This window comes from Oryctolagus cuniculus, chromosome 3 (assembly GCF_964237555.1).
Source record: "Oryctolagus cuniculus chromosome 3, mOryCun1.1, whole genome shotgun sequence".
In the NCBI taxonomy this organism is placed as follows: Eukaryota; Metazoa; Chordata; class Mammalia; order Lagomorpha; family Leporidae; genus Oryctolagus; species Oryctolagus cuniculus.
In genome coordinates, this window is record NC_091434.1 from 17,346,653 (window position 1) to 17,490,831 (window position 144,179).

General features: G+C 39.5%; 1 long non-coding RNA gene across 1 annotated transcript; it reads right to left on the reverse strand.

Moving 5' to 3' along the window:
* Positions 1-29,170: 29,170 nt before the first annotated feature.
* LOC138849154 (uncharacterized) lies at positions 29,171-109,027 on the reverse strand. The gene is made up of 4 exons (XR_011387563.1): positions 108,951-109,027; positions 101,519-101,619; positions 32,246-32,365; positions 29,171-31,393 (listed from the first exon to the last, which is right to left on the reverse strand). It is a non-coding gene; the product is annotated as an uncharacterized lncRNA (long non-coding RNA).
* Positions 109,028-144,179: the final 35,152 nt, after the last annotated feature.

A 144,179-nucleotide genomic window follows, 5' to 3' on the forward strand; every position in this document is an offset into this window, starting at 1 on the left:
TACATAAATGTTTGAGAGTGAATGCCATGTTTAACTTGTTTCGACTCTTGAGTAACCAAATGCTTGATGATATCTAATTCTTCAGATCATTTTCAAGGGAGGTTTTATGAATCACGTTTATTTTTGCATTTATTTATCTGTATCATTCATCTTAATTTTTGGGAGTTCCGTAGAATAGGAGAAGAAAACAAAAGCAGTGGTTCTCACGTAGGGCTGTTTTGCCCTTTAGGGATTTTTGTCATTGTTAGGAGACATTCTTGGTGTCAAAACTTGGGGGTAGAGCTGGTGCTTCTGGCATGTAGAGTATAGAGGTCAGGGATACTGTTAGATATTCTGCAATGCAAAGGAAAATCCTTGCACCCAATGCATGTTTGAAAGAACGGGTCATCAAAGAAGGAGGTACTTTTCTCTGAAGGGAGGAGAGAACTTCCACTTTGACCATGGCCTTGTCTAAATATGATCAGAGTCGGTGAACTCAGGGGGCTTCCATAGCCTTGGCAGCTCATGACAAGAGCCTAGGGTGATTACTGATGCCATAAACAAGAGTGTCAATTTATTAAGGCAACAATAGGAGTCACTATGCACTTACTCCTCATGTAGGATCTTTGTCCTTAGTGTGCTGTACATTGAGATTTAATGCTATAACTAGTACTCAAACAGTATTTTTCACTTTATGTTTCTGTGTGGGAGCAAACTTTTGAAATCTTTACTTAATGTATGCTAAACTGATCTTCTGTATATAAAGAGAATCGAAAATGAATCATGATGTGAATGGAAGGGGAGAGGGAGTGGGAAAGGGGAGGGTTGCGGGTGGGAGGGACGTTATTGGGGGGGAAGCCATTGTAATCCATAAGCTGTACTTTGGAAATTTATATTCATGAAATAAAAGTTAAAAAAAATAGTGTTGGGATTGAGAAACCTTCGCCTTGACAACTTCTTTTAGTCTCATAACTTGGATAAGATTATAGGACATGCATAAAGAAATTTAAAATTGAATTTTAAAAAAAAGGCTTAAGCATTGCAGTTGTTTTTCCTTTACTTCTTTGTGTCTATGTCAAGCACTAAGCCCATTTTCATTGGCCACAATAGAAGGGAAGCTACTAGAAAACACTGCTTCATGGAAAGTATTTGAGTTTATTTTGGTGCAGCCAAGTAGATCATTACTTTTGGGTAGTAAGTTGCAGAATTACAGATCAATTGAAATTGCAGTGAGAACCTGTTCAGCTGCCCACAAACTTCATCTACCACAGGTCTAACTGCTCCTCTTTGCAGGATGTTATTTTAGAAGCTCATCATATCCTTTATACTTTGGATACTTTTTTAACGCTGTTTTTCACCAAATTTAACAAGGCGTGAATTCTGAGACATATCAGTCTTTCTTTTTTAGTGCTGGGTATGCCTGTGAGAAATAGCACAGAAGTCTGCTAATTTGAATTGTAGGATGCTATTTTGGGTAGGATATATGTCAATTCCCCAAATGGCTGCAAAGGCCAGTGCTGGACCTGGCTGAAGCCAGGAGACAGAAGCTTCTGGGTCTCCCACACTAGTGCAGGGGCCATAGACTTGGACCATCTTCTGCTGATTTTCTAGACACATTGTCAGGGAGCTGGATCAGAAATGAGGTAATCTGGACTTGAGATGACACCCATATGGGATGCCAGCACTGCAGGCAGAGGCTTTACCCATTATGCCACAGTGCCAGCCCCCATTTTTTTCTTAACATGCATTTTCTATGAACTTTTTTAATGAAAAAATTAGATATAGGTTTCACATATTTTTGCACCAAGGGCTTGGGAGCTGTCAGGAAAATTAGGGGAGCCTAAACACTTGCAGTTATTGTGGGACTTTTGGAGACCAGGAAACTGATGGAGGTTGTGTTCAAGTCTGTGACACAGTACGGGCCAGCATACATTCACTCTTGGTACGTCTACATAGATGCTAACTTTCCTGAGGAGGTTGATGTCAGAGAGGGACTGAGAGAAAGATGACAAAGTTGATCAGAGAATAAAGGATTATATACAGGAAGTGGATTGATTCCTGCCCGAGTGAACAGTGGCAGAGAGACTGCTCTGCTGGCTGGGGCTTAGAGGCAAGTAGCACATGAACCTTGTTCTAGGCCTACTCTGGGGAAAAAATTGCCCTTTATCAAATTGTAAACTAAAAGGCAGCATTATGAGGTCAGCTCTTTAAGCTGTCAAATATCAAGCATTTTGTCTCACAAGCCATGTAGCCCTTCTCTCATTTCCTGAGTGACTTGATTAAAACCAGTAACCAATAGCCCTGAGAATCAGAATGGAGAATTGGTTCATCGGATTCTTTTCTGTTGTCCAGTTCAAAACCTAGAGCTAAATCTACTTATAGCTGCCTTTCCTCACCCTTAGCTATACCCCTTAATAGTTGTGAGCATTAATTTGATAATTTTGTTCAAAGAACTTTCAGCTCATTGGAAAAAGTCTGTACCTAAATACAAGATGTCATTATTTCTAGGGGCCAGGTAACTGTACAGGACTTGCTTTTCTGCAACCTTTGGTTTTATAATGCCCATAATGAATGTCACATCCCCGAGGGACATCACACCCAGACAGAGTCCCAGTTAAAGGGAATTCTGCATCATGTGTTCCTTAGTTGTTTATTTGCTCTGTATACCCATATTATGAATTCAACCCTCAAATGGGTCTCAACTGCTACTCCCTAACAAGACCTCAAAGCAATGCTTTGTAGAGACAACAAAAGCATTAATTAGAGCAAACAGAAACCACTCTATGGGGTGAATTTCCATTCCTTTTATATGCTGACAAAATTTATATATACATTAGTTATATTCATATTTATATTTTATATGAAAATACATTAAAATATAAAAATTTATTTGCCTTTTGTGCATGATCTATGACATAAAACCAAACAATGAGGAGTAATATTGGTATTAACTCTGCACAAAGATACTGATGAACCTTTAATTAAACCAGCAGAAGCTCTAAGAGATGGATATGTCTGTCCTGCTTTTAATTAGGTCATTTTCTTCTGCTCCTCTTTTTATGCACCGTGGTGTCACTTCTGGTTTGTAATCCAACCTGGTGCATGTACATATTGTGTGCTCTTAAAAATACTCAAAGTTTAGAATATACAGATTTTTAAAGATTATTTATTTTAGAGGGAAGGAGAAAGGGAGAAATGGAGAGAGAGAGAGAGAGAGAGAGAGAGAGAGAGAGAGAGAGAGAGAGGAGAGAGAGAGAGAGCAGTGCCATCTGCTGGTTCACTTTCCAAATGTCCACAATAGCCAGGGCTGGGCTGGGGCCAAAGCTGGGAGCCCAATTCAGTTTTTCCATGTTAGTGACAGGCACTCAACAACTTGAGCCATCACCACTGACTCTCAAGTACTGCATTAGTGTAAACTTGGAGTCAGTAGCCAAAATTAGGAACTGAGCCCAAGTACTCCAATGTGGGATGCATGCATCTTAACTGCTAAGCTAAACATCTGCTCCTACAAACAGATTTGACTTCCATTATTTGGCAATAATCTTTTGTGTATGCTATTGCAATACACCAATGTATACAGGAAAATATCCCAGTTGTAGCACTCTCAAAATAATCTACAAATAGCTTCTCTGCCCTCTGCTTGCAAAAACTCAGTAAACCCTCTTTGCTGAGTGAATTGTGGTTTGACTTGATAGACTTGCATACTGTCTGAGAAACTTGGGCTCCCTCACAATGCAGAAGAGATAGTCTTCATGGATGGAGGCTCCCCATGTACCAGATCCTAAACAAACATTTGCCTACATGCTGCCTTTTTATATGATCTCTTTTTCTCTTACACTGCCAGACTTCTTCCCCTTAACCTCCAAACTAAACTGTGGTTAAAGTTTTTTATTTTGTCTCCCTTGGGTTTCCTTATAAACTTTACTGGATATAAATTAAAGTTTTTATGCATTTCCCAGTGTTCCCTAGACAGAAGTTATGGCAGCCAAATGCAACATATTTTAACCTTATGGGAACACAATTTTTATGTATTTTTGTGCTCTTTTCAGCTCTGAGCCGTGCAGCTGACTGCTCAGTTTTGGAGAACCTGGGTATCTTCTGAAATTTGGGATGGGGCACAAAATCTGTCCTGTTTTTTTTCCCCACCATTCCACTTTAGACAAGTCATCCATGTCACTTTCCCTTCCATATCTGTTTTACACTTAAAGGCTTCAAACTTTCTCCCTGACTTCATATGGTGCCCTTATACTTCTCTATTAAGCTAGGGTCTCAGTGTTAGTGCTAAGATTTTTCTTTTGTAGAGGAGATATTTTGTTGATGTCTGTCTTTTCATGGAAAGTTATCTATCATCACCATTCTGCTGCTTCTGCACAGTGTTAAATCAACTGCAAATATCAAGGGGAAGAGCGTGGTTATGTGAAGTAAGCCCTTTAAGATCCACGGAAGAGTGGTCCAGAAGTGAGGTTCTTACCCGTCTTGCTACCATGGCTCAACTGGCTGGGCAAGTTTTTTGGGTTAGTTTTTAGGTAAGTTGCTTCATCAAACCCTGAATATAACACGTGTGTGTGTGTGGGGGGGGGGAGGGGTAGATTTTTTTTTTTTTTTTGACAGGCAGAGTTAGACAGTGAGAGAGAGAGAGACAGAGAGAAAGGTCTTCCTTCCATTGGTTCACTCCCCAAATGGCCGCTATGGCTGGTGCGCTGCGCCAATCTGAAGCCAGGAGCCAGGTGCTTCCTCCTGGTCTCCCTTGCTAGTGCAGGGCCCAAGCACTTGGGCCATCGTCCACTGCCTTCCCAGGCCACAGCAGAGAGCTGGACTGGAAGAGGGGCAACCGGGACAGAATCCGACGTCCTGACCGGGACTAGAACCTGGGGTACTGGTGCTGCAGGCAGAGGATTAGCCTAGTGAGCCATGGTGCCGGCCAAGGGATATTTTATTTATTACTTTAAACAATTATTTTAATAATCTGAAGGGCAGAGTGATAGAGAGGAAGAGACAGAGTGAGCTAGCTCCCAGGTGCTGATTCACTCCCCAAATGGCTGAAATTGCCAAGCGAAAGCCAGGAGCCTGGAACTATGTCAAGGTCTCCTATATGGGTCGTAGGGGCCCAAGCACTTAGGCCAACTTTCACTGTTTTCCCGGGTGCATTAGCAACAAGTAGGATTAGAGGCAAAGCAACCAGAATTCAAACCAGCATGGGTTTGGTGTCACAGGGCTATGGCATGGGATGCCAGTGTCACAGGTGGTGGCTTAACCAGTTGAGCCAAAACATCAACCCCAGAGGGGGAATTCAAACAGAGAAAACTATAAACAGAGTAAAAAAGAAACAATGGAAAATATTAAAAAGGAAGCAAAGAAATGAACACTCTCCGAAGTCCAAACCCTAAATAAAGCTTTAATGAATAAATTCTATTTCTCTTAAAAATGCTGTCTTTATTTACTTCTCTTATTTTTTTCCATTGAATTCTCCCTAGGGAGCCACCCTTTGCATTCCCCTCCCACTCTTTTTCTCCCTCTTGCTCCCCACTTCTATTTCCTTTCTTTCCTGACATTTAACACAGCCTGTTTAACTCTGCCTCTCTGTGGTGTATATTTTTAGATCCTCCCTGTAGGCACCAGTCCCTTTGTCCAGTATAACACTAGGGTATGGCTCAGGAGATTCTTTGGAATGTTTTACCCTGTAACCTTCAAAAAGTTTGGTCTTTCTGTGGCTACAATCACTTGGGACCTCTATTCCTTTAAGACTACCTGGTCTGCCTTGTCTGAAAATTCCTGGGAGTGGAGGCATTTGTAGGATGGCCAGACTTCTCCATGGCTTTGAGGATAGTGATGTGAATGTGAACAGAAATACACACACACACACACACACACAAAATCCAACCGACAAACCAACCAAACAAAAACCATTAAGAAACGCGGATCTGGGAAACAGCGTAAAGCCCTGAGAATGCAAGGCACAGTTGTTTGTGTAAGAGACAGTCTCTTTCCCTTCTGGCAGCAGTCAAACGTATGGGAGAACAAGGGGTTCATTTTCATTTGGGATTTTCACCCAAATGTATATTGGGAAAACTGGATGACAAAGGAGAGTCTTCATCTTCTAGGAAAGCAACCAGACTCAGCTATGAAAGTCACTTTGACCTCCAAGGCTGTCCAACAGGATTTTAATTTAGTTCAGTGAAAATACATGAAGTCACTAATGTGCATCAGAGCCTGTGCTAGGTTCTGGTACCCTGAAAGATGGAGAGAGAAGAATCAGCAGGGTTTGGAGCACCACTGGACCTGGTAAGTTGGACCATGGGTGGAGTAAAGGATGGCTGCCAGGTTTCTGACGTGGGCAATTAGGAGGAAGGTGATAATATTAGGAAATAAAGAGACTCTGAGAGGAGCAGGTGCGGCAAGGTGGGACAGGGAAGGGTGGGGAATGATGTGTGTGTTTGATAGGTGTTGAGTGGAGCATGCCATGAAAGCTTCTAAGTGGAGACTTCAGAAAAGGGTGGATATACAGGTCTGGGGCTTAATAGGGATGGTTCAGAAATGGAATCCTGGATCTAGGAGTCTCGGTGTGGGTGGAAGCAATTACTAAAACCATTCTGATCTTTGATTTCCTAATCTGTATGAAGGGACTAAATACCTGGTCTACCAAACTAGTAGGGTTTTTGCAATTATTAAGTGGGATAATTTACATGAGAGTGTCTCTAACCTGTAAAATGATGTGACCGTAAGATCTTAGTATTACTGATTGCTCATGTGTATAAAATGACCTTTAGCAGCATGGAATGCAAAGTGATACAGGATGCAGCCTTTCTCTCAAGGAGCTTGCAATTTCTTAAAGTTCTGGAAAGAGTATATGTGCCTTCAAAACAGCAAGGAAGGTGAATTTTTCCTTAGTTATCATAGGACTTGGATGGAAGAGAGGAGTACAGTATCAAATATTTGGGCTTTGTTTCATTGTAGAGAATGTCCAAGGTGACACAAATCTTTGTCCATTCTGAGTGATATGTAAAAAATTCTTTTTATGTTCTTTCATTATAAAGGTGATTTATGGGATGCCTTCTCTGTTTGGAACATGGTCCCTTGTAGAAGACTGTGAAATACCTTAGAAGGATCTCCTCTACAGGGACTAACAGTGGCCATTGACCAAACCTAAAAGCTACAGCCAGAACTGCCTACATAATTTGCTGGATTTAGTGCAAATCTAAAATGCAGCCCCCACATGCACAATTACTAAGAATTTCAAAATGGCAATAACAAAACTCTAAGAAGTGGGCCCTTCTGAGCTGCTCTGTACAGTGGTAGGCATTAACCCTCTGCGCTGCTGGCTCTGACTACGGCACCTTAAGAATCTGCTGCAGGGACATGATGTGAGTCATTTAAAATGAGAGAGCGAGCGTGAATCCTCATGCACTCAATGAACATTGTTAAGTCGTAGCACTAAACATCTACTACCTCTCAGATCATCCCAGAAGCAGGGACACAGATTATGGTGATAGATAAAATCTTCTTCCCTGGAGGAGCACATTTGCTTACTTAGCAATACAAGTCACATATATTATCTGTTGAAAGTTCAGTCTAAAGGCTACTTCCCAAATAGTTCACTGAGGATTTTTTTTTCTTCTGTGTTCCATTGCTCTCTCTGTTTTGATCACTTTCTTCCTTAGGGAAAATGGACAGGCTTCATGAATAACCAGGTATGGGCTTTCACTCAATATTCTTGTTCAGGGAAGAGAGAATCTTTCCATTAGCAGCACTTCCCACATCACCACACCATGAAAGGCTCATAGGAATGAGGAGGAGATAATGTCCCCAGCGAGCAGCCAGGAGGGTCCTGTGGCAGCTGAAACCCCCTGCCTGGTCACTCTGTGAGCACCCTGTAGTCTTATACAGATCACCGTGGGAAAAATGAAGGCAAGCCTTGAGTCCCAGAACAATTCTTTTCAGGCATCAAAGTTGGATACAATCCCTGCATTTTCATATAAGCCCTTCCTTCCAAGTTTACTTTCTCTTTTATTTTGGGCAAAGATTATTTTGGGGCCTGCAACAAAGCCAGGACACATGACTGTCAGGACAGGCCTGATGGATATGGTGGCTGCCAAGACACATGGCCCTTCTTGGCTTCTGTCCTCCTTCAGCATCTAGAAGACACAATTCTACCCGACACATGCAATGCCATCCTCTCCATCCTCTCCATTTCCTCTGTTTGCAGCTTCCCCATGGGCATAGTGTTGTCTAATTTCTCCACTGCTTTATTCCCTAAAACAGCCCCTTTCTTAAAGGTGGGTTTTGTCACTGGGCCATCAGGCTATTTTGAGAAAGCCCTTAAAATCTGCAGTCTTGCTTACAAGCTGGGAACCCAGGGAAATGTTTCTGAGGGTCTGGTAGCAGAAGTGCTGGACCTCTCCTGAAGGGCTGGTTTGCTTTGTCATCTGATGTAAATTGGGTAAATGACTTTCTTTCCCTTTTTTGAATGGATTGTTGAAAACTAAACTCATTCTAGATTTTACAAAACTGCTTGAATATTTGAAGAAATTTTATGTAGAAAACTTTCGGCAGAACTCGACCAAAATGTGTAAGTGTTGATCTCATGTTATTGGAATACCAATATTTTCCTTGCTTAATTTCCTTTTTCTCTTTCCCTTGATTTTCTGCTGCTTTATGATGATTTACTTATATCATTTGCTGTTCCAAGTCTGTTTTTAGAATGAGACCATCAACAAATACATCAAATATACAAATAATTGAATATATAAGAAGAAAATAAATGGAATTGTAGCTTGTCTTCAGAAGACTTCATTGTCCCTACTTTCCTTTCTGTAGCATCTATCCCAGAAACCCTCTACAGAAAGAGGAGAGGCCAGAGGCAAAACATAATGTGGCAGAACAACTGAGGAGCATGTGGCTCAACCATCCAATCATGCTTGTTACTGTTCAGCCAGTGCAGATGACTGGCTTGTGTTTTGCTGGAGAAGGTGCTATGCACATAGGGGAACATAAACTCCAGGAGGGGAGAGAATGTGTCTTTTCTTTAAACAGTTTCAGGCACCTACTACTTTGTGGCCACATGAAGAGCATGTTGAGGAAGAGGAGGAAATGGGCTTTGGAGGGAAGCCATGGGAATTTCTGACAGCCATTAACAATAGGATAGATAACTCTGAATCTAATTTAGTCTCAAGTATGTCCTTGGGAGTGAGGAGGGGCAGGGATAGGACTTTTTCAGTCATTTCAGCTTCGTGATTTATGGGGGAGAAGGTGGGTTGGAGGTGGAGTGGCGATTGTATTTAGGTGGTGAGTGCAATACAGGGCAGGTGCATCTCACTTTGGGTCACAGTTATGTTTCTGGACATTTCCATGTAAATTGAGTCATCCTATAGTAAATAGGATCATTTCACATATAGCTGGGTAGTTCTCAGCTCAAAGCAACCCCACAGCAAATGCTTTGAAAGCCAGGGATCCTCTGGGACTTCAGTAATTATATTCTAACTCATATTCTCTCTTAATTTGTATTGTAACTTAAAGAGCTTATAATAAATCTTTACTTAATAGAAGTAAATAAATTAGTACATATTCTATAATATTTTCCCCGGGGACAAAATAACTCTAGGTGTGGCATACTTGTAATTATATTTTATTCAATAATTTAATCATAGCCTTAGGAGAGATACAGATGTTAGCTTTCTGTTCACTGGCTCATGTAGCACAGGGAGAACTATCATCTAGTTTGTTCAACTAAGAATGTCTAGCCAAGATTTTGCCCTGGCACATCCTGAATTCTTTGATGAAAGGCTGTAGAGGACTGTGGGGTATGTGATGAGCTGAACTTGGAGAAGGAAGAAATTGGTTTAAATCAAATTTTGGTTCAATCTCTTGTCTTAAACCTGTTTGACATTGAGTTGGTCTCTTAAAACCACTAAACTTAAATTTTACTCAGTTTAAAAATGGATTATAGGGGGCGGTGCTCTGGTGGAGTTGGTTAAGCCTCAGTCTGCCTTGCCAGCATCCTACTGGGATGCCAGTTCCAATCCTGGCTGCTCCACTTCCAACACAGCTCTCTGCTGATGGCTTGGAAAAGCAGTGGAAGATGGCTCAAGTGCCTGGACTCATGCATTCTCATGAGATACCCAGAAAAAGCTCCTGGCTCCTGGCTTCAGATCAGCCCAGCTTCAGCTATTTTAGCCATTTGGGAAGAGAACCAGTGGATGGAAGACCTCCCTGTCTCTCCCTTTCTCTACCTGTAACTTTGCCTCTTAAATAAATAAACCTTTGTCTTTTACTCCACCCCTAAGTGAAGCTATAATTCAAGTGTCTCCCATTTTTTATTTTACACCCACAAAACAAAGCTTTCATCCTGAAACCAGCCTCAAGCTTTTCTCCACCTCCAGGACTCCCCACATGATGAGAGGTATGAGCTGAGGGAGATTGAGGGGATGGTGGGCTATCAGTGAGCCTTGTGAGGGTCTGGGCTGCAGACTTGCAGAACACATTTGTCCCCCCTGCTTTTGCTCAGGCTCAATCATTGAACAAAATGTCTAGAGCTGAGGTTTAGTGGGGAGGTCTTAAAAATGGATTATAAGGGCCTCTGTGAGAATATGCGAGGACAATTTTCACAACATATTATATAAAGTGCAAAGTATAAAATGCATTAAACATCATTATAGGGCAGGGTTTTTCACTTGCTTGCTCGTTTGTCTTATTCTGACTTCTGGTTTCTAACAGCTTTTTCTTAGGATCTTGATCCAGATTTTTCTAGTTGAGACTACTTAATTGTTTTCAAGATTTCCTGGAAATTATTCATCTTCTCCAGGAAACATTGTCTCATCAATTTTTTAATGAAATTACTTGAGGGACATCATTTGTATGGCTGGATGATTTCCAGAGAAGGGAAAGTTCGCCCTCTAGTGTGAGTCAAGAGAAATACAAGAATTTATAAAGTACGTAGTTGTGTTTTTTAAAGCAATAGCTTCCTAAATTATTGCTTATTCTGGTGTTTGAATTAAACTCTGGTTTAATTTGGCTACTAGATACTTACTCTACTAGTCTTTCAATGATTTATTTTTGTTTTGTAATAATATATAATCCTTTTCCCTTTTTATTTTTTTAAAGATTTATTCATTTATTTGAAAGACAGAGTTACAGAGAAGTAGAGGGGGGGAGAGAAAGAGAGAGAGAGAGAGAGAGAGAGAGAGAGAGAGAGGTCTTCCATCCGCTGGCTCACTAGCCAAATGGCTGCAAAGGCCAGAGCTGGGCTGATCCGAAACCAGGAGACTGGTGCTTACTCTGGGTCTTCCATGTGAGTACAGGAGCCTAAGGACTTGGGACCATCTTTTCATGTTTTCCCAGGCACATTAGCAAGGATCAGAGGTAAAGCAGCCAGGATTCGAGCCAGTGCCCATTTGGGATGCTGGAACCCAGGCGGTGGCTTTACTTGCTATGCCACAGAGCTGGCTCCATACTTCTTTGATTTTTGAAAGCCATGGATGACAAGATTTTCAGAACTAGTTCAATGTATGCTTACCAGGTAGCATCTTTATAGTGAAAGTTGCCACGTGAATGCTGAATAGAATCCTGCCTTGATTTAATTTCAAATTAAATAACTTCAATCTGGATTATGAACTATGTGACTGATGCTGTGAATTGTGAAAGACCCTACTCCTGGTGAGTAGAGGATGAGCAGAAAAATGAGTGCTCTTTGAAAATTTCAGAATAATGAGAACTATTTAATGACATCATCATACAAAGTATTAATAATGCACAGAGTGTTTTCCATGAAATCCCTCGATGCTTATATTGTTTTAAATTGACATGGGCACACCGTCATCAAGCTTTGATCTTCATGCCACATTTGTTATTAATTTTGGGGATACCTCCACAAAGAAAATATGGTAAATGTAAGTTGTACAAGCCATACAAGAAATTCACTATCTTCATTTTCCTATTACGTAATGTGAGCAAGTCTTGATTCTTGTTTCTGCTTCTTAACAACAACAACAAAAAACAATGCGATAACTTTTGGGTCTAGTACTGGTACTGGTGCTAGTTTTTACCAGTATGCAAAAACCAGTTGGTAAATTTTCAGTAAAATTGCATGCCAGTTACTGTTAAAGATACATTATCAAAATTTAAATTGCATAAAATTACAACTAAATAAGTTATACTAAAAATGAAGATTATAAGTATGCAAACTTGTCCCTTCCTAAATACTTACTGTAGGCATTAAATGTGATACAAAAGGCTTCACACTCTATGACCACTGCCATTATATCTATCCCTGCTTCTGCTCCTGGGCTCTGTCTTCCGGTCTTTGTCTTTCCAGGTCTCTGCCCAGCTGGCCGGGCCATCCTCCACTGCCTGTGACTAGGGCCCCTTTTCTCTCTCTACAGAGAGGATGACTAGGTGTCATAGGTGAATTTCAGCTATAAAGAGGTTTTCTCCCCACCTTTGTCTTTTACTCCTCCCCTAAGTGAAGCTATAATTCAAGTGTCTCCCATTTTTTATTTTACACCCACAAAACAAAGCTTTCATCCTGAAACCAGCCTCAAGCTTTTCTCCACCTCCAGGACTCCCCACATGATGAGAGGTATGAGCTGAGGGAGATTGAGGGGATGGTGGGCTATCAGTGAGCCTTGTGAGGGTCTGGGCTGCAGACTTGCAGAACACATTTGTCCCCCCTGCTTTTGCTCAGGCTCAATCATTGAATAAAATGTCTAGAGCTGAGGTTTAGCCGGGAGGTCTTCAGGTCCTAGGAGAAGTGCTGTCAGAAGTCTCTTGTGGGAGGCTTGTTATAAAAGCTTGAGTTGGGTTCATCTGCTCTCTCTTCTCCTGGGCTCATTACATGATCCTTTCTCTGCAATATCTCAGTCACGATCACCACACACTGCCTCATCAGAAGTCAAACCAACTAGACTTGAACCTCTCCCCTTTCTCTTTATAAACTGAATTTCCTCAGATATTTCAAGGTAGCAGTGAGAATCTCACCACCACCACCCTTTCTATCTCATGATGGACAGCTACTTGGTCCTTATTAAGTTTTTGGGTATACGATGAGACTTAGCTCATGATGAGTGACCCTCACTAAATAGTCACTTGTGGTTCCATTTCTAAGGGGCCAGGCTACATGGCAGTACTTTTCTTTCCAAAAGGTACATAATTCTCCATGGTTTTGCTCCAGTGCCCAAAGGTCATACATGTTATTCTCCTCTGGGGTGTTCCAAGGACTGCACATAGCATCTTTTCTCATTATTGATTCTTCTAGCACTACAGGCTTTTTAGACTGTTTTCCCTTATTGGTGGGCTGCTGGCATGATCTCAGACCCTGTCCTGCTCTAGACTCCACTCAAAGATTGCAACTCTTCCACTCACCTGGGGTATGAACTGGAACAGAAATGCTAGGTGTGCAATATGCTGTCCATAGAACCCCAGAAGGCTTTTCTTCTTTGTGCTGTCTTTGTTAAAGGGAGCACAATGCAAGGGACTGCCACTTACTTTGAAAAGGATGCGCTGGCATGTCCTTAACCATTCAGCTTCTGAACATTTCACAGAAGTGGGTGGTTCCCATCTTCAGAAGGTTTATTTCCCACCCTCTGTAGCACCTCTGCCACTCTGTAGAACCTACAAGCCACCTCTTGCTAATCCAGCCCAATCAACATAATGCTGGTGATGTGACGAATCAACATGCTGCTCCATGGGGTGTTCAGACTGTCCACAATTCTTTGTTTTGTTTTGTTTTGACAGGCAGAGTGGACAGTGAGAGAGAGAGAGAGAGAGAGAGAGGTCTTCCTTTTCCCGCCAATAGCTGCCACAGCCTGCGCGCTGTGGCTAGCGCACCACGCTGATCTGAAGGCAGGAGCCAGGTGCTTCTCCTGGTCTCCCATGGGGTGCAGGGCCCAAGGACCTGGACCATCCACCACTGCCCTCCTGGGCCACAGCAGAGAGCTGGACTGGAAGAGGAGCAACCGGGACAGAATCCGGCGTCCCGACCGGGACTAGAACCAGATTGCGCCAGCGCCTCAGGCAGAGGATTAGCCTAGTGAGCTGCGGCGCCGGCCTACAATTCTTTGTTTTAACTCAACCAGGGATGAGTTAATGCATCCTAGGGCAAACCTTTCAATATGTTCTGCTGTTTATCCCATGTGAATCCTCTTTTCTGATAGCGATAGAAATGAACACTATCACCAAATCAACAGGCTGGGGCAAAGACACCACAACCAACATAGTGACTGAAATGGAGATTGAGCATTTACAGTCATCCACCAGTCTGCAGGAGCCAGATTGGTGAATTTAACAAAGGGAGGAGGGAGACTGTGATCCTCAGTCGTGTAGATGCTTAAGAGGATTGATCACTCAGAGCTGTCATTGCCAGAGTGCAATGTTGCTTTTGATTTATTATCTTGGCCAGAGGGGTGTCTGTTTCACAGATTTGCATCTTACTTTCTCCACTTTGATAGCACTCACCCTATAGAACAAAGAGTCAACTATGGGGCATATTAACCTCAATTACAATTTTGGGACTGAAAAAATGGCCATAAATGGGTCTGTGACCCGCTATCTGACATGTTCAGAATTCCATTGATTGCTTGACATCTACATACCTCCATCCCAACATGGGGGAAGGTCTGATCATTATTGTGATAGCTGGGTAGTTCACTTTCTCCAGTGTTCAGTAAATGGTTGTATGATCCTTTGCCAAAAGATTGAGGAACCATCTCTGTGTGAGCCCAGTGTGATATTTCAGGATCATTTCTTCTGGGGACCTGGCTTCCTCATAAGTGCGTGGGTTCTAGGTCTGAAACCTGACTCAGGTCTGCAACCTGAGTTGCAAAGGACTGCTACTGTTTATTGGGGTGATTGTCTCCAAGTTCCTGGTCACCCACCTTTGGTTTCCTCTACTGATATAAAATGAATAGTTTCCTTCTCAACCATCCATGTGTTTTACGCCTAAGGCTGCTACATTCTGTTAGCCATCTCCATAACTTGTGCAGATGGGGCACCCTTGGCTGCCACTTTCAACCCTGACAGTCATTATGAGCCCCCTGTCTTTTGATAGTTAAGTTTTACTGCCTGATCTCTATTCTCTTGGCATTCTATCTTCTGATCACTGTTGATGGACTAAAATCTGTGAGAGCCTATCCTACTGTCAGCTCAGGCCTGACAAGGACAGCAACTGCTGACCTTAGCGATGCTAGTGTTTGGTCACCTATGGCTTTGGGTTAGAAAATGAAATCAGAGATTAATGGATGTTTGGCATAGTAGTTAAGCTGCTATTTGGGACTCGCACACCCATATCTCAGTGCCTGGGTTTGAGTCTTGTCTTTGTATCCAATTCCTACTTTCTGATAATACATACCCTGGTGGGCACAGATAACAGCTCAAGTACCTGTTTCCTCACCCATGGCAAAGATGAGGATTCAGTTCTTGGCTGCTGACTGTGACCTTTGTCGGTTCTGGCTTTTGTGAAAATTTGAGGGAATGAACCAGGAAATGGTTCCCTGTCTCTCTGCCTTTCAAATAAAAAACTATATATATATATATATATATATATATATACACACACATATTTAAAGAACAAGTGAAATCCATGCTTACTTTTTCATAATACTTATTTCATAATACTTATAAATATTTTGAAGGACCTTCGTACATTTCATTGTCATAGCTGTTATTGCATTGTGTACCTTGAGTTATATTCTAGCTTTAATTTGGAGCAAAAAGAGAGTAGGGAATCTCAGAACTTTAATATTTGTTTTCTGTGTGTATTCACAACTGAATGAGTGGATACATTAATTCCCAGAAATTAATTGGAGAGTCTTAAGCAGTTCATCATTTCATTCTGTTATAGATATATTGGATTATATAGTGCTCTTAATTCATGATGCTATTAAAGAAGGGTCAGATCTTTTCCTGTGAAGTTCATAAGCCATGACTATGCTCACCTTTATAGGTGTCTGTGACTAGTAAACAAGCAATATATTTTATGGATATGCAAAACTCTATTTCGCAGGAGGAACATGCTTCTTTATGTGTGCCCTCCTCCTCTTGCAAATGCAAATCAATTTTTTTATGTCTGTCAAACACCAGCACACATTCTGGTGATTAACAGTCCAGCGTTAGTGTGATGAAAGAAATTAATTTCAAATGTGTTTGGAGTTTAGAAGTAATTTGTATAAAAATAAGATCCTGCTGTGAGTCAACTATTTCCTACCAATCTGAAATATGCTGCCCTGGAAAATGTGTTATTGGCACATTTATCATAGATCAAAGCTCATTATTTCAAGGGCTGACAAGTATCTCGTTGCACATTTATTAGGAAACTGAGCCTTAATCAAATCTGTGGTTTTAGGAGTTTCTGTCCTATTAGATTTGTGACCATTTTTTGCAGAAGAATTTTAAAAGGGAAAAATCTCCTAGACCTGGAACTGAAAGGATGATAATTTTACAGAGCATTAAAAAAGAGTTATAAGGACTCACCTACATAAAAAAGATGGCTCCTATTTTATTTTTATGTTCTGATGAGCCAACTCAATTTTTTTATTCCTTTCAATAGTTTCAAGCAGTTATGAGCTTGTAAAACTTTCTGTCTTCTAGAAATTTCAGAACATTTACTTTTTCTTTTCGATTTCCAAAGAGACCAAGTAGGTGAAGGAGGTGGATCGAGGGAAGGAGAGAGGGAGGGAGAGAAATATTGTTGTCTTAGAATTGTACCTATCAAACACATGAAATCTATTCTCTTTACACTAATAAGTTAAAAAAATTAACTTAGAAACACAAAATCATGAAAAAGTCTGTGTTACCAAAAGCAGAATTTCCAAAAACATTGCATTTCTTAAAACATTTAAAAACACTATTTCAGCAAATATTTGAGCCTCTACCATGTGTCTGTTGCTGTGTACCTTGGATATATCATGAAGAAAATGTATCCAATTATACACCTAGCAGGCACTTGTGTTGTTTGAAGAGTAGACATCAAGAAATATGCACAACATATATTTAAGCTATGAAATGTATTAGAAGGTGATAAATGATGTGAAGAGAAGTAAGATGAGAAGGATCAAGAGGGTTGGGGGGGGGGAAGTTCTTCAATTTTAAATGGTGTTGTTACTCCTAATCAGATGCTGACTTTGAGCAAAGAGTCAGAAGTGGTGGGAAAGACCTTGAACATCTCTGGAAGAGAAGCAGTTCAGATGTAAGTAGCAATGACACCCAGGCCTCTAGCTTGAGTCTATTCTGGAATGCTCAAAGAGTAGCCAGGAGGCTGGAGTGGGTGCAGTAGAATCATTGAAGAAAGTCACAGGAAATGCATTCATAAAAACATCCATGGAGCCTGTACCTGGCCGTCGGGAGAGAGAAATGTGCCCCCTTTTTCTGTTTTTTTTTTTTTTTTTTTTTTTTCCCCTCTAGTTTGGCAGGTGCACTGTCCCCCATAGGGCTCCAAGCCAGATTCCCTCCAGGCTCTTCCTGCAGCTTTATTGCCAGTGGCTTGGGCTGCTGCAGTCTGGTCTCACCTCACTCTTCAAAGCTGCTGCTGAGGATCAGCTCTGGGGTCCTGAGCTGTGTATGTCTACACACTCCTTGTAGATCCACCGTGTCCCTCCAATCTGCGTGGCGTTTCCTCTGCAGTTTTCTCCCTAACTCGTCCCTGAGATTGTACTCTCTCCATTTTTTTTATTTTTTATTTTTAAAATTTATTTATTTATTTGAAAGAGTTACACAGAGAGAGGAGAGGGAGAGAGAGGGAGAGAGAGAAAGAGAAGTCCTCCATCCGATTGTTCACTCCCCAGATGGCCGCAATGGCCGGAGCTGCGCTGCTCCGTAACCAAGAGTCAGGAGCTTCTTCCAGATCTCCCACGTGGTTGCAGGGGTCCAAGGACTGGGCCATCTTCTACTGCTTTCCCAGGCCAAAGCAGAGAGCTGGATTGGAAGTGGAGCAGCCAGGTCTTAAACTGGTGCCCATATGGAATGCCGGCATTTCAGGCCAGGGCGTTAACTCGCTGAGCCATAGCACCGGCCCCAATATTTTATTTTTTTTAACTATCTTCCCCTAGACTAGAGCAGTAGCTCCCTCTCTATTCCACCATCCTGGAATCACTTCTGATTGCTTTTGAGTAATCCTATCTTTAATTTTTTTAATTCCATTTCTGGCATTTCTTCAATCTCTTTATCTTCACATTCTACTATTGAAATTTTGTGTTCCTTTGAGGGGGCAGGCATCATGGTATCTTCCTTATTCAGTTTGTTGAATTTCTGTGTTTGCTTTTAGGGATTTGTAGAGTTGACTTTTTTTTTTTTTTTTTTGGCTCTGATGCCTTTTATCTTTGATCTTAGTGGAATGTCTGCCCTTTCAGTAAATACAAAGAGGTGTGCAGTTGGTGTGGCCAGGGAGCTCTGGTCAATGCTCCAAGATGGGGTCAGTATCCAGGGAACACCAAGTTGGGTGTGATAGATCTCAATGCCCAGGTGTTAGCTCTTAGTGTCGTCCACACCATCATATGAACTGCACAAATTATCTGCACAGTCCTCACTCTGAGCACAGTTCCTGCTGCAATGACCTGCTCCAGGCAACCAAGGAGCTCTGAGTGTGTGGAGCTGTACCCAGTGATTGCCAAGATACCCAGCAACACTCTGTACTTTCTCTTGTGACCCTGAGTCCCCATGGTCTCAGCACACAAGGCTCCCACAGTTGTTGGGTTCAGAGATTTCTCTCTGCCCTGCCAGCCTGTCCAGTCAACAGAGAGGTAGATGCTCCTGAGACAGCTCAGCCTAGGCATCTTGATACTGGGAGGCTGTGGGGACCTCTCTGTCATTTGTGGTTGCCCAGCTACCTCCCAGCCAGCTCAAAATCAGCTGAGACTGTGGACTGTTCGCTTTGCTAGGATGGGTCACATGCGTATATAAGACCACTGACTGAATTTTGCTCTCTCCCCACCACTGCCACTAGTACTGTGTAGAAGATGGCATCCTATCTCAGCCAGTTGCTGTGCACACACACCGTCTTCCATAGCTCCTGCCCAAACCCACAATGGCACCTGCCTTTTCTCAGATGGGCAGCAGGTGCTGTTGTGGGGAAGTTGGGGCTAGACAAACATGCCCCTTCTACTTCCACTGGATCCTTGGGCAATCACTAGCAACCACTAGCCCTCAGGCCCTAGTCCAGACTCATGCCACGCTCTCCTTCTGGCTATATCACCACGGGTTGCAGCAATCTGGTTTCACCTCTGGCTCTAAGCCTCCACCAGCTCCAGCTCTCAGCTGCTGCAATTGTGCATTGTGTTTGTGTTCGTGCTGCATTTCTGTACCCTCCACACATGTCCATTATTCCTCTTCCTCTTGTAGGATTTCCAGTGTGGCTTTCTCTTTCTCTCCAATTCTTCTCCCCCAAGAGTGCACATCCTAAACTTTGTTTTTTACTGTTTATCCTTAGCTTAGTCCAGTATATTATTCCCTAATCCACCAACTTGGAATCTCCTGCTTCAGGGATTTTACAGTTTTGAGAGAGAGTTGTATGAACGTGTAGTTCTTACTATACTGTGTAACTAAGGAAAATGGCCCCAGATTGGTATTTCCCCACACAGGGCACCAAATGTAAGGGAGAGGGACTCAGATCTGAGAGGAACAGGATATGAACTCAGAGCAAATTCAAATGTATTCTAAGAAAATAAATGTGCAGAGATGGGCGACCAATTGTCTGCACGCACACAGACTGAACATGTGACAGAGGGCCAGACCCCAGCAGGCTGGTATTTTTTATATCTTAGGTAGGCTAGGGGTCTGGAGGAGAGGGAGCAGTAGGTGGAGGTGAGTTTCTTCATAAAGGTTCTTCAAATTCTCCCCCCACACCTCTCCTCTTCCGGCTTCCAAACCTGTAGAAGAATGCAGGAACAATACAGGGAACAATACAGGGAACAATACAGGGTGTGAGTCTGAATTGGGATGTAGGGATTAGGGATAAACTCCAGACTTCAAAGGATGTAGTGAAAAGGGTTAAAATTCAGTTTTTATCTATCTTCAGGAGTTAGAATAACTGAGGTTTATGTCTTTGTTCCATCAATAGCAACTGAGATGGTTACAAGGTACAACACAGAGAGCCACTAAAATGGGGAAATCCAGGAAAGCTTCTGAGAAGTGAAGCCCTAGGTGAATCCTGAAAGAAGAGTAGGAGTGAGTTGAGTATTGGGGGATAGTTGGAGGGCAGGAGCTTGGGAAAGAGACCTGAAAGCCAAGAAATAGGGATTTTTGAATCCACAATATATGGTTGGAGGTGATAAAATCCAGGGATGGGGACAGATTTCCCATAGAATGAGAGTAAGATTAAGGAGAGCATCACTGTTTGTAGACTGGGAATATAAAGAGAAGTCATCAAAGAACAAAGCTGAGGAAGAGCTGCAGAGAGACTGGAGGATCCCAAGAACAGACAATGTCATAGAGGCTAAAGGTAGAATTGAAAGAATGAACGATGTCAAATACAAATAGTTAGAGGATGTCAAAAAGTTTGTAGAAAATATAGGCATATTTGGTGCAAACATCTTTTGAAATCCATGCATAATTTTTTCATAGAATGAATTTCCACGAACTTTTGAAGATCCTTCATATAAGATTAGGGAGAAGAGATTGCAAGGAAGTCTACTATATTAGGGAAGTAGGCAGTCTATATCTACCTTTTAAATGATGGTTTGAAAAGTGTGACATTGATGAGAGGAATAAAGTGCTTGTAAAATTACTATTTTGAGTGAACTGAGTGTAAAGGGAGGGAGAAAGACAAGGTATAGTTAGAACACCTGACCACTTGTGAGTTTTCTGTGTTTGTGTTGATAAAGATATTAAAGATGATAATAGGGTTGGTGACAGTAAGAACACAGGATGAAGAGGGAATTACCATCACATTGTTTCTGTCTTGGAGAAGAAAAGGAATGTTATCATACACATGGATGGAGGGACACTCAGTTGCAAGTAACAGAAACCCAACTCAACCTGAAATAATCAAGAGAAGGAACTTCCAGGCTTACCTATGTGGGAAGAATCAAGACAGGATCCAAACGTTTATCACAAGGTGTCATCTCTGTCTCTCATTTCTGTATTACTGAATTCTCAGATAAGCTACCTCCATGTGGGAGCAAGTTGCTACTGGTAGGGCAAATTCTAAACTACTCTTACAGTATATTTTCTCTGCAGGTGAAAATATATATTTCCAGCTTTTTGTATCAGAACTCTCATGGAGAAATGCACAAAATTCACATAGGATCAGCCCATATCTTTGAACTATTCCTATGGCCTGACAGGTTGCTCTAATTTGCTGTATCACAGGCAACTACCTGTACTCAGAACTCCATCAAGGATGCAGATTGAATCAGCCTCTGTTTTTTATTGTTTATTTCTCCATTTCAAAGGTAGAGTTATACACACACACACCACACAGACACACACACACACACACACACACAGAGAGAGAGAGAGAGAGAGAGAGAGAAAGATTCTATCCATTGGTTCACTCCTCAAATGGCTGTAATGACCAGCACTGGACCAGGTTGAAGCCAAGAGCCAGGAGTTTCTTCTGGGTGTCCCATGTGGGTGCAAGGGTCCTAGGGACTTGGGCCATCTTCTGCTGCTTTTCCAGGCCCATTACCAAGGAGTTGGATCAGAAGTGAAGCAGTCAGTACTTGAAAGAGCACCCATATTGGATGTTGGTGCTGCAGGCTGCGATTTAACTTTCTACTCCAAAGTGCTGGCCCCATGAAATGAGAATTATTATGGAATTAAGGAAAGGTAGTTCTTAACCTTGACTGCACAATGGAGTCTTCTTAGGACCTTGAAGAAACCACCAGAGTCATATTGATCTATAGTCTGATGTAGGACTCAGGAATAGGATTTTTATAAGTATCCTTTACAAAAGTTTTGCAGGTTGTTGAGTGTGGAGTTTAACCTATTTTTAGTTGATTTTGTGTTTGGTATAAGGATCCAGCTTTTTCTTTCTTTTTTTTTCAGGTGTATATATAGTTTTTCCAATACCATTCACTGATGAGACTGTCCTTTTCCCATTGTGTACTATTGGCATCTTTGTTAAAGATCAGTTGACCATACATGAGTGGGTTTGTTTCTGTGCTCTGTTCTGCTCCATGTTCTATATGTCAGCTTTTAGCCAGTACCATATGGTTTAATTCCTGTAACGAATATATTTTGAAATCAGGAAATGTAATGCATCTAGCTTTGTTATTCCATCTCAAGATTGCTTCAGTTATTCTGGATCCACTATGTTTCCATAGGAATTTTATGATTTATTTTTCTATCTGTAAAAAGTGTCCAATTCTACTTCTGGGTATATATATCCAAGAGAACTGAAATTAGGGCATTGAAGATTACACATTCTCATTTCCATTGCAACAGTATTCACAATAGTCAAAATATAGAAGCAACTCAAATGTCCATTGACAGATGGAAGGCTAAAGAAAATGTGGCATGTGTATACAATGGAATATTATTCTGCTTAAATGAAAAGAAACTCCTGTTTTTGTGACAACAGAGATGAACTTGGTGAACATTATGTTAAGTGAAAAAAACTGGTCACAGAAGAAATATACCATGGATTCCATTCCAGTGGATGGTTCATGGAATGTTTATAATAGTCAAACTCTAGATGCAGAAAATAAAATAGTGGTTGCCAAGGGCTGGAGTGTGGAGGAAGTGGGGAGTTGTTCAATACAACTGCAGTTTTAGTTATGTTAGATAATTAATTATAGACATCTGCTGTACAACATCACAAACATAGTGAACAAGACAATTTTGTGCATTTCACAGGGTTGGGTAGACTCAAGTATTCTTTTTTTTTCATTCTTATTTGACAGGTAGAGTTATAGACAGTGAGAGGGAGACAGAGAAAGGTCTTCCTTCCATTGGTTCACTCCCCTAATGGCCACTATGGCCGGCGCTGCGCCGATCCGAAGCCAGGAGCCAGGTGCTTCCTCCTGGTCTCCCATGCAGGTGCAGGGCCAAGCACTTGGGCCATCCTCCACTGCCTTTCCAGGCCACAGCAGAGAGCTGGACTGGAAGAGGAGCAACCGGGACCAGTACCTGGTGCCCCAACCGGGACTAGAACCCGGGGTGCCAGTGCCGCAGGCGGAGGATTAGCCAAGTGAGCCACGGTGCCGGCCTCAAGTATTCTTTACCACTAAACAAAGGAAAATAAAGGGATACAGTGAAATTTGACAAGCATTTGATATTTCTGTTACCTTAATAGGTAACAGATAGTGCAGCTGCCTGCATGTCTCAATCCACCAAAATGTACACATGAAATATTTGCAGTTCTTGAATGTCAAGTTTTGAATGTCAGTTCTTGACTGTCCATGCCTCAATAAAACTGTTCAAAAATAAAAGTCTTTGGGCTGGCATTGTGGTGTAATGGGTAAAGCTGCCTCAACACTGGTATCCCATATGGGTGCCAGTTCATGTTCCAGGTGCTTCACTTCCTATCCAGCTCCCTGCCAATGGTCTGGAAAAAGCAGTGGAAGATGGCCCAAGTCTTTGCGTCCTTGCCACCCATTTGAGATATGTGGATTAAGTACCGGCTCCTGGCTTCCACCTTGTCCAGTGTTGGCCATTGCTGTCTTGTGGGAGAATGAACCAGTGGATGGAAGCGCTTGCTCACTCTCTCCCTCTCTCTCCCTCCCTCCCCTTCTCTCTGTAACTCTCATTTCAGATAAATAAGTAAATCTTAAAAAATACAAAGTCTGTTTTATAAATATTTTATTTGTTATTTTTATTTTCTTGAAAAGCAGAGTGTAGTGGTAAATAGAAAGAGAGATATAGACAGAGAAAAATCTTCCATCCACAGGTTCCTTTCTCAAGAGCTGGAGCTGAGCAATGCTTAATCCAAGAGCCTGGAACTCCATTCAGGTCTTCATGGGTGACAGGGACTGAAGAATTTGAGCCATCAACTACTGTCTACAAGAATGTGTTTTGGTAGGAAGCTGTATTGGAATTGGAGCTGAGACTCCAATCCAAGCCCTCTGGCATAGGATGCAGGTATCCCGAAGGGTAGCTGAATTGTCATGCCACAATACCAATCCAAGTGATGCTTTTTATAACTTATTTTTTTAAAACTTATTTGAGAAGCAAACACACACAAACACACACACACAAACGCACACACACAGACAAAAGGAGTAGATCTCATTCACTGGTTCACTTCCCAAATGCCTGCAACAGCCATCAAGTGCTGGGTTGCATCAAGGCAGTGTTCCAGAAGCTCAATCTTTGTCTCCCACCTAGATGATAGGAACCCAGATATTTAATCCATCACTTTCAGGATCTACCTTAATAGGAAGCTAGAGTCAGAACTTGGAGCCAGACATCAAATGCAGGTACTCCAATACATCCATTGGATGTGAGCATTATAGCCACTAGGCTAAACATACCCTTATTGGTTGATAATAATGTACATCTGGAATTGACATGATTGGCATGAAGAAGATAGTACTGAGTAGATGTAAATTTGCCCATTTCAGGCTTTAACAAAAAAAAAATTAGTGGGTATTTCTCTGGCTCCAAGGATATGCGCAGATGAAGAGAAGATGGACAGTATGGTAGTGAACAGCCCCACAGCTTGCTGTGAAATAAGGAAAATATCATGTGTGAAGGACAAGGAGATGTGAAAATATTAGTGAAGGGTTTTCTTTAAGATGTATTTTATTTATTTGAAAGACAGAGCCACAGAGAGAGAGAGAGACAGAGAGAGAGGTCTTTTATCCGCCGGTTCATTCCCCAGATGTCCACAAAGGCGGAGCTGCACTGATCTGAAGCCAGGAGACAGGAGCTTCCTCCAGGTCTCCCACATGGGTGCAGGGGCCCAAGGACTTGGACTATCTTCCATTGCTTTCCCAGGCCACAGCAGAGAGCTGGATTGGAAGAGGAGCAGCTGGGACTAGATCTGGTGCCCATATGGGATGCCAGCGCCTCAGGCCAAGGCTTTAACCCACTACACCACAGTGCTGGCCCTCGTGAAGGTTTTGAATAACCACTAGTGAGGGAAGTGACCAGGGATCTGGGAGGTCGTTGCCAGTTAGTGCTGAGATCTGCTAAGAAATAGCTGTTTGGGGCAGCAGGATTAGATTGCTTATGTTCACCCACATATTTACTATCAGTTTGACTTTTACATTCTTCTTCAAAGACGCAGGTTTCCACTTGGATCATTTGCTTTCTACCTACAGAACTTCCCTTAGATTGTTTTTCTGTAGTGCTGTTCTTCTGTTGATAAATTCTCTGGGATTTTAATTGATAATATTCTTTTTTTGCCTTCATTTAGAAGACTAGTTTCACTGAACATGGAAATCTTGCTTCATAATTTTTGTTCTTTCACACTTTCTTTTTATTTTTAACTTTTATTTAATGAATATAAATTTCCAAAGTACAGAATATGGATTACAATGACTTCCCCTCATAACATCCCTCCGACCCGCAACCCTCCCCTTTCCCACTCCCTCTCCCCTTCCATTCACATCAAGATTCATTTTCGTTTCTCTTTATATACAGAAGATCAGTTTAGCATATATTAAGTAAATATTTCAACAGTTTGCTTCCACACAGAAACACAAAGTGAAAAATACTGTTTGAGTACTAGTTATAGCATTAAATCACAATGTACAGCACACTAAGGACAGAGATCCTACATGAGGAGTAAGTGCACAGTGACTCCTGTTGTTGACTTAACAAATTGACACTCTTGTTTATGGCATCAGTAATCACCCTAGGCTCTTGTCATGAGCTGCCAAGGCTATGGAAGCCCCCCGAGTTCACTGACTCTGATCATATTTAGACAAGGCCATGGTCAAAGTGGAAGTTCTCTCCTCCCTTCAGAGAAAGGTACCTCCTTCTTTGATGACCTGTTCTTTTCACTGGGATCTCACTCGCGGCGATCTTTCACGTAGGTTTTTTTTTTTTTTTTTTTTTTCCAGAGTGTCTTGGCTTTCCATGCCTGTAATACTCTCATGGGCTTTTCAATAGAGTTTTAGACCTCCAATTATATCTATGGTAGATCATTTGATACTACAACCCATATCCTCGAGAAAGCTCTGCTAATTTTACCTCAATAATTTTTTCTTTCTCTGTCTTTGATATTACATGATACTGATTGATTTTGTCTTCATATCCATTGACTCCTCACTGTTTCTAATATGCTGTTAAACCCATTTAGCAAATGATTCATTTAATATATTGTACTTTTAGTTTTAGAATTTCATCTTTTCTCCTATAGATTTCTTTGTAAGATTTGTCATTCATGTTACTGAGATCATATTTCCCTACAAATCAAAGGACAGTACACTTTTTTTTTTAAAGGGCCAGTTAGTAAATTTTAGGCTTTGTGTCCCACACATGAAGGGTCTTCAGAAAGTTCATGGAAAAGTATAATTAGAAGGTAAGCTTATTGTGGTGCCTAAACTTTTCTGAAATCCATGTATACTTTTTTTAAAGTTTTTATTTATTTTATTTGAGAGTTAGAGTTATAGGCAGTGAGAGGGAGAGACACAAAGAAAGGTCTTCCTTCCATTGGTTCACTCCCCAGATGGCCGCAATGGCCGGAGCTGGACCAATCTAAAGCCAGGAGCCAGGTGCTTCTTCCTGGTCTCCCACGTGGGTACAGGGGCCCAAGGACTTGAGCCACCTTCTACTGCTTTCCCAGGCCATAGCAGAGAGCTTGACTGGAAGTTGAGCAGCCGGGACTAGAACCGGCGCCCATATGGCATGCCGGTGTCGCAGGCGGAGGACTAACCTACTGTGCCACAATGCTGGCCCCCATGAATACTTTTTTAATAATATGAATTTTCATGAACTGTTTAAAGACTTTTCGCACATCTTTGCCACATCTTCTTATCTTTTTTAGAGTTCTTTAAAATATAAAAATCACTCTTAGGTAGTGGGTGTACAAATCTGGATACAGATAGGATTGCTTGCTAGTCAACTTATATTCTTATCTGGAACTCAGATGAAGTCTCTGGATAGCTGATCACTTCAATCCTGATGTGAAGACATTGTTGTTACAAGGAAAGGGAACTCAAATTTTGTGATATGGCATAAACATTTCCTAAATAGGTTAGAAATGTATGAGCCCGGAAACATTAGTATTAGTGATAATTATGATTAAGAAATTTAAACCAATTATACTAATATTTTTATTTTAAGTGGTTTGTACATAGGTGTTTTGTGTGCATGTAATTTTAAACAGAATTTGACTCATGGGAATAAAAATCAGTCCTAGATTTCTAATGTCAAATATGTCATTGAGTAATAGAGTTAGATCTGTGTCTCAAATTGAAACTTTACTGTTTTAAATTTAGCATACATGTATATTAACAAATATAACACATGAAAAACCTATATAAAAGTAAGATCCAGGGATAGGTGTTTTAGCTTTGCAGTTGAGACACTGCTTGGGATACCTGCATCCTTTATTGGAGTGCCTGGGTTTGAAGCCTGCCTCTGCAGCTGCTTGTAATTTCCACTAATACGTACCTTGGGAAACAGCTTAAGTAGTTGGATCCCTGACACATACATTGGGAGACCTAGGCTGAGTTCCTGGCTACTGGCATTAGGTCGGCTTAGCCCTAGCTGATGTAGGAATTTGGGGGTGTGAACAAGCAGATGGGACATTCTCTGTTTTTCAAATAAGTAAGTAGATAAGAATTAAAAAATAAGATCCAGTTTATTTGTGTGACTGCAAGTTGTATTTTTAAAATTATGCCAGCTTTATTCTTGCTCTCATTTCATTTTCAGATATACACTATTTAGCTATTGCACTCTTTTTTTTTGTTATTTACTTGCTGTTAATTTTTTCCAAATATTAGTAAGTAAGGAAATGCCTTAGCCCTCACACTTTTAATATCACTTCCTTATTTTGGTCTGTTTGATCTGGCCCTTTAACATTTTTGTTATCACATAATATTTGTTATCTCATAGTATAATATATATATTTTATTTATGCACATTTAAAAAATTATTTAATGAATGCCTTTTTACATACATACAACTTTAGGAATATAGTATGAATATGTAGGAATATACCCTACATGTCTTCATATGCATGCACATTCACACCACACACACACATACACACATTTAATAAGGACATTTCATATAACTTAAGTTTCTGCACTTCTAATTTAATTCATTCATTTTCTTAGAGTTTTCAAGTGCTTGGGAAGTTTTGTTCAGGCAGAAAATTGAAGTAATTTTAAAAAGGAAATCAAACACAGTCCATTTATATTGCAGTTAAAAATGTCTGAGGTCTATAATTAAGTTAGCAAACTGGGCTCAATTTATTCAGAACCCTTAAGTTCCATTAAACTTATAAATAAAATGAGAATAATAAGCTTCGCTGAAAGCTTAAGAATGTGCCAATGTGATACATTGAATATTAAGTTTTGAACTGAAGCACACCTCAGAATAGCCTTCTCTGCACACAAAACCTACTCCTGATTGCATGGGGTTATATTATATGCGGAAGCTGTTTTCTTTACTGGGATCCCAGCCATTCCACCCCCGACTTCAGCCTGTATCTGGAGTTTCTGCTAGAAAAGGAAAAACAAGGCTCTGTCAGGTGGGTTTATTTTTTTATGATGCTGGCTTGTTCTTACTCTTATTTATTTTTTAGATAATGACTATTCATCGCTGAGATACAGCATGTCATAATGCCCACTCTATTAATCATTGCCAGATTTTAGAAGGTAGCACAGAAAAATCGCAGATACACCTAACTCCATTCCTATCCCTAGCAAACAAATCTTCCTAACAGCATCTCGGGCAAGAGGTTGTCTAGCTTCTGTTTTGAGCAGCTCCGGTAATGGGCAGCACAACAACTCAAGGGATCTTCTTAGTTTTGGACAACTTTGAAAGTTAGGGAGCTCTTTAGGTGATGCTAAAGCATGCCTGCCTTCCTGTTATCTCCCTGCAGTGGTCCTCATCTTCCCTGCAGTGGTGGCTTTGGAGTCCAGGGTTGATTTTCTTTAAGTTTAAATGCACTCTCCCTTCCAATGCCTTTCATATGGCATGGGGCAGACCCTTTCTGATATGTGGTTCACAACTTTTTTAGAAAGCTTTTATTTAATAAATACAAATTTATTAGGTACAGCTTTAGGAATATAGTGATTTTTTCCCTGATTCCTGCCCTTCTACCCCTCACCCCCATTCCACTTACTACTCCCTCTCCCATCCCATTCTTCATTAAGATTCATTTTTAATTATCTTTATATACAGAAGATCAACTTAAAACTAAGTAGAGATTTCAACAGTTTGCTCCCACACAGACACATAAAGCATAAAGTACTGTTTGAAGACAAGTTTTACAGTTAATTCTCATAGTACAACTCATTAAGGACAGAGGTCCTACATGAGGAGCAAGTGCACAGTGACTCCTGTTGTTGATTTAACAATTGACACTCTTATTGTTTACTTGTCAGTGATCACCCGAAGCTCTTGTCATGAGCTGCCAAGACTATGGAAGCCTTTTGAGTCCACAAACTCCATCAGTATTTAGACAGGGCCATAAGCAAAGTAGAAGATCTCTCCTCCCTTCAGAGAAAAGTACATCCTTCTTTGATGGCCCCTTCATTCCACTGGGATATCCCTCAGAGAGATCCTTAATTTAGGTCATTTTTTTGCCACAGTGTCTTCACTTTCCATGCCTGAAATGCTCTCATGGGCTTTTTAGCCCAACCCAAAGGCCTTAAGGGCTGATTCTGTGGTCAGAGTGCTGTTTAGGGCATTTGTCCTTTTTTTTAAAATTTTTTTATTTTTGACAGGCAGAGTTATACAGTGAGAGAGAGAGAGACAGAGAGAAAGGTCTTATTCCGTTGGTTCCCTCCCCAAATTGCCACTACAGCCAGCGTGCTACACCAATCCGAAGCCAGGAGCCAGGTGCTTCCTCCTGGTCTCCCATGCGGGTGCAGGGCCTAAGCACTTGGGCCATCCTCCACTGCCTTCCCGGGCCACAGCAGAGAGCTGGACTGGAAGAGGAGCAACCGGGACAGAACCGGCGCCCCAACTGGAACTAGAACCCGGGTACCGGCGCCGCAGGCAGAGGATTAGCCTAGTGAGCCGTGGCGCTGGCCAGGGCGTTCATCCTTCTAATGAGTCTGCTATGTGGCCTGCTTCCCATGTTTGACCATTCTCTCCTTTTTAATTCTATCTATTGTTATGTGATCTCTTTGACACATTCCTAACTGTATGATCAGTTATACACTTGATCACTTTAACTAGTGAGGCGGCATGAGTACAACTCAACTTAATGGGATTTAGAGTCCTGTGGCAAGTTTTTAGCTTTACCCTTAGCAGTAAGTCTGTGGGAACGTGTTTCCAACTATACATCTCTGTCCTCTCTTATTCTGACTCTTATTTTTTACTGGGATCAATTTTCAATTGTATTTAAACACCTATGAATAATTCTGTGTTAAGTGAAGATTTCAATCAATGGTATTAAGTAGAAAAAGAAAATAATAAAAAAATTAATAAATTGTCCTCGACAGTTAAGACAAGGGCTGATCAAGTCATTCCTTCTCGTGGTGTCAATTTCACTTCTACGGGTTTCCTTTTAGGTGCAGAATTGAGCACAGTGCTCCTTCTATGATATGAGTAGCCCAATCTGGAGACAACTACCCCCACCTCCAGCCCCTTGCTGCTGTCCCAGCTTTGTGACCCCCTCCCCTTGGATACTGTATTCTCATTGAATTCTACTTTGTCTTCTTTCCTATCTAAATGTTTGGCTTGGAAAGTTTAGAAGTTTAAGTAAACCAAATAGCTTGATTTTTCATATTTCATATATGACTCCTTTCTCTGCTTTAATACCAAGCGCTGTCATTATTTCATTATTTCTAGGCAGAATTTATGGCTGAAGTTGAGATTGAATTGTTTATAACAGTGGATTTGTGGGCAGTTTGGAGCTGAGTTGGTGTAAGCCTTTAAAGTGAGGTCAGAGGGAAAAGAAAGCACTTCCTTTTCTATATTCTTCAGAATAAAAAGCTCAGTAATATCTTTATTAAACAGTTCCTTATTTGGAGATAAGGATTCAGACTTAAGCATCACTTGAGGAGTCTTAGAGTGAATAAATATGTTAAAAGAACAGATCTTTCATGCACCAGAGTATTTGTCAAACAGATTCATATCCTAAAGAAGTCATACTAATTAAAAATAAATATGCAAACAATTAAATATGCAGAATTGATAAAGAACAAAGGAGATTTGAAGTCAACCTGAAAATGAATGCAGATGGTGAACAACTGAGTTGATATACATTCTGCTTATTTCTTCTGGGTAAAATACCTGAGGCATAGATGCTGGTGAATTTTCTGTGGAGTGGCTCTCCTTGTATTTGGTGAAGATTGTGCATTTATCTGCCTCAACTGTCCCTCTTATCCCATCATTGTTCAGGTCCTTCAGGAAATGAGACTTCCTAAGGAAGGATGTAATGGCCAAATTCACTAAAGGAAAAGTAATAGAATTTTTGCTGACTGATTATTTTTTCCCTCTCACCATTAATGCTTCCTTATGATGGTAATGAAAACCTTGAAATATTAACTCGATTAAATGCTTTATAGTGAAGAAGGTACTTCCATTTTATAGAAGTTGAATTTCTGTTCTGACAAGGGTTTTAGTGAGTTGGCAAAAGCAAAAGAAGTGGTAAAAGAATCAATGGATAAGCCACAAATCTCAAAATGTGGACTTTGGAGGGATTTTTAACAGCTATATTTTGTTCTGATTAACTCTCCTTTTCCCAGAAGCAAAGAGGATGTCCTCTGCCGGAGAAATGTTATCAAGGACAATCCTTCATCTTTAATAGTACCTCTAATAATAAGAAAGCCATTCTCAGGCTCTTTGGTTTTAATTAAATGCTGGGTAACTATCATCATAGCTCATTCTGTTCTTTTTTCACAAGCTTATATTATGGCTTTTGTGGAAATGGAAGCTTCTCATTATAGACAACTGTTTAACATCATTCTAGCTAAAGCATGTAACTTTTATATATTATTCTTCAGAAGAGGAACTTTTTCTTTTCTTTTCTTTTCTTTTCTTTTCTTTTGGCATGAATAAAGCTGTTCACAAGAGTGGCCCATGGTGGGACCTGGCCACCATGTGCTGACCTGGCCAGGCACCAGAAGTTTTATTTTGGTGGTTATCAGAAGTCATCAGCAGTTGCAGGTAGGTAAAGGCTACAGATTTCCTTCTCTACAGCCTTGCTACCAAGTGCTAAATTACAATGAAAATGTATCTCATACTGAAATATTCAATTCATGCAAACAATTACCAGAAAGGAATCATGAAACAACCATTCAGTCAGCTTGTGTGAAGTTGAAGAGGTTCCACCCCTCAGTCCTTCAGCCTCTGGACTTCTTTGGATCACTCCAGCCAGTAGATAGTAAGTTCTCTGCGTGAAAGGGAGGCAGATTTAAAGTTGTCCCAACAACATGATTCAGCTAATTTTCTAATTGGCTGACAGAATTAGTGACAGAATCCTGTTAAGTTGTGAACTCAGGACTGAATTAGAGGCCAACAATACTGCTTGGAAAGTAGTCGGGTTGTTGGGCTTGTTAGATTCCTCTACTCAGTTCACCATGGTTTAATATTGCTCATTTGCTAATTTCATCTATGAAGTGCTATTTCCAATGTTCCTTGTGAAAATAAGCAAACTCCATGGTTCTGCTCTAAATAAAGAGAGTTAGAGAGTTCAAGTGCTTGTAGTTCAAATATTATGTAACCAACATGGATTATTCATGATTAGGGAGGGACCATCAAATTGCTCAAATATTAACCAGGTATATGTATTTTCCATTGTGTATGAAGTAAATTATAGGTAATATAACAGTACAATTTACGAAATAGTGAGTCACCATGAAGCTTTTACTTTCTGCATCTTTAGCTGTTTTCCTATCTTCACTCTCTCCCTCCCTCCTTTCTCCTTCCTCTTCCTTTTTTGTTTCTCCCAATCTCTCTTTCTCTTTCTAACTCTCCCTCCCCCCTCCCTTCCCACCCCTCACTCCCCCCTCTTATTCAACAAATGTTCATTGAGTGACTACTCAGACAATCAGAAATCAAGTGTAGGAAACCTTACTATTTAACCTATTTTACTAGTGTTGTATAGGCCAATGATCTGGGATGGAAACGTTTCCAGGATCTGAAACTTGACAAACTGAGAAGGCATGGTACTCTAGTTGTAATCCTGGGAAATTTCTGTAGCTTTGGAAGCTCAGGCTTCTTGTCACTAAGACAAGAAGTGATGATAATAGCTATCTGATAATGGCATGGTAAAGAATTAAAAACTTAGTCTATAAAGTGCATGAGACATGGTGTGATGAGGTGGAGGACATTTTTTTCCCTTGGCAACAGACTTCTCTATAAGAAAAAGATCCATGTACTGGATTAATAATTTGATAAGCAGTTGGCAAAAGGGAAAATGGCCTGGAAATTTCCAAGGGAGATGGCAGATGGCCCTAATCTGCTCTTCAGTGGGACTCCGTAGAATAGCTGCCTGCTTTTGTGTTCCTGAAGGGACTCCAAGCTGGATAAGAAGTTTGTGGATATGTGGAGTGGTGGTGGTGGCATGATAAGAACTGACATATTCAATGGGGAAATGGATAAAAGTTTCATGACATGTGATCTATTTTTCTATTTTCTTGGAAAATCATTTTTCTTTTTAATTTTTTTCTATTTATTTATTTGAAAGAGAGACAGAGAAGCAGACAGAGATCTCCTATCCACTGGTTCATTCCTCAAATGTCTGTAACAGCCAGGGCTGCGCCGGCCAAGGCCAATGGCTGGCAATAAAGCCTAGGTCTCCCACATGGGTAAAAAGATCCAAATGCCTAAGCCTTTGTATGCTGACTCCGAGGGTGCACATCAACAGGAAGTGGAGCCAGGACACAAACGAGGCACTCAGATATATGATGTGGGTGTCCTAAGTGGCATTTTTTTTTTTAGCTTTTATTTAATGAATATAAATTTCCAAAGTACGACTCATGGGTTGCAATGGCTTCCCCCCCCATACCGTCCCTCCCACTCACAACCCTCCCCTTTCCCACTCCCTCTCCCCTTCCATTCACATCAAGATTCATTTTCGATTATCTTAATATACAGAAGATCAGCTTAGTATACCTTAAGTAAGGATTTCAACAGTTTGCTCCCACACAGAAACATAAAGTGAAAAATAATAGATGATTTTTTTTAAATGATGATGAAATCAGATCAGACCTATTGTCATGTTTAATCCCAGTGAGAGTCAAGTTGGGAATTGATAATTTCTTTTTTTTTTTTTTTTACAGAAGATCAGTTTAGTGTACATTAAGTAAAGATTTCAATCGTTTGCACCCCCATAGAAACACAAAGTGAAATATACTGTTTGAGTACTCGTTATAGCATTAAGCCTCAGTGTACAGCACATTGAGGACAGAGATCCTACATGAGGAGTAAGTGCACAGTGACTCCTGTTGTTGACTTTACAAATTGACACTCCTGTTTATGGCATCAGTAATCTCCCTATGCACCAGTCATGAGTTTCCAAGGCTATGGAAGCCCCTTGAGTTCTCTGACTCTTATCTTGTTTAGACACGGTCATAGTCAAAGTGGAGGTTCTCTCCTCCCTTCAGAGAAAGGCACCTCCCTCTTTGAAGACCTGTTCTTTCTAAGTGGCATCTTGAAGACTGTGCTGAAAGCCCTCTCCTGAAATAATTTCTGAAAAATATACTTTACTCCATCATATGTGGGCAGTTATGTCTTATTTGGGGGTGGGATAAAGATGAGTCTGGAATCCAGGAAGACACAAGAGAAAGCCAGCAGCTATCCTGCAAAGACAACAATGGCATCTGCCTCCTAGGTTCCCACTAGAATTCAATGACCTCAGGTGTCTATGTGGCATTATGTCTACATAAAACTCTCATGTGCCTGTCACATGCTAAGTATTGTATTAATTTTGGCCTTTTATTTTATTTTTGTTATTAAATAGCCTGCTTTTTTTTTTTTTTATTTGACAGGTAGAATTATAGACAGTGAGAAAGGTCTTCCTTTCGTTGGTTCACTCCCCTAATGGCCACCATGGCTGGTGCCGCGCTGATCCGAAGCCAGGAGCCAGGTGCTTCCTCCTGGTCTCCCATGCGGGTGCAGGGTCTCAAGCACGTGGGCCATCCTCCACTGCCCTCCGGGGACACAACAGAGAGCTGGACTGGAAGAGGAGCAACCCGGACTAGTATCAGGCGCACCAACCAGGACTAGAACCTGGGGTGCCGGTGCCGCAGGCAGAGGATTAGCCTAGTGAGCCGTGGTGACAGCCCAAAATAGCCTGCTCTTGATGAACACTGTTTTCATTTCAACTCCTATATGCTTGGGCCTTTCTCCTATAGTGAACACTTCCGTGCTGCCAAGTAGTACTCAGTTAAAAATTATTTTAAATTTGAGATGAGAGAGAGAGAGAGAGAGAGAGAAGAAAAAGAGAGAAAAATCCCATCTGCTGGTTCACTTCTCAAATGTCTGCAATGGGAGGATTGGGCTGGGCTGAATCTGGGGAGCTGGGCCAATCCAGGTCTCCCATGTAGGCGGCAGGAGCCAACTACTTGAACCATTTCTGCTGCCTCACAGGGTGCCATTAGTGGGAAGCTTGGGTCAGGAGCCAGAGCTAGAAACTGAACCCAAGTACTCAGAGATGGGACAGAAGCATCCTAACCTGTGTCTTAACTACTAGGACAAATGCTCATTCTTCACTTGTGAATGGAAAATTAGGCACTGATGTCATAAGAACTCCGAATCCTGGGTAATTTCACCATTGTGTCTGCTGGAGACACTGCCTATCCTTAGCTCTTCAGGGTTCTGACAAAGTATTTTCCCCCACGAGGATCATGGCTGATCATATTTAGAGGCCCTGTTTTCAATTTTTCAGAATTCCCAAGGCTTAGTCTCAGAGATGGTTAAATCTAGTGTAATATTTACTTGACTGCTCATTTTTTTTTTTCCTGAATTTGAGGAGAGGAGAAGGCTTGGGAAAGACACTCTCAGCTTATATAGAGAGCAGAGAAATCCAGTAATATTTGGCAGTTATTTAGAATGTTAGATTGCAGCAAAGTCTTTTGACCTCCAAGATTTTACAGGTCAAACTTCCGCATTCAAAGCCTCATGAATAATTGAAGTACACAGATAGTTCTGTTAGAAAACCCAGTTGATTTATTCGGCTTCTGGTTGTCTCACTTCTGGGTTATTCATTCAGAACTGCTTTTAGATAAACCTGACAGCTTCAATTACCCAAACCCCAGATCTGTGTATTGATGCCTATAACTTAGAGTAATTTAAGAGGTGGCTCTTGGAGTTAAACCTAGAGTATATTGTGATCATGTAAGAATCTAAAAAGTTTTTATATCCTCTTCAAACTTTACTTGTACAATGGCTAATTTATCAACAGACAGTCCAGAATTCCTGCTGTTCAGATTCCAAATACTGACGAGTAAATCATGCACAGTCAACAATGTGAAGTCAAGCTACACCTTTCCTGGGCTTTTATTTTAGCATTGGGTGATATGACCTTTAAGGACAACAGACATACACAATGCAGAAAAAAATAGCTTAGGATAATATTAGAAAGTAACTCTGCCTAAACAATGACGTCTGATCAATGTTCTTTTTTTTTCTGTACATTGTAGCATAATAGCTATTTACAGGCCCTTTCATAAAATTAGCTAAGGTTTCACATCCATTCAGGTTTTTGATTTTTAATGTAGATACAATATTTCGGCATTATAAAAATGCTCTTTAAATACTAAACCTAATTCAGCCATCAGGAGAGTTTCCTCTGCTGTGTTGAAAATCAACCTGACTGTTCATGAATGCCTAAAGTTAGAATTTATGATGTCTCAGATAAACAAGGAAACAGAGACTCTGTTAAGTGCTTTCTTATGCTTGCACACAATAATAGACTTAAGTATTTTTATGCTTTTCAGCCATATACAACTGTATGAAGAATGGGCCTTATGTTTTCCACGTGTAGAAATGGTGCCTATACTCAAATGGAAGTGTTTATTATTCTCAACCACTTTCTATTAATAAAGTCAGCTTTAAAGCTTTACCTTACACAACAGTTTTAATGTGAATCTCTTTTACTTTTATCGAAAACACATTTTGGTTGCATATTCTCCCCTTCACTGGTGAAGGAGAACTAAAGTCCTATTATAGATCAAAATAGAGATGATAGCAAAATGTATTTTCTGAGACAACCTTTCATTTCTGAAAGGAACATGATTTTATCCAGGACTTATAATCAATTTTGATAAAAATAAAACATCAGATATTAATTTACCTGACAATTCAACCTGAAAACGAAATAAACCTTTCTCTTTTTATTAGAAAGCTGTATAAATCACTGTGATTGGAAATAATAAAAACTCCTAAGCATCAAGAGAATGAGCAGACAAGCCACAGACTGGGAGAAAATGTTTGCAAAAAACCCATGTGATAAAGAGTTATTATCCAAAACTTAAAAAAAATTAGAAGTAAACAATAAGAAAACAAACAATGCAAATAGAAAATGGACCAAAGACCTGGGCTGTACCTCATCAAAACAGGTACACAAATGGCAATATAATACACAAAAAGATGTTCAACATCATATGCAATTAGGGAATTACAAATCAAAACAAGAATGCAGTACCACTACTCTCCTATTAGGGTGGCCAAAATACAAACATTGACAGTTCCTGAATGCCAAGGATGTGGAGCAATCAGAACACTCATTTATTGCTGGAAGGGACACAGAATGATACAACACTTTGAAAAGCAGTTTGATAGTTTCTTACAAAACTAAACATACTCTTACCGTACTATTCAGCAATTTTGCTTGTTGGTTTTTACCCAATGAATTTAAAACCTATATTTACACTAAAATATGTGCAAGGATGTTCAGGACAGCTTTTTGGGTAACCACCAAACTTTCTGAAAGCAACCAACATATCATTCAGTAGCTGAATGAATAAACAATAGTACATGCCTACAGTGAATTATGACCCAGTGCTAAAATGAAATGAGCTATTAATGTATATAATTAAGATAAATAAAGAAGCCAATCTAGAAAGGTTAAACTCTGCTGTATATGGAGAAGGTAGACATAACCATCAATGGTTGTCCAGTATGAGATGGGAGGGGGAGAATAACAGACAGTGCATAGAGGACACTGGACAGTGTGAAACTGCTCTGGTTGATACATGTCATCATACCTCGGTCCAAACTCATGCAATGCACAACACCAAGCATAAACCCTAATGTAAACTATGGACTCTGAGTGGCAACAGCATTTCAGTGTATACTCATTGATGGTGTCAAATGTAATGTTATGGCATGTTGATAGTGGGGGAGGTCGTGTGTATGGAGAGACAGGGATATGGTATGCGGGAGCTCTTTATATTTTTTCTCAGTTTTGCTATGAGTCTAAAACTGATCTAAAAAATAAAACTTATTAACCAAGGAATAGAATACAGCTACTAAGCTTAATTCATACAAAACCAATTTTGTTGAGGGAAAGGAAAAAGAGTTTATAAAGCAACAAGCAGTGTGTAAGTATATCATGAATTCTATTTATAAGTTAAGGTCAGACTTTTCTTTGATAAGTTATTATCTGATTGGTATTAACCCATAAACTTAGGGTAATTAATTAATTAATTAGTATTGATCACCCTAATTCTTTGAAGGACACTTACAAGTAACTAAATGTATCTTAAATCTGGATTCTCTCCTTCCTTTTCTGCCTTCTTTATATTTCCTCCCCCGCTTCCTTTTCTTTCTTCCCCTCCTTCTCCTTTGTAATAATCCAGACTTTCAATACTTTAAAAAAGATAAGTGTGCATGTTTGTATTTTTTGCTAAGTCACAAACCCATTCACATTCTCCGGAGAAAAACCTGTTTGTTCAACATTTCTTACACAGAAGTACATGCAAATGTGCGTATTTTCAATAGGCTCATATTTTGTGAATTTTGCATTCCTAAAATAAAATGACATGTTGAGAAAGGGTGCATACACCTCCTTTAGTGGACAATTCTGTTCTCTTTTGAGTATCAGGAGCATAATCAGGGAAGTAACTGATGATCCTGGATAAATGTTATGTACTCTGAAAAGAAGGGATAGGTTTTGAGAATATATGAACATATATTTGTTGGGAGAGGGAATCCATATGACCTGAGCAGAATTTATCTTATGGTGAAGCATATAAAATATGTTGCAGACTTCTCGACACTATTTTACAAACTTCAAGTTATGACTCATTCATGGGTCCTAAGATAAACTGAGTAGATTGTGATCAGTATTTTTTTCAAAAAGATGAAATGGAATAGAAAATATCAGTGTACAAGCAATCTTCAACAATTTAATGGAAGATACATGTTATGAGAAAAATGCATAGATTTCCGACTTTTTGCAACAAATTAAGCTTATTATTTTTTAAAAAAGATTATTTATTTGGAAGGGAGAGTTACAGATAAAGAGACAGAGACAGAAACAGAAAGAGACAGAGAGATCTCTCATCTGTTGGTTAACTCCCCAAATGGCCACAATGTCTGGGGTTAGGCCAGGCTGAAGCCAGAGCCAGGAGCTTCTTTCAGGTTTCTTATGTGGGTACAGGGACCCAAGCACTTGAAACATCCTCTGCTGTTTTTCCAGGCACGTTACTAGGGAGTTGGATCAGAAGTGGAGCAGCCAGGACAGCACTCGAATCAGTGCCCACATGGGATGCCAGCCTCAAAGGTGGTGGCTTAACCCAGTACACCACAATGCTGGCCCCCGAATAAACATTTTTTGATTTCATTTTCTGTGAAGTTTGCAAAATAACTTATATGTGGCACCTAGGGAGGATAAGTACTATATCACGAAACTGTAGTTTCAGGGTTAGTTGTTAGGTCAAGGTATGAATTTTATTTATTTTTTATTATACATTGCAATCATAGTTTGAGAATCACTGCATTAGACCATTTTCCCTTCTTGGGGTGGGGAATGTCCAGCCTGTGGGCTGTGAGATCACTTGGTCTGATCCTGCCAAGGCACCTACAGAAGGAACTTAAAATTCAATAAATCTGTTACAGGTTAATTTTTAAGTTGATGATTTTGTAAGACCTGCAAATGATGTTATAAATATCCAAATGGCCCTTGGCAGATAAAAAGGTTTCCCACCATAGCAGCTGTTAAGAATCAAAAGAGGTAACATTAGCAAATATCTTAAATTTATCCAGCGCCCTTCCTGCCAAAGCAATTCAAGTTCTTCATGAATGACGTGATATCATATTCAATGACTGTAGCCTTGTAAGCTATTCAGAGAGGAGCTGCTGCAGATGGGCAGTGGAAACCCAGGAGTGACTGTCAGCTAACCACAAAGCCAATTATGTGCCTGAGAGCTAAGGTAGAGAGGGAGCTAATCCCTACCTGCATTCAGCACTCTCCACCACCTGAACAGAGTATGTGGTCCAGGGTTTAAATAAATTAAAACATCTGCTACATAGAAGAAATAGCTATGCCATCCCCAGACACCACAGAAAGGGCTTGGGTGTAAAGTCTGCCTAAAGATGTGGTAGATTTGGATTCTGTTCAGTAGTTCTTAGGATGGCTTTCTCTGTGAAATCTCTGCGGAGGCTCGTCATAGCTCCAGAGGGTGTTGTCTTTTTGAAAGCTTAACTGAGCAAGTAAAGAGAAAGATGACTATGGAATTTTACAGGCTCTGGATTGGATGTCTGCTAGGGTTCAGGTTGCTTAGCAAAAATCAGGAGGATGCTTCACACAAGGAAGTTGTACCCTGCTAAGTTCACTCATTTCTCAATACACCAGTATCTCACTGCCTAGCACTTACTTATTCCCAAAATGGATAGTTGCTCCTTAAGGACTCATTACCCATAGGACAATGCTTCAATAGTTCATGTCAAAACAGAATAAAAAGTTGCTGTTTTTGTGCAAAAAAGTTTTGAAATTCATATATAATTTTTATGTAATATACATCTTTCGTGTACTTCTTGAAGATCTTTTGTACGAATGGGTTTCACAATCTTTTCATACCAAAATAAACATCTGTTCATTTAATTTTCTATAGGAAGTACACTCATATTTGTTTTTTAGTGCCCCATTTGACAATCTCTGGCACATTTTAAAATAGATGGTTGTTGGCCCCTGGTGAAAAAGCATCCAAAATGGATAAACAACTAGGACTTCATGGTAGGTATTGAGCAGAAAAGGGAAAGCACAGTATGATTATTACAACCAGCAAATATTTGTTGAGTTCTTCCTAAATTCTAGGTATTTGGAATGCATTATATCTCAGCAAAGATTTAAAATTGGTGCTGCCACTTTACATAGAGTAAATTGGGGTGCAGAGGAGTGAAATAATAGTACTCAAGGTCACACAGTGGCATGATGGCTAACTGGGAGTCTAGGTGTATTTTTCTCCAAGGTGGAGCACTTAACTCTTTCTTCATGTGGAACTCAGGCCAATGATCATGTTATTTCTGTTGAAGCAGAAAATATCAGACCACACAGAGATCCACCAGTTATCAACATGTGACCTGGAGAGATTACTATTTTTTAAAAAAGTTCTTGCTTTTCCTTTTAAGTGGAGATGATTATACCTCTGTTATTGATTATGAGAGTTCACAAGAATGAAGAAATATATAGGAAGCATTTTATCTATGCCTAGTATATGTAAGTCCATAAGTTAGTTTCTTCTAAGAGAAAGTCTTATCAATAGTAAGTTTGGCAGCCAGTGGCTATATGCTGTGGGCCACGGCCCCAGGTTCAGTCAGTGGCCTGCTGGATGGAGGGGTAGATTGAGTGTTATAACTCACTCACTCACTGGTAGCAATAGACTCTTGGAGGTCTGCTGGGAACCATGACAAGTCATTCACTTAGCTTCTGCGGCCCTCCAAGCCTGAGAGGGCACTTTTCAAGGCACCTCACTGGTAACTGTATCTATTGGAAAATGCTGTGGCATAGCCTTCCCTTTTACTGCTGTTGCTTTTTTGCTGTCTTTTTTCTTTATCTCTTTTTCGAAACACAGGACGTAAGGATTTAGTCATGGTGTAAGACCTCTGGGGCCTTCCCGTCCAATCCTGTGCCAGTGCTTGTCCCCCAGTTTACAATGCTCCAGCCACTCATGGGTTTCTTCTGTTTCTTAGACATTCCACATTCCCTCAACTGGCATTTATACCTGATCTTTATTCTGTAAGAAGGCTCTCTGTCCACCTGATTCCTTTCATCCTAAGGATTCTGTAGAGTCCTTGAAATATGTCTGACAACCTGTTACAGGGCCAACATCCCTCAGCTGTAGTTCTATAACTACCTATTTTGAATTTCTTTCCTTAACTTCATTGCTATCTGAAATTACCTTGTATTATTCCTTTCATGAAGCCAGTGATCCATGTCTGGTTGAAAGTCCTAAATGCCTGGAGCAAGGTTCGGCTGTTGTTATTTGTTGAAATAATGAATGAATGCAGTGGCTATGTAGGAGTCACTTATTTCTCATATACGAATGTAAGCTCCTTGGTAGGAAGACCTCATCTATCCAGTTTACTGCTGTCTCTCAGGGCCCAGTTGGTGAACACAAGGTAGGAATGTAACAAATATTGTAAATGAGTCAATTAAACTGGACTCCAAAATCTTGCAGGCTTAACACTCACATTATTAAGGACCAGGGTGCCAGTATACATGAACACCCACATGCCAAATGTTTAAATATTTATAAATCAAACTAGTACATTAAAACAAATATGCTCTGTTTTGCTACTTTGACAGATAATCTAGAAAAACTGAATTTTGCATTCTAGGACCCAACAAAATCTCACAATTATACACTGGAATGCAGAGGTATGCTCAGTTAGCTTTGGCCCACTATCCCTGCTGGTATCCCATGCCATGTACTCTATGTCACACATTGAGGAGCCTACATGAGCATGTATGGACAGCCTATATAACCAGCTCTGTTTATATCCTTTTTGTAAACAGTTGTCCATTGGATGTTCCTCAGGCTGAATGCTTGCCAATAGGAGGGGAGACACAGCAAAAAAGCTCTGCAAAGTTCCTCAGAGTGGACTTGGGTTGTGTTTAAGCAGCCAACATCTTTTTGCTGGGAACTTGGAGCATGGTCTGCAGGTGGTTGCTCCATGGACTCCCCAGTTGCAAAAAAGGGCATAGCTGGGAGAGGAACAGAGGAAAGACATTTAAAATTCCTGGCCTTAATAACTGGGCAGCAGTGTATGTGAGGTTGGGGGATTAATTGATCTGAATTTGAGCAGGTACAGTGAATGGAAGGGAAGAAAGAAAGAAGAGAGGTTATCTGGGAAGGGTGTGTGGTTAATTGGGTTGCAATGCCCACATCCTCTGTGTTTATGATTCCTATTGCTGGCAGACAAATTGAGAGGTCACATAGTCTGTAAGTAGATAGAGGCAAGATTGTCTGTTTCCAGAGCATAATTCCAAATCATGAGCAGTGCTTTTAAATCACACTCATTTAGTTCTCAGGGAAAAAGATTAATGCTAAAAAGAGTTCTTCTGAATGACATTTTGTCATTTACTTGAGCAAAAAAAAAAAGTACTTCAAGTACTTCTAAAAAATAATCTGTGATATCTCATGTAAAGCTGGGAACAAAGAAACAATTTTTGGGTCACCTGTGACATGAGTATTCTGAAGCCTTCATACAAAGGTAGATATTTCATATCTTAAATCAACTCAACGACTTGGGTGTCTGAGCATTATCTAACTGGAGACATCTGCTGTGTACTGAGGTCCTCAAGGAACATGTGGGTTCTGAGATGATGTAAGAAAAGATTTGGCAAGCCCTTCTGGATTCATGCCTGCATCTTTGCTATTTATTGTTTTAGAAATAAAATCTTGAAAATGTTTAATTTTTCCTCTCAAAAGCTTTAAAAATTTATTTATTTCTTTGAGAAACAAAGAGAGATCCCTCATGTGCTGGTTCATTCCCCAAATGCCTGTAACAGGAAAGCCAAGAGACCAAAACTCAATCTGAATCTCCCATATAGTCGGCAGGGACCCAACTACATGAGCCATAATCTGCTTAGCAGGAAGCAGGAATCAGGAAGAGATCCAGGACTCAAACCCAGGCACTCTGATATGGGATCTGAGCATCTTTTTTTTTTTTTGACAGGCAGAGTGGACAGTGAGAGGGAGAGAGAGCCACAGAGAAAGGTCTTCCTTCCATTGGTTCAGCCCCCAAAGGCCACACCACGCTGATCCAAAGCCAGGAGCCAGGTGCTTCTCCTGGTCTCCCATGCAGGTGCAGGGCCCAAGCACTTGGGGTACCCTCCACTGCACTCCCAGGCCACAGCAGAGAGCTGGACTGGAAGAGGAATGACCTCCTAAGTCTTAGACATAACTTCTCCAAAAGCATACAAGTACTAAATAACAAAACCTAACTTTGAACTCAGAAGTCTGAATCCAGACCTCTTTTATTTATTTATTTATTTATTTATTTATTTGTTTTGGACAGGCAGAGTTAGACAGTGAGAGAGAGAGAGACAGAGAGAAAGGTCTTCCTTCCGTTGGTTCACCCCCCCAAATGGCCGCTATGGCCGGGACAGAATCCGGCGCCCTGACTGGGACTAGAACCCGGGGTGCCGGCGCCACAGGCAGAGGATTAGCCTAGTGAGCCGCTAAGCATCTTAAATAGCATCTTAATTGGTGCACCAAATAACTGCCACCCCCCAAAGCTTTTACGGATGGAGAGTTTGTGAGAGGTTCAGTTAAAAAGAAATAATTTAATTTTTTAAATCAGAATTCAACCAGTGAAAATATTGAATCACTTTAATTTTTATTAATTTGACTTAAAGGGTCTTAAAAAATGCATTAAGGTTCCACACGTTTACTCTAATTGTGATTTATGTTTCTTCCCCTCCTTTAACCTCTATCTTTCAGTCCTTCTTTTCACCCCTTACTTTCATTTTAGCTTATAGCTCTGTTACAAGTCATCACCTTTCTCAGTAACAAGGTCTGTGGTAGTCAATAATTATGTGATTTTTAAAAATGATAAGTTCTTCTAATTGCTTTAGCTAATAAAATGCCACAGAACTGATAAGTCTGAATAATGCTACTTAATTGGTTTTGCTAAAGATAGAGTTGGCTGACATTAGTTATAGTCTTTTAACTTTGAAGAAGTAATACAAATGTGAAAGAAAATGATTACAAATCTTTGGGGAAAATGATGCTTAGATTCTGTTCTCACTGGAAGGAAAATATAAAATAGAATTTTATAGACAACTCAGTTCAGAGATCTCATTGTTTCAAAAAAAGTGATTTTTTAAAATAAAAGTGATCCTCTTCTAAAAGACAATAAAACACAATACCAAAAGAAAAAATAAACATGATTGAAATAAAATGATTTTTGTACTTTAAAGTATACTATCAAGAAAGTGAAAAGAAAATCCACAGAATAGGAAGAAAACTTTGTAAATCATCTCTCTGACAAGGCACTTGTACATAGATTATATAAAGGACTCTCAAAACTCAATTAAAAGACAAATAGTCAGATTGCAAATGGGCAAAGGCTCCAAATATATATTTCTCTACAGAAGATGTACAAGGAGCTTGTTAGTGTGTGGAAAGTTGCTCAACATTGTTAGTGGCTGGGGAAATGCAGATCAAACCAAAATGGGACATCACTTCACACCATTAAGATGGCTGGAGAAAAAAGACAGATGATAATGGGTGTTTATGAGGCTGTGGAAAGATTGCAACTCTCACTGACTGCTGATGGAAATGGGAAATGAAGCAACTGCTTTGGGACATAGTCTGGACTTTCCTCAAATGATTAAATGCAGTGTTACTGTGTGACTCAACAATTCCACTCCTCGGCATATTAGAGAAAACCAACCTGTATGCACATTTATTGTACACATATGTTCATAGCAGCATTATTCATAATAGCCAAAAAATGGAAACAACCCAAATGTCCACCAACTGATGAATCAATAAATAAATGTGGCATATCCATACAAGGAGATATTATTTGGTAATAAAAAGCAACGAAGTTCTGATACATGTTACAACATGGATGAATTCTGAAAACATTATGCTAGATGAAAAAAGCCAGTACTAAAGATCAACTCTTGTGCAGTTCCATTTATATCCCATGTCCATATGGGCAGATTTACAGACACACAGAGTGGTTTGTTGTGGCCCCAGCCTGGTATAGTTGGAAAAATATAGGCAGGTATGGAGTTTCTTTGTGGAGGGATGGAATGTTCTAGAATTGAAGAGTGGTGATGATAACAGGATTCTGTAAATAACTAAAACTCTAGAAGGATAAATTTATACGGGTGAATTTTATGGTATGGGAAGTACATCTCAAAAGTCATTTATAATAGGACAATATCCTGTTACTAAGATTTTGTAATCTTTATTTCTCAGTTTCAGAGCTTCCTTAGAGCTTTTGAAGGTAGCAAATGCTCTTTTAACTAGTCAGCTTTATAGAGATAATTTTACTGTTGTCACTATATTATACATACATATTTTCATCTTTTGCTTCCTCCTAAATAATAAAACTTAACCAGTTTCATTTTAACTACCTTATTTTATGATAAGCTTCACAGAGTAAGCAAAACTTTAAGATGACATCGTTTGTATGCCGTCTGAGTATTTAATGTGAATGCTTAATCTGGTTCTTAAAATTTCTGGGAAAATTTTAATTTGAACGAGCCCAAATTCTCTCCATGTGTTGTGTCACTTCCCCTTCCCCCCAACATCAGATTCCATGATCTTTTTCTTGCACATAATAGCCTCTCTGGCCTCGTTCTAATCTATTCTCCACCTGAAGCTGAGTTTTTCAAAATGAAAAAAGGACCACGTCATTCCGCAGCAATGCAATTCTCCAGTGCCTCTTCATTGTTCTTAAAACAAAGGTGAATGTCCTCTGGGTGCCCATGAGGCTCTGCTCCTCCAGGTCCATCACCATCTTTCACTACTCTGACCCTCGCTCCTCCATTCCAGCCACATGCACTTTTTTCTGCATTGCAGTGGTTCCCCAGACAGCTCCCTACTGTTGTCCTCTTCCTCACTCCACCTTCAAGCACCTGGTTGTCTCCAAGTTGTGTGGCAGATCACAGCGTCACCGAGGTCTGGTTGCTTGGCACCATGTGCCTTTCCACTATAGCTCTTCTCTTCCTGTGTCATCTCCCATTCCTTACTGAACAGATGGCAGGCAAGGCGAGTCAGGGACGACACTCCACCCTTCATATCATATCACCTCATTGTCGCTCCCCCTCTTCGTGGAGGAACGACACTAAACCCTGCCTAGGTTTCCTATCCGAGTCACGGCACCATTATGTCGCTCCCCGTCTTCGTGGAGGAACGACACAAGACCCTGCGCTGTTCTTTTGTCTGCTCGGCCCTCCCCGGGTTTGCTGCTGGTTCTTCCCGGGTTGGCTACCGACCCTTCCACCTCCGTGGAAGGGCGGTTCCCCCTGCCACTTTCCCCACTTCCGCGGGGGAGCGGCACACCGCCAGCCAGCTCTCTCGGGGGCTGCTCAGATGTTCCTTCAGATAGATGTTCCCCTTAGATGTTCCTGGTGCATGTTGTCTCTCTCCTCCTTTATAGTCCTCTTCCACCAATCACAACTCTGCTACCCACACGCCAAGTACGCTGCTCTCCTCCAATCAGGAGCAGGTCCTACAGTTTATTGGTTGAACTGGAGGCAGCTGTGTAGAAGCTGTTTACTCCTCTCCCAGCGCCATATTGTGGGAGAGCAGATGCATAGAATAAGTCTTAATTCCAGTAACTTAGTCTAGTCAGAGTTGCTCCCCACACTCATGACACATCAAAGTGTGTCCAAAACAGACAACACAGAAGGCAGTGACTGACTTCATTGGGGAAAAATGGAACGTTCCTCTGAAGAAACATTTAAACAGATGGTGGGTTTTGCTAGGTAGAATGAGAGTGAGAAACCATGGGCTACAGCACACCCACACAGAAACACTGTCCAGGGAAAAGCAAGTGTAACCTGGCTGCCATCTGGGTACTGGGACAAAGGTTGAGTGTGGGGTGAGGTGAGAAATATGGCAAAGCTGCAGTTGGAAGGGGAGCTGATTCCACATTGCAAAGGCCATTGGACAATAGAAAGTCACTGAGAATTTCTTTCAGGAAAAGGCTTTGAATAGGCCTTTTGCTAGGAGAATGATGTTGGAGTAAGAGTTCAGCATAGATGGAAGGGAAAAAGCCACAATGCAGGGTGACTGATCCTAACAGGGAGACAATCCAGAACCATGAGGCCCCAGGGTGGGGCATACTTGAAGCCATGGGAGGCATGGGCAAATCTTGGCCCTGCTTTGACCCCTCCCTTTAGGGATTTTTTTTTTTTTTTTTATCTGAGGCTGATCTTTCCACATTCTTCTTTTGAGCAGGAAAATTCCTAAATCTTCTGAGACTAGAGCAATCTTGTTCTGTTAATCTTTCTCTCTCTTTGGTGCCATCTTTCCTTCAGCTTATACATACACACAGTAGCTCCAGCTTAAAAGGGCAACAAAGGAAAAGGAAAATTCTTTTCTTGACTCTTGATGTCCCTCTACTCCATTATGCTATTCCTTCCTACAGTGCAAACACTTTCTTCTCATTTTATGAAATATATTTGCTGTTCAATATATACATACAAATATTTTTAACATGTTTTTTATTTATAGCAGAAATATATCTTCACTAACAAAATTTTGGAAATACAAAAAACATGATGGAAATGAAAATTTTGGGGGCTGGCATTGTGGCGTGGAGGGTAAAGCTGTTGCCTGTGACACCAGCATCCCATATGGGTGCCGGTTCGAGTCCCTGCCGCTCTATTTCAGATCCAGTTCCCTGCTAATGTGCCTAGAAAAGCAGCAGAAGACAGCCCAAGTCCCTGGGCCCCTGATACCTATGTAGGAGACTTGGATGGATTTGCTGGCTCTGGCTTTGGCCTGACCCAGCACCAACAGTGGCAGTCATTTCGGGGAGTGAATCAGCTTGGAAGAACTTTCTTTCTGTCTTCCTGTCTCTATGGCTCTCTTTCAAATAAATAAATAAATCTTTTCTTTAAAAAAAAAAAAACAAAAAAAGAAAATGAAACTTTCCTAGAATCTCATAGTAAATTGTTTTTCACCATTTTGAAATGTTTCTTAGTAGCCCTTTCTTTTGATCATCTATCAGGAGTATTTCTGGCCGGCGCCACGGCTCACTTGGTTAATCCTCTGCCTGCAGTGCTGGCACCCCGGGTTCTAGACCCGGTTGGGGCGCCAGATTCTGTCCCGGTTGCTCCTCTTCCAGTCCAGCTCTCTGCTGTGGCCCAGGAGGGCAGTGGAGGATGGCCCAGGTGCTTGGGCCCTGCACCTGCATGGGAGACCAGGAGGAAGCACCTGGCTCCTGGCTTCGGATCGGCGCAGTGCACCAGCCGCAGTGCACTGGCTGTAACGGCCGTTTTGGGGGTGAACCAACGGAAAAGGAAGACCTTTCTCTCTGTCTCTATCACTGACTAACTCTGCCTGTTTAAAAAAAAAAAAAGAGTATTTCTGTGTTCCACTTGAATAGTATTGTGCTAGAATCTTTGAGGGTAAAGTCAGGGAATGTTTGTTTTTTCCATAAGATTCCAAATGATTTGAAGCATTCTAAGGTCTGATAATCACCTGATGTAAGGCGTGGCATAGGGTAGCAGGTAGAACTGTGGTCCATGGTTTTATGTTTGGAATCAGACAGTCTGAGACCCTGTATTAGAATGGATAGATACCCGGAGCTCTTTGGCTTAGCATTTTCTTTTCTTTTTTCCCTGAAAAAGGCCTTCAAAATATTCTACACCTGAGGTAACAGTTCTTTCAACAAAGGAGCCTGCTGTGTGAACCTTAGCTAAAGCTATTAGAACGGAACAGCTGTGGACAAAAGCAAGCTGATTCTATATTTAGAATGTTCTGTGGGACTGAGTCTATGACAAATTCATTCTTGTTCCTTTTAGAATTGCCTGGATTTGTAAAGCAGAGAACAGTTTACAGTACACCAGCTCTTTCCACTGGATAAAATTTAGCGTTATTTATGTGTCCCTTAAGCAGGATGATATATCTAAAAGTACATTTTTCTTTCTTATACACACATCAATTCTTAAGCTAAAATAACACCATACTTTTGGTTCTTATTTTACAAATTTGTTCACCTTTCTGAGTGCCAGTGTAAAGTCTACTGATGCTAATTGTTAACAGGAATTACATGTTTGGAGGAAAGAATGGGAAGGGGTGGAGGAGCAAATTAATTCTAATTTAATTTGCATTCCCTTGCCAAGTTTGAATTGGGACCAATTTGCAAACTGAATTATCTCTCTAGCCTTGATAGAGTTTATAATAATGCTCAAAGTTTCTTAACTCATGGCAGGGCCTTTTTAATAAAGACACATTCACAGCTGCAGTTTTGGTGCATTGTACCATATTGCTAATAATTGGGCTAATAAGATTTTAAGTTAATTAAAAGGAAAGGAAAACCCATAAAGTCTGATGCAGCTCAAACTGGTTAGCGTGTAACAGGCTGACCAGGCAAAACTGCAGGCTGAAGAAGGATAAAAGGAGTTCATTAATGGTTCATTAATGATGATCTTTTTTTCTGGGCAAAATTACAACTTTTTTACTTTTCTTAAAACAAATGATAACCATTTTTAGTTGAATCTCTTTAAAAAAAATAAGCTTTATTTCAGAATAGTTTTAAATTTACCAAACAAAAATTGTGAAGTGGAACAGAGTTCCCACATAGCCCACACCCTATTAACACCTTATATTCATGTGATAAGTCAGCCACAGAAAGGGAAGTACACGCCTCATATGTGGGAGTTATATATGAGCACAGAATGGTGATTACTAGAGGCTGGGAGAGACAGTGAGTAAAAGAAACAGGTATTACAACTACATAATACAAATAATTGTTTAGCAAGAATTATTCCATGCCCATTATTGTGTTTATTCTTACAGAATTCCCTAGAGCAGTCAAGAGAGTGACATTTCAGTAATGATTTTTTAACATTTAGGCAGCTGCTTATTTTGTCAAATCAATGGTTTGCGGGAATCTGTGGTGAGTCTAACACCACTTCCTAGACTGGAGAGAACTTGAATGCTCTGGTCTGACTTTCATGGTACAGTTTCAATGTTCACAGAATCTCTCAATACCAGGAGCCCAGGAACAACAAATCAGACACTAATGTGGCTCAACTGCTGCCTGGCCTTTCGAAAGCCCCCCAGGCTTCTCCATGACAAGCCTGCCTTCTTGCATTTCCTTGCAAGAAGTTTTTCAAAGAACAAATCTTCCTGCTGGTTTGGTCTGAATGATAACCCTGGTTTCCTGGTGTGCTAAGGTGCAAATGTTCCAAGCATAAGGAGGGTCAAAGTATTTGCAGTGAACACTGAGTAGAATAGTATGGGAGTAGAATAACAGAAAGAATCAATACCGAGTGTAGTCTGTCAATCTACTTCTCTCTTTTTTTTTTTTTTTTTTTTTTTTGACAGGCAGAGTTAGACAGTGAGAGAGAGAGAGAGAGACAGAGAGAAAGATCTTCCTTCCGTTGGTTCACTCCCCTAGTGGCCGCCACGGCCAGCACTGAGCCGATCTGAAGCCAGGAGCCGGATACTTTCTCCTGGTCTCCCATGTGGGTGCAGGGACCCAAGCACATGGTCCAACCTCCGCTGCCCTCCCGGGCCACAGCAGAGAGCTGGACTGGAAGAGGAGCAACCGGGACTAGAAACCGGTGCCCATATGGGATGCCAGCACCGCAGGCAGTGGATTAGTACCCGGTGCCCCAACAGGGACTAGAACCCGGGGTGCTGGTGCTGCAGGCGGAGGATTAGCCAAGTGGGCCACAGCGCCAGCCTCTACTTTTTTTTTTTAATCATAGCTTACTTACTTTTTTTTAAGATTTATTTATTTATTTGAAAGTCAGAGTTACACAGAGAGGATTGGCAGAGAGAGAGGTCTTTTTTCTTAAACTAGAGCCTAGTAGGAAAGAGGTTCACAAATTCTCCTGGTTCTAGCTCTGGTTTCTGGGCACTATCTTCAAAGGTGAGGAAGAATAACAGCAAAAATTCTAGCCTACCCTCTTTTTCTTTTTTTTTTAAAGAGCTTTTTCTTTTTTAAATTTATTTGACAGGTAGAGTTATAGACTGTGTGAGAGAGAGAGAGAGAGACAGAGAGACAGAGACAGAGAGACACAGAGAAAGGTCTTCCTTCCGTTGGTTCACTCACGAAATGGCTGCTACAGCTAGCGCTGCACTGATCTAAAGCCAGGAGCCAGGTGCTTTCTCCTGGTCTCTCATGCAGGTGCAGAGGCCATCCTCCACTGCCCTCCCGGGCCACAGCAGAGAGCTAGACTGGAAGAAGAGCAACAGGGACTAGAACCTGGTGCCCATATGGGATGCCGGTGCATCAGGGATAATTAATCAAGTGAGCCATGGTGCTGGCCACAGCTAACCTCTTTTTCAATTTTGGTCAAATCATGTAAGAATTCTACTACTGATCAATGAATTTTAGAGAGTTATTAAATATCTTTTATTCAAAGCCTATGCGAGGTTCTGTTTGGGCAATAAGGCAAAGGACCTGTTTTTTTTTTTTTTTTTTTTTTTTTTTTTTTTTTTTGATTTATTTATTTGAAAGACAGAGTTAAAGAGGGAGAGATAGAGAGAAGTAGAGCAGCCCGGACTTAAACCAGTGCCCATATGGGATGTAGGCAGTAGCTTAACCCTCTGTGCTACAAGGCTGGCCCAGGACCTGGTTTCAGAAGGAATAAAACTCTAGTCAAGATATGTCTTCACTTGGATTCTCAAAAAGTAGACCATTAGGTAAGGTAATTTAGATACATTTTGAGATGAGTTAAGGAAATGTGGGAAGAGTGTCTCAGTTCATCCTTTCTGATGTAAGAAAATAGCATAGACTGGGTAATTTATAAAACATAGAAATTTATTGCTTATAGTTTTGGAGATTGGAAAACCAAAATCAAGGCACAAGCAGATTTGGTGTCTGTTCAAAATTCATTCATGGCTTCTAAGATGGTGTCTTTTTGCTGAGTCCTTTAGGGGAACTGAATGCTATGTTCTCACATGATGGAAGGAATTGAAGGGCACAGAGGACTAGGATGCTTCCTTCAACCTCTTTTATAAGGTCACTACTGCCATTCATGATTTTCTACCTTCATGACTTAATCGCATACTAAAGACCCTACCCTTCAATACTAGTACCTTGGTGATCAAGTTTCACATATGAATTTGGGAGATCATATTCAGATTACAACAGGTCACTATTCTTGATAACCAGAGCTGAATCAGGTTGGAGATATTCTGAGGGACTATGTGGAACACACCTCAAGATTTTTCCACCAACGGATGTGGAAGGTGAGATATTAAATCCCCAACTCTCATCCTAAACTGATTAACTCATTTACATTTCTAGTCATGGGGCTGAGAGCACTCTTGGGAACAGTCCAGGAGATGCAGGTGTTTGAGATAAACAATGATTAGCATAGAGAAACTGTCCCATCAAACTGAAAGTTACCTTTAGGGTCAGCCAAAGAGCTATGAAGAAGGCACAACAACACCTGAAGCCATCCATCGCTTGCACTGTTTATTTATGTTCAAGCCCCACATTCCTATGTGTCTTATGTGCTACAGGAAGAGACAACTACCAACATAAGGCTTTATAATATGTTTGCTATTAGTATAGTCCTAGAATCTCTAAAGAAGGGCAAATTAATGTGGGCCATAGTGGAGAAGGCAAGGTTTATGTTTGAAATGAAAATCGCTTTGGCCTTGAAGGCTGGCCAAGACTTAAATTAGAAGAGAGAAGAGTAGGAAACGGATGCCAGGAGTTAGGCATATTGTGGGCAAGAACTCAGATATAAAAATGTAAAAGGAACAATCTGGGAGTTGGTGGCAGAAATCAAAGGTCTAGAGTGGGAGGTAAAGTTGGAAAAGTGTTAGGGAGTTTTTTTCAGAGACCTTATAGTTCAGACTAAGTGTTCTGGTTTGACTTCCTGCCAAGACATTCCTTTCTATTTAATGGGACTAAATTTATATATAATTAAAATTTCTAGTCCAATTTTAATGGAAAATATGACACCCTCTTACAGGGATAATTTTAAAGCAACTGTTCTGAACCTTTTAATTTCTATAATGGCAGATATAAAAAATGATGTTAGTATGCAGCATGTGCTTCATAGATAGGGTATTTTTAATTGCCTATATGCTAACTCTACCTTTTTTTTCTCTCCAATTGAAAGATGCTATCCAAGTGCAAGTACACAACAATAAAGGTGCTCTCTTGATCAGAGACAATATAATTCATTAAAAAGAAAACAATTTGTAAATGTTGGTCTTTTAATGTTTATTGAATAATGAATCATTTGTGATACACTAAAAACAGATTGTGACGTAACAGTGTTTCTAGCACTTTAAAACCACCATTGCAAATGGGTGATCTGTAGCCAGAAGCCACAGAGTTGGCCTCAAAGTGTGGAAATAGGGTGGAGCTCCATTTGCTACTGAGTCAATGGAAAGCGCTCACTTCACAGAACCAGGAGTTAAAAAGGTAATAAAAATCCAGGGAATTTTGTCAACTATACTGCCAATATCCTTCCATCCCAGCATTTCAACATGCATACTCTGAGTTCTCTTTCTAGTTTACTCCTCCAAACATCCTTCTTTTTCTTGCTTTAATAATCAGTAGTCATTTAAGTGTGAAAAGTCACCTTTGGATTATAAAGAAACATCTGGGTGCTGGAGGCTTCCCATGCCAGTTTGTGGTTGGCCATGTGGTCTCAGAGATTGACTTCTTTACTCGATTGTTAGCTAATTTAAATAGACCTTCCCTAATCACAGTACTCTCCATAGCTTAGTGTGGACAAGTAAATGTATTTTCTAGTTGGGGGAGTATGATAATGGCATTTAATGTGCCAAAGAGTGAAAGTACTGGGAAGGAAGCAGAGCTGGGTAAGAGGAGGGCAGATGGTATGCTTTTTCCTAGGGGATGAGAAAAGTCCTTTAAGAAGTGCTAATTGACCAGGGAGGACAGCATGTGGAAATTTGAGAGAAGAATGTCTCAGGCAGGGGAACAGTAATCACAGTTCTGAATGGGCAATATGCTTGAATTTTTCTTTTTGGAAGAATTAGCAAGAAAGAAGCCAGGGTAGGTGGAGCTCAGTGAAAAGTTAATAGGAGATTGGATTGGAAAAGTGGCTGGGGATCAAATACTGCAGTGTTGAAGGCAGTAATAATGATCTTGGCTTGTATTCTGAGTTATTTGGGTTTTGAGCAGAGGAGTGACAGGATGTGAATGATTATTTAAATTGATTACTCAGGTCCCTGTAGGGAGGAAAGCCTGTGGTAGGGCAAGAATGGGCATTGGACAGCTATGCGATATGGCAGCTTGGATTGGAGTGGTAATGGTAGAAGCAGTGAGAAATGGAAAGATTCAAGATAGAGGCAGGGCTGGAAGATTCTGCTGATGTGAGGTGTGGTGTATAGGATAACTGCAGGCTTCTGACTGAACATTTGTATTGATGGATTGTAAAGAAGGTTAAGGAGTATGGGAAGTGATGGGAAATAAAGAGATTTGTTTCAGATTCAATAAATTTGAGATGTTCATTCAATATCCAAGTGGAGATGTTAGGTAGTCATTTTGATGTATGAATATGGTATTTGAAGGAAAGTTTGGGGATAAATAATTAAATCAGGGAGGTTTCAACATATTTAAAGACTGTGGAACTGAATGAGATTATTTTTGAAGTGAATATGCATCAAGAAGAGGCCCAGACTGTACTAGAAGGCTCCAGAGATCAGGGAAATGATGAAATGATGAGGTTGGGCAAATAGTACAGGATGGGGGCGGGGTGGGGGAATCACACCCGTTGAGTGTGCCGGGAGTGGTGTCCTGAAGACTGAATGAAGACAGTTTATCAAAAAAGATTGACCTACTGAAATAAACAGAGCTGAGATGAGAAGAAACAAGGGCACTAATAATAGACTATTGATTTTGACCCATTTTTAGCTTGGACAAGAGCAGTTTCAGTGGATGAGGACAGTGTGATAGGAGAGAATAATATGGAATAGGAGAGGTGAATTTGGAAGCACTGAATACGGACCATGCCACAATAGAGGATAAGGAACCAGCCATGTGCTCCCTGGTACACCTTCCAGGCTGCCTCTTCCTTACATTCTCTTGCAGATCCTAAGGTATGGCTGGGGAATGCTAGCATGCTGTCTTATTTCAAGGTTGCACATCTACTTCTATCTTTAACATTTTCTGCTGGTTGTTAGTCTTGTGCTTCTGAAGCCATGCTGATGTCACTGTTCTCTGTACTTTGCTTTGATGCTGCCTTGGGGGCAGCCTACTTATGCCACTCCTGTGCTAACACTGATTCACCTTGAACAGGGACAACCATTTAGCACCTGTTTCAACACTGTTGCCTCCTATAGCTTCTCATCAGCCTGCCTCTATATCACATGTGCCAATTGTGCTCTTAGGCTGTTGGAAAATAACATTTATTCATCTCATATTTCACATCAAATGTCCTACATTTCATGTCATGCTGTGGGCCATTGCATGTGTGTGTGTATGTGTTTGTGTGTGTATAGGGTGGTGGTTAGTGAGAAGATGATGGAGAGGAAAGAGAATCCTGCACACATTAGAAAACATGGCTGGATATAATTAGGAGGTTCTGTCCACTCTTGGCAATGGGCTCATAGATTAAATCTTATCTTTATCAGAGATGAACCTAATTAATAGAAGAGTTGAAATTTTACCTGCTAGCCTTTGTAAATTAAAAAAAATCAAATAAATTAAAAATCTCATTTTTAAAAAGATTTATTTATTTATTTAAAAATCAGAGTTACTCAGAGTGAGAAGGAGAGAGAGAGAGAGAGAGAGAAAGAGAGAAAGAGAGAGAGAGAGGTCTTCTATCTGCTGGTTCATTTCCCAGTTGCCTGCAGCAGCTGGAGCTGGGCTAATCCGAAGCTGGGAGCCAGGAACTTCTTCCAGGTCTCCCACACTGGTACAGGGACCCAAGCACTTGGGCCATCTTCTACTGCTTTCCCAGGCCATAGCAGGGAGCTGGATAGGAAGTGGAGCATCTGGGACTCGAATCAGTGCCCGTATGGAATGCTGGCACTAAAAATGTCATTTAAAATATTTGTGTTTTCTGACAGTTTTTTTTGTCTCTTGTGAAATTCATAAAGTATCCTGAATTTTTTATATGGTTTTGTAAATCTTTAATTTCTGAACAGGAGAAAACATGCACATATGTAAAATGACTTTGGGCTAAATCACTTCACATGCTTGTTCTGGCAATTCATCCCTAGTTTTAACCATGTCTGTCCTTCAAAATAGAATCATCTAAGAATCACAGAAGGGATTCTGCCGGTTAACTCAGATGCTGATCTTTTTCTCTCCTCCCATTTCATTTCTCTCTGGAGAACGACTTGGGAGGTGGTTTCAAGGGTTAGACAGAAAACAGAAGATTTTCCTTATTTGGCATGCTGATCAGATCCACAGGAGTAATTTACTCTCGATGGTGAATGGGTCTACAAGTGAAGGTCAAGTGGGTACTTTTGTAAAGGTAGCCTTTTAGACTCTCTCAGGGGCACTGGTAAAAGTTTTCAAGGAGTCTCTCACTCAACTCACTGAACCCTGAATTTGAAAGTGGGAAAAATTCCACATGTTCCTCTTTTACTGTGATTTATCATCCATATTTCAGGCTTCTTAAATTTGAAGTTTCTTTCTTTCTTTTTTTAATTATTAAGTTAAAATTTCACCCTATCTGAAAGAGAGCTCTAGGGAATTAAGGAATCTGTTGCTTGTTATCAATTAAAATTTATGGAATCTTCAAATAATTTTTGTAAATGGCATTATGTAATTTTGATTATATTCTTTGGAAAAATCATATCCAAGGAATCAGATTATCCAAGATCTTCTAGGATAATAGATTAAATTGTAAACTCAACTACTTTTTTTTTTTTAAAGATTTTTTATTTATTTATTTAACAGGTAGAGTTACAGTCAGTGAGAGAGAGAGAGAGAGAGAGAGAGAGAGAGAAAGGTCTTCTTTCCGTTGGTTCACTCCCAAAATGGCCACCATGGCCAGCACTGTGCTGATCTGAAGCCAGGAGCCAGGTGCTTCTTCCTGGTCTCCCATGCGGGTACAGGTGCCCAAGCACTTGGGCCATCCTCCACTGCCCTCCCGGGCCACAGCAGAGAGCTGGACTGCAAGAGGAGCAACCAGGACTAGAAACCGGCACCCATATGGGATGCCAGCGCCGCAGGCGGAGGACCAACCAAGTGAGCCATGGCACCGGCCCCAAACTCAACTACTTTTTGTGAATTATTTTAGTCTTTTTGGGACCCATTACAAATAAGAATAGTCATTTAATCTACTCATGAAAATTTGAAGAAATGTGCACTGTGCTCCAGAAGCAAATAAACCATGATTTCTTACTTTTCAGAAACATCAACTCTTCTTTCTTTTTAGTTGAAACACTTTTCCTTCTCTACTTACCTTTCAATGTTTTGTAATTATTATCTTCCACACTATTAGGAAGTTGTTTACATGAAAAGTACAAATGAAAGGTTGACCTTTTTATCTCCATCTCTGCTTCTCCACTACCTTAAGTTTGAAAGCAGGCATTTCCAAGGGAAAATTCACATTCAGTGTATTGACATCAAGATAAGCAAGCCACCAAGAAAGAGGCAACAGGTTGCCACCATGTCCAAGTGGAGACACAAACATCTGGGATGAGATGTTGAGTCATGAGGGAGCCCAGCCTGAAAAGGCAGGGGTGCAGGGTCAGGGGACCACTGCAGGCAAAGTGTGACCATTTACAAGTCCTCAGAGAATATTGTCCTGAGCCCAGTAAAAAGCTAGGGTGGATGAAGTGTAGCCCAGCATTTCAGACCCCAACATTCCACATCAGTACACCTGCGTTTGAGTCTTATTTCTGACTCAAGCTTCCTGTCATGGCAGATGCTGGGAGGCAGCAATGATACCTCAAGTTATTGGGTTCCTGCCGTCCACGTGGAAGACCTGGATTGTTTTCAGCTTTTGGGTTTGGCCTTGCCTAGTTCCAACCATTGCATGAATTTTAGGGAGTGATCCAGCAGATGGCGCGTTTCTTTCTCTCTCTCTCTCTCTCTCTCGCCCCCTCCCCCCCCCTTTCTAAAACAAATAAAAAAATGTTTTCAAGAAGCAGTCACTACATATTGTTCAGGAAAAAAGTGATTTTGGTAATGATGAACACAGCTGGATGAATGAGTGATAGCCAATCGGGAAAGAACTCATTCTCAGCAGACTTGAAGAATTTCGAACCAGTCTGGCCAATTTGTAATTATAGGTTGCAGTGGTTAGACAGGTGATTTATCAGAATTTTACAAAATCCGAGTTTCGGTTCAGAGGCTTAGAGAAGAAAATTTTCGAGTCTTTGGATGACTGACTTCAATTTCCTGGCTGAATTTCAGTTAAGTCCTGGTTCCAGATGAAAAAAAAAATTCATTTTCTCCCTTCCAGATAAGTAATTAGTAAGAAATGAAGTACATTTGACTTTGATATAAGTCAAATCATTGAAAACTGTAATAATGTGGCAGAATTTATTTCCCCAATGTTCGCATTGTTTTGTGCTTCTGAAACTTGTGTGTAAGCAAGAGATTCCAACTTACCCTACCTCTCATTCTTAGCAATATTTTCATTGAATACTCATGACAATTTCATATTTAATTTTGTAAATGTAAAGATATTTTTATTTAATATCATGGAAGTGTTTGAATATTTATGCTAAATGCCACCTTAAACCCAGAAAACAAGATGAAAAACAATAAAGTTTCCTGATTGATCTGGGAAAATGTTTAATCTAAGGCTTGAAACTTTTTCCAGCTTATAGTGTGTTTGTGGTATAAACTATTACTTTGTGTGATTCTTCACGACATTTCCAGGCAGTTTATCAAGATTGATGGATTGATTAATAAGCCTTCTTGGTACATCTGGAACGTGTGCAGCAAACAGTGTGAAAATGTGCAGGAAGAGCAACTATGCCTGAGAGCTCTAAACTTCATTAACACAATGATAAAACAGAGAGGTTTGACCCATTGTTCTTTTTTTTTAAGATGTATTTATTCATTTGCAAGTCAGAGTTACAGAGTGAGAAAGGGAGAGAGAGAGAAAAAAAAGAGAGAGCGTCCATCAACTGATTCAGTTCCCAAATGGCGTTAATAACCAGGGCTGGACCAGGCTGAAGTCAGCAGCCAAAAGCCTCATCTGGTCTCCCATGTGGGTGCAGGGTCCTAAGCACTAGGGCCATCCCCAGCTGCCTTCCCAGGCACACCAGAAGGGAGCTGGATTAGAAGTGGGACAGCTGAGACCTGAACCAGTACCCATATGGGATGCTGGTGCTGCAGATGGAAGACTAACCCGCTAGGCCACAGTGCTGGCCCCTGATTTGTCATTATTAAGATTAGCCAGTGTTGTTAACATAGCTTATAAAATCTTCACCAGCAATGCCAAAATCCCATATGGGTACTGTTTTGTGTCCTGAATGCTCCACTTACAATCCAGCTCCCTGCTGATGACCTGGTAAAAGCAACAAAAAGTGGACCAAGTGTCTGGGCCCCTGCCACCCCCGTGGAAGTTTTGGAAGAAGCTCCTGGCCAGGCCATTGTGGCCATTTGGCCTATGTCAATTGTGGATGAAAGATCTCTCTCTCTCTCTCATTCCTTTTTCTTCCTTCCCTCTGTAACTCTGACTTTCAAATAAATAAATAAATATTTTTTTAAAAGATTAGACCTCTCAAATTCACAATTAAGATGATATTATTAATGCAATGGAGTGGAAGCTCAGACCTCATGTGTCCTAACTTTATTCTAACTGAATCTTACTGTAACAGGAATGTAGTATGGAATCTCCACACTACATTAGATGAAAATTGCATTCTATAAGATATTATTTTAATATCATCCCGTTGAGATCATATAACAACATTAAAATGCAAAACACAAGTTGAAAGTGAGATGAATAATGTTTAAACTACATTCATTTATCCAATTATAGTAAGAAAGCATATGCCAGCTTGCTTTGGGATCTACCCCAATCCATTCACTTGAGCATATTCTTATAAGAGGATTTTCATAAACTGTTTTCAAGGCTTTTTCTTTTCTGGTATTATTTTGGGATTCTTCTGATGGGTCTTTCCTTTTTCACAGAACACACACACTTACCAGCCTACTGCAAACTCTGGGAGACACCAACAAATGCAAAACACAGCCTCTGTCCTCCTGATGTTGAAATTCCGGTTGGAGAGACTAGACACATGCACAAGAAAGATTTAAGGTGAGTGTGTAATTGAGAGCCTGAATTAATCCTGTAGGATCTTGGAGATTGGAGGGGTAGTGTGATTGGAATGCTTGAAAAGGATTTTTGTAAGAAGTTTGGATTTGATGGATGGATAATATTTGGAAAGGAGAGGAGGAGGAGGAGGGAAAGTAAGATGGATTGGGGGTGTGGCAGACAAAAGTATGACTGAATGGATGAGTTCATAACTCAATCAAAATGATTGAGTTTCAAAAAATTAGCAGTAGATATGATGAAGTTGTGGCTCTCATGAAGCCTACATTCCAATGTGGATAAGATAAGATAAAAATGAAATAGATAAGAACGAAAGAAACAAGGTAACTACAGATTATGAATGTGCAATTAAGGAAATAAATAGGTGAAGTAATAGGCAAAGGCAGGTAGTTGAGGTGGGGGTGTGTTTAGTATTTTTAAAACTTCAAAGCTTATGTAGATTACGCAGGGATTTTGTTAAAATTTGGATGCTGATTTTGATCCAGAAACCTTGGATGAATCCTGCAAGTCTGCTCTTGCAGGAGGAATCCAGTTTGATGTCAATGCTCCTGGTTCACAGACTACACTAGGCACCGAGGCTTTAGATGATGTGATATGAGGATCCTGGGTACTGGTGGTGGGTTGTAGTACAGGAATCCTGGTACGACAGGGTGCGAAAGAAGAATGAAAGAGGAGGTTAAGAGGAAGATTTGAATGTGATTGAGGGTCCTAGAATGCCAGAATTATGAGTTAAGACTCCGACAATGAGGCCAGGGTTGAAGATGTCTAACTCAGCAAGCACACGTAGGGTGGAGTTGGGCAGGGCTTACCAAACTTTCTCATGTCAGGACACATGTGGGAGATGATGTTGCTACTGTACACTGAGGAAAAGCAGGTTTATACTTCGGGAGGGTCTGGGCTAAATGATCAAAAGCCAAAAATTAGGATTATAAAGATCCAAGCACGCCGTAACAAGCTCTTTGTTGACACAGAGGAAGGAATGAGCTAGAGAAACAACTGAGGACACACTGGAAGGATTTTGTGAGGGTTGGGTGACACACTGTGAAGGAGGCTGATTTGAAGAAGGGAAATTCGATCACAAATTCCAGCTGAATGCACATGGCTGGCATGCACGTGAGAGCTCTGCTTAGGCATTAAAGACTTGTGACTCTCTGAGTCTAAAAGGTATAAATATGCAATTTCTCTGAAGGCAAAAGTGTGTAGAGAGAGGCAGGTGAGAGACTATGCTTTGGGGAGTATTTCCAGCCAAGGGAAGGGTGAGGTAGAGGACAGGAAGAATGCAGAGGGCTGGGAAGGAGAAAGATCAGGCAGTTGTCAGGTGTGGTGCATGTACACACGGGCACTGGACTTGGACTCTTGGCTCTGCCATTGTTGACAGCCAAATTGGAAAAGCAGAAACAGATCCTTAATCTCTCCCACTTTGCCTCCCCAGCCCCCTCAAAGTTCTCCATCAGACAACAATCATGGGGTCACATCCACCTGAGAAGTGATTTCCACCTCCAGTGGGAGAGATGGGAAGAACAGGCGGGGGACCAGGAAGAGGCTACTCTTTGTGGCATGTTTATCTGACCTTATACAGCTTCTGCAATCCTGGCAAGTTTTCTCTGAGATACACCACTAAGACATCCCCTAAAGAAGGATAGGGGAGAATAGAACTCTCTTCTGTCTTGCTTTTACTTTATGGAATCATTGCATCTTGGGCACACTCAGTGAGTTGTGAAAGATCATTTCATCTGTTACCAGCAAGTTTAGAACGAGTACCCAAGTTTTCTTGAATTTCAGAGTGGTGTCCTTTTTATTTCAATTCTTAAATTTAGAGGATATGCATAGCATAGGCTGCTCCTGAATCAAGGGGAGCTTCAGTTTTTGCATTCATTGACATTATTCTTTTGCCTTTCTGGGTTCAGGACATAAGGTGACATTTTTATGTTCATTGCATTTGACGTGTTATGAATATGGGAAAACTGTCAATGCATGTTTTGGGTAGTTCCACGTTGAAATACTAGATGGCAGCCCAACACTATCTTTGGGTATATGAAACTCCTATCTGAATGACATTTTAAAGGAAAATTTCAGGGACATTTTAAAATGAATAACTTAAGTGGAAGCTTACAGAAATAAGTAAATGATGATGACACTTTTGTAAACCGCCTTTCCCAAACTATATTTTCAATTAAAAATCACACATGCATCTGAAAGAGATATTAAAAACTTAAGACTTCATAGAGAAATAAACACAGGACGTAAATAGATATTTCACAGGAGAAGAAATACAAATGCCAATGCTCGTATGTAAGATATTTAGTCTTTACTATGAAGACAAGTTCAAATTAAGTGAGAACATTTTTATTACCTTTCAATTTGACAGAATTATTTAAAAAAAATTTTATCCTGAAGAAAAATTGCAGATGTGGTCCAAGATTTATGCAAAAGCATTTTCCTTGATGTTTTATATATGATAGTATAAAGACATTAAAGCTAGAAGATGCTGTTTCTTAAGATGGAATATTATGCATTCTTAGTTGATAGGACTTGATATCTTAGTCAACCTCTAATAAAATTATATTAATTATAGGCACTTAGTGTAAAATTTAATACACATAATGCATAAAAACACATAGAGAAAATGTATAGATTAGTCCTCAGATGAAACAGAGAGTTTATTTTGCAGATTTTTGGGTTTTAAGAGTAATTGACCATATCTAAACTTTTACAGCTAGATCAATGTTTAGGTTGATAATGAAGTAGTGGAGCTTAACCAAATGGATCACTTGTGGCCTCACTCGACTGATACTGATTAAAGTACAGAAGGAGCCAAGGGGTGGACATCCAGGTCCCTTCCTTGAGACATTTTTTCTATAATTGAATGATTGTGTGTAAGCTTTATGACCACACTCAGTGCTGCTGTACACACATAGATTTCCGTGGCAACTAAGAAAGGAAGAATTCTAGTAGACAAGAAAGAAACCCAAATCTCTCTCTTGAGTGATTGCTAGCATATTCACAACTATAAATATTTAACTACACTGACAAATATATTAACCTGTATTTAATTTCCTTATTAACACACTCTTGCCTGTGCAGCATGCTGTTCCTTTTGTTAAAGGTAGAAGGTTATAGCTGCTTGGTTTATTTGGTTTAGGTAATGATATGGAATAAAGAAGACTAAGAAAAAAATCAATTGAATTGTCTAATCCAAGAGGTTGCTTGTTCATTCTGCTAGAAAAATAGAAATAAAATGTTTGATTTCTTAATTCACTTAATTCATTGATTCAATTGTCCATCGTCTTCATTGTGGGAAGAGCAGATAACATGAGAAATCTTTGGCAATGTTGTCATACACATTGGCAATTATAAAATATAAGGGGTATATAGAATCCAATCTTGGAATCCAGTACCCAATAAGATTTTTTCAATGATCTTAACTTTGGTGAACATATTTTTAAATAAGAGCTAGAAATGGCCTCAAAGTAATAATATAATTATTATCCAACATAATCAAAATCCTGATGCTTGCTTCACATGGTTGCACTGAAACTTGTTGGGAAGCTGATTGGACGGTAACTTTTGCCTGGCTTTCCTTTCATCAGTTTGTATTTTCTGTTCTTGTGAACAACAGGAAAGCTACATCAAGATGCTTATTAAAAAGCATTTTTTTTCATATTTTTCACTTTGACAAGGAAACATTGTGAGACCTCTAATATTTTTAAGATCTAGTTTTATTTAGTTAAGAGATTTATATTAGATTTTAAAAAATATTTATTTATTTATTTGAAAGGCAGAGTTACAGAGAGAGAGACAGAGAGAACTCTTGCATCCTCTGGTTAACTCCCCAGATGGCTGCAATGGCTGGGGCTGTGCCAAGCTGAAACCGGGAGCCAGAAGATCTTCTTTCGGGTCTCCCCCATGGGTGCAGGGGCCTGAGTATTTCAGTCACCCTCAGTTGCCTTCCCAAGTACATTAGCAGGGAGCTGGATCAGAACTGGAACAGACAGAAAGTGAATCGGCACCTACATATGATGCTGGCGTTGCAGGCAGCAGCTTAACCCACTACGCCACAATGTCAGCCCCAAAATTCTTTTTTAAATTTTGCAATGATTAGGAAAACATTTTATTAACCATGAGAAAATCTTTCTGTATTCATTGAGATATTGGGGTTCATCCTGTCTCCAGGCTTCTAGCCTGCCCATGAGATCCTAGTCTTTGTATAAATGACAGTGCTACTGACCTATTATAACTATTTCCATGGAGAACCATATAATATGCAACAAGGGAGAAAGAAGTGGTGATTTTCCCCATGAGTCCCCTCATTGCACAGATGAGCTTGAACATTTGAGTGGTTTTTCCAATGCAGGTCAAAGCCTGTTCCAATGAGACTAATGAAATAATAGATTTTATTACAATGGAGCACAAAAGAAGCATATAATGTTATTCATTATTATAAAAATCTGCATACTTGAAACAAATGTTTGGTTTTTCCCTTATTATAGAATGAATAATGCGGGAGATAGAAGAAAATATATGAGTTTGAACAACTGCGATTTTGATGACGATCTGGAATATTTGGAGGGGTGGATATTTGTATCTCTTATATAGTTCTACTTAGGAACAGCTTGAGATAATCCTAATAAAATCCTCATATTATGCAAATGGTTGCAAAACTTCCCTTTTGTTAGAATTAACTTATATAATCCATGTATCAAAGATTTCGGTAGTGTGAAGGACCTGTATTACCTATCATTCAGGGATTTTTTTATATTTTTAAAAATTTATATAAAGGGAACAAATTTCATGCATTTTGTATATACAATTTTAAAAGCATAATGATACTTCCCAGCCTACCCTCCCTGTCTCCCTCACTTCCATACTCTCTCTTCTTTCCTTTCTTATTTTTCTTTTTAAGTTTTTTACAGTGACATAGTTTCTTTCTTTTTTTTAAAGAACCAACGGCAAAAGGAAGACCTTTCTCTCTGTCTCTCTCTCTCACTGTCCACTCTGCCTGTCAAAAAAAAAAAAAAGATTTATTTTATTTATTTGAAAGACAGAGTTACAGAGAGAGGTAGAGACAGAGAGAGAGAGAGAGAGGTCTTCCATCCGATGGTTCACTCTCCAGATGGTCGCAGAGGCCAGAGCTGTGCCAATCTGAAGCCAGGAGCCAGGAGCTTCTTCTGGGTCTCCCATGTGGGTGCAGGGGCCCAAGGACTTGGGCCATTTTCTACTGCTTTACCAGGCCATAGCAGAGAGCTGGATCGGAAGAGGAACAGTTGGGACTAGAACTGGCACCCATATGGGATGCCGGCACTTCAGGACAGGGCTTTAACCCTCTGTGCCACAGTGCCGGCCCCAACAGTGACATACTTTCAATTTACTTTATAATCACAAGCTTAAGCCTCTAGTAAAGAAAGAATCCAACAAGTAGTAGGTAGAAAAATCAATGTTCCTCAGGAATATATACAAGGGCTATAAACAAGAATTCTTGCCTCTGATTCTACTTTTCAGAAAGATAGGAGATGAGGTGCACTTGACTTCCCATTGTCTCAGTAACTTCAGATGCTTGGAGAGCCTGTAGGGACCACTCACACCAGAGCTTCATTTTACAGATGGGAAAATTGAAGCCTGGAGATGTTATGTGTCAGTCCAAAGATAATAAAAGAGTTGCAAAAAGGACCAGGGTTTCTTGTTTGACCAAAGCCTGCTAATTTTGCTCCTCCATTGCCATTGTCTTGCAGATATATCTTTTCTCAGAAATTAAGTCAATATGCTTGGAAATGGGCCCAGTGCTGGGAATTTGCCTCTGAGTATGGATTCACTGTCGGTAGTCACTTTTCCTTTCTAGGTGACTAAAACTAACCCTAACCCATTTGTCCTTCCTATTTCCTTTCTCTTTTCTTTTCTTTTCTTTTCTTTTCTTTTCTTTTCTTTTCTTTTCTTTTCTTTTCTTTTCTTTTCTTTCTTTCCTTTTCTTTCCTTTTCTTCCTTTCCTTTCCTTTCCTTTCCTTTCCTTTCCTTTCCTTTCCTTTCCTTTCCTTTCCTTTCCTTTCCTTTCCTTTCCTTTCTTTCTTTCTTTCTTTCTTTCTTTCTTTTGAAAGGCAGAGTTAGACAGTGAGAGAGACAGAGAGAAAGTTCTTCCTTCTGTTTGTTCACCCCCCCAATGGCCGCCACGGCCGGTGCTGTGTGGATCCGAAGCCAGGAGCCAGGTACTTCCTCCTGGTCTCCCACGCGGGTGCAGGGCCCAAACACATGGGCCATCCTCCACTGCCTTCCTGGGCCACAGCAGAGAGCTGGACTGGAAGAGGAGCAACCGGGATAGAACCGGAGCCCCAACTGGGACTAGAACCCGGGGTGCTGGGGCCACAGACCGAGGATTAGCCTAGTGAGCTGCGGCACTGGCTCCTATTTCCTTTCAATAGATGGTGAAAACGTTCTCACCTCTCTCCTGACATTTACTAAGAACAACTGATATCATGGGTGATTGTTAGGGTCCCTTCTAGCCTCCACCCAGGAAAAGCTGTGCTAGGGGCTCCAAAACTATTAACCATGGGGAGCCAGAGAAGATAGATGACTTCAACATGAAGTGTGAGTATGAGGTAGTAGAGGCATAAGGCTCTGGATACCTATTTCAAATCTTGGTTTTACCAATTGGGCAAATTACTTATTACTGTGCCTCAGTTTCCTCATCTGTGAAGTGGGGGAGGGTAATAGCAATATTTCCTTCATAGAATGAATGAGTGAATTAAGATAGGCTCAATAGAGTTAATTTTGAGATCTGTTGATGACACTGAGTTTTCAGGGAAGAGCAAGACAAATAGGTGCATGGAAGAAGATGAACTCCATCACAGTAGTTTATAAAATTTTCTCTAAAGAGAGGTTGGTCTCTAAACTCACAAAATGAGAATTTAATTCTACTTTTTTTAAAAAGAGGAAACACTATATTTGTAATATTAAAACACATGCAATGAAATTCATGATTTCAAGTGTTCAGTTCAATGAGTTTGGATAAATACTAACCCCTATGAGTTACTTCTGCCCATATTACTATTGTAGTGTTAGTAAAGTTGCTGTCAATCCTTATTGGTCTAACTATTCCATTCACGTTCTACCCTGATCCCTTCTTGTCCAACAAAGAGACTGATTCAATTATTACATGGCCTAGATTATTGGACTCTACTGTTTAAAAGTCTGCAGGGGCTCCTGGTTGTCATGAAGTTAATTCAAATTCCTTTCCATGTTCCCAAAAGTCCTGAGTGATCTGGCATCTGCTGTGTTTCCCAGCCTTGTCTTGCGTCATTCCCCTTGTGTTCTGTTCTGCTGCAATACGGATCTTCCCTCAGTTCCTTGACTTACCAAATTCTTCCTTCCTCTATACTCTGGGTTGAAACACTCTGTTTCCACCCTTCTTATTCTTCAGTTTTGTCACAGGCAGATGGTGACCTCCCAAAAATGTCCATGTCCTATTCCCCAGGATTTGATGATGATGTAACCTGGCCTCACAAAGGAACTTTGCTGATGAGATAAAGTTAAGGATCTTGAAATGGGGAGTTACTCATAGATTTTCCAGGTGTTCCCAACATCATCACACCAGAGGAGTATGAGTTGGAGAAATAAATATTAGGACAGGGGCCGGCACTGTGGCATAATGGTTGAAGCAGCCGCTTGCGGTGCTGGCATCCCATTTGTGTGTTGGTTCAAGTCCCGGCTGTTTCATTTCCAATCTAGCTCTCTGCTATGGTCTGGTGGGGGCAGTGGAGGATGGCCCAAGTCCTTGGGCCCCTGCACCTGTGTGGGAAACCCAGAGGAATCTCTTGGCTCCTGGCTTCAGATTGGTGCAGCTCTGGCTGTTGCAGGCAATTGGGGAGTGAACCAGCAGATGGAAGACCTCTCTCTCTCGCTCTCTCTCTCTCTCTCTCTGCCTCTCCTCTCCCTGGGTAACTCTTTCAGGTAAATAAATAAATCTTAAAAAAAAAAGCAATATGAGGACAGAAAATGTGACGATGTAAAATTTCTTTAAAGATGAAAGCAGCCATGAGCTGAGGAATGAAGTCAGCCTTTGGAAGCTGAAGAATTATGTCCTATGGCCTCCAAAAGGACACAGCTCAACCAACATATTGATGTCAGCCTTGTAGGATCCATTTCAGTCTTCTGGTCATCAGAATTGTAAAGGAATAAATCTGTATCATTTTAAGCCATGATATTTGTGGTTAGTTCTTACAGCAGCAATGGGAAACTAATAACTCAAGGACTCTGTCCAAAATACCACATTTTCAGAGATTCCCTTTTCTGACTACCCTAAGATAGAGCACTTTACCTGTCCAAAACCCTGCATTCCCACATGATAGTCTATGCTCCAGGCTCTTGCTCATCTCCTTCACAGTAACCCTCACCATCTGTAATAATCTTTTACTCATTCTTTTGTCATCTTTACTAGAATGTGTGGTCTGTGTGGACAGGGATAATGTCTCATTCACCATTCCATCTTCAAGGATTCTTGTTACAACTGCAATTTTATAGTTACATGCTTAAAAATCATTTCTCAATGATTCAGTTCTGTGGTGTCCCATGCAGTAGCCACTAGTCACACAGGGCAATTGAGCATTTGCAACATGGCTAGTCTAAACCGGGATATATTGAATGTAAAAATATTATTTGAAGACTTTGCATGATAAAAGAATATAACATATCTTGTCAATAATTTTTTTACCTTTTAAAAGTTTATATAAATGGAGTAGATTTCATGTTTTTCCTATTTAAAAGTATAATAATGCTTCCCAACCTACCCTTCCCTTGTTGATTACATGTTGAAATGATGACATTCTAGGCATATTGGGTCACATAAATGTGTTATTGGAGTTCATATTAAAATTAATGTCACCTATTTATTTTTCCATTGATTAATATTGTTACTCTGATATTTGTAATTTTATGTGTGATTTTTGCTTTATTTCTTTTGGACAGTGCCTATTTAGTCTATGGATATATGTTATTATTTTTTAATGTTTTTAGGATTTATTTATTTATTTTGAAAGAGTTATAGGGAGAGAGAGGATGAAAAAGAGAGACTGATATCTTCTATCTGCTGGCTCTAAAGACTGCAACATCCAGCAGTGGGCTAGGCAGAAGCCAAAAGCCAGAAACTTCATCCAGGTCTCTCACCTGAGTGGAAGGGGTTCAAAGACTTGGGCCATCTCTGCTGCTTTTCCAAGACCATTAGCAGGGAGCTGGATTGGAGGTGAAGCAGCTGGGACATGAACTGGTACCCATATGGGATGCTGGCATCACAGGTGATGGCCTCACCATCTACACAGCAATGCCCTCAAGACTGTGGATATATTGAGAAAACACTGATTTTTATTACTCTTTTGTGAATCAAAGCTATTTGCATATAGTAACTTCTCAATAATGTTTGCCTCATGAAAGTTTATTTTATTAAGAATATATAACAGTACAAATGCAAAAAAAAGTAGGCAAAAACAGAGAAACTGCATTTGGCAATTTTTACCAACTATATATACATATTTTTGTGACTACATGTTATATTTTATACCTGATAGATTTTCTAATTGCTTTAAAATTAATGCTATTAATATGCGTTGTCAATCAGCACCTGGAAATAGAGCTAGATGGAAAATGTTATGTAGAATTAGACATTTTTGTGCCATTTCAAGCAACAGAGTTTTATCTTCAGGGACACAGTTTTTTCTTAAGAACATCCACTTTCTTATGAAACATTTAGAGCCATATATAAGGAAATCCATTAGACACTGCTTCTTGATCTGTCTGCAAATTCCTCCAAAAGTCTAGGGGAAGAAAGTATACTCATGAGTTGGGAAATGGAGGCATATAGAATCTAGCCTAAGATCCTACCCTCTTCTATCTTGCTCGAATTTTCCTTAAGGTCCACTATTTTGTCTTTAAAAGTTTATGAAACTGGCTGGCGCCACGGCTCACTAGACTAATCCTCCACCTAGCGGCGCCGGCACACCGGGTTCTAGTCCCGGTCGGGGCGCCGGATTCTGTCCCGGTTGCCCCTCTTCCAGGCCAGCCCTCTGCTGTGGCCAGGGAGTGCAGTGGAGGATGGCCCAGGTGCTTGGGCCCTGCACCCCATGGGAGACCAGGAAAAGCACCTGGCTCCTGGCTCCTGCCATCGGATCAGCGCGGTGCGCCGGCCGCAGCGCGCCGGCCGCGGCGGCCATTGGAGGGTGAACCAACGGCAAAGGAAGACCTTTCTCTCTGTCTCTCTCTCTCACTGTCCACTCTGCCTGTCAAAAAATAATAATAATAATAATAAAAAAGTTTATGAAACTATTGCATTCTACTCCATAATATGTCTGCATTTGTTTTACTATAACAAATATCACAGTGTTGAGTAAATCTTCAAATAAAATAGATAATCCATCTTTTTTCTGAGACTCTTTGTGCCTCTGATGCACTGATAATCCCAGGGGCACCAGCACCACCTCCTGAGAAATACAAAATTAGGACTGATGTCCAGTGCCTTGTGTGGCTGTAATGATGATTGGTTAAGTACTGGGCTGTGCAGCTACTGGTGGGGAAGGATGAAGTCATTTTCCCAGGTGTGGGAGTGGAGAGTGACGAGAAATAACAAAAAGCCATCGACAAAAATACAATGCCAGTCCAAGGCTTGTATTTATTGCCAAGACAAACTGACAGATAAGCCTTGTCTCTACACACCTTTTATTTCCTTTTGGTTTCAGGTTGCCTTTGGAGATTTCTATTTGCATGTGCTTGCACATAAACTTGTTTCTATGTCTATGTATCTCTTTAATTTTTTTTAACTTTTATTTAATGAATATAAATTTCCAAAGTACAGAATATGGATTACAATGGCTTCCCCCCCATAACGTCCCTCCAACCTGCAACCCTCCCCTTATCCACTCCCTCTCCCCTTCCATTCACATCAAGATTCATTTTCAATTCTATTTAAAATTTTTAACAAATACATAAAACCTACTTGTTTTGGGGCTACTAGGTGGTGGTTTGATACCTGTATACACTGCATAATTCTCAAATTAGGTAAGTATGTCTATATCCTCAAGCATTTATAATTTTTATGGTAAAAAAAGAGAAAAATATCTTTCTTCTAGCTTTTCAAAAAAATACAGTACATTCTCATTAACTATAGTCACCCCACTGTGCTACAGAACACCAGGACATCTTTCTCCTATCTCACTATAAATTAGTACCTACTCATCACCCTGCACCTCCATTCCCCTTTATTCTGCCCAGCCTTTCAGAACCATAATTATACTCTTAACTTCTATGAGATCAGCTTTTTAAATATTTATTTATTTGAAAGGTAGATTATATCCTGAGAGAAGGAGAGACAGAGAGAGACCCTCCATCTGCTGATTCATTCCTTAAATGGCCACAATAACTGGGACTGGACCAGTCTGAAACCAGAATCTAAGAGGTTCTTCCAGGTCTCCCAAGTGGGTACAGGGGCACAAGGATCCGGGCCATCTTCTATTGGTTTCCTAGGCACACCATCAGGGAGCTGGATTGGAAGAACAGCCAGGACTTGAACTGATGCCCATAAGGGATACTGGAGCTACAGGCTGTGCTTCAACCTGCTGTGCCATAAGCTTGGCCCCAAGATGAACTTTTAAAGTGACATTTGGACTACACATGTCTATATTAAAGCTGGAGGATGGAAAAGACAAAGTGTGAATTTTTAACATTGTCATCCTTAGCATTGACTTCTTGCCTAAATCTGTTTAGAGGTAACTTGACCCATTCTCCTTGTTTTAGTGACAGAAGATTTACATATCCTGTATTATCTAATCTACGCTTCAGCCCTGTAAGATAAAACAGGTGTGACCATGAGCATGCTGAGTCTCACAGAGGTTACAAAGGTCTCTCACACTCTGCCCAGACTGCAACAGGCAAAGAGTCTCTGTCCCTGTCACACTTCGCTGCTCCTACAACAGGTGTATAAGCTGTTTCAGCTTGATTTTACAATTTCTTTTTAGTACTTCTCACATCCCAGGGACTGTACTAAGACTTAAGAAGAGTATACAAAGATGAATATGATATGTTCCAGGCTGGCTCCCAGGCCAGAAACTTTTCCCCTGAATGACACAAAAGCAGCGTGGAAGATAGTAACTATGCAATTAGTTTCTTGCAGCAATTCATCCCTAGTAGCCCAGAGTTAAACATTACTTGTTTCACATTAGCAGATGGTGAAGGAGGCAACAATGTCTGCACTAGAAACAAAACACAAGTAATAAAAAGAATTGGCACTTGAACAGAAAAGATGAACCACCATTCCTGCAGGTCCTTTGTCTCAATCATTCAGTAGAATGAAAAAAAAAAATCACTTCATAAATCAGTCAAAGCTGGTCTCATTCTGCCATTCACAGAACGTGGAATTACTTGCTTAGGCTGATAAATGGATGTCTTTGCAAGAGTTCTGTCACTGACGCTTATATAACTTACAGTGCAATTATTACTTATGTCCCAGAAAGGACTTATTTATTTTAGCTTATATCATCTTTTCATTCTTGAAATGTGCCCTTTATGTATTTGCTTTTGAAAACTGGAGTAGATGAGTGTATAGAAATAGACACTTGTATTACTGTAACTGAAATACAATTTTGAAAGTGGGTAACATGAAAAAATGTACTGATTCTTTGCATTTTATCACCAGAGGCCAGAACCAAAGAAATGTAGTAGTGGCATTTTTATAAAAGTTAAGGTTAATCTACATATACAGCTATACCACTTCTGGGTATATGTGCAAAGAAAAAGAAATCACCACATGGAAGAAATGCCTGCACTCTCATGTTCATTGCAACAATATCCACAATAGCCAAGATATGGAATCAGTCTATGTGCCTATTGATGAGTGAATGGATAAGGAAAATATAGTATATATTCCCAAAGGAATAAAATCCTAAAATTTGCAGCAAAATGGGTGGAACTGAAGAGCATTATGCTAAGTAAAATGAGCCAACTTCAAAAAGGCAAATCCAGCATGCTTTCTCTTGTATCAGAAGTAAAAATATAATTAAGGTAAACTTGCAGTAGTGATTACTAGAGGCTGAGAACGGCAAGGAGATAGAGGAAGTTTGGATATTGGGTACCAAAACACAGTCAGCTAGAAGTAACAAGTTCCAGTCTTCTCTAGCACAATGGGGAAGTACAGTTCAAAATAATGTAGTTTAAATTTTGTAATGAACTAGAAGAGAGGTGTTGGTAGACTCAAACACAAGAAAAGATAAGAAAATGGGTTTGCTGGTTATTTGGCTTGATTAGTTAACATATATATGTATATATATGTATATATGCTAAAATATTTCACTGTGCTCCAAAAAAACAAATATTTTCTGTCAAATTTTTAAAAAAATTTATTTAAATTATACAAGTTTCATGTATTTCATATATACAGCTTTAGGAACACTTCCCCCTTACTGCAACCCTTCCTCCTCACCCTCTCACATTCCCACTTTTAATTTTTACAAAGATCTATTTTCAGTTTACTTAATGATAATATAGTTAACCCTACACTAAGTAAAAGAGTTCAACTAACAGTATATATAAAAAAAGGAAACAACAACAACAAAACACTGTTCCTCAACAGAAGAGATAAGGGTTGCAAATAATCATTGAATCTCAAAATGTCTATTTAACTCTAATGTGTTACATTTCAGGTACTATATAGGTTACCTTGGATCAGGGAAAACATATGATATCTGTCTTTTTGGGACTGCTTTATTTCACTAAGTGTAATGGTTTCTGGTTGCATCCATTTTGTTGTAAAAGACAGGATTTCATTTCTTTTTATACCTGATTAGTACTCCGTAGTATGTATATACCATAGTTTCTTTCTTTCTTTCTTTCTTTCTTTCTTTCTTTCTTTCTTTCTTTCTTTCTTTCTTTCTTTCTTTCTTTCTTTCTTTTGACAGGCAGAGTAGACAGTGAGAGAGAGAGAGAGAGAGAGAGAGAGAGAAAGAGAAAGGTCTTCCTTATGTACAATTTGGGAGATGCTCAATCAGACTTGCCCCAAATGGTAGAGTTAGAAACATACCAGGGGATTTCAATTCAATCCCATCAAGGTGGCATGTACCAATGCCATCTCACTAGTTCCAGTGATCAATTTCTGTTCACAGTTGATCATATTGATAGGACTAAGAGTCAAAGGGACCACATAAACAAGACTAGTGTCTGCAAATACTAGCTGATAGAATAAAAAATGGAGAGAATAATCCAACATGGGAAGTGGGATACTCAGCAGACTCATAGAATGGCAGATGTCCTAAACAGCACTCTGGCCTCAGAATTAGCCCTTAAGGTATTAGATCCAGCTGAAAAGCCTGTGAGAGTATTTCAGGTATGGAAAGACAAGACACTGTGGAAAAAAAAAGACCTAAATGAAAGAGATCTGTGAGTGAGATCCCAGTGGAAAGAACAGGTCATCAAAGAAGTAGGTACCTTTCTCTGAAGGGAGGAGAGAACTTCCACTTTGACTATGTCCTTGTCTAAATATGATCGGAGTCAGCAAACTCAAAAGGCTTCCATAGCCTTGGCAACTCATGACAAGAGCCTAGGGTAATTACTGACACCATAAACAAGAGTGTCAATTTGTTAAGTCAACAACAGGAGTCACTGTACACTTACTCCTCATGTAGGATCTCTGTCCTTAATGTGCTGTACATTGTGATTTAATGCTATAACAAGTACTCAAACAGTATTTTTCACTTTGTGTTTCTGTGTGGGTGCAAACTGTTGTAAGGTTTACTTAATATATACTAAATTGGTCTTCAGTATATAAAGATAATTGAAACTGAATCTTGATGTGAATGGAATGGGAGAGAGAGCAGGAGAGAGGAGGGTTGCGGGTGGGAGGGAAGTTATGGGGGTGAAAAAGCCATTGTAATCCATAAGCTGTACTTTGGAAATTTATATTCATCAAATAAAAGTTAAAATAAAATAAAATAAAAAAAGAAAGGTCTCCCTTTTCTGTTGGTTCACTCCCCAATGGCTGCTGCGGCCAGCATGCTATGGCTAGCGCACCGTACTGATCTGAAGCCAGGAGTCAGGTGCTTCTCCTGGTCTCCCTATGCAGGTACAGGGCCCAAGGACTTGGGCCATCTTCCACTGCACTCCCGGGCCACAGCAGAGAGCTGGACTGGAAGAGGAACAACCAGGACAGAATTTGGTGCCCCAACTGTGACTAGAACGTGGTGTGCTGGCACCACAGGTGGAGGATTAGCCTACTGAGCCATGGTGCCGGCCCCTAGTTTCTTTATCCACTCAACAGTTGATGGACATCTGGGTTGATTCCATGTCTAAGCTATTGTGAATTGTGTTGCAATGAACATGGGGGTACAGATAACTCTTTCAGATGTTGATTTCTTTTGGATTGGGTAAATTTCAGAGTGGAATAGCTAGGTTTTATGGTAAATATATATTCAGATTTCTGAGGTATTTCCATACTGTCTTCCACAGTGGCTGTATGAGTTTACGTTGTCACCAAAGTGGACCAGGGTATGCTTTTCCCTGCATCCTCATCAACACTTGTTGTTGATTTCTGTCTGAGAGCCATTCTAACTGGGGTGAGGTGAAACCACATTGTGGTTTTGATTTGCATTTTCCTGATGGCTAGTGATTCTGAGTATTTTCTCAAGTATCTGTTGGCCACTTGAATTTCCTCTTTTGAAATATGCCTGTTCAAGTCCTTTACCTATTTCTTAACTGGATTGTTTGTTTGGCTGTTGTTGAATTTGTTGAGCTCTTTATAGATTCTGGATGTTAGCACTTTATTAGTTGTGTAGTTTGCAAAAATTTTCTCCCATTATGTTGGTCTTATCTTTGGTTTACTGGGTGTTTCCTTTGCAGTGCAGAAGCTTCTCAGCTTGATGTAATTCTGTTGGTCAATTGTGGCTTTGATTGCCTGTGCTTCTGGGCTCTTTTCCAAGATATCTTTTCCTTTACCAATGTTTTGCAGAGTTTCTCCAATGTTCTCTAGTAATTTGATGGTATCAAGTTGCAGACTTAGGTCTTTGATCCATTTTGAGTGGATTTTTGTGTAAGGTGTTAGGAATGGGTCTAGCTTCATACTTCTTTATGTGAAGACCCAATTTCCCCAGCACCATTTGTTAAACAGACTATCCTTGCTCCAGGGATTGATTTTAGCTCCTTTGTCAAAGATAAGTTGGTTGCAGAAGATAGATTGATTTCTGGTGCTTCTATTCTGTTCCAATGGTCTACAAGTCTGTTTTTGTGCCAGTACCAGGCTGTTTTGATCATAACTTCCCTGTAGTATGTCTTTAAATCAGGATTTGTGATACCTCCAGCTTTTTTTTTTTGTATAAGATTGCTTTAGCTATTTGGGGTCTCTTGTGTTTCCATATTAATTTTGGCATAATTTTTTTGAGATCTATAAATATTCTTGTTGGTATTTTGATTGGGATCACATTGAATATAAATTACTTTATTTTATTTTTATTTCCATGATATTGATTCTTCTAATTGATGAACGTGGAAGATTTTTCCATTTTTAATGTCTTCTTCTACGTCTTTCTTTAGCATTTGGTAATTTTCATCATAGAGATTGTTGACATACTTGGTTAAATTTATTACAAGTTATTTAAATTCTTTTTTGAGCTATTGTGAATGGGACTTATCTTACAAGTTATTTCTCAGACATGACATTGTCTGTATATACATACGCTATTGATTTTTCTGTGTTGATTTTTTATATCCTGCTATTTACCAAACTCTTTTTGAGTTCCAATAGTTTCTCAGTGGCATCTTTTGGGTCCCCTATATATAGGATTATGTCACCTGTAAATAAGGATAGTTTGATTTCCTCCTTTCCAATTTGTATCCCTTTGATTTCTTTTTCTTGCCTAATGGCTCTGGCTAAAACTTCCAAGACTGTATTAAGTAGCAATGGTGAGAGTGGTCATCCTTGTCTGATTCTGGATCTTAGGGAGAATAATTCTTTCCCTCCTTCAATAGGATGCTGGCCATGGGTTTGTCATAAATTGCCTTGATTGTTTTGGGGAATGTTCATTCTATATACAGTTTGCTTAAGGTTTTCATCATGAAAGGATGTTGTATTTTAGCAAATGCTTTACTTACATCTATTGAAATAAACATATGGTTTTTGTTCTTCAGATTGTTAATGTGATGTATCACATTAATTGTTGAACCATCCCTGAATACCTGGGATTATTCCCACTTGGTGTAGGTGAGTGATCTTTTTGATGTGTTGCTGGATTAGATTAGCTATTATTTTGTTGAGGATTTTTGCATCTATATTCATCAGAGATATTGGTCTATAGTCCTCTTTCTCTGTTCTATCTTTTTCTGGCTTAAGAATTAAGGTGATGTAGGCTTCATGGAAGAAATTAGGGAGGATTCTCTACCCTTGAATTATTTTGAATAGTTTGAGAATAATTGAAATTAGTTCTTTAAATGTCTGGTAGAATTCAGCAGTGAAGCCATCTGGTCTTGGGCTTTTCTTCATTGTGAGAGTCCTTTTACTGATTCAATTTCTATATTGATTATTGGTATGTTTAGGTTTTCTATGTCTTTAAGATTCAATTTTGTTAGATTGCATGTGTTCAGGAATCTATACATTTCTTCTAGGTTTCCCAATTTGTTGGCATACAGTTCCTTGTAGTAGTTCCTTATGATTCCTTTTATTTCTGTTGTGTCAGTTGTTACATTTCCTTCTTCATCTCTGAATTTATTTTGTGTCTTTTCTCTCTTTTTTTGTTAGTATCAATTTTATTTATTTTCTCTAAAAAAGCTCTTAATTTCACCTATTTTTGTATTGATTTTTGGTTGCAATTTTGTTTATTTCTTCTCTAATTTTAATTATTTCTTTCCTCCTACTAACTTTAGGTTTGGTTTGTTGTCAGTTTTCTTGGTTCTTGTGATGCACTGATAGCTCATTTATTTGGTATTTTTCCAATTTCTTCATGTAGGTACCTATTGCTATAAACTTCTCTCTTAATATTGCTTTTGCTCTATCCCATAAGTTTTGATATCACGTATTGTCATCTTCATTCATTTTCAAAATATCTTTGGTTTCTCAGTTCTATGACACACTGTTCATTCAGGAGTATGTTGTTTAATTTCCATGTCCTTCTTTCTACAAATTGGGGAAATTTTCTCTAATTATTTCCCTAAATAGGTCTTCAAATGTTTTCTCTCTTTCCACACTTTCAGGAACTCCCGAGATCCACATGTTGGGTCGTTTGATAGTATACCATAAATCCAGAGTAGTTAGCAGTGACAGAGACACAGGAAGAGACACACAGAGAGAGAACTTCAACCTGCCAGTTAATTCTTCCCAACTCCCAACCAAAACCAGGCCTGGACAAGGCGAAATCCAGGAGCCAGGAACTCTAACAGGGTTTCCCATGTAGGTGGCAGGAGCCCAAGAACTTGGGCCATCATCTACTGCCTTCCCAGATGCATTAACAGGAAGCTGAGTGGGAAGTGGAGTATCTGGGACTAGAATCGTTGCCCATATGGGATGCTAGCAGCACATTTGATGGCTTAACTGGCTACAGCACAATATCAGACCCACAACATACCTACATATAAAAATGTATTCATATATATATGTGTGTACAACAGACACACATACATACATACATACATGCACATAGATACATATACACAAAGGCTCATTAGAAAAGCCAATAATATTTATTTTAATATTTTTTAAAAGGTAAAAATTTGAGTCTCTAATTTGCTCTGTGTATCCTAGAATATCAATTAATGCCTTGGAGAAGAGGGCAGAGTATCTGCCACAGAATGTAACCTGATAATTGGGCACAACTTCTTTAAGTTATTTTCTAAGACTCTCAGGATTTTGGTGAAAGTTGAAAACTAATCTATAAAGTATTCACTTTTTACCATGTGCATTGTAAATATTTTTATTAGCTTATGTCCATTTTTTGCATTTAAATTAGAATGATAACTTTTCATTAGGTAATCATTCCATTTTTGACAGGCTATCCAGGATTGCCCAATATATATCTAATTTTTGAAGTCAACAATAAATTTTCTGAATGATCACCAAATGTCAATACCCATTTGGCTTGTAGTCAAGCAGGCAGAATTATAATCACTTAAAACAAGGAAAATTCTTTTGCTGCTTCTGCTCATAATACTTCCTGTAAGTTCCTGCAGAAACTATGCTGTTTCTTATAAATAAAGTCTTTAGTAAAATCTAGGATTTCTCTCCTCTTATCTCATTTAAAATTGCATTATATTGTTGAAAGTCTCTTTTACAGTTATGGTGCCAATTTTCCCTTGTTTATGAGACTCACCTTTAGGAAGAGGAAAACTGACCAATTTAAAATAAAGGTGGACCACACCAATTCACCTACTGTCCTGAGCCCTGACAAAACACAATTATTTCACTTAGTTGTTTATTTATATTTATTCCCCCCCCAACATACCTTGACAAGTTTGATGAGTTTCAGGAAGCAACTTAAAGAACAAAACCCGGGAGTTGCTATTGCTTTCTCTTTGTAACCCAGGCTGAGCTACATCACATACATTTAGAAGGCTCATACAGACACTAGTTTTCTCCTTTTGCCCCCTCTTTTTCTTTTATTTCTTCTTCTTTTCATTTCTGTGAAAAGTAACATTATGGAAACAATATTTGAAAAAGGGAGGACCAACACAAATTAGGATATAAGTTTTGGCTTCCTTTGTATTATATACTCTATATTATGTTTGAATTTTCCCCATTGATTTCAATTTTTTAAAAAAATCAAACTAGTTTAATATATTAGTTCCCCAATTCCTAATTGCATTCCTGTGTCTTTCTTCCTGCCGCTCTGACCCCGTATCTTGCTCTAATGGTCTTACCTGGCATCATAGGCACTGTAAAAGCCTGGAACCAGGTTTGGGAGAAAGAAATTCCTGGGTGGGAGTGGGGAATGGAGAGAGAAAGCCAAGTGGACAAAGATAAATGATTTTAGAATATGGGCTAGAAGGACTATGAGTCAAAGTTGATGACATTGATATATCAATTTTTGTCCTGTAGCACCGAAATATGAGACGTATACCTCTCCTTTGTTTAGACTTCTCTTTTCCACTATTGAGTTTTCTATCTTCCTATTCTGGAATTGAAAACTCCAAATCTCCTCAAAGAAATTCACCTATGAAATTTGAGCAGAAACACTGAAGGCTGATATGTTATATTCTGTATATCAATATAGCAATACTTTGCATCATTGTGGTTATGTGATGAGGAAAAATCACAACAGAAAGTGGATGTACCCATTGTGTGGACAGAAACTTGGAAGATCAGCTTTTAGAAAGCAAGGATATCCTGACATTCCATATAGCATCTTTGTATACATAATGGCTGCTGTATGAATATCATATAATCTGAGGTATGGTGAAGTTACATTGTTAGTAACCCTGTTCAGATATTAATTAAATATTACTTACATATATATATACATATATATAAAATCAAAAATTTCATAAGTGAGACTCCTTTCTGGTCTCATGCATTTCTGAAGCTACACTTAGAGAAAATACAGCCATACATAAAGAAATGAAAATAAGACATAAATACAGTGAGAATAGTGTCTGCAAATACTAGCTGAAAGAATAAAAAAGGGAGAGAACGATCCAACATGGGAAGTGAGATACACAGCAGAACCATAGAATGGCAGATGTCCTAAATAGCACTCTGGCCTCAGAATCAGCCCTAAAGGCATGCGGATCCAGCTGAAAAGCCCATGAGAGTATTTTAGGCATCGAAAGCCAAGACACTTTGGGAAAAAAAAAAAAAAACCTAAATGAAAGATCTCTATGAGTGAGATCCCAGTGGAAAGAACGGGTCATCAAAGAAGTAGGTACCTTTGTCTGAAGGGAGGAGAGAACTTCCACTTTGACCATGGCCTTGTCTAAATATGATCAGAGTCGGTGAACTCAGGGGGCTTCCATAGCCTTGGCAGCTCATGACAAGAGCCTAGGGTGATTACTGATGCATAAACAAGAGTGTCAATTTGTTAAGTCAACAACAGGAGTCACTGTGCACTTACTCCTCATGTAGGATCTCTGTCCTTAATGTGCTGTACATTGAGATTTAATGCTATAACTAGTACTCAAACAGTATTTTTCACTTTATGTTTCTGTGTGGGAGCAAACTGTTGAAATCTTTACTTAATATATGCTAAACTAATCTGTATATAAAGAGAATCGAAAATGAATCTTGATGTGAATGGAAGGGGAGAGGGAGTGGGAAAGGGGAGGGTTGCGGGTGGGAGAGACGTTATGGGGGGGAAGCCATTGTAATCCATAAGCTGTACTTTGGAAATTTATATTCATTAAAAAAAAAGAATAACTGGTAACACCGACTTTCAAATAAATAAATAAATCTTTTTAAAAAAGAAAAAAAAGACATAAATACAATTCTCAAGTGAAAAATTTATAAATTTTATGAAATCTGAGAAACTGCAGAAAATGTACTATAATCTTATGAGACACAGATGTACACATATGACATATGCTTATCAGTTATGATTTTTATTTTATATGATTTGAAAGAATTTTTGAGGCTGAATTATAAATAGATTCTGTAAATCTTACTTTATTCTATGTACACATCAATAGGAAAATAAAATAAAAGGAGCTGAGGCATGCATAAAACATTTTCACATCCAGACTCTGACTTTATGGAATCACTGTTGGTCCAGAGGTATTAGGGATTTTCCACACACTGCCATCACCCATGCCATCCAGAGTGTTAATGATGCAGAATGACTTAAAAGAGTGCTTTAACATTGTGTCTGGGATTGTAATTGAAGCCATTGATTGTTATTTGCAAGACTTGATGCCTATGCTTACTTGATAGTAGCCGAAGTTGTCAACAGAATATTTTCAGATAATATGAAGGACTCAAGTTCCTTTCTAAGATAAAGCTGAGGCCGGCGCCGCGGCTCACTAGGCTAATCCTCCGCCTAGCGGCGCCGGCACACCAGGTTCCAATCCCGGTCGGGGCGCCGGATTCTGTCCCGGTTGTCCCTCTTCCAAGCCAGCCCTCTGCTGTGGCCAGGGAGTGCAGTGGAGGATGGCCCAGGTGCTTGGGCCCTGCACCCCATGGGAGACCAGGAAAAGCACCTGGCTCCTGGCTCCTGCCATCGGATCAGCGCGGTGCGCCGGCCGCAGCGCGCCGGCCGCAGCGGCCATTGGAGGGTGAACCAACGGCAAAAGGAAGACCTTTCTCTCTGTCTCTCTCTCTCACTGTCCACTCTGCCTGTCAAAAAAAAAAAAAAAAAAAAAAAGATAAGATAAAGCTGAAATTTGTTGACTGAAATATTGAGAGATTGTGACTACCCAGTTGGGTCATTAGGAATGACAACTGAGTTCAAACATGCATAGATAAAAACTACTTTGCTTGTCTACTTGCTGACAGCAATTGTTAAATGCATTCTGATTTTATAGGTGCAAAATATGAAAAAATATTCTTATAACTGATGAAAAGTAGTAGACGTATTAATAGATATCAGACATCATTTTAGTCTGGTTATTGTTCAAAAATAAATTGTTGAACTATCACTAATTGACTACTACATATCAATAAATGGAGACTTATTCTGAAGATCATTGACCATATTTTTATTCACTTTCCTTTCTTGTTGATTTCAGAACTTAAGGAAATTATGTTTCTTGGTGAGGCTTCAGGCTTGCGCTGCAAGTAAGAGGTGGCAAAGGCACCCATGAATAGGTTACTCAGGTCTTCTCCCTGAAAATTAATCCTTAAACTTAGGGTATAGGCCATTCGTAACAGGGCAAAGACATGGACTTTAAAGTCTAAGAGTTTTGGGTCCAAACTTTGACTCTGTAAAAAGTAATTGGATCTGAAACACAGCTCCCTTTCCTACATAATGTTTTCTGGGTTGTTTTAAAGATTAGAATTGTTGATACTTGATGGACATTCAACAAGTGATTTACTGCTGCTGTGTGTGGTCTACCTGTATTTGAGTATCAGAATGCTATTTTCAACCACCATTTTGGTGTGTTTAGTTCAGTTTCTTTGTTTAGCTTTTACTCATAGTGATCATTAACTTGTGGTTTTATGAAGATTGAAAAAGTAGCTAAACAAATTAGAGCAAACTATATGAAGTTTTGAAAATGCTTGACTCAAATATATACACACACACACATATATATGCATGAATTTCAAATGGCATTATGGATCAATTATGGTGCAGTGTTAGCACACATTATTAATTCCTTCCCATAAGACTACATTGGTTGAGCCTTTGGTCAAGACAGATAATGGTTGAAACTCACTTCTGGGCCAGGCTGTTCATCTTCTATCAGTAGCTTGCTAAGCAACATCGTGTGCTCCATTGTAGTGGCTCAAAGTGGATTCCTATCTATTTCTGATGGTTTGGTTCTTTTTTTCTATCATTGGTCACATACCGATGACTGACAGTTTTCAGTCTCATGTGCAAAGCAAAGGCCTTGAACTTGTCAAGATGAATCAACTCTATTTCTATTGTGTGAATGCTCCTAACCTTATCCATTATTATATACTTTCTTCAAAAGTAAGTATCACCTACCAAAAACTACATCAAAGCAAATGCAAACTGCTTATTTTTACTAGTGACACATTTTGATAGAACTCTCACGTTGTATTGCTTTTTGTTTAGAAATCTTTTCTTCCACATTTACTTCTTCCCACTCTGGGCATTCTCCTGAATGGGTGCAGCAGCTAGGGTCACACCCAGCTTGTTACCTTGAATTTCCTCTTAAAATTCACTTGGGTTTCAGTTCCACGGAGGTTTGCTCTGATTATGATATTGCTGAAATAGTTGTTTCCACAAGTTGCTCTCTGGCTTATAATTCAATCACTTCTAATCGTGCATCTGTACTGACCTGGGAAGGAGTGTTGGGGTGGATTACAAGAACCTGAGTCTCAAATTTTATTTGCCAGGAATGTAACCTTGGACACTTCACATAATTTCTGTGAGTCACGATCTTCTCATTGGTAAAATGTACATAATCTTACCTCACTGAGTTCATATGAATATAAAATAAGGATGACATTCATAAAGTACTTGATACAGACAAACTTTTAACAAATAATTAGACTTAGCAAATTATCACTTTATATTCATTGAACAATAAGCATTGAGATCTCCTTGTAGGACGCTATTTCACTACCAATAGCTTGATGGACTTTCTGCACTTTTTCTTTTTAAAATTCTATTTATTTATTTATTTTCCATTGTATTTGAAAGGCAAGCATGTAGAGAGACAGAGATCTTCCTTCTGCTGGTTCACTGCCCAAATGTTAGCAACAGCCAGTGCTGGGCTAGGCCACCCCAGAACTTAATCTCTGTCTCCCATGTGAGTGTCAGGGACCCAAATAATTGAGGTATCATCTGCTGCTTTCCAGGTTAGTAGGAAGCTGGATTGGAAGTGGATAGCTTAGACTTGACTAACTAACTAGTGACTTAAAGATTGGGTTCAAGCCCCAGCCCTGGATTTCTCTTGGGATATCTGATTCTAGTAGTGGAAAGATTTTTCTTTAATAGTGCAAATGGTGGTGGCTAGCCTTGTGGTGTAGCTGGTAAAGTCACTCCTGTGACACTGGCATCCCATGTGGGCACTGGTTCATGTCCCAGCTGCTCCACTTCCAATACAGCTGTCAGATAATGGCGTGGAAAAAGCACTGGAAGATGGTCTAAATGCTTGGGCACCTGCTACCCATGTGGAAGACCTGGATGAAGCTCCTGGCTCCTGGCTTCAGCCTGGCCCAGCCTAGCTATTTTAGCCTTCTGGGGAATGAACCTAGTGAATGGAAGATTCTCTCTCTCTCTCTCTCTCTCTCTCTCTCTCTCTCTCTGTGTGTGTGTGTTTCCTTCTCTCTGTATAACTCTTTCAAATAATCAATGCATAATTGTTTTTTAAAGATAGACCAGCACCGTGGCACAGTAGGTTAATCCTCCCCTTGTAGCTCTCACATCCCATATGTGTGCCAGTTCTAGTCCTGGCTGCTCCACTTCTGATCCAGCTCTTTGCTATGGCCTGGGAAAGCAGTAGAAAATGGTTCAACCCCTTAGGACCCTGTACCCATGTGGGATACCTGGAGGAAGCTCCTGGCTCCTGGCTTTGGGTCGACCCATCTCCAGTCTTTGTGGCCATTTGGGGAGTGAACCAGCGGGTGAAAGACCTTTCTTTCTGTCTCTCTCTCTCACCATCTGTAACTCTACCTCTCAAATAAATAAGAAAAATCTTTAAAAAAATAATGTCAGTGGTGCACACAGCATACATACTTTTTAAGAAAGTAAAATCCTAGCAAACCTTTTTAAAAAATGTGATTTTATTTGTACATATTTATGAGGTACAGTTTGATAATTCTATACATGCATTCAATGTGTGATGATCAAATCAGATCAGCTAATGTTTCCATTTCCCTATTAATTTTCTTCTGCCTGAAACTAATATTTGCTTTTGGTGAGGAGGACACTTCCAAAATACTGGTTTGAAACTTTAAAATGAGTTCCTTGGAAGGCCAGCATGTTGCGCATAGACTTCAGGTCAGAGTCATGAGAGTCCTCCACTAGAGTTAGATGTTCTGACTTAGTGGAGCCTGGACTTTCGTTGCCCCTGTTTAATGTACAGCATTCTACTAGCACATGTCTGCCTCACAATCCACTGTTGCTCTAGAGTCCCTCTACAGAGAGAGCTTTCATTCAACAAATTGCTAAAAAGGTTAACAGAAATGGATGAATATTTACATTTTCTCACATTTTCTCCTTACAAAGATGGAAGAAACATGTCAGAAAGAGATTTATATTTAAAGGATAATACATAATCTCATATGGGTGAAAATATTGGTACCTAATTTAAGAATTAACATTAGGTTATGGTTTCTGCCAAGCATTATGAAGAAATTGCTTATTCTGTTGAGTATTATTACAAGCACCATTTTTGATACCAATGCAGCAAGACCTTGGCAATGATAGCGTTTATAGTACCAGGAGTTCATATTTTATAACTAATTTTGCAGATACATAATTGCTGGTATAAATGTTGGCACTTCCTTAGCTAAAGTTGTGATAACGAGTGTTGTTATAATGAAAACAAATAAGATTAATGGTCTTTTCCAGGTTTTTATCTGGCAGTGGCTGCGAGATTGAAATTCCTTTTGCTTTGCCTCAGACAGGGTTGTGTTTTCACTAGTCTAAATGAAGTGATACAGGAGTTACCTTCGAGGTCTTTTTTAGAATATACCCATGGTCACAGGACCATGAGAGTGTGTGTGTATTCATGTGGAGAACTGTGCAAATGTTAAGGCAGCCATTAAAAAAAGAACTTGAAAATTCAATGAACAAAAAAGGGCATAGATTTATTCTCACAAAATGAGCATTATTTAATGTGCATAATAAATTAGTAAAAATTTATTCTCTTTCTCTAACTATGGTGCACTTTATAACCAGGATAATTCAGAGTTTTAATGTCAAAGCATAAGGCTATTTTTAGAAATATGTCTTGACTGACAAGTCTTTTATTTGCAGCAACCTAGATGATAAAATCATGTTGTACAGCTGATGTCATAGTTTAATTAAAGAATTGCACTTTGTATATTACACCGTTGCTTATTTGTAGAATTACTGGAGCTTATTCACATATTGACATTAGCCTCCAACTAAGAAGTATAGTTGTCTTTATAAAGGATTTATTTCACTAGAATTTTCACCATTATAATAGAGGGATCATAATGAAGGGTTGTGATTCACCTGTGCTAAGAAATGGCACAGCCCATCAGTTTCTTCCAAGAACATAGCACGGGACTATGCATATTTTCATTACTACAGTCAAGAACAATATTGTTGAGTAAATATTTGCACTCATATGTTGCCGTTTTAGGATTTCCTGGGGTATACATAGTCTCACAAGGTAAATAATTAAAGGTTCTGCCTTCTTGGGTAGCACAAAGCAGTGCTTGATATAGGTTTGATTATTTCACTTGTCTCTTTGATAATCCATAACTGTCTGCTGTAATTATTTTCATCACCCAGCCAAGCAAAGATAAAAGATGGAACATGTTTCTTTTGCCTACTCCCAAGGAAACTCCATTATCCTTGAAAGGCCACACGTCTGCATAAAGCTCAATCTGGGTCGAAAGCAGCAGTCCCGCAAGGACAAGCTGAGTGTGAGCCAAAAATGAAGTTGTTACCAGACAGCAAACTGCAGTCCTCGCTACTTATGAATATTTGAATGAGTGACTAAAAACAGCTCAGTAAACTCTAAGCAACTGTGACAGCTGAAACTGCCTGGAAACCAGAATTCCACCAGGACCGCGATGAAAAGATCACCGGTTACCTTCTACCTCCTGCTACTGCGGGTCTACAGAGGAGCTGTATCAGATCTCTTTTACTCAAATGTAAGTTATGGAAAGTCTGGTTTATCTATGCACTTTTGGAAGCCAAACAGTCCCCAAAATCTCCCGTGTTACTTTGAATTCATTAAAATGCAATGATTTCTAACAGTCTTTTCAAGGCAAGAGAATGACCACTTTTTTTTTTTCAGAGCTTGAAATATTGATGCTGCTGTTGTTTTCACTCATAGAAAATTGGCCCTAGTCAATCTTTCATGAATATCTTTCTGCTCATTCCATGTGAGAAGAAAAGCAATGAGAACAGAATCCCTAAAGCCACAGTTCTCTGAGTAATTTGGAAAACTCTAATAAGAAGAGTTAACCAGGCACATGGGTTGGCTTACCTAAGCCACATGGTTATTGGTTTGCTTTTTAAAAAGTCAGATAAGTAGATGGTTTGTTAAAATAAAAAATTCAGAACAGATTTTGCCATCTAGCAGAGTTGTCAAAAGAATTTTCAAAATAAAACTGAAGATGTGTTCATTTTTCCTTGGTCTTCTTGAATATGTAACCAAAAGATTACTACTTCAATTTCACCTCCACTTTACTGTGAAACAGAGTAGTACACAATCTTCAAGATTGCACCTTTAACTGGAAAGGGAGAATGTGTTATTTAGTTCCTCTAAGTGTGTGAATTCTAACGGAAAACACTTAGTTGTGTGCATTTTGATGAACAGTTTAAGGAAAAGGGAGTCTTCATATAGTCCATATATTCCTCATGAAGAAACTATGCAGTATGTATATCTAATGTAGAAATTGCTGCGATTCCAACCTAGTAGCTAAATGAAGATCCATTCAAACTGGGGAGAAGCCTTCAGGAAGCTACCGTGTATTCAGTGGTCATTTATCAAAATTCTGTGAAACACGAAGTTGCAGTCAGAAAGCCTCTTTAGAAAGTTCCAGAAGATAGCAGTTGTACTGTGTATAGTTGAAGAGACAATTTTCAATGACAATGGTAGCTCAATGGCTATCTAAGTGGACACTGTAGGAACTTTTTGTCTCATTGCTGGGACTGAGAGCCCTGTTTTCATTTTAACTAAAATTATTGTAATTATTCCTTGGAGTATGCCAGGCAGATCATAGCTGTTTGGTTTTTCCTTGCTCCCTTTTTCCTATTTTGGGAGGAAGAGAGGATGAGAGGGAAGGGGGAGAGAGAGAGAGGGCTTCCATCTGCTGGTTCACATTCCATATGTCTGCATTGACTGGGACTTGGCCAGCTGATTCCAGGAGACAGGAGCTGGGAATCAATCCAGGTCGCTAATGTAGTTAGCAGGTACTCACTAGCTTGAGCCATCTCCTGCTGCTTCCAAAAGTCTGCTTTAGCAGGAAGCTGGAGTCAACAACTGGACTCAGGACTCAAAGCCAGGTACTCTGATGTGGGACAAGGCTGTCTTAATGGTGTTTTAACCACTAGGCCATCATTTATCTTCAGCCACGTGTGAATTAATTAATGTGTTGGTGTTAGATGTTTCCAGAGTCTCAGCTTTGCATATAAAGTGGAAATGGGTATACAAAACACAATTCTGGTTTGTGCTCACACAGTGGAGAGGAGAGCCTTTGGAGAGATAGGAATTAGAGTGAATGTTGTTCATAACCACACTAGGAACATAGCCCTTTAAGTGAGTACAAAACATAGTTACTTAGAAGCAGCATGAGGAGATAGAAACCCATTTTAATACTGAGAGTTTGATTGAGTGCCAATTGCATAATCTCACTACATTTGAGATTTAATCAGAGATAAAAACTATTGCTACCTTTGTGGGCCACAGAAAATCATTTATATGTACAGGCATTTTCCCTCATGTGTGCAGTGTACTGGGACTGGATTGACAATCACAAAGACAATCCAGGGAACATAAATTTTTAGAACATAGATTTTAGAGGTAGAAAATCTGTGTTTGCATTCCTGATCCATCGCTTACTGGTTGTGTAAACTTCCTGAACAATCTCCATTTAGAAAAATTGGTTCCCCTTCGGCAGGGTTGCTTATGAAGAACAGTAGAGGTGACCGACATGGGGTGCATACACGCAGATGCTCTGATAAATGTTAATTTTCTCCATCTCGTTATTCTAAAGTCTTTGCCAACTTTAAAGCACTAATTGAAGAAGATGATTTTCTTGCAGTGCACTGAATAGAAGTGGGATTAGGTTTGCAACTGCTGCTGTCTCAGGGGTGTATGTTACACACAGCATACGTGATAGTTCTAAAAATTTAATGCTAGTGATGCCTAACAAATACCAGGAGAGCAGTAGGAGGTGAAGAAGGACAAGGCCAGTTGAAAGGACCACACAAGATATCTTTGTAAATTTCTCTTCTGTTGTATAGTCTGTGATATAGAACTGTTTTATATCATAATGAAATAATATTTTAATTTTGAAGGTCATCACTAGGTCAGAGTTTAAAATTGAAAGTCATCTACAAATACTTGCACTGTGAGTTATGAATGTTAATTGACATGTATTCATTTTTCATTACTCATGTTGGTTTTCAAGTTAAATGATGAAAACAAAGCAAAAGCCCCTGTAACCAACTGATCATAAGGGCGGCCTCAGGATGGAAAAGAATACTCCACCTCTGTTATGAGTCCTATTAATATGACTCAGGTATAAGTCACAGTGATCTCACTTTCAGATATCTGACCCAAGGACATATCATGATTGGGGTTCAGATGTTTAAGGCAGCATTTTATCTAAGACTAACTAATTGGAATTGGCCTACATTTCCTTCCTTCCATAGAATAAATTGCAGGTGCATAGATAACGTGGAATATGATATTGCCACTGAAAAGTAAGAAGCTAATCTATGATGTGCTGCTATAGGAAGACATTTATGATTTATTGTTAGGTTGAAAAAATTACTGAGATTAGTAGGTACCCATTTTGAAATAAAATATTTATTTGCACATATATATTCATATATATGCATCCTACAAATTATTTTGTATTTGACTAATGAAAATATTTGAAATGTTGCATATGTGTCTGTTTACAGAGACTTCTCATGTAATTTTTTAAAACACAACTGTGGCTCCATAGTGATATAAATTGTTATTGCAATATAATACTTTTGGAATCAAAAAGCAAAATTTAAATATGAGTTTAGCTCTGGATCTGATTTATAAAATCAACATATTCCTCCTCCTCCTCCTATTCTCATTCTCTTATCTCCCCAGCTCGTTAACACTGATATGCTGCAAAAAACAAAGGCCAAATGTAAAAGAAATAGTTCTTAGAGTTAGCTATTTGCGTGTTGCAAAAAATATCCTTTCACCCCTCAGCATCTTCATCTGTACATTCAAACATTTGGAGTAAACAAAGGCTTGGGCAAAGAAATATCTTCCAGCTCTGAGATATTGTGCTTCTGTTGAAAGTAAATAAGCTTCCTAGTCCTTGTAGTGTATTTCCCCCTTCTCGCCACATACCTCATCTTTTACAGTAAATAGGTCAAGAATTTGTTGGAGTAATAACTAACAATGATGATTATAATATTCCATTTAGTCTTGTTTTTTTCTTTTATTCTGAATATCTTCAATGTGAATCTGTGGGGGGCAGTAACATCTTTCGATCTTCACAGCCATTGTATAGGGAAGATTCAGAGGTTCTGACCTTCTATGAAGGGAATGGTGCACCCCCATGCTAGTGTAGGCATGCTGGAGGGTACACTCTGTTCTTCTCCATGCTGTCCTGCGCTGTGTGAAGCCAGCAGCTCTTTCCTACCCCCAGGAATGTGGTTGATAGACTTGTGGAACATTGTGTCATGAACCCTTGTTCATTTTATTGTTCAACTGGTGCATGGCATATATTTGCAGCAAGCTGGCCTTTCAAGAGAATGCATTATGAATAAAGGCCACCATGATTTGTTTGACACCATTAAAATTATTTTGCTTTCTCTGACCAGAATGAGATCATGAATTATTCTCCTCTGAAGAATCGAGTAAACATGACTCTAAGCATTGCCCACTGCCTGTAGACTAATGAAAGGAACAGAAGACATTGTACCTGCCCTTGGAAGTTTAAATTTGTTTTGTGGAAGACAGAATGGAAACAAAATAAATTCACAAAACTAGAACATTATTTGACATTTTAAAAAAGCAGCAAAGATGAGTGTACCAAACATAGAGATGTGGAACTATGTTTCAAGGAAGCGCTAAAGTGTCTCCTTGAGGGCTTTAGGGAAGCACTTTCCTGAGATACATATAAGGGAGAAGAGTCAGATTTTTATGATGCCACTACTATAAAGGAATTCTGTGGCAATATTTTTATAATGATAGCTGAGGCCACATTGGATTGACTTGCACTTAGCAAGTGAAAATAAGGTTATCACTTTCATATTTCCAGTAGATTAATGTCAGTCGGGAGCTCAGACAGCCAGAAAGTGAAGAGGCACCCTCTGTGGCAAGGGTGTTCCCAGTAGAGTCTGTGTGATATCACCTTATGGAATATGGGACAGAAATCCTACTAGAGCTGTTGAAATTTATTTTTTGCTGTATTCTTAAAATTTTCTTTTTAAAAATTTTTTCTACTCTTCTGTTTTTATCATACTAATGACATATAAGTAAATATTAGAAATATTTAATTCATAAATAAATATTCATGGTGGGTCTACATATTTAGATATTTTAATATTTGAAATATGCATTTCTTAAATTCTATAACTCGATTACTTCATACATTTTGATGAATAGCTTAAATGACTCTTTTTTATTATATGAAGAGAACAGATTTCATGTATTCACCAATTCAATTCTAGGAATACATTAGTCAAAAGATTTAGAAATCAATGTTTTTGGGAAAAATAACTTATAATTTAGTTTGCACTATAAACTATAATCTTTTCAGAAGGGACCATACAAAAAAGCAAAGCTAGTGTTTTTTCTGAATTTCTTACACATCAGTAAAATTCTTCATTCTGAAAAGTTGGTGGAAAGATCAAAGATTAATAGATAGGTAGCATTCCTTCAAATGCTTCTGGGTTTTAAGCTGCACCACGAGGAATTTTTGTACAGGTCAAGAGTTCTGAAGATAAGAGATTTCTCTTTTATTATTACGGCCTGACTGAGATGCTTTCAGAGTTTCTGAGATTCATAGGCAGTAAAATGACTTTGATGAGATGAACTTTTTGAAGGTTTTCTTGCCATTATGCTGTTATGAATGCTGTGGAATTCACTCTGCCTCCACTGTCCCTTGCTTACATCATGCACACTGGTCATTGTGCATCATCAATATTTTGTCTCCATTATTCCCTGAAATCCCCTCTCTAACCCTTCAACAGATGAGTTCCAAAGTATATTTTCACCCTTATAACTTTAATTAGTTAATTAATACTTATTTGATGGAGAGAGAGAGAGAGAACTCAGATCCATTGATACATTCCTCAAATGTCTGCAACAGTCTGGCTGGACCAGGCTGAAGCCAGAAGCTAGAAACTCCATCTACGTCTTCCATTAGGGTGTCAGTGACCAATTACTTGAGCCACAATCCGATGCCTCCCAGGAAGCTTGGATCAGGAAAGAAGCTGGGATTTGAATTCATATACTCCAGTATGGGAAAGGGACATCCCAAGCTGAATCTTACCAATTAGGGCAAAAGTTTGCCTTTGAATACCTAACCAACTTATGAAACTTCTTGAACCATGGTTGGTTCTGATCAACAGGTATCTATTGACTGTGTGGCTCAGTGAAGGGGTGGGAAATTCTATTTTATTTCAAGAGAAACTTTTCAAGACAAGGTAAGAAGGTATTTGGAAAAAAATTATATTAATAAACTTTTGATTTGTAAATGGTTTTTCCTCCATTAAATAAAAAAAGAAAATTCAGTTTTATCAGTGACATAAACATCATGCAAGGCATTTTGCAGAGAAGAGGAAGAAGATGTGGATCTCTCTCTCTCTCTCTCTCTCTCTCTCTGTGTGTGTATGTGTGTGTGTGTGTGTGTGAGAGAGAGAGAGAGAGAGAGAGAGAGAGAGAGAGATTTAAGGAATTGCCTTGTGTGATTGATTGTGGACATTGTCAAGTCCATAGTCCGTAGGATAGGCCTTCTCTCTCCTTTCTGAAAATTCAATCTTTGTCTCCTAAGGTCTTCTACTAATTGGTTGAGACCCACCCACTACTTTACTCAAAGTATATTCATTAAAATATTAATCTCATCTAAAAATACCTTCATAGACACATATAAAATAGTGTTGGAGCAAATATCTGAGTAACCATGAGCTAGAAAAGTAACACATAAAATTAACCATCACAATATCTTGGCTAAGTCCTGGGTGAACTTTTATTCTTGGATTACATGATGAATTAGTACTTTACCATACTATATTTTACAAAAAGCTTCATCATGCGTCTGTCTTTACAAAAAATAATTATATATTAGTGATGTCATTTTCAACAAAAGCATTATAATTATTTTCTTTTCAGAGAAGTTAGAAACAAGCTTTGTTTACTGAAGGCATGAATTCTTTGTCTAAAAGCAGATTGTTAGCTCGGCTCTGTCTAAAGACCCCAAGGAGGTGTGTATGATATGGATTATATGTTGTATATCTACTCCCACATGGGGTTGAGAAAAGAACAGCAGGTGACAGGTTACAGAAGAAATATCCCTCAAGCACTCCATGAAGTATCATTTTCACTTTTACCAGAGTCATAACTTTCTAAGGCGATAACTCTTCATAAATGTTAGTCCTTTTTAAATTGGGAAACACTTGACTACTCTGACATTAATATTATTGAAAGTCATATTTAGCACTTCCAAAATACCTTCAAGAGTTCAATTCCAAACTTGTTTCTCTCAAAGAGCTCCCCTTTACTTCCTTGTATTAGAAATTCATATAGATAAGCATCAGGGAAATATTTATTTTGTTTAATACCTACCCCATTACAATGGCTTTTCCCTTCCAGTGGACATCCCAGTGCATCTCAAGTGCTATAGGCCATTGGATTCTTCCACCAGGAATAAGTCAAATATCGGCCTCCCACCCCACTCAGTAGTAATCTTCCTTGCTACCTGTTAGAAGAGTTGTTGGGCACCTTTCCTTTTTGCATTACTTCCTGAAAGCTGCATATCCAAATCCCATGCTCAGTCTCACCTCATAGCTTTTCAGGCTTCTGTTCTGTTTTGTCAACTGCCTTTCATGGCTTAGAATCCGTGGTAGTGTCCTTTGCTGGGAGCAAGGTGTCCCTTCTTGGGTCTAGGAAAGGAGGAATATGGAGCAGAACATACTTCTCTTCACCACCTTGTCCTTGGTCCCTCACACTTCTCTAAGTGCAGATTATTCTATGGCTCTCTCCAATACTGCCACAGGGTAACATTCACATGGAATGAAAATGAACATGGAAGAATATGGGAAGAAAACTGAGTTTCGACTAAGCAAAAGTCAGCTGTGGGTTCACTATAGTTCCTATTTTTTTCTTTCTCCCCTGGGCTCAGATTTGTTTTCTCTTGAAAAAGAGCCTGCGCCTCTTCAACTTCATCCATCTTTGTAGAAAGTGTTCTTCTAACCTAGTATTCAGCTTAGCCCAGGATTTCATTCCCTCATAGGCCTATTTCATCAGGTTAGAATCAGTAAGTCAGTTAGAATCAGTAAGTAGCTTTACTAGGACAGGATTGATGATCGTGGATACACTGTACTTCACATCACCATCCAGGTGGGTGTGGGCATTTAAGTTGATTTCTTTAGGAGTTTCTTACCAGGATGAGGCCTCCTAGCCTTCTGGTGTCCAAGTGCATAATCATTAGCATATGTGCTCACCCATACTTAGCACATGCACACACATACACAAACACACATACACATATTAAAGACAAATAATTCTTAGAGAAATCTAGGCATATATAGAAGTCTTGTATTTCTAGCTATTCCACATGACATCTCTGCCCACAAATAATGCCAAGTGTTTGTATATTATACAGAACAGATGTAATTACTCTATATTTTGAATATTATACTGAGCCACTGGGCTTCCTAAGCCTAAGGTTTGGTGAGAAGATTTTAATCATTATTGAAGCATCTGTCCACTAACGACTCCTCTTAAGACACAAAGACCCATCTTTGGAATTAGCCTTGCTGCAACTATGCCAAATAAAACTTAAAGATATTCTTCACAATTTGATTTCCCTGTGTTAACTGAAAGAGCATGATATGAAAGTATATGATTGTTAAAATATCATAGTGGTGGTTGTAGTGATGGAAATGATGAAATCCACCGTGCTTCTTCACTTGAACAGGAAAATGAGAGGTTACACTGAAATGGTGACAATTTTATTTGAAATAGCTTAGAATTTTCAGAGTTTCCTTACATATATAGGCAAGTTTTGACTAGTTATTACTTCCCCCTGAATTATATTTGTTTGGGAAATACCTTGATAAGCTCCCTAGAAGTGTAAGGTACAACATTTGGGAAGATATTGGAAGGAGAAAATACACAGACAGCCCAAATTTTATTTAAAGAAATGAGTAAAACTATGGGAAGAAGAGACAGTGGGCCAACTGCAGCAGAGGAGAGTACAGTGGGGTCAAAAGGAAAAGTAGAGGTCATTGGGAACAAAGAGGGGATTAGGATTTTGGAGTAGGGAGGGAGCTTGTTGCTATAGTCTAGGAGAAGATAGTTTAAAAAATGGAAAGAGTGCAATTTCAGGGAACAGTTAGGGAGAAAGCAGCAGAGGAAACTCTGTGCAAACTGGAGGGACACATTAGACTCACCTGAAGCACGAGGCCAAGCACAGTTCAGGACCCCAGCAGCCGAGAGCTTCTGCTCCAATGTTGGAGAGTGAGATGAGACTAGACTGAAGCAGCCCAAGAACCAGCAAAAAAGCTGCAGGAAGAGTCTAGGGGGATTCCAACTTGGAACCCCATTGGGGATAGTGCACCTGCCAAACTAGAGGAGAAAAAACAAAGGGGGGCATGTTTTCTCTCTCCCTGATCACCCTGTGACTGCACCCCAGAGCAGACGTCATTTTGGACATATTTAACAGTTGCACCAGAGCATGTCTGCACCCAGTAACAAGCCAAGCAGAGACTCCTGAGTCTGGTGGGGAGAACAGATAGGGGCTGGGTGCTCGTGACTATGGGAGGCTTGTGTGTTGGGACTGTGAATACACTGAGGCCATGTGGGAGGACTCAGGGTGTGACTGGGACTTTGGGCTGTCGCTATGGGAGGCTCCACACTATCAGGGCTCTCTGGTTACCTGGTGAGGGACATTGCTGGGGAATCTGAGCTTATACTGAGGACTGCACAGATCCTTTGTGTCATCCTTGGGGCAGAGAACAGGTGAATAATATACCCACTGTGATTAGTGCCCAGGCACTGGTCTCCTTTAAGGAGAGTAGCTCAGCTGAGTCTATGCCAACAGTAAAAAACAACAAATAAAAGAGTTATTTGCACACCTATGTTTATCGCAGCTCAATTCACAATAGCTAAGACATGGAATCAACCTAAATATCCATCAACTGAAGACTGGATAAAGAAATTATGGGAGATATACTCTATGGAATACTATACAGCAGCCAAAAAATGAAATCTGGTCATTTGCAGCAAAATGGATGAATCTGGAAAACATCATGCTTAATGAAATAAGCCAACTCCAAAGGGACAAATATCATATGTTTTTCCTGACCAGTAATAACTAATAGAGTACCTAAAAGGAAATCAGAAGAAATGAAATTGACACTTTGAGAATCAATAACTTGAACAGTCCTTGTCTTGACTGTCAAGGAACAGTTTTTTTCCCCTTTTTCATACTATTTGTTGAACTCTTTACTTAACATAGAGTTAATCATATGTGTATAAAGCCAATTGAACATAGATCTCAGTAAAAAATAAGAGTGGGAATAAGAGAAGGAGGAGGAAGTTTGTAACTGTAAAGCTGTATAGTTTTGCATACATTCCTACAGACTAAATTCTTTTTTTTTATTTTTTTGACAGGCAGAGTGGACAGTGAGAGAGAGAGACAGAGAGAAAGGTCTTCCTTTGCCGTTGGTTCACCCCACAATGGCTGCCGTGGCAGGCGCGCTACGGCCGGCGCACCGCGCTGATCCAATGGCAGGAGCCAGGTGCTTCTCCTGGTCTCCCATGGGGTACAGGGCCCAAGCACTTGGGCCATCCTCCACTGCACTCCCAGGCCATAGTAGAGAGCTGGCCTGGAAGAGGGGCAACCGGGACAGAATCTGGTGCCCCGACCGGGACTAGAACCCAGTGTGCTGGCGCTGCAAGGCGGATGATTAGCCTGTTGAGCCGTGGCACCAACCCAGACTTACTTCTAAGGGTATGTTTTAAAAACTTGCCATAGGACCCCAAATCCCATTAATCTGGGTGGTAAAAATACTGTCTTAAGTGTTAAAGTGACAATATAAAGTGTTAAAGTGATCATATAGATAGGATTAAGTGTTAGAGGGGTATTATAAATAAGATTAAGTGTCTAGTAATAATAATACATAAAATTAAAAAGGAGAGAATGTTCCAACATGGGAAGTAGTCCACACAGCAGACTCATAAAATGACAATTGCTTTAAATAGCACTCTAACTTCAGATTCAACCCTTAAGACATTCTGGTCTGGCTGAAAAGCCCATGGAAAGCCGAGACACTGTGGCAAGAAAATGTCCTATATGAAGGATCTCTTTGAGAGAGACCCAGTGGAAAGATGTGGACATCAAAGAAAGATATGTACTTTCCTCTGAAGGGAGGAGAGAACTTCCACTTTGACTATGACCTAAATAAGATCGGAGTTGGTGAACTCAAAGGCTTCCATAGCCTTGGCAACTCATGACAAGAGCCATAAACAAGAGTGTCAATTGTTAAGTCAACAACAGGAGTCACTGTGCACTTACTCCTCATGTAGGATCTCTGTCCTTAATGTGTTGTACAATGTGAATTAATGCTATAACTAGTACTCAAACAGTATTTTCTGTGTGGGAACAAACTGTTGAAATCTTTACTTAATGTATGCTAAATTGATCTTCTGTATATAAAGATAATTGAAAATGAATCTTGATGTGAATGGAATGGGAGAGGGAGCGGGAGATGGGAGGGTTGTACGTGGGAGGGAAGTTATGGGGGGGAAAAGCCACTGTAATCCAAAAGCTGTACTTTGGAAATTTTTATTTATTAAATAAAAGTTAAGGAAAAAACAAAAAAAGGCTTCCATACCCCAGGCAGCTCATGTCAAGAGCCCCTGGTGATAACTGACGTATATAGGAGTGCTAGTTGTTAAATTAACAACAGGAGTACTGTGAATTTACTTCCTATGCAGGACTTCTGTCCTTAATCAATTGTGTTATGAGAATTAACTGTAAAACTTTTTTTCAGTTTTTTTTGTGTGTGTGTGAAAATTGTTGAATTGTTGAAATCTTTACTTAGTATAGAGTTGGTCTTCTGTGGATAAAGGTAATTGAAAATGAATCTTCTCTCCTCCATTCCGAGAAAGGTACCTCCTTCTTTGATGGCCTGTTCTTTCCACTGGGATCTCACTTGCAGAGATCTTTCATTTAGGTCATTTTTTTTTTTTTTTGACAGAGTATCTTGGCTTTCCATGCCTGAAATACTCTCATGGGCTTTTCAGCCGGATCTGAATGCCTTAAGGGCTGATTCTGAGGCCAGAGTGTTATTTAGGACATCTGCCTTTCTATGATTCTGCTGTATATCCCGCTTCCCATGTTGGATCGTTCTCTCCCTTTTTTATTCCATCGGTTAGTATTTTCAGACACTAGTCTTGTTTATGTGATCCATTTCCACTTTGACTATGACCTTGTCTAAATATTATCAGAGTCGGTGAACTCAAAGGCTTCCATAGCCTTGGAAACTCATGACAAGAGCCTAGGGTGATTACTGATGCCATAAACAAGAGTGTCAAATTGTTAAGTCAACAACAGGAGTCACTGTGTACTTACTCCTCATGTAGGGTCTCTGTCCTTAATGTGCTGTACATTGTGAATTAATGCTATAACTAGTACTCAGACAGTATTGTTCACTTTGTGTTTCTATGTGGGTGCAAACTGTGGGAATCTTTACTTAATATATACTAAACTGATCTTCTGTATATAAAGAGAATTGAAAATGAATTTTGATGTGAATGGAAGGGGAGAGGGAGCGGGAAAGGGGAGGTTTGCGGGTGGGAGGGAAGTTATGGGGGGGGGAAGCCATTGTAATCCATAAGCTGTACTTTGGAAATTTATATTCATTAAATAAAAGTTAAAAAATAAAATAAAAAGATCATATAAATAACACACAAAAAAGAAAATGAATCTTAATGGAGAATGGAACTGGGAATGGGAGAGGGAGGAGGATGTGGGGTGGGGCCAGAGGTGGGAGGGTGTGTATGATGGGAAGAATCACAATATTCCTGAAGTTGTACCTAAAAAATTTATACTCATTAAATAAAAGATTTCTTTGGGGAAAAAAGAAAATTTGGATCTGGAATTGATAGCAATAATTAAAAAACTGGCTAAGAATAAAGAATAGGAATTCTTGATTTTACACTGTCTGTTGAAAAATTCTGTAGTGTATCTCATCCTTTCCAGCAAGTGTGTATCTCCAAGAGCTGTCTTTTATGAGAGGGATGAGTATGGTCAATAGAAGAATCAAAGGAAGGATAAAGGTACTTGTGATGGAATGAGAAGGTCATGCCAAGATGGTACAGGCAAGCAAGTGAGACGTGGGTTCAGTTACTCAGGAAATGGCAGCAGAAACCCCCTGGCAAAGGAGCCTGCCTAGCAACAGGCAGTGATTGGTTATGGCATAATCTGCTCCTTGACCGGATTGGCTGCCTCGGCTACATAAGCTGCTGCATCAACTGAAATAAACAAGTCTGTGAGCTGCTCACCTCTGGCCCGCTTTCACCGGATCCCGGTGTCTGTGTCTTGTCTTCATGCCTCTTGCTCCCACTGCGCTTCTCCTCTGAGAATGAATCCACAGCAACAGGTACTATTCCAAGATACAAAGTACAGAAAGAGAATGTTGAGTGCAGGTTGGAAATTGGAACCAGCAAGAATGAAAGAGGGTAGAACCCCAAGGACTTCTCAATATTCCCACTGAGACTGCTGGAATTTCCCATAGGATATGAGATAGTGATTGGAAATCATCTCACATGGAGCTTAAGTGCATGGTGATCCCAAATAACACATTAGTAAAGTTTCTGTAGCTTACAAGGAATGATTCAGGAGGACTCGTTGAACATTAGCAAAGAAGAAAATGCAGTCTCAGTAGCAACATGGGACAAAATAAGTGGCTTGGAGGTTATGTGGCAATCATTTGGATGTATGTGTTGTCCAGGGCTCATTTGGTTGAGTGGAACAAAAGTGTGTTTAACAAATAATAAGTTAATGTTTCCAAAAAACTCCTCTCAAATGCCATTGACTTTAGAGGAGAATTAGTGTGTTCTCTCAGGGCTCTAGAACATAGCCTTCCCTTGTACCCTTGTAGAGTGTTGAAGTTACCCTAACCTATAGAAGTCTTGGAAGGCTCTTTTTTTTAGTTTTTATTTAATGAATGCATTTTTTTTCATAGATACAACTTTAGGAATATATAGTGGTTCTTTCCTCCAACCCCCCCAACCCCCCCACCCCCAGCTCCCATCCCACCTCCCTCTCCCTCTCCCATCTCCTTCTTCATTATGATTCACTTTTAATATGACTTTATATGCAGAGGACTAACTCCATGCTAATCATAGACTTCAACAATTTGCACCCATGCACACACACAACATATAGAGTACAGTTTGGGGAGAAAATTTGCAGTTGATTCTCATAATTCATTAGGGACAGAGGTCCTACATGGGGATCAAGTCCACAGTGACTACTGTTGTTCCTTTAACAATTAACACTGTTTTTTACGTCAGTGATCATCCGAGGCTCTTGCCATGGGCTGCCAAGGCTATGGAAGCCTTTTGTGACCATGGACTCCATAGGTATTTGGACATGGCCATAAGCAAAGTGGATGTTCTCTCCTCCCTTCAGAGAAGAGTGTATCCTTCTTTGATGACCCTTTCTTTCCTCTGAGGTCTCACAGAGATCCTCCATATAGGATATTTTTTGTCACAGAGTCTAGGCTTTCCATGCCTGAAATTGAAGGCTATTTTTGAAATCCTGAGCAGTCAGATATTTGTATAACACAATACATCTTGTTGAAATTTCTGCACACATTATTAATGGATAAAACCTATAATCCAAGAAAATTCTCCACCATGCATACTCTATATTCCCCTTCCAAGATTTAAAATTCCATATTTTTACCTAATTATTCATTATTTCCTAAGTAATATGTAAAGTCCAAGAAGAGGGAATAGTTGTTTTATTTATTGTCATAATCAAATTAGGAGTTCTTTACATGTTTAATGGACACACAAATAATGTTTGGCTTACGTGTCCCCTGATATATTTTGCTTTATTTCTCCAAATAAATAAATATGCAAGTCAGAGAAATTTTTTTTTTTTGACAGGCAGAGTGGACAGTGAGAGAGAGAGAGAGAGAGAGACAGAGATAAAGGTCTTCCCTTGCCATTGGTTCACCCTCCAATGGCCCGCCGCGGCCGGCGTGCTGCGGCCGGTGCACCGCGCCTATCCGAAGGCAGGAGCCAGGTACTTATCCTGGTCTCCCATGGGGTGCAGGGCCCAAGCACTTGGGCCATCCTCCACTGCACTCCCTGGCCACAGCAGAGACCTGGCCTGGAAGAGGGGCAACCGGGACAGAATCCAGTGCCCCGACCGGGACTAGAACCTGGTGTGCCGGTGCCGCAAGGCGGAGGATTAGCCTACTGAGCCACGGCGCCGGCCCAAGTCAGAGAAATTTTAGGGAATGAAGATTACAGAAAAAAATTCCAACTTTTTGTTCCTAATCCTCAGTCATTCTGTTGTCTCTCTGAGGGCATAATTGGCAATAAGGAGTCTTGGAGCAAATTAGAAAATTGCTCATTATGCAGGTGAATCTTAAAAGAGTGAAAAGGGTGTCTCTCTGTCTGGGCTGACACAGTTCACAAGACTCATGGATGGGGACCTCTGCTGGGTCTGCACATGCAACCCAGGGGTCTAGTCTGTCATGACCTCTCAAGGTGTCTCTGATGTTCTCTGCCTTTCACCTCTAGCCTCCTTAAGCAAAGAGGAATTGGATTGGCTTGCCCAGCCACTATGTAATGAGACACCTGCTACTCCCAGCTCAGGCTGCAATCCTTTGTCCAGCCAACAAACTCCTGTTGGAAGGATTGCCTGATTTTCTCTGAAAAGGACCATGGCAGCCAATGCTATTTACAAGCTGTCTACAATTGTTTTCTGAAATAGGAGATACATATCTTCTTATTAGGAAACCCATGTACACAGCTAAAACAGCAGTAGATGCCATCAAATGTTGCCAATGAGAAGAAAAGCATCATGGTTTTGTCGAAAACCTGTGTTAATAGCCAAAAAGGGCTGAAAATACTGTAGATTGCTTTAGAAGGTTATACATGATGTGTGTCTTCAACTGTCACTTTGATTTTATGTTCACAGCTCCTGTGTTATTGTAGTATCCCAATTTGATGACTGAGGACACTCAGTCTCAGAAAGGGTCAATCTGTGTAAAGTCACATGGCAGCCGTGATATCCAGAGCCTCGCCACATTGCTTTCATTTTTTTTTCTTTTTGACAGGCAGAGTGGACAGTGAGAGAGAGAGAGAGAGAGAGAGAGAGAGAGAAAGAAAGGTCTTCCTTTTGCCCTTGGTTCACCCTCCAATGGCCGCCGCTGCTGGCGCGGTGCGCTGTGGCCGACACATCACCCTGATCTGAAGCCAGGAGCCAGGTGCTTTTCCTGGTCTCCCATGCGGGTGCAGGGCCCAAGGACTTGGGCCATCCTCCACTGCACTCCCGGGCCATAGCAGAGAGCTGGCCTGGAAGAGGGGCAACCGGGACAGAATCCGGCGCCCCGACCGGGACTAGAACCTCGTGTGCCGGTGCCACAAGGCAGAGGATTAGCCTATTGAGCCACGGTGCCGGCCAACTTTCATTTTCAAAAACAGTCCCAGTGAGATAGTTGGACATGGTGTCTTAGGAGGTGATATGGTTTGCTTTGTTACATGTTTCTGTTTTTCAAACACATGAACAACTGCCTAAAATTATGTAATACCACAAGCATGCTGCAAATATAGGCATTGATTTTTGTTTTTCTTTAGTGTTAATGAATTCCTGCATTGTGATGGGTCAGTCTCGCATAGAGTCTCCTAAGACTGTTGGGTTTGGTTTAAACTTTCTCTCTAAAAATAGCTTTTAACTCTTATTTGCCAGCACTATGCTGTGACTGTGCCATGTTTCTTCCCTTTACCCTCTTAAGATCAGAATAATCATTTCACAGAAATATTTTCTTATGTATCCCTCAATGTTTCTCCTCAAGAATAAAAGTGAAGTAAAATATGACTTACAAATTTTTTTAAAAAAGCAATTCACCAGCAGTTTCTCAGTAGCTCCATGAGAGTATTTTTTAAATCCTTGGTACAAAGGCCAACTCTCCACTTAAAGCAATTTGTCTATGATGTGCAGAATAAATATATTCAGGAAATGGCCACAACTCTATAGCTTTGAACTCCCCAAATAACATAATATGCATCTCACCTATCTTCATTGTGACTCACTACTTTGTTCATTAACTGTTTCAGTTTGACCATTTTCCTACATTTTAAAAACGTCCCTTTGTCCTATGGATAAAGTATGACGAAAGACCTACCCCAGTGAGGCAGTTGGCTACATTCTGTTTTGGATTTACCTAATAATGTATTTCTGTCTCTGTCTGACTAAGAGAAAAATTGTAGAGACAAAGATCATATTTCTGCAATGCTTGTGGGTTTTATGAAGGGAAATCTGTGAAACTGCAGGGGTGGTGATGTCGCTGTGTCCATTGTGAATGACTTTATTGGAATAGAAAGACCAATTGTAGTCTAACAGAATAAGTGCATAACCCGGATTATGCTGACACACAAAAGAAAAGTCATCTTTTCTTAGCAAACTCCACACAATTTCTGGACTTTGAGTTTTCATTTTCAGAAAGTCAAGGAATCTTCTGACTTATAATCCTCATGCTATCAAAATAATTCCATGCCATTTCCTTAGAAAATGAATTCTTCTAGACTCCTACTTGCTAGGGGGCTACCATTTTAGGGAATGTTTCGTTAAGGTTGCTCAATAAAGCAAATCAGCAGATTGGCCAGTGCATTTGTTAACTTTTAGGTAATTTCTATGTTCCAAGGTCTTGGGGGAAATATTACATAGAAATAAATTCAGAGCTTGAGAGAGTGAAGAAACTAGTGTTTGTTGAGAGTGTGTGTTGTGGACTGAACATGTCTCTCCAAAATTCATGTTAGTGCTCTATCCACATGCTGGCTATATTTGGAGATGGGGCTCTAAAGAAGTAAGTGAGATAAAATGAAGTCATGAGTATCAGACCCTCATTTGATAGGATAGTAGTGTCCTAACCCTTACCTACCATATACCCACAAATTAAAGGACTTTTGAGGACATGAAAACAAGGTAGAATAGACACCTCACATGAAACCAAATCTTGTGTGAAAATTGGTCTTGGACGTTCCAGCTTCCACAACTTGAGAAAATAAATTTCTGTTGTGTAAGCCATCTAGGCTATAATATTTTGTTAAAATAACTCTAACTACTATAGTTGGCTGCTAATAATAATTGAAGTGAGTTGAGGGTAACAAGGCTGTGTCTGTGACTCCAAGGCCAGGAACATCAACAGTATTTTTAATATAGTTATTCTGTCTAGTGGGCATCTAGCATATGCCAGGTATGCACTAGATACCTTCCAATTACTAAATCATTTAATCATTCCACAGCTCTATTGGGGATGACACAGCGACACAGTAGGTTAATACTCTGCCTGTGGCACCAGCATCCCATATGGGCGCCGGTTCTAGTACCGGTGGCTTCTCTTCCAGTACAGCTCTATGCTATAGCCTGGGAAAGCATTAGAAGATAGCTCAAGTCCTTGGGCCCCTGCCCGTGTAGGAGACCCAAAGAAGCTCCTGGCTCCTGGCTTCGGATTGGCACAGCTCCAGTGGTTGCGGCCATTTGGGGAGTGAACCAACGGAAGGAAGACCTTTCTCTCTGTCTCTCCCTCTCACTGTCTGTAACTCTACCTCTCAAGTAAATAAAAAAAAAAAACTTAAATAAATAAATAAATATTTAAAAAAATAATTATCTCTTTTTAATTGCAACTTTTAGATGTAGTCATAGAGTCTTAGAGAGACTGTAGTCATAGTCTTAGAGAGATGTAGTCATAGAGTCATAGAGAGATTAGACTCAAGCTCACATGGTGATGGAGGGATTTAAAACTGGATTGTCTAACATCTAACATCATATCCTAAGTGTTACATGTGGAGACCAGGATGGAGTTCCAGGCTCCTGACCTTGGCCTGCCTCAGCCTTGGTCACTGTGGCCATTTGGGGAATGAACCATCAGATAGATGACCTCTCTCTCTTTCTCTGTGTGTCTCCACGTCTTTCTCTGTAACTCTGCCTTTCAAATAAATGTTAAACAATAAAATAAATATCCCAAGTTCTTAACTGTTTGTCCACATTGAAATTTCATGTTTACTACCTAATAAAAGAATGTGACTGTCAGAAGGGAAGTTAGGCAGCTATAAAGAACAGAAAACAAAAATTACAAGCAGAAAAGTTGGCCTAATTATTCCTCAGACTTCTTATATTAACCCAGTCTTGATGCTACTTAAATCAGCTTCCAAAAATCACAAAGCTTATATCCCAGCTTGGGTTTATAATTAATAAGCAAAAGCCAACCTTAACTCCTGTTCAACTCACATTCATTATGTGTCTTAAACTAGCTATTGAACTCTTTAAGATCTGGAACTATGACTTAATTTGAACTTCTCCAGGATTCTCCTTAGCTTGAAGCAATGATTGGGTAAATGATAAGTACTCAATAGATGCTATTTGAATCTCCTTAATTCGAAAGCTCACAACATTAAGTCAGTGGTCAGGAATCGCCTCAATTACTGCTCATTGCTCTGGCCTCCTTTACCTCATCTACAGCTCAACCCAATATTGTCAACATTAAATATTTTGTACTGCATATTTCCTGTCTTTTATAGGTGAAGCTATTGGTAAGAAACAATAATTGAAATCTGAAATAAGAAATATGGAAAATACGTTTTAGGGGCCAGTGCTGTGGCACAGCAGGTAAAAGCCCTGGCCTGATGAGCCAGCATCCCATATGGGCACCAGTTCTAGTCCTGGCTGCTCCTCTTCCGGTCCAGCTCTCTGCTATGGCCTGGGATAGCAGTGGAAAATGGCCCAAGTGCTTGGGCCCCTGCACCCATGTGGGATACCCAGAAGAAGCTCCTTGCTCCTGGCTTCAGATCGGCACAGCTCCTGTCATTATGGCCACCTGGGGAGTGAACCAGTGGATGGAAGACTTCTCTCTCTGTCTCTACCTCTCTCTGTAACTCTGTCTTCCAAATAAATAAAACAAATCTTTAAAAAAAGAGAGAAAATATGTTTTATTTTCATATAGCATAGAAGTATTACAAATTGATTAAACTTAAATAAGTTTCAATAATTTTTAAAAGTATACACAAAGACCTATTTTGAAATCATGTTTTTATCCCTCTTTTATAAACCTTGTGATTGACCTTTGCTCCCAATCTCCTTGCTTTGAGCCTGAGTACAGGCTCCCACAGGTACTGCCTTGTTAACACTCTTCATTTTCAAAGGTCAAATGCTCTTATTTCTTTTTTTCTTTAGGCTTTTAAGTAAATATGGTTATGTTTTGGTTCTAAGTAAAGTGAATCTTTGAAAGATATGCTCACTCGGACTTACCCCTAATGGTAGAGCTAGAAACATGCCATGGGACTCCAAATCCCATTAAGTTGACATGTAACAATGCCATCTTACAGTTAAAGTGATCAGTTTAAGTTCATAATTGATCATAAAGATAGGATTAAGTGTCAAAGGGATCACATAAATAAGACCAGTGTCTGCTAATAATAATTGATATAACTAAAAAGGAGAGAATGACCCAACATGGGAAGCGGGAGACACAGCAGACTCATAGAATGACAAATGCCCTAAACAGCACTCTGGCCTCAGAATCAGCCCTTAAAGCATTCGGATCCGGCTAAAAAAACCATGAGAGTATTTCAGGCATGGAAAGCCAAGACACTGTGGCAAACAACAACAACAGCAACAACAACAACAACACCTAAATGAAAGATCTCTGTGAGTGAGATCCCAGTGGAAAGAATAGGCCATCAAAGAAGAAGGTACCTTTCTCTGAAGGGAGGAGAGAACTTCCACTTTGATTATAGCCTTGCCTAAATAAGGTCAGAGTTTGTGAACTCAAGAGGCTTCCATAGCCTTGGAATTTCATGACAAGAGCTTTGGGTGATTACTGACATCATAAATAAGAGTGTCAATTGTTAAATCAACAACTGGAGTCACTGTGCACTTACTCCCTATGTAGGATCTCTGTCCTTAATGTGTTGTACTATGTGAATTAACGGTAAAACTAGTATTCAAACAGTACTTTATACTTTGTGTGTCTGTGTGGGTGCAATATGTTGAAATCTTTACTTAATATATACTAGTTGATCTTCTGTATATAAAGGTAATTTAAAATGAAGCTTAATGAAGAATGGGATGCGAGAGGGAGTGGGAGATGGGATAATTTGTGGGTGGGAGGATGGTTATAGGGGGAAAAAGCCACTATAATCCAGAAGTTGTACTTTTGAAATTTATATTTATTAAATAAAAGTTTTCTAAAAATAAGATATGCCGTAAATGTGCACACCAATCTCAAAAATGTGAAGTTTACTATATCAAGAAAGCTTGGAGATGATAACATGCTCTTTTTCATTAAAGCTTGGTAATGTACATATAAAGACAAATTTCTGCTACCAGTATGTTAGGATCTTGTCAGGAATATTAATATGACAATGCTTACTTACGTCACTTTATAGATTTGGAGTTAGTGAATGAAGCATTTGAATAAACTTCTCCTCCTAGATATCAAGTCTGCCATTTTTAAACTAAATTCTTATTATGTGTATAGCAGTTCCTGCCAGAAAAAGCTGTTTTTCAAAGGCTGAACTAATCAGTGGAAGCTATTATAAATAGATTTTTATTGTTGATTATTATAATAGTTATATATAACTATTATAATTATAATATAATAATTATAATTGTTAGTGCCTGTATTATATCCCTTGTTCTAGTTCTTTTTTGTAATTTTATATAAAGGGAACAAATTTAATTTATTTCATATATAAAGTTTTAAGAACATAATGATACTTCCCACTCTTATCTCCCCACCAGGCTCCCGACCTGCCTCCTTCTTTCTTTTTTTATTTTTTTTAATTTTTGCATTGACAAAAATTAAATTTTCTTTATAATCACAAGCTTAACCTCTAGTAAATAAGAATTCAACAAGTAGTAAGTAGAAAGCCCAATGTTCCTCAGGAGTGTAGACAAAGGCTATAAATGATAATCAAACCTCAAAATGTCAAGTTCACTCATACACATTGCTCTTTTTTTGTACTCTGCGTATTAGTTAGAGGGAAAACATATGATATTTGTCTTTTTTGGACTAGCTTATTTCGCTAAGCTTAATAGTCTCCAATTTTATCCATTTTGCTGTCAAAGACAGGATTTCATTCTTTTTTTGTGGCTGAATTCACTGGCAGCCATAGTACATGGTTCCTACACATACTGTTTTTTGCTTCAAGTACCGGTGTGTTCCCTTTCCTCTGTTGAGACTCTTTCCAGCACAGCATGAGTTGCACACAACTCCTGTGGGTGATGCCTCCATTGAGGAAGAAGGGAGCCTGTTCTTCAGTAGGATAATTTTTCCATGTCAGATGGGTTATGGTTATAGGACCCTGGGTTTCAGTTTCAGATGACTGCAACTCATTCATTATTATACTTTTCATTCTGTTTTTTTTTTTGTTGTTGAAGATTAGATGAAATAACAAAAATAATGCAGTAGTTAATACAGATCTTTGGTCTGCTTCTAAAAAAACTTTGTAACTGGCTCATGAATAATGTGGCCATTTTGCTCTTCATGGGGATTTCTTTTCATATTTTCCTTTGGTGAACTAAACACATCTTCCCTTTAGCACTGTGAGGCCCCTGAGGGCAGAAGCCACAGCTACTTCGTTTGTGTCTGCACATAACAGTTAGAACATGATAGTGTTCCAAATGGAATCCTATCTATCTATCTATCTACCATCTATCTACATATCATATAAATCAGTGGTTTTTAGTACATTCAGAAAATTATGCAAACATTTCCATGATCTTTTTTTAAAGATTTGCTTATTCTTTGAAAGTCAGAGTTACAGAGAGGCAGAGGGAGAGGGAGAGAGGGAGAGGTCATCCATCTGCTGATTCACTCCCCAAAGGGCCACAACGCGGAACTGGGCCAATCCAAAGCCTGGAGCCAGAACTTCCTCCAGGTCTCCCATGCGGGTTCAGGGGCCCAAGGAATTGAGCTATCCTCCTCAGCTTTCACAGGCCACAGCAGAGAGCTGAATGGGAGATGGAGCAACCAGGACTTGAGCCAGCGCCCAAACAGGATGCCGGCATTACAGGCGATGGCTTTACCTGCTGCGTCAGAGTGTCGGTCCCCATTTCCATGATCTTATTCCAGAACACTTCTATCACTTCAAGAGGAATCCAAGCATCTTCCACTTCCTCTGTCCCTCTTTCCCTGGCAATCACTGATGCATGTCCTGTCCCCAGGGATGTGCTTATTCTAGACATTTGGCATGAATGAAATCACAAATATGTGGCCTTTTGTGTCCGTTCTTTCAGTTAGCATACTTTAAAGGTTTTCACACATTGTACAATTATTAGTATTCCATTCCTTTTTAGAGCTGAATAATATTCTTTTGTATAGCTATACCACATTTTGATTATTCACGCAGTAATTGATGGGCACTTGGGCTGTTTTGACTTTTGGCGTATTATAAATAATACTGCTATGAAAATGTGCGCATAGGCAGTTGAGCTATCTATCATCAGTGTAAGAAATTTCTAATTTCTCCACATTGTCAGCATTTTTTTATCATCTTCAATTTATTACAGCCATCCTATATCAGATGGAATTTGATCTGAGAAAAATTTTTGAAAAACATCTTAGCATTCTCTCTTATTTAGCAATTTTCTTCCTTTTGAAAGTTCTCCTATTTTGTAAAGTACAGAAAAGAAACTCCATGAAGTCACTGTATCGTTGACATATAAAGGCTGTGATCATCTTCATTTTATCTGGAAATCCCCTTTTCAAATCCAACACAATTGAAGGTCGCTCAACATAACACAGTGTGCAGCTCTGACTCTATCTAAAGTTGTGTGGCCACAAGGGAAAAAAAAGACTTTTCCCTCTCTGGACTTCAGCTACTTTGTCTGCATATTGACTAAGTCACACTTGATGACATATTAGAATGTCAGGATAAACCCTATCAAATCTTACTTGTTTTAATGTTCAATGCATGTATTAGTAGATTCCTTTTTTAGTATACCCATACTCATTCCTTTTCAAAACTGCTCCTCATTTATGACATTTGAGCCTGGAAAGAATCTTTGAGTGGATATTCCTCTATCAAGGAGCAGAACTCTTTTCCTGGACAGGCTGGTCAGCTAAAGGGTAGGTACATGGATCAAATTGGAGAAATCATAGTTCTTCTTGATATCTCTTAGCCAGAATTATTGGGAAGAACACCTTTTTCTAGGGGCGTTACTATTCTAAAGTGATACAAATTCCACACTACCAGTGGCCATCATGCATTTCATAGAAAATATCTGTGTTAGCAATAGTGAGAAAGTTGGTATTGTTTGAACTCATGGATCCAGATAGGCCTAAGATTAATCTTTTTTTGTGCATAATTTATCAGCCACTGCTACTAATCATAAAGACGTCTTCCTAGTACATGTTGAGTGTTATGGTACATACTTTGGAATAGACAAAGAAATGAAAGTCTACTCCTTCATGAAGTTTAACACTTTGTTTAATAGTCAAGATGCAGGCCGGCACCCTGGCTCACTAGGCTAATCCTCTGCCTGTGGCGCCAGCATCCCAGGTTCTAGTCCCGGTCGGGGCACCGGATTCTGTCCTGGTTGCTCCTCTTCCAGTCCAGCTCTCTGCTGTGGCCCAGGAAGGCAGTGGAGGATGGCCCAAGTGCTTGGACCCTGCACCCGCATGAGAGACCAGGAGGAAGCACCTGGCTCCTGGCTTCAGATCGGTGCAGCACACCAGCTGCAGCAGCCATTTGGGTGATGAACCAACAGAAGGAAGACCTTTCTCTCTGTCTCTCTCTCACTGTCTAACTCTGCCTGTCAAAAAAAAATAGTCAAGATGCAGAAATAAGAAGAATAACATATTCAAAATGGCTTTATAATAGCCTTTCCTGTATGAGGAAAGGTGCTTTGGCTGTGTACCTTATGACTGGAGTCTTACCCAACGCACCATTACAGAGACCTTGAGCTTCTCATACTATTTTCTTATCTGATGACCCTGAAATTCTGCCACAAATTAGGTGTACAACTTCAGACATGTTTCTTAATCTCCAGAGCCTCATTTTTTCATCAAAATAGGAGTTATACTATTTAATTTATGTGTTGCTTTGAAGATTAAATAAACAATTCAGACAGCAATTTTTGATATCTAGTATATCTTAGTTAAATACCAATACCTAGTAACTTTTTCTGTTTTTTTTTTTTTGTCTAGAAATACCCTCCAGTTTTGAAAAATCAAACCACTTTAGAGTTTAACTCCTAAAAACACATTTATGCAGAATAAAGCTTTTTTCCTATTTAAAATTACATTTAAAACTAATAATTTATGAATCACAAATATACTTAACATTTTTAAACATTTACTTATTTTATTTGAAAGGCACATACATACACACAAACAGTGGGGGTGGAGTGGGGAGGGAAGTAAGGAGAGAGAGAGAGAGAAAGAAAAAGAGAGAGAGAGAGAGAGAGAAGCAAATAAATAAATACATCTCTTCTTGTGGTTCACTTGCCAAATACCCTTAACAGCCAATGCTCGGCTGCATCAAAGTCATGAGTGAGGAATTAATCTGGAGTTTCTCAAGTGAATAACAAGGACCAAAGTACTTGAAACACGACTTTTACCTCCCAAAGTGCACATTAGCAGATAGCTAGCTTCGTTTATAGTTTCCTGCTAATGTTAACCATGAAAGCCACAATTACCTAGGTTCTCGCCACCCACGTGAGATACCCAGATTGAGTTCATAGCTCTTGATTTCAGTGTGGCCCAGCCCTAGATGTTGTAGACATTTGAGGAATAAATCAGAAGATGGAAAATATCTGTTGTCTGCCTGCCTGCCTGCTTCTATTGATCATGTTGTTTCTTTGCCTTTCCAATAAATAAATAAATGATAGGCTTTAAGACAAATACTGATTAAAGACAATTAGAATTCAACAACCAAAGAAACTCTAGAAATTATACAAACACATGGAGACTGAACAACATACTCCTCAAAGAACAATGGGCCATTGAAGAAATCAGAAGAGGGCAGAGCCAAGATGGCGGAATAGTGAGGGTGCACACCAATAGTCTGGGAGAAGATAGTTTAATAAAAGTGGAGTTACTGTAGCCTCAGGAAAAGGCTCAGGAAAAAATTGCAGAGGAAACTCTTCCGGATCTAGTAGATGTGACACAGAGGACCTACAGGGAGAGCAAGGTTGCCTACCACGTGGAATCCGAGCCACGGGAGTTGAGCCACCGCAGAAGTCGAGCTGCAGAGTCTGCGTGCCAGTGCTGGAAGGGGGGGTGAGACAAAAACCCCGGTAACCTGAGACATTGGCGGGCAAAGGCAGAAAGAGCCTACAGGGAACGAGGCCTGAAGCCCCACTGGGGAAAGTTCACCAGGCTGACTGGAGGAGAGAAAAAAATGAATAAATAAAGGGAACCGGCACGGACATTAGCCTCTCTCTCCACTCACCTTACAAAGCCAAGCAAGACAAAGAGCAGGCACCATTTTACATATGTAAAGCGGCGCCAGCCATTAGCCAAGCAGAAAAACCTGACTCTGGTGGGGAGAAATAACAGGAGATTAAGACCTAGTGAAAGTGTGGAGCTAACAAACTGAGACTGTGAAAATCTGAGGGGGGTGGCGAGAGAACTCACCGAGTACACAAACTTGGTAACCTGGGCAACCTGGTGAGAGACTGCAGAGAAATTTGAGACCACACTGAGGGCTGCATAAACTCTTAGTGTGGTCCCAGGGGTAAGCAGACAAATACCCACAGGGGCCAGATTTCATACATCAACTACCCTCAATTCCACTCAGCTGTGTGGAATTACTTCCCAACTGAGTCAAAAAAAAAAAAAAAGAAAAGAAAAAAGCGAGAGAGAGAGAGAGAGAGAGAGAGAGCAAGCAAGTGAGAGAACAATCTGGGTGAGTCACCTTTTGCACACCCTTAACCCTGAAGAACCAAACAGAGCTCTCTGGCCACACCCATCACAGCCTCTAAGGATCCATCAAAAGCAGACAGTCCACTTAATCTAGAGTCACAGTATAATGAGAAAAAACACCACACTGAAGAAACCAAAGAATATCTCCAATATGCCAAACAACAAATGCAGAAACTGAGGTAGCAAGAACAAGGAGGACACTATGATGCCCCCAAATGAAATAGACACCCCAATTCAAGATTATGAAGATGATGAAATAGAAGAAGTGCAAGAAGCAGATCTCAAAAAATTGATAAGAACATTAAGAAGTTCTCAAAAACAAATTCTTGAACTACAGAAATCCTTAATGGACAAGATAGAAAATCTCTCTTGCGAAAATGAAATATTAAGGAGGAATCAAAATGAAATGAAACAACTAGTAGAACATGAAACTGTGATAATGATGAGAAATCATAATGAAATGAAGAATTCAATAGATCAAATGACAAACACATTAGAGAGCCTTAGAAACAGAATGGGTGAAGCAGAAGAGAGAATATCGGACTTAGAAGACAGAGAACAGGAAAATATACAGTCAAACCAAAGAAAAGAAGAGGAAATTAGAAATCTAAAAAATATTGTCAGGAATCTTCAGGATACTATTAAAAAACCCAACATTCGGGTTCTAGGAGTTCCTGAAGGCATGGAGAGGGAGAAAGGATTAGGTCTTTTTAGTGAGATACTAGCAGAAAATTTCCCAGGTTTGGAGAAGGGCAGAGACATCCTAGTACAGGAAGCTCATAGAACCCCCATTAAACATGACCAAAAGAGGTCCTCACCACGACACGTTGTAATTAAACTCACCGCAGTGAAACATAAAGAAAAGATCCTAAAATGTGCAAGAGAGAACGTCAGATTACTCTCAGAGGATCTCCAATCAGACTCACAGCTGACTTCTCATCAGAAACCCTACAAGCTAGGAGGGAATGGTGAGATATAGCCCAGGTACTAAGAGAGAAAAACTGCCAGCCCAGAATATTATATCCTGCTAAGCTCTCATTTGTGAATGAAGGTGAAATAAAGACCTTTCATAGCAAAGAGAAATTGAAAGAATTTGTCGCCACTCGTCCAGCCCTGCAAAAGATGCTTAAAGATGTGTTACACACAGAAACACAGAAACACGGTCATCAACATGAAAGAAGGTAAATGAAGGAAACCTCACAGCAAAAGATCACAGGAAGTTCAAAACATATTAGAAAATATCTTTGGCAAATGGCAGGGCAAAGTTACTACTTATCAATAGTCACATTGAACATTAATGGCCTGAACTGTCCAGTTAAAAGACACCGATTGGCTGATTGGGTTAAGGAACAAAACCCATCTATTTGCTGCTTACAACAAACACATCTGTCCAACAAAGATCCATACAGACTGAAAGTGAAAGGCTGGAAAAAGATATACCATGCCTACAGAAATGAAAAAAGAATGGGTGTAGCCATCTTAATATCGGACAACATAAACTTTACCACAAAAACTGTTAGGAGAGACAAAGAGGGGCACTATATAATGATTAAGGGATCAATTCAACAGGAAGATATAACGGTTATCAATGTATATGCACCTAATTACAGGACACCGGCTTATTTAAAGGATTTGTTAAGGGACTTAAAGGGAGACTTGGACCCCAATACAATAGTACTGGGGGATTTCAGTACTCCACTCTCAGAAATAGACAGATCAACAGGAGATCAAGGAGATCAAGGAGACAGTAGATTTAAATGACACTATAGCCCAAATGGATCTAATAGATATCTACAGAACTTTTCATCCTATACAGAAAACATTAACATTCTTCTCAGCAGTACATGGAACCTTCTCTAGGATTGACCACATACTAGGCCATAAAGCAAGTCTCAGCAAATTCCAAAGAATTAGAATCATACAATGCAGCTTCTCAGACCATAAAGGAATGAAGTTGGAAATGAACAACTCAGGAATCCCTAGAGCATATGCAAACACATGGAGATTGAACAACATGCTCCTGAATGAACAATGGGTCATAGAAGAAATTAAAAGAGAAATCAAAAATTTTCTGGTAGTAAATGAGGACAACAGCACAACACACCAAAACTTATGGAATACAGCAAAAGCAGTGTTAAGAGGAACGTTTATAGCAATGGGTGCCTACATCAAGAAATTGGAAAGGCACCAAATAGATGAGCTTTCACTGCATCTCAAGGATTTAGAAAATCTGCAGCAAACCAGACCCAAATCTAGTAGGAGAAGAGAAATAATTAAAATCAGAGAAGAAATCAACAGGATTGAATCCAACAAACTTTACAAAAAATCAGCCAAACGAGGAGCTGGTTTTTTGAAAAAATAAACAAAATTGACACCCCATTGGCCCAACTAACTAAAAAAAGAAGAGAAAAGACCCAAATCAATAAAATCAGAGATGAAAAAGGAAACATAACAATAGACACCACAGAAATAAAAAGAATCATCAGAAATTACTACAAGGACTTGTATGCCAGCAAACAGGGAAACCTATCAGAAATGGATAGATTCCTGGACACATGCAACCTACTTAATTGAACCAGGAAGACATAGAAAACCTAAACAGATACATAACTGAGACATAAATTGAAACAGTAATAAAGGCCCTCCCAACAAAGAAAAGCCCAGGACCAGAGGATTCACTGCTGAATTCTACCAGACATTTAAAGAAGAACTAACTTCAATTCTTCTCAAACTATTCAGAACAATCGAAAAAGAGGGAGTCCTCCCAAATTCTTTCTATGAAGCCAGCATCACCTTAATTCCTAAGCCAGAAAAAAGATGCAGCATTGAAAGAGAATTACAGACCAATATCCCTGATGAACATAGATTCAAAAATCCTCAATAAAATTCTCACCAATAGAATACAACACATCAGAAAGATCATCCACACACCAAGTGGGATTATCCCTGGTATGCAGGGATGGTTCAATGTGTGCAAAACAATCAATATGATACACCACATTAACAGACTGCAGAAGAAAAACCATAAGATTATCTCAATAGACACCAAGAAAGCATTTGATAAAATACAACACCTTTTCATGATGAAAACTCTAAGCAAACTGGGTATGGAAGGAACATTCCTCAATACAATCAAAGCAATCTATGAAAAACCCACAGCAAGCATCCTATTGAATGGGGAAAAGTTGGAAGCATTTCCACTGAGATCTGGTACCAGACAGGGATGCCAACTCTCACCACTGCTATTCAATATAGTTCTGGAGGTTCTAGCCAGAGCTGTTAGGCAAGAAAAAGAAATTAAAGGGATACAAATTGGGAAGGAAGAACTCAAACTATCCCTCTTTGCAGATGATATGATTCTTTATTTAAGGGACCCAAAGAACTCTACTAAGAGACCATTGGAACTCATAGAAGAGTTTGGCAAAGTAGCAGGGTATAAAATCAATGCACAAAAATCAACAGTCTTTGTATACACAGGCAATGCCACGGCTGAGGAAGAACTTCTAAGATCAATCCCATTCACAATAGCTACAAAAACAATCAAATACCTTGGAATAAACTTAACCAAGGACGTTAAAGATCTCTACGATGAAAATTACAAAACCTTAAAGAAAGAAATAGAAGAGGATACCAAGAAATGGAAAAATCTTCCATGCTCATGGATTGGAAGAATCAATATCATCAAAATGTCCATTCTCCCAAAAGCAATTTATAGATTCAATGCAATACCAAACAAACTACCAAAGACCTTCTTCTCAGATCTGGAAAAAACGATGCTGAAATTCACATGGAGACACAGGAGACCTCGAATAGCTAAAGCAATCTTGTACAACAAAAACAAAGCCGGAGGCATCACAATACCGGATTTCAGGACATACTACAGGGCAGTTGTAATCAAAACAGCATGGTACTGGTACAGAAACAGATGGATAGACCAATGGAACAGAATTGAAACACCAGAAATCAATCCAAACATCTACAGCCAACTCATATTTGATCAAGGATCCAAAACCAATCCCTGGAGTAAGGACAGTCTATTCAATAAATGGTGCTGGGAAAATTGGATTTCCATGTGCAGAATCATGAAGCAAGACCCCCACCTTTCACCTGATACAAAAACTCACTCAACATGGATTAAAGACTTAAATCTATGACCTGACACCATCAAATTATTAGAGAGCATTGGAGAAACCCTGCAAGATATAGGTACTGGCAATGACTTCTTGGAAAACACCCCAGAAGCACAGGCAGTCAAAGCCAAAATTAACATTTGGGATTGCATCAAATTGAGAAGTTTCTGTACTGCAAAGGAAACAGTCAGGAAAGTGAAGAGGCAACTGACCGAATGGGAAAATATAGTTGCACACTATGCAACTGATAAACGGTTGATAACCAGAATCTACAAAGAAATCAAGAAACTGCACAACATCAAAACAAACAACCCACTTAAGAGATGGGCCAAGGACCTCAACAGACATTTTTCAAAAGAGGAAATCCAAATGGCCAACAGACACATGAAAAAATGTTCAAGATCACTAGCAATCAGGGAAATGCAAATCAAAACCACAATGAGGTTTCACCTCACCCCGGTTAGAATGGCTCACATTCAGAAATCTACCAACAATAGATGCTGGAGAGGATGTGGGGAAAAAGGGACACTAACCCACTGTTGGTGGGAATGCAAATTGGTTAAGCCACTATGGAAGTCAGTCTGGAGATTCCTCAGAAACCTGAATATAACCCTGCCATTCATCGCAGCCATTCACTCCTTGAAGTTTACCCAAAGGAAATGTAATTGGCAAACAAACAAGCTGTCTGCACATTAATGTTTATTGCAGCTCAATTCACAATAGCTAAGACCTGAACCAACCCAAATGCCCATCCACGGTAGACTGGATAAAAAATTATGGGATATGTAATCTATAGAATACTATCAAGCTGTCAAAAACGAAATCCAGTCCTTTGCAACAAGATGGAGGAATCTGGAAAACATGCTGAGTGAACTAAGCCAGTCCCAAAGGGACAAATATCGTAAGTTCTCCCTGATCAGTGACAACTAACTGAGCACCAAAAAGGAAACCTGTTAAAGTGAAATGAACACTAGGAGAAACGGTGACTTGATCAGTCCTTGCACTGCCTGTTGATGAAAAACTTAATACGTTATCCCTCTCAGTATTCTTTTTGTTTGTTCTACTTAATACTTTTGGTTGAATACTGTAATCAATACACAGTTATTCTTAAGTGTTGAAACTTAACTGAAAAGTTATCACTGTTAAATATAAGAGTGGGAATAAGAGAGGGAAGAGATGTGCAATTTGGGACATGCTCAAGCTGACTTGCCCCAAATGCTAGAGTTAGAAACATACCAGGGGATTCCAATTCAATCCCATCAAGGAGGCATGTACCAATGCCATCTCACTAGTCCCAGTGATCAACCTCTGTTCACAATTGATCATAATGATAGGACTAAGAGCCAAAGGGATCACATAAACAAGACTAGTGTCTGAAAATACTAGCTGATAGAATAAAAAAGGGAGAGAACGATCCAACATGGGAAGCTAGATACACAGCAGACCCATAGAATGGCAGATGTCCTAAACAGCACCCTGGCCTCACAATCAGCCCTTAAAGCATGCAGATCTGGCTGAAAAGCCCATGAGAGTATTTCAGGAATGGAAAGACAAGACACTCTGGCAAAAAAAAAATGATCTAAATGAAAGATCTCCATGAGTGAGATCCCAGTGAAAAGAACAGGTCATCAAAGAAGGAGGTACCTTTCCCTTAAGGGAGGAGAGAACTTCCACTTTGACTATGACCTTGTCTAAATATTATCAGATTTGATGAACTCAAGGGGCTTCCATAGCCTTGGCGACTCATGACAAGAGCCTAGGGTGATTACTGATGCCATAAACAAGAGTGTCAAATTGTTAAGTCAACAACAGGAGTCACTGTGCACTTACTCCTCATGTAGGATCTCTGTCCTTAATGTGCTATACATTGAGATTTAATGCTATAACGAGTACTCAAAGAGTATTTTTCACTTTGTGTTTCTATGTGGGTGCAAACTGTTGAAATCTTTACTTAATGTATACTAAACTGATCTTCTGTATATAAAGAGAATAGAAAATGATTCTTGATGTGAAAGGAAGGGGAGAGGGAGTGGGAAAGGGGAGGGTTGCGGGTGGGAGTGTAGTTATGGTGGGGGAAGCCATTGTAATCCATAAGCTGTACTTTGGAAATTTATATTCATTAAAAAAATTTAAAAAAAAAAGAAAATATTTTAATAGTCACTCCAAATGCTTAACTTTACTTTAACATGAATTTAATCTGAAGTATTCAATGGCAATAAAAACAAATTGTTTCTAAAAAAAAAAATCAGAAGAGAAACCGAAAATTTCTGAGAAAAAAAATGAAAATGGAAACACAAGATACAAAAATTCATTTGAGGAGCTGGTGTTGTGGTGTAAGGGGTAAAGCCACTGCCTGCTACAGCAGCATGCTAGTATGAGCACCAATTTGAGTCTTGGCTGCTCCACTTCCAATCCAACACCCTGCTAATGCACCTTGGAAAACAGTGGAGGATGACCTGAGAACTAGGGCCACTGCACCTATATGGGAAATATGGAAAAAACTCCTGGTTTCTGGCTTCAAACCAGTCCAGTTCTGGCGATTATGGCTATTTGGGGAGTGAACCAGTGGATGGAAGATCTCTCGGCGTCTCTGTCTCTGCCTCTCTCTCTCTCTTTCTGTAAATTCTGCCTTTCAAATAAATAAATAAATCTTTAAAAATTATTTGATACAGCATAAGCAGTATTAAGAGGAAAGTTTATAACAATAAGTGCATATATTTAAAAAAACTGCATCAAATAAATAATATATCTCAAGGATTTTGGGAAAGAAGGAGAAATAAAATCTAAAGAGGTAGAGGAATTAAATAATAAAGATCTGAGTAGAAATAAATGAAATATAAATAGAAAGAAAATACAAATGATTAAGGAAATGAAATGTTGGTTTTCTGGAAAGATAAGCAAAACTGATAAATATTTAGCTAGACTTACTAGGGAAAAAATGGAAAAAAAAACAAATAAATAAAATAGAGGAAAAAGGTAACATTAAAATTGATAACACAGTAATACAAAAGCTGATTAGGTATTTTTTTTTTTTTTTTTTTTTTTTTTTTTTTTTTGACAGGCAGAGTGGACAGTGAGAGAGAGAGACAGAGAGAAAGGTCTTCCTTTTGCCGCTGGTTCACCCTCCAATGGCCGCCGCTGCAGCCGGCGCACCGCGCTGATCCGATGGCAGGAGCCAGGATCCAGGTGCTTTTTCCTGGTCTCCCATGGGGTGCAGGGCCCAAGCACCTGGGCCATCCTCCACTGCACTCCCTGGCCATAGCAGAGAGCTGGCCTGGAAGAGGGGCAACCGGGACAGAATCCGGCGCCCTGACCGGGACTAGAACCCGGTGTGCCGGCGCCGCAAGGTGGAGGATTAGCCTATTGAGCCACGGCGCCGGCCCTGATTAGGTATTATTACAAGCAAATTGGATTATTGCCAGCTAATTGAAAGCCTAGAAGCAATAGACAAATTTTTGTACACATATAGCTTTCCAAAATTCAACCATGAATACATGGAAATCCTGAACTTACCAAAAAGTAATAAGATTGAATCAGCACTCGAAAGTTTCCCAACAAAGAAATGCCCAGTGGAGATAGGTTCATGGCTGAATACCACCAATTTTTAAAGAAGAACTAACATTAATTTTCATTAAACCATTCCAAAAATTGCAAAAGAGGGAATTCTTCCAAACTCATCATGAGGCCAATATTACATTGAATCCAATACCATAAACCAATATTCTAGTAATTAGTAATTAGAATATTAATAAATAGAACACAACTACGCATCAAACGATAATTCACTCTGAGCAAGTGGAATTTATCCAAATGATGCAGGCATGTAAATTAACAAATGTAATACTTCACATCAACAGAATGAAGAATAAAAATCATATGATCATTTCTATATATGACAAACAAAAGTCAGTATCACATTGAATAGGGAAAAGCTGAAAGCATTTTCCTAAAATATGAAACCAAACGAATATATCTATTCTCAATACATTTGTTCAATACAGTCCTGGAACTTTTACTTAGAGCAGTTAGGCAAGAGAAATAAATTAGATCCACTCAAATGGAGAAGAAAGAAGTCAAATTATTCCTATTTACTGATGACATGATTATATATAGAGATAATCTGAAAGAGTCTACTAGGAGACTTGTAGCTGATCAATGAATTCAGTAATGTTGCTGCACACAAAATCAACGTGCGAAAATCAGTACCACTTTTATAGATCAATAATGAACTTAATAAGAAAAAAATTCTAAGAGCAACCCCATTCACAACAGCTACAAAAATATCTTGGGAAAAATTTAACCAAAGGTGTGGAAGTTCTCTACAATGAAACTTACAACATATTTATGATCTGAACAAAGGGGAAACATCACAATATCAGATTTCAAGACATGCTACAGAGCTGTTGTAACCAACACAGCATGGCGCTGGTAATAAAACAGACATAAGCAACACAACAGAGTGTAAACTACAGAAATGAATCCATATCTCTATAGTCAACTTATCTTTGACAAAAGAACCCAAAGCATATCTACAGAAAAGATAGTCTGTGCTAGGAAAACTGCTTATTCACATGGAGAAGACTGAAGCAAGCCTCCTCTACCTCTTGCCATATAGATCAATCAATTCAAAATGGATCAACACTATAAATGAAGGTCTGAAACTATGAAAATATTGGAAAAATTATAGGATAAACACTTCAAGACATTGGCATAAGCAGCCATTTTTTTAAGGGGGATAAGATCCCCAAATCATAGGTAAAAATGGACATGTGATATATCAAAAAACTATGTGTCTGCAAAGTGAAAGAAAGTAACTAAAACAAAGAGACAACTGACAGAATGGGGGAAATATTCACAAACTATTCATCTAACAAATGATTAATATTCAAAACATATTGGAGCTCGAAAAACCCAACAACTGAAGCACAATTCAGTCAAGAAATGGGCAGAGGATTTGAATAGATATTTCTCAAAAGAAAAAATACAAATGCCTAACAAATATATAAAGAAATGCTCAATATGACTAGCCATCAAGGAAATGCAAATCAAAACTATAATTAGGAATCATCTTATCCTAGTTAATTTGGCGATTTCAAAAGAGCCATAAAATAGCAGCTTCACCCTTTATGAAGAACATTATAAAGGTACAAAACTAAAAATAGATCTACTAGATGATGCAGATAGTTCTCTTCCACTATCTACAGTGCAGATAGCTGTACTCCCACATTCATTTCAGTACTATTCACAATAACCAAGACATGGATTTAACCTTTACGTCTTTTTAAGGGTGGGTGGATGGACAAAGAAGATGTACAATAAAAAAACAATGGAATATTATTCAGACATTAAATAGATAAAATCCTGACATCTGCAACAAAATAGAAGAAATTATGGGTCATTATATTAAGTGAAATAAGCCAGACTTAGAAAGAAAACTATTATATATTCTCTCTTACTTGTGGAAGTTAAAACACATACACATACACACACATACACATGTGCTTCTGTTTCTATGTCTATGCCTCTCTCTCTCTCTCTCTTTTTCTCTCTTTCTGAATTCACAATAGTGATTAGTAGACATCGTGAAGTGTGAGGTGAAGAGGTCTGTGGAAAGTTTGGATAAGAGACACCAGACTGCAGTAGAGTGAATGCGATGGGCACAGGGTGGTGACTATAGTTCACAATAATGTGTTATATTATGTATAAAGTTTTGGAAGAGAGAAGCTGGTAAGCTGGAAACACAAAGAAAAGATGAGGAAATAGAAAGGTTCATTTCCCAGTATGATCAGTTTATGCTTGTATATGTGTTGAAATATTTTATTGTATCCCTTAAAAATAGACAAGCACTACATGTTAATCCAACAATTAAAAAAGAAAGAAAGGTAACTTGATTGATGAATTTTTTATTCTAGTCTAAAACAACGGCAAGTTTTTTTTTTTTTACAAAATAATCATACTATGAATCAATTATTTTGCTGATTAGATTATACTAATAAAGAAATGACTACGGTGCCCTTTGGAAAAACAATATAGTTATGAAAAAAGCCCACCTTCTCCATATACATTTTAATGATTACCAAAGCTATTTCATGGTTTGGATAAAGGCCCAGGAAATGATCCAAATGGGATTACATTTTCTTAATCTATTAGGATAATGTACAACTTGCTTCCCTAGTCTACCCTGCTCTGTCTAACTTGGCAAATATTGTTAGCAGACTCTGAAATGGTGATATTCTAGAGACAGATTCATGTACAGTTGATCATATCCAGACACTGTGTCTGTCACAGCCTGAAACCTTAAGAAGAAAGCATTCCTGACTAGAGGAAAATTTGTGTTTCTGAGTTTGACAGATCAGTAACATCCAGTTAATAGTGTGATCAGCATTATGCTAACCTGTAAAGGCCATAGCCCTAGTTCATTAGAAGTTATTGCCTTTATACATACACACACACACACACACACACTGACATAACTTCCTCCCAGAAAGCTTAAGTGGTGGAGCATTGAGTTTCAAATTCATGATCAAAATGAGAAAAACCAAAGGTTATCTGGAAGAGTCATTGTTATTCAGTAGCTGACATTTTTTGAAAGTCAGAGTGAAATAGAGAAAGGTGGGCTTTTTTCATAATTATATTGTTTTTCTAAAGGGTTCACTTCTCAAATGGTTATAACCACCAGGGTTAGGCTAGGCCAAAGCCAGGAGCGAGAACTCTATCCTGGTCTTCCAGGACTATTTGGGCCATCTTCTGCTGCCTTCCCCAGTGCAATATCAGGGAGCTGGATTAGGAAAGAAGCTAGGAATTGCATTGGCACACCAATATGGGATGCAGGTATGGCAATGGTGGCTTAACCGCTGTGCCACTACATTGGCCTCTCAGTACCTGTTCTTAAGCTGCATTCTAAGCTCAATCAACATAAGACCCTGGGAGGAGAGTAAGGCTGTTTTATAGAGCTCAGGAGGTCTTTGGCAGGTAACTCTGAACCACTATCAGTACTAAAGAATTCAGAATGAAATGCTAAGTCCTGCTCAGAGAGGACATCGAGATCTTGTGATTCTCTAAGGTGATTTTGCCTAGACATGAGTATGATAGTTGAAGGATCTAAGGATAACAGCCAAGAGCACCAGGTGTATCTGAGAAAGGAGATGCTGCTGTTTCTTCTCCTTACAGATACTTACCGAATCCAAGAGTGTGCACACTGGGGAGTGTGCAGTTTCAATCTGTGAGAGGACACTATGGGTTGGGAAATAAGCCTCTTCTGCCATCTCAGTTTGACAGGATTGTTGAGAAGACTATACTGACTAAGCAGCTGGGGAGCCCCATCTGCAGATACTCTGCTCCTGTAGAACTCAGTGAGCCAGTGTGACTGGCAGAGGTGTTAGGAACTCCAAGGAGAAATCTTTCAGCAACCCATGTGCTATTTCAGACTCTCGTGGGTCCTCCAACAGACTATACTACTTTTGGTAGTTAACAACATATACCATGGTCTTGTTGATGGGAGTATGTGACTGTCCAATAGAGCAGTTTCTATATATTTTTCTTGATGAGACTTCAAAATTTTATTTATTTTTATTTATTTGAAATGTGGTCACTCTACAAATGCACACAGCAGCTGGGGCTGGGACAGGTTGAAGCCAGGAATGAGGACTCAATTCAGGTTTCCCATGTGGGTGGCAGGGATCCAAGTACTCGAACAATCATCTGCTGCTCCTGCATTGCCTGTTGGCAGAAAACTAGAATCAAGGATGGAGTCGAGACTCAAACCCAGGCATTCCAAATGGGGTGTAGGTGTCCCAGGCAGCTTTGTAACTGCTATGGCAAATGCTACCCCCTGAGTTGGACTTTAAGTACTTTCAAGAACGATCTAACACTGCCATGCCCTCAACCAAAAGGGACTGTGCATTTCATAATAAACAAGTTAGAATTGAATCATGCCAAAATAGAATCTTATTTTGTTTAGCCTGTGCATATAAAGGTAGCAAAAAGATTAAGTTGGAGATGTGGAGAAAAATCACACTCCTTTTTATATTAGCCATCTCTGTCTTTTATTTACTTAATATCAAGCAAGTGTTAGTTTGCATCATCTTTTAAAAATTAAGAAATGGAAATTAGTCCCACTGTAGAGTGAGAATCTCTAGCCAACTGTGGTGCAGATATGGTATCTATAGTAGAGATAGCCCTACTGAACAGCATCTGTGGAGACTGTATCGATGAATATATATAAAAAAACAGGAATTGAGTGGGCTGAAGAAAAAGTGGCTGAGAATTAATTGCTTCATCATTTATTCTTTCAATAAATATTTATGGAGCACCTCCTATGCACCTGGCACTGTGTTGAGAATGGACTGAAATACCGAGCAAAATATAACTCCTATCTTTAAGAAGCTTACAATCAACGGATTAGCGGATGTATACTGAGCACATTTCATGTGCAAAGCAACAACAAGTTCTGGGTGCTCTGTGTCAATGAGTACAAAGTGTCCTATCTTCAGTGAGTGAGTTTGACATTTAATGGACAAAAGTTACATCTAAACATTAGTTATCCTCCCAGGTTAGGTGTAATTAGGGATATAGTAGAGTTACAGATCAAGGACTAGAGTGCTCAAAGTTATTTTTATCCATCCTTTGTACTAGCTTTTTATTTTTGTAGGGTTTTCCTTTGGGAGATACCAACAAATTGCAATGGAAAGAACACTGGTTTTAGCTTTTGTTTTTTTGATTGAGCCGTAACTCCACTGTGCTCATACAGTGTTTCCCCCTGAGTAGGAGTCCTGAAGTCTCCTTTTATCTCTATGAACGTGCAAACAGAGCTTATTGACTTATAGTGCTTACTTTGTATGGGCCAGTGATTGTGGGCTGTTGAGACCCTTTGAATGGATGTTGACAGGACCAGGCAATGCAACAAGCTCATTGAGCTTTGAGATTCTGGCATGGCTTCCAGAACTCATGGTCTGAATCTACTGCTCATGGATTCACTCTTATCTTACATGTTAACAACAAGGTTATGACCGAGTCATCTAATAATTCCTAATATGTCACTGCAATGACACTCGCTTATCTATTGGGTTTGTCTAGTGTAAAGAAGTAGGCTTAACAACTAGTCTTGAGGCAATGTGCACAACAGTGAAAATTGTAATAGAGTGGAAAGTTTCTAACTTCTTCCTAAATTCGACAAAGGGAGCATTTTTTTTTGTTCCATTCAATATTCAGTATTTCTGGGAATATATGTAGCTACCTAAGCCAGTTGTTTAGCAGTCTAGGGATGAAGTTCTTTAAATTATTACTCTATGAGGGGGCTATTTGTGCTTTCAGATATGTGTTTGTCCTTTAGATCCTTAACCTTTAGCTGATTCCATGTTTGTCATGATTTATTCTGATTTATTTTCTATATATGTTTTTGACCTTCTCTTGGCAGATGGATTCAACATTATCTTCACTGAGAATGATTCCGACACTGGCTGGAGAGATACAATTGTATTCTGTTTATGTAATATAGAAAGCTGGAGGACTTTTTTAAAGCTGTCGTCATACATCACTGTCAGTATTTTGAACCACTAAATTGTTATTAAAAATTCAGGGACAATAATCCATTTTGAGAATACCACCAGAGAAGCAAATACTGTAATGACTGATTGACATTTCAGGAATAACATCATTCAAGACATGCTAATTTCTCTGCAACCCATTTCCTTGGATAAGTGTCTATTATATAAATAAGCTTGGTTTCCAACCCCTTCCCAGAATTTGCTTTCAATTAGGGAGGCTTGTTTTTAAAATGAAAATCAGCTGAAATGTGATTTGCTGATATTCTGTATGGTCCTGCAGCCAAAAATTTTTTTAAATGTAAAAATAGTCTGCTTCATAGCTACAATAAATGACTTTCTTTACCAGGAAAAAGGTGATTTTTTTTTTTGTGCTTTGCACTATTTTTCAAGAAACAAACTGCTGTGCGAAGACCTAAATTGGCTTGTGCATTGATTCAGGAGTAATCAACTGCAATGAAAAACATGCTAGATAGTCAAGAAAAGTTCTAGCCTCCATTTTGCCATGATGAAGCTGTGAGCATGACCTTGAGTGAGGGGTTAAATTTCTCATAGCAGCAATGGACCTTAGGATTATCTTTCTTTGCTTTTTTTGTTTTTTAATCAAGCATATTTGGATACATTCTAGCTCTCCTAGGCTTATAATGCCTGGTCAAAAATGTTGAAGAATGTTTCATTGATACCCTTTGTCTATATTTTTATGAAAGAATAGCTCTTTTTTTTTTTTCAGTTGAGAGTGGGAAATTGACCTTCCAATCCATTGGCTTTCAAATGTCTTATTCTTATGTGCCATTTTGGCAGGACAAAAGTCATAGATCATTTATTTATCCAACAACTTTCACCTGTAATTACATAGAAAAATTAAAGGGCTTAATAATGTAAAATATGTTGCTTCTCCAATCAGTTACTAATAGACATGATCATAAACACACTATAAATGCATATTGTACCGGAAAGCATAGATTCCAGTATCATAAAAGAATTGACAGCATTAATTTGCAGGTATCTGGTGCTCCAAATTTACAAAACACTTTAATTTTTAAAATTTTTTGACCCTTAATTAGCAGAGTTCTATTTTTATTAGATGAGAACATTAAAGTTCAGTTTTGAGGGCAATGAGACAGATCAAGAATCTCTACTTTTTCTTCTGAAATTTTTTTTGCATTATATAAATGTTACATCCATAACCTCATAAGAAAATGAGAGAAGCCACCACTTATTAAGTGCCCCCATGACTATTGTGAGCTGTTGGCATAACATGTACTTTTCACACTGAAATACTCACTTGAGAAGAATTACTGGGAAAGGACAGCTTTAACCTGGGTGAGATTTCTGAAACAAAAAAATGGTACCTAATTATTGCATAAAATATATTATTGCGCCATTATGGTACAGTGGGTTATGCCACTGCTTGGGACACCCACATCCTATATCAGAGTATGGTTTGAATCCTAGCTTTTGTGTGCTTCTAGTCCATTTTCCTGACAGTGTACTTGGGAGACAGTAGATAATGTTCTGGGGGCTCAGATTCCTGTCATCCCAATAGGAGATCCAAAAGGAATTCCTGGCCTCTGGCTTTGTTCTGGCCTAGTCTGGCTTTTAGGGTGCATTTGGGGAGTGAGCCAGTTGAAGGCAGATATCTATTTCTCTTTTCCGCTCTCACTCTACCTTTCAAATAAATAAGAAAATCTTAGAAAAAAAAGCAAACCTTTGAGAAAGACCAAGAATTTGTAATTCTCAAAGGGACTTTTTTTTTTTCTAGAAAGGAAGGAAGGAAGGAAGGAAGGAAGGAAGGAAGGAAGGAAGGAAGGAAGGAAGGAAACTATATGGCTAACTAAGCACTTGCATCATGGGACCCTTAATAATAATCTGATATGGGCCTTACTGTCTGTGGTTACAGATGCAGAATTCTGTGCTCACTTGCTTGATGCTACCTTATATCACTGGTGGATGGCAGAACTTGGGCTCAACCCATCTCCAGGCCCCAGGCCCAGTGATGTCTACATAATATCATATTGCTAGTTTCAAACACTATTGGGGGACACATTTTGGTTATTCCCAATGACTGAACTTTCTAAAAATATACTTAGTTCTTTTTTACCAATAATCACCTCTTGATGAAGCAGAGAGAGTGCATGAGTGCCATATGCTATAAAACATTGGTTAAAAACAACACACTATGGAGTGAGACAAAATACCATTTCTTGCTGGCCTACTGAAGTTGGAATAATGGAGATCCACAACCACCTGTATTCTTCCAGGACCCCTTGAAGAAGTACTGCTATCTAGAATGAGCATCCTTTCTTATCTCCTACCCAACTGCAATGGGTATTAGTTCCAATTGCAATGGAAATTAGTTCTGATCCCAGCAATTGATCTTCTCCCTCCCTTTCCATTGAAGTGGATTTCCAAAAAAGGCATAACCATTTGTCAACTAAGCAAGTATCTTTTTAAAAAACACATTGATTATACTAGTATCAGAAATGACAAAATACCAGTTTTAAGGCCTGCAGCCTCTTCAGCAATGGACTGCTGTGATCAGTTGAGAATCAGATTTTCCGCATGCAGTTGTAAGGGGATTGAGGATAATACTTGGATGGGTTGAATATACCCCATAAATATTAAATGCTTTCCACTTTCAACGTTTTGGTAAATTTTTGGTCAAGATGATACATAAATCACTCATTGGTCAGCCAAAGAAGATGGTGTTATCTTCTATTGTGTGGACAACATAAAAGATCTGTGCTTGATTGCTCTATTTGCAATACTGGTTGGCAAGATGGCAGAATAAGGTAAGCTGCAAGTTAAGGTATATCCAAAAGGACAGAACAAGTTTAGAAGACTGGTTCATGCCTCTTGCGTGACATTTCCTAAGCATGCCTCAGTATCTCTTAGGTGAAATCCATAAACATTTTCTTATTCTAGGTACCAACCTACTAGGGTGAAGGGCAAGAAATCAAAGAACACAGTCTTAACATTTGTGTGGATGGATGTGTACACATTCGTAACACATTTAAATGCATTGGAAGACTACTACATCCACTCACATGTTCACAGGGTATACGGGAATCAAATGAAACATCATTACTAAGGCATTAAATGTTGCATTCCTACTGATAACTGCTGCTTGTCATAATTACAATAAAAAGCATCACAATAATCACTATCCTTCAGAAATTTGGGCCCATAGGCAAAGGTAGGAAAATGCAGTGGCTGGGAATGGAATAAATAAAATGATGGAGAAAGAGCATTGCTTTTTCTGCTAGGAATTCTGACCCCAATTAGATAGGAGGTCTGGGTTCTCTCCTTGACTGCCACTGTTAGACTTTGTGATTTAATGCTTGTGTGGTTTCATGGCATCCCATGAAAACCAGAATAACATCCCCTCCCACTAAATGTCAGAAGGATCTGTTGGATGAGAAAAGTGCAGTGAGGTCAGAGCTGGAGCCCAGCAATACAAATTGTGGTTGCTGGCATTATGAAGACTAAAAATGCACAACTGAAAATCAGATGCTTTCCAGAGACTGGAATCAAAGGCATTAGCCTTACCATTGACTTCCAGGACCTCTTCAGCTGGAGCCTCAGTGTTTAATATCAGTGGCCTGGAGACAAATTTCTTGGTCCTGGAAACCAATGATCCTTCCCTAATGGACCATCGATACAAAGGAATGCTTGTCATTTTGGATCTGCCGTGAAGGTTCACTAGTAAATGCTTGTTAAGCATGCTATGAAGAAAAATATGGAAATGAAAAGCATTCTTGAAAATGTCTTCCTCCTCCCAAATAACCGTCCCCACCTCCAACTCATTTGTCACAGGTGCAGTAGGTCACAAGCTTCCTAGTCAATTAACTGAGGTGAGAGTATAATTCCATTCTGTAACCCTTTCCCCCAGGAAAAAAATGCTTCTCAAATTGCCATCTGCTTGCCTCCTTCTCTGTGCTTTCTACTCTCCAAATGATATCAGCCAATCTAACAGGAGGGCAGAGACTCAGAGGTAGGTAGGTGTTTGACAGCTGTCACAGAACCAGAACAAATGAAGGTACTTTCCAGTGCATAGAGCCAACATGTTTCCCACTGGTTCAATGTGGACTATTTCCAAAGACTGCACTAGTCACCTCCCACAAAATATGTCCGAGAATGTTTCTCTAAAAGATGATTTTCCTTGACACAAATATTAGCATGTGATGGCAACCTTTTTTTCTTCCTTTTCTCCTAAATATGACTTCATAAATAGTGTGATTTCAGAACAGCCAAGGGAAACAGATCAATTCTTTCTGAATTTTAAAAACTAACAAGAAATGCTGAGTGAATAAAAGGCAAGGGGCGACATTTACTAAATGCACAAGTATCAGGAAGGAGGTCAAGTTAAAATTGTGTTTGGCTGCTGGAGTTTACTAAAAAAGTTTAAGTTCCATTACTGGAGACAAAACATTGTATATGTGCATTAGCTGTTGGCTAGATGGCCAATGCTCATGTACATAGTATAATTTTTATATATAAATGGATGCCTTATGAATCAATGCTCTCTAATCTTAGCCGTGCCCTTAGTACTGCTCAGAAATCCTGTTATTCATCTGATTTCCTATCACACTGACTCCCTCCCCCTCCCACTCCGCAGCAAGGGGGAGCACCTGCCTTTGTTAATCTGTATGGCTCCCCTCCCCAACACTCTAGCAAACAGCCTCTTCCTTGGGTGCCAGAGGGGGATCTCTTTATTTTTCCTGTCCTCCATGCAAGATCTCTCACATGTGGCTTTGGTTTCCTAGCTTTCCATTTCTGATGGTCATGGGACCTCTTCATCCTCCAGGTTTAGGTTTTGATCTTTGCAATGTACCTGCTCTCCTTTTCTTCTTTGTTCCAGGGACTTAGATAGGCTAAAATTCTTTGTCTCCTGGAATCCAGATTTCCTTGAAAAAACCTGAAATGGGTTCAGGACACTGTTTTGTTCAGGTGGAACCACTGGGATTTGATGATCTGTATTGTAGGGTCTGACGCTGCCTGTATAAGGACATTCCTATGGTGCTTGGCTGAAGTCCACAGCTCATTTCTTTGTTGCATGTTCAGACATCTTTATGGAATTCTCCTATACTAAAATGTGTACTCAAAAACTACTTTTCCCTAAACTGATATTCCTTCTAGCTACTGATAATCTCTCTATTCTTTCACTGTTAAAATTCTGAAACACAAGAGTGGTGTGGATTGCATCTGCTTTTCCCACTACCCAAGCGTACCTCAAATCCTTAAGATCTTCCTCTGTCTTCTCAGTTGATGCGTTTTTCTTTTTTTCCTGTGAGTCTAACCCATGCTCTTCATCTTTCTTCCCGTTCCTAAAGGTAGGCATTCCACATGATTGAACATGAGGGAATCATGAATACTTATTTTATTTCCATATTTCAACTAATATCCTTATGACAATAACTCCAAAATCTTTGAATATGTTCCATCCTCTCTCAAGTGAGCCAACTATCTATTCATAATTTTATTTATACCTCTAATTTGCTTATCCATTATCACTGTTATGATTTAAAAATATTTGCTTTCACTTATTTGAAAGAGAGAGAGAGAGAGAGAGAGAGAGAGAGACCCTGCACTTGCTGGTTCACTCCCCAGATGCTCATTAACAGCTGGGGTTAGGCCAGGGTGAAGCCAGGAGCTCGGAATTCAATCTGGCTTCCCCACATGTCAGGGAGACAAGAACTTCCAAGAGTGTGAATTAGCAGGAAGCTGGAATAGAAAGAAGAGCTGAACTGAAACACGGGTACTGTACTATGCAGTGTGGGCTTCCCAAGTGCTGTCTCACTTTCTATACCAAATGCTTGCCCTGAGCTGACTTTATGTTTTCAAACTTTGCACATTATCTCCTCTTCTTCTTTGTGTATTATCTGCCTCCTCCTGTCATGTGTAATTTTAGTAATGACATCATAATGAACTCATCATCACAATCTTAGTGTTATCTTTTTTTCTCCCTTTCCTTTGTGCTACCTTTAATTGTTCACCACACTCTGAAGAACTCACTTTTCTCCTGTCTCCTGTTTATCCTGGCCTCCCCCTCCCCGTTCCTGCTATCAGGAATACTTTTCTCTTTCCTATACTGTTGAAGTTCTCTTCACTGGATTTCTGTCTATTGGCATCTCTTTCTGCAATTCGTTTTCCACATTGCTCTTGGAATTTTCTTCCTCAAACTCAGTTATTATCATACTATGTCTACACATTTAAGAATATTCTGTACTCTTCTGCCTAAGAAGTCAAATTCAAAACATATTTTATATAATTTAGAGTTTCCGACAACCCAACTCCAGGTTATGTTTTCCCTTCTATCTCCCACTATTTCCTTTTACTCATCCTATAATCAGTGTTTCTATCCTCCCACATTTGTAACTGTTGACATTGACACATATTTCAAAATCTAGTTCAAGAATTAAAAAGCAATATTTGGACAAAGCCTTCTCCAGACAGCCTTTTAATAGCTTCTTCCTTCTTTTCTTGAGTCTTCTCTTTCCTTTGCCTTACATTGGTGTCTGCTGAGTGACTTGAGGGTAGATGTTAGCTGGCATCTTGAAGAAGTGTCCAATACCTCATGGATGAAAGCAAAGTTGGAGCTGATAATAATGGAAATAGGCTAATTATCTGAAATATTTAAAAAGCTATTTATGTATTATTATTATTATTATTAGAGAGAGAACTCTCACATTCTGCTTTACTCCTCAACAGCTTGGGCCAGGCCAAAGCCAGGAGCAAGGGACTCAATCCAGTTCTTCCATAGGAGTGGCAGTGACACAACAATTTGAACCACTACCTGCTGCCTCTCAGAGTACACATTAGCAGTAAGCTGGAACTGGAATCAGAGCTGGCCCTCGAACCCAGGTACTCCAATATGGGATGTAGGCATCTCCAGCTAGGTTTAACTACTAGGACAAATGCCTGTGCCTTGAAATTATTTTGAAAGATAAACATGTTCAAAGGTTTTATTCCACAAAATTCAAACAAAAGAACTGATTATTTTTCATGATGTCTAATTTATTCCATCAGACAGGTGTAAAATGACTATAGAAAAGCAGATTGCAAATTAATTATCCATTTAACCTCTGACAGAAGAAGATAATCTGACACCACTGCAAGAATGTTCTCTTCTCCCCTCAATTGGGATAAAAATATAACATGGCATTGACAACTTTCAAGGAAAGTCTCATGTTTATGGCCTCTGTCCCAGCTCCCACCAGGTGGCTGAGCAGGCTGCAGGTTGGTGATAAGGCTGGGCACAGAGAGCTCTTCTGGGAGGGAGGCAGTTTGTGTGTGATGCATCATGATTCCAGGAAAAGCTGGGTTAGACCCGATGGGACTTCCAGAAGCAGAAACACAAAGTGGAAGAGCAAGGTTAATGATTCTCTATGAGAAGAAAGGGTAAACATAGATTAGAGTTGTATTTCTGCAATCAACAATGTAAAATTAACCAAAGCAGCAGCCTAATCCCACAGAACTTCCTTGCTGAGCTGCAGGAGTTTCCATCTGATATACAAATACACAGAGCTCTGTGAAGACATTTCCTTCCTAGGTTCCCAGCTTTTTTTTTTTTTTATTTGTTTGTTTGTGTGTTTGTTTTCCTAAGGGAGGAAGAAATTCAACATAAGCCACTCATTCTAAGATTGTTTTAACAATATGTAGCCCTGATTGTGTTTTGCTTCCTCAATGGCAACAATTTTTCGCAGGGAATTTTTGAAGAAATGACTGAAAGAAGAAAAGGTGTGATTGTGATTGTCTCTTCAATGTGTCAAACATGACATAGCTAAATGTCTTTACAAAACTTTAAGCACTTAGAAAACGTGGCAATGACTGACTTCAAACTTTGCATCTTAATAGATAGTTCCTTAAATGAGTAGCTTTAAGCCTAAATTAACCTTTACAACGATTATTTATTCATTAGAAAAAAATTGCAATTTTTCTTTTGAAAAAGAACCATTTAAATGTGAATTGTTTACTATCTATGGTACTAGATACTTTTTATTTATTAAATGAATGAATATATTTGACAAGGGGATAAAGTTAGAGGTGGTGAGAACCTTCCATTCACTGGCTCACTCTCCAAATACCTACAACTAAACCCAGGTCTTCCATGTGGGTAGAAGAAAACCAACTACTTGAGCCATCACCACAGCCTCTGTGGGTCTGAATTAGCAAGTAACTGGAATCAGGAGTCAGAGCAAGTATTGAACCTAGGCACATCAAGGTGGTACAGTAAATATTTTGTAAAATGGATGCCCCACTCTATTTTTCTACTGAGTATGCACTTGCTGATGGGGAAATCTGAATATTTGCAAGTGTCCTGAATTCAAACAACCATTTGCATTGCAGCCTAATGTAGCAGGCACAGAGTGAAAACATGCAGAGGTGAAGTGGGGCTGAGAAAGTGGTTTTTATCACACGCCAGGCTTGCTCTTTCTAAACACCACTTTTACTTGCAGACCTTTCAGAAGAAAATGAACACAGCAGGAACCTCAGCTCCACTAGAGAAATGCTCCAACTCCGCAGTCCTCCAAGAAAGGACCCTGGTGTGAGAGATGCTGAGGTCAGCCCCCAGCTTGCCAGGTGCAAAATCAAGCCCTACTTATTGCAGCCTCACTGACACCCTGTGAAGACACCACTGCACCACTTCCCCATCTTCCCTGCTCTGGATGAGTTAACTTGTATTGCCGCCTACATTTTACGCCACAACTTGAATCAAGCTCTGGAGTTCATCTATTTACTGTAACTGCATGTCATCCCCTTAACTCTCTGGTCCAAAGTCTGTCTCCTCAGTTCTCATCCTCTGTCTCCCTAGCATGTATGATAAGATGAGTTTGTGCCTACATTTCTGTTCCAGTGTCTCTGTTCCAGTGTCTCATAAAGATGATGTAGTGATTGCTCATACAAGCTGGTTGTCTTTATATATTGTGGGGAGCAACTGGGAGCAACTCGGACTAGACTAAGTTACTGGAATTAAGACTTATTCTATGCATCTGCTCTCCCACAATATGGCGCTGAGAAGGGAGAAGCAGCTTCTACACAGCTGCCTCCAGTTCAACCAATAAACAGCAGGACCTGCTCCTGATTGGAGGAGAGCAGCGTACTTGGCGTGTGGGTAGCAGAGTTGGGATTGGCAGAAGAGGACTATAAAGGAGGAGAGAGACAACATGCACGAGGAACATCTAAGGGGAACATCTATCTGAAGGAACACCTGTGCAGCCCCCGAGAGAGCCAGCCGGCGGTGTGCCGCTCCCCTGCGGAAGTGGGGAAAAGTGGCAGGGGGAACCGCCCTTCCACGGAGGTGGAAGGGTCGGTAGCCAACCCGGGAAGAACCAGCAGCAAACCCGGGGAGGGCCGAGCAGACAGAAGAACAGCGCAGGGTCATGTGTCGCTCCTCCACGAAGACGGGGAGCGACATATATTTCAAAGTTTAAATAACTATTTTATTTGCTACAATACATGCAGTATATATAAATACTTATATATAAGCACACTCAAATTCATATAAATGGGTATATAATGTCAGAAAATACAGTTAAATGAAAAGTGTAGGAAATGGCTATAATCTTACTTGTCTACTGATATTTTAAACACCTTGGTTTATGTTCCACCTCACATATTTGAAACACTTCCTGATTGCTAAAAATGAAAGAAAATAGGACAATATTGTGGTGCATTGGGTTAACTCATCACCTGCAATGCCAGCATCAGATATGAGTGCTGGTTAGAGTCCTGGATGATCTACTTCTGATCCAGCTCCCTGTTAATCTGCCTGGGGAGTCAGCAGAAGATGACCCCAGTGTTTGAGCCCCTTTCACTTACATGGGAGACTAGGATGGAGTTCTAGCCTCCTGGCTTCAGCCTGACCCAGCCCCAGTCTTTATGGCCATTTGGGGAATAAATTAGTGGATCAAAGTTTCTCTCTCTCTCTCTCTCTCTTCTCTCTCTCCTTTCTCTCCCCCTCTCTCTGCTAACTCTGTTTTTTAGAGAAACAAATAAATCCTTAAAAAATAAATGTAAGTATTAAATCCTTGATCTGAGTATCTCCACACGATGACACAGAAATACCTACCTTAGTTGCACTATTTTTTTTAGATCTCAGATCTCTTCTCTATCACTTCCCAGATTTTTCCTATTTCTCAAGATTGATCCCCAAAAACTAAACTTTTTCCCAATATCTTGCATTGAAGTTAGGCCATTGGGAGGCATTGGGAGATTAAAGGGTGAAAAGATGGAACAGTGGAACAGTGGGTATTTCTCTTTACCTCTCTCTGCTTTGTTTTGTAATCTGGCAAGACAGGCTACATTGTCCCTGGATCCCTGAGAAAGATGAAAATGAAGGCTTGTTCAAAATTATTGAACATTTTAAGATGTTGGGGCCTGTGTTTGATGCAGAAGTTACAAAATTGTTTGGAATGCTTAAATCCCATGTCCCATATGCCTGGTTAGAGTTATGGCTCTGCTTCTTATTCTGGCTTCCTGCTAATGCTCACCCTGATGTTTTGTTGGATTATATTAACTAATAATTTGTTGAGGATATTTGTATCTATGCTATTTTTCTATAGTTCTCTTTCTTTGTTGTATCTTTTTCTTATTTTGAAATTAAGATGATGCTAGCCCCATAGAAGGAGTTTAGGAGCAATTCCTCCCTTTAAAATATTTGAATAGCTTGAGAAGAATTGGAATTAGTTCTTCTTTAAAAGTCTGATACACTTCAGCAGTGAGATATTTTCTGCCTTAATATTCTTTGATAATGACAACTATCATTCTCTGTTTATGTGTGATGCACAGCCATAAGAATCATTTGTAAGACTGGACAAGTGGTGACAAATTCTTTCAATTTCTGTTTGTTTTTGAAGGTCTTAATTTCATGGTCATTTATAAATGAGAGCTTTGCAGTGTACAGTATTCTGGGTTGACCACTTCTTTCTTTTAGGACTTAAACTATGTCTCCATTCTCTCCTAGCCTGTAGAGTTTCTGATAAAATATTGCAAGTTAGTCTAATTGAGGTTCCTCTGAAGATTATCTGGTATTACACTTATGCACATTTTTGAATCTTTTCTTTTTTTTAATTCTTTATTTAGTAAATATAAATTTTCAAAGTACAGTTAATGGATTACAATGGCTTCCCCCCCCATAATTTCCCTCCCACTCACACCCCTCCCATCTCCCGCTCCCTCTCCCATTCCATTCACATCAAGATTCATTTTCAATTATCTTTATATACTGAAGATCAATTCAGTATATATTAAGTAAAGATTTCATCAGTTTGCACCCACACAGAAACACAAAGTATAAAATACTGTTTCAGTACTAGTTATAGCATTACTTCACATTGGACAACACACTAAGGACAGATCCCAAATGAGAAGTAAGTACACAGTGACTCCTGTTGTTGACTTAACAATTTGACACTCTTGTTTATGGCATCAGTAATCTCCCTAGGCTCTAGTCATAAGTTGCCAATGCTATGGAAGCCTTTAGAGTTCGCTGACTTCGATCTTATTCAGACAGGGTCATAGTCAAAGTGGAAGTTCTCTCCTCCCTTCAGAGAAAGGTACCTCCTTCTTTGATGGCCCCATTCTTTCCACTGGGATCTCACTCGCGAAGATCTTCCATTTAGGTCTTCCTTTTTTTTTTTTCCCCAGGGTGTCTTGACTTTCCATGCCTAAAATACTCTCATGGGCTCTTCAGCCATATCTGAATGCCTTCAGGGCTGATTCTGAGGCCAGAGTGCTATTTAGGACATCTGCCATTCTATGAGTTTACTTTGTATCCCGTTTCCCATGATGGATTGTTCTCTCCCTTTTTGATTCTATCAACTAGTATTAGCAGACACTAGACTTGTTTGTGTGATCCCTTTGACTCTTAGACCTATCAGTGTGATCAATTGTGAACTGAAATTGATCACTTGGACTAGTGAAATGGCATTGGTACATGCCACCTTGATGGGATTGAATTGGGATCCCCTGGCATGATTCTAACTCCACCATTTGGGGCAAGTCCGATTGAGCATGTCCCAAATTGTACATCTCCTCCCTCTTTTATTCCCACTCTTATATTGAATCTTTTCTTTATGTCTTAAATTTGAAAGTTTGACTGTAGCATGTTGTGGTGAAGATCTTTTCTGATTATGTCTATTAGGAGTTCTTTGTGTTTTCTGTACTTGGATGTCCTTTTCTTTCTCAAAACTAGGGAAGTTTTCTGCTATTGTTTCCTGAATTAGACTTCTAATCCATTCTCTCTTTCCATGCCTTCAGGAGCTCATAAGACACATATGTTTGGCTGTTTGATAGTATCCCCTAAATCTCAAACACTATTTTCAGTTTTTCCTAATTTTTTTTCCTTTGGTAGACTGAGATATTTCCAAGGATTTGTATTCTAGCTTGGATATTCTTTCTTCAGTGTCACCTAGTGTGTTGTTGAAGCTTTCTATTGTATTTTCTATTTTATATATTGAGTCCTTCATTTCTAATGTTCCAGCATGATTTCTCCTCAATATCTCATTATCTTGGCAAATTTTTATCAATGTCCCGTATGAATTTCTTTAGCACATGAATTCATTTCTCTGTGTATCTGAACAATTCTATGATGATTTTTTTGAAATTTTTTTCAGGCATTTCATCAATCTCTTGGTCTTCACATTCTAAATTGAAGTGTTGTGTTTCTTTTGGGGAGTCATGTTGTCTTCCTTGTTCTTGTTTCTTGTATTTCTGCATTTATTTTTAGGCATTTGTGGAAACACTTGTTATTTTTCTCCTCTGATAGGTTTTATCTTTGGGATATGCCTCTGAGACTTAGTGGAGGATCTGAACCTACAGTGGATATCCAGAGGTGTATGCTGGGTAGGGCCAGCAAGCTCTGGTCTATGCTTAATATGGGGCAAGAAATCAAGTGTGACACACATGTTGGGCATGGTATATCTCCTCTATTGTCAGCCGGGGGTATGGTATGATCATACCTGTTGGCATAATCATCTCCTTTCTTCTGGTCTGATTAATGTCCATAGTTATCCCATAGTGGGTACAACCTCCACCCATGCAAGTCCTCAGTGTGTGCATGAAACCTATGCAATGACCCACTCCAGGTATTCAGGGATTTATGAGCCCAGAGACCCAGCTACATCACATACCACACCCTATTGTGCTGTCACAGCATTCACACAGCCAAAGTTCCTACAGTCACAGTGTGCAGGGGATCCCTTCTCAGACCTGTGAGCCTGCCCTGTCCACAGAGACCAGAGATATTCCCAGAGCCATCTGTCTTTGGGTGCTCTACCTTGTCAATTAGAGCCCTGGAGTCTGTGATAGGTTGAGGTGATGGGAGCACTTCACAGTCCTACATGGATGTCCAGCCCCTTGCCAACCATCCCAGCCAGACTCAAAGTCAGTGGGGAACATGGATTTAGCTCTTTGATAAAATCCCCTAGTCATGCAAGAGAGTTGCTGAAGCCTCTATTGGTGGTAACAGTCCTTTCTCCCTCCAGGTCACTGAGCACACTTGTGGTAGGACAGAGAAAGAGAAAAGTGCTTTGCCTTCCTTGGATTACATGCAAACCATGCCCCCTTCTAGGGCTCCAGGCTGGAATCAAAGTCAGTGTGTTCTGTGAAATTCCCCCTCAGAAAATATCACCAGTGTCACAGGCTGCTGCAGTCCTCTGTCACTCACTTTCAGAAGCTGGTGTCTCGTCCAGCCCCTGACTGTAGGAGTCACAGCCGATGTCTCCACTCACTGCTGTATGCCTGCACATTCCATAATGCTCCACTGTATCTCTCTTCTTTCTGTAGAATTTCCACCACAAATTTCTCTTCAACACTCCCCTGAGAATACACTTCCTCAGCTTTTCTTCTATTATCACCCCCTGGTTACAATCAGCACGTATTTTCCCTATTCAGCCATCTTGAAATCCCAGATCCATTTTCAAAGACACTTAAAAGTCACCCTATTTTATTCACTGTCTAACTTATTTCTAAAGTATACACATAGTATTCACCTGCCTTGGTCTCTAGACTTGCTTTCAGCAGACTTTTGATTATTTTTCAAACATAAAAGTCTATGTTCATGTGTGGAAGTTTTCTTATTTTTGAAGATACTAAAACAATAGACTGCTATCCCTGGAGGCTTGAATGCAAGAGCTGGAAGCTATTCTAAGAAATTCTTGAAACCTTATTTAATCTTATGGCTTCCCAAAGTAACTGCTTTGGGTGAAGAAAACATTTGCTGTGATGTATAAGGTTTTAAATGTGTCCTAAAACTCAGTTGTTTTATGTTATCAGTGTACCCCATCTTCATCAGAAGCAGATGACTTCAACCTATAACTCCTGCCATCATAAAATTTTGTCAAAAAACCATAAAATAGTTATTTAACTTGGTTTCCTTGATATAGCAATCGAAATATTTCTTCTCTAAGTAGCTCCTCTTTTACCTGGAGTTGTTCTGGTTGAAAACAATGCTTGTCTTAAGGATGCAGTGAGTCATTCTGCTTGATTTTAAAGGATAGGCCAACTTGCAGACAGCTTTGCGTCATTCTACTTTGCATATTCTGTCAAGCGTAATTTCTAATTTGCCCTTTTCAGGGAGAGCATGGGGAAATGCTCGCATACAGTGGATTTTTTTCTCATTGTTTTCTTACCAAGAACATCATGCAACTTTAAAATCAACACAGAGGAAACTAAAACTTTCTCCTCTCTGTTAAAATCTGTGGGCTTAACATGCAATGTCTGGTTTTAGTAATATGGAATTCTGTTAGTCTTAGAAATGAGTGATCAATGACTTATTTTTGTAATCTCTTAACTCTTAAGCCACCTACCAGAAACTGGTTTCAAAAAATAAGACCAGGCTTTGCATTTAGATAGAGACTCAAATGACTTGCTGGGCATGTACTCCTTTTGGTGCTGTGTTTTCATCTCGTCAGACCAATAAATTCCTACAGGCCTCAGCTCTTTAATTCCCTACGGGGTAGACTGGGATAAAGAATATCAGCCTGTTTTAAAAAAACTCACTGTTTTTATGACACACAGAAATAACTGCAAGGAATACCTTAATCATTTTTACTTGTAGAACCACGTAATATTCTTTTTTTTTTTTCCTCAGAATTAATGATCACTAGAGGCCCACACACATACAAATGGATCCTTGGTCCTTGGGTCTACCCAAGTAGCCTTTACAGGATCCACCAAAATAAAATCAGACTTAGCTCTCTGAGTTTGCATTCCCCTTGTATATTTGGCAGTTTACAGGCGTCTGTTTCATTTCCTCTGCTAGCTGTGTTGTAGCTATAATATTTCAGTTCCCACACAAGTTCAGCTCCCACACTAAGGCTAGAGTAGTCCAGCTTAGATTTTCACACACAGCATAAATTCATCAGCGTCTTCTATGCTA